Here is a 141,554-nt window from a genome sequence, read left to right on the forward strand (position 1 = left end):
TGTATGTTAAGCATATGCTCTACCACTGAGTTACATCCTCCAATTCCACAGTTTATTAATTTTTAAAATTGTCTGTGGAGGAGATATTTATGATTTGTATTACAGGATAATAAAAGGAGCACAAAAATTGTCATAAAATGCGAGTGTCTTAGTTTATGTTGCTATAACAAATTTTCTTACACTGGGTGTCTTAAGCAACACTATTTCTCACAGTTCTGGAGCCTGGAAGTTGTAGATCAGGATGTCAGCATGGTCTAGTGAGGGCCAGGTGGCCAAGTCACAGATAACTGACTTCTTGTATCCTTGAACAGGAAGATCACACCAAAGCAAGTTATAGGTCATGAGAAATTGCTAGTTAAGCCATAAAATGAGTTCAGGGCCAAGATAAAAAGCCCTGTGCTGAGATAACCATCCATTCACACCTTGCTTTGTCTCCTTCTGCAAACAGACTTCCTGCTATAGATCCCCTGGTACCAATTCCTGCATTTCTTTGTCTCCATCTGTAAACAGATTTTCTGAAACACTCCCCCCTGCTGCTCCTACCTAAACAACCCCAGGTCCCTAACCCCAGTGTGAGCCCACCTAATAGCAACCAGAACTCTCAGTAACCCGATCCCTGCATGGCTCTTTAAGAATCCTCTGATTTCACTGCTGGGGGCCCAGAATTTTGAGTACAAACTCATCTGGGACCACCGGCATAAAATAAAAGTCCGAGTTCTCCTCCTTCTCTGAGTGCTGCTTGGATTCTCATCTGACAACATTTCCACATTTCTGGAGGCTCCAGCGAGATACCTACCACTCTGATGAGACCAATGTGTGTATTGCAAGGAGATTGACCACTGGAAGAATGAATGCCCCCACCGCAATGGACAAGCATTGGAGCCTAACAAAATTACTCCAGGAAAGAAGATAGGATGGCAACTCAAATTAGAGGCCCAGAACCTCATTGACCTAGCAGGAATTGAGTCAGACTAGGGAAGACTGGTCTCCTTACTACTAGGCCCCCGAGAGCCCACAGTCAAAATGAAAGGGGGGCAACCAATGATCTTCATGGTGGACTCAGGCACTGAGCGTTCTGTGGTCACTAAACCCATGGCTTCATTCACTGAGTATAGGGCCACAATGGTTGGAGCTACCAGCACCCAAACTGCCTGGCAGTTCTGCCAACCCCAGACATGCCAACTAGGAGGGCACAAGGTGACTCACGAATTCCTGTATTTACCAGAATGCCCAATTCCTCTGCTGGGAAGGGACTTGCTAACAAAGCTCAGAGCCCAAATCACCTTCACCCAGGGAGGGCTTACAAGCTTATAGTGAGAGGGCCAAATGCCCTCATCATGGCAGTGACCACACCTACAGAAGATGAATGGCAACTCTACTGCCAGGAAAAGGGGGACCTGAAAAAGCCCATCTTCCTGCTGGAGGAGTTTCCTGATGTCTGGGATGAAAAAGGGCCCCCCAGCCTGACTTGCAACCATGTGTCCATAATGGCAGATCTTTTTTTTTTTTTTGTATGACACTGGGGTTTGAACTCAGGGCCTCACGCTAGGCAGGTGCTCTACCACTTGAACCACTCTACCACTCCATAATGGTAGATCTCAAACCTGTGCCTCTCCCTGTTAGACAGAGGCAATATCCAGTGCCATGGGAAGCAGGCCTGGGAATTCAGGCCCACCTGCAGTGGCTGAAGGATGCAGGGATATTGATTGAATGCCAATATCCATGGAATACCCCACTGTTACCCATCAAGAAGGCAGGAGGAAATGATTACTGGCCTGTCTAGGACCGGTAGGCAGTTAACAATGCCATTATCATGTTGCACCCAGTAGTTCCTAACCCTGACACTCTCCTGAGCCTTCTACCAATGCAAGCAAGCTGGTTCACTTGCCTGGACCTAAAGGATGCTTTCTTCTGCCTCTGCCTGGCCCTGGTTAGCCAGCCTCTGTTCACCTTTGAATGGGGAGACCCCCATGCTGGAAGAAAAACACAAATGTCCTGGACCAGACTGCTTCAGGGATTCAAAAACTCACCCACCTTAGAAGACCTAGCAGCAGATTTGTCGACTTTTGAGGAAGAAAATCCATGCTGTACCTTGCTCCAATATGTGGATGATCTGCTCCTGGCAAGGCATGTTGGGGAGAAATGCTGGAAGGGGATGAAGCCATTGCTAGCCCAACTCTCTGAGGCAGTGTACAAAGTTTCCTGGAAAAAGGCCCAAGTTTGCCAACAAGAGGTCTGATACCTCAGGTTCATCATTTCAGAAGGACAACATGCTCGAGGTCCAGAGAGGAAACAGGCCATCTGCTCCATTCCACAGCCAAAGTCCAAAAGGGAGGTCCAAGAATTCTTGAGAGCAGCAGGATTTTGTTGCATCTGGATACCTGGATATTTAAGCCTGGCCAAACCACTTTACAAGGCCACAGCATGCTCTGGAAAGGACCCTCTAAATTGGGGACCAGACCAAGAAAGGGCCTTCCAGGAGATGAAGAGACTGTTAACCAGTGCCACTGTGCTAGGGCTGCTGGCTGTAATTCAACCAGCATTACACAGCTCTAGGAGTCCTCACCCAAACCATGGCAGTGGGCAGTGGCTTATCTGTCAAAGCACTTGGACCCAGTGACCTCAGGGTGGCCTCCATGTCTCCGAGCCCTGGCTGCTGCAGTAACCCTAATCAAGGAGGCCAACAAGCTCACCCTGGGACAGGACATTAATGTTAAGATCCCTCATGCAGTCGTGGCCCTAGTGAATGAGCAGGGTCATAAATGGCTGACCAGTTCCAGAATGGCCCATTACCAAGAACTACTATGTGAGAATCCTCAAGTCAGACCTGAAACTGTACCAACTTTAAATCTTGCCACCTTCCTGCGAACAGAGGAAGGGCCCCCAGATCATGATTACGAAGAGGTAATGGACGAAGTGTACTCCAGCAGGCCAGTGACCTAACAGACACCTCCCCCCCTCCCAGTTCCAGAGCTCAAACTCTTCATGGACGGAAGTATCTTGTCCAGGGAGGACAGCAAAATTCCAGGTTCCCAGTCACTACTGCTAACAACATTATACAGCCTGAAGCCCTACCACAAGGATGGTCTGCGCAATAAGTTGAACTTTGGGCATTGGTCTGGGTGTTATGATATGCAAAGGGAAAGCAGGTGAACATCTACACAGATTCTAAGTATGCCTTTGCCACCCTGCACATGCGTAGAGCGATCTATAAGGAAAGAAGACTCTTGATGGTGGGGGGAAAAGAGATTAAGAACAAAAAAGAAATCCTCTAACTGCTGGAAGCAGTCTGGGAACCACCTCAGGTGGCTATTACCCACTGCAGAGGCCACCAAAGAGGCACAGACTATGTCAGTAGAGGAAAATGCCTGGCTGACCAGGTGGCAAAGAGGGCAGCAGAAGAGCTAAGCTCCCCTGGAGTGCCGAAGCAAACTGCCAAACTTCTGTTGGCTCCAGAGCTGCCTCCCACCTTGAATTACATCAAGGAGGAAGAACAATGCACAAAAGATGAAAAAGGAATAAAAGAAAAGGGGGGCTGATGGAAGTTGCCTGACCACAGACTGTCTCCAGTATTGTAGGAGCCCCTCTGGTAAAACAACAACATGAGCTAACACACTTGGGGAAAATGGCCCTGGAAAAACTGCTGGACAAATACTATTTTATTTTCAAGCTCCCTGCCCTGTGTGGCCAAATAAGTGCAAAAAACAATGCAAGTCAAAGGCCTAAGCCAAGCCCTGGGGTACAAACAACAGGACCATGCCTTTTGAGGATCTGTGACTGGACTTCACAGATGTCACGCCCTGTCAAGGATACCAGTACCTCTTGGTCCTTGTCTGCACTTACTCAGTGTGGGTTGAGGCTTACCCTCTCCCCCACAAACACACACAGAAAAGACACAAGTGGTAGTAAAGGCCCTTTTAAGAGAGATTATCCCCAGATATGGCTCCCCTTTTCTATCAGATCAGACAATGGACCAGCCTTCATAGCAAAAATAGTCCAGGGCCTGGCTAAAATTTTGAAAATAAAATGGAAACTCCATACAGTGTACAGGCCTTGGTGTTCAGGGAAAGTAGAATGCCTGAATTGAACCCTTAAAATTACCTTAGCTAAATTCTGCCAAGAAACACAATCCCCCTGGATAGACATGCTCCCATTGGCCCTGATCAGGGCATGCTGTACCCCTAGACCCTCTGACTTTTCATCCTTTGAGATTCTCTATGGCAGACCCAATCCCTTAATAAACAGGCTCAGAGGGGACCTCAGGCAAATTGGAAATCTAGACATGTCCTGACATCTCCAGGCCCTAGGAAAAACCCTATGCCACATCTCCCGGGAAGTCTTAGAAAGGACCCCAATCCCCATGGGTAGTGGGCCCATCCCCACCAGCCTGGAGATATGATATGGGCAAAAGATTGGAAAAAGGAACCAATCCAACCCAGTTGGACGGGTCCCCACCTAGTAATATTAGCAACTCCCATGGCTGTTAACACTATTGGTATTACTCCCTGGATTCTTCACTCTCAGATAAAGAAGGCAGCAGCCCCCACAGACCCTAACAACTGGCAGACCATCTGTGACCCAACTAACCCCCTCAAATTGAGGTTCCAGAGGACATCATAACAACACGCCATCACCCAAGAGAGCTCCAGCCACTTCCCAGAAGTTGGTTGGTCAATGCATGGCAGAAGCCTGAGGATTTGCCAGCCAGGATATAAATGTATTCCCTTTTTGCCACCCTTATCCCATCCTGCTGATTAGCACTGTTGCAATACTGTTCGCACTAGGACTGGCTGTTACTGCTTCCCAGGATTGGAACATAGGCCAAAGAATGTTGCTGGCCTCCTGCTATCTCCTCAAAGTAGGAAGCCTTACTGTTGTTTACTGCTATCTGTAGTCCAGACCCCAGTCTTAGGCATGAGGTCTCTGATGTGTTTTTACCTTCTGACTCCATTACATTTTAAGGTTGTGCCATCTAGAGGCCAGGATGACTGCTCAGCTTGTGTAAAATCTCTCTCCTTCCAAAGAAAACTGCAGTATGCCTTCACCTATTATCAATACCTGTCACCCGCATGCAGCACATCAATATCTGAATGTGCCAGAAGAGGGACAATTTAATATAAAGGAAAACTGACAGGCCTGATGGGGTCCTGCAAAAACAAAGGTACTCTAGGGAAGACAGTTTGCTGGCAGAAAGATGGGAGCCCCATAAAGGGATGGAATGACAAAATGAGAGGGGGAGGAAATAAACCTCTTTATGTCTGGGCATCCTCCCTGACCACATCGTCTCCATATCAGTCTACAAAGGGAAAAGCCATAGATACAGAGAGGCCATCCAGAGATGATTACCTAGACAGCTATGAGCCTATAAAAGACATTGATCTGCCACCACCATGACCCCCATTAAGGCTTCCTTCTGGGACAGGGCATCTTAACTTGGAACTCCAACTGCACAAGCTGTTTGATGCAACTCACCACCTCCTTAATCTTATGAATCCACCATTGGCAGGTGATTGTTGGCTCTGCCTGTCTTCAGGTTCCCTCCTTTATGTAGTGACCCCAGTGAACCCCCTTAACCAGAGCATGCATTGATGCTACTCCCAACTCTACCAGCTCAAAACCCAAAGTAAGCAATATATAGGTATCTCAGAGGGCCCCTAATTGTATCTACAATTCAAGAGGATACTAAACAGTGGGGGAATGGGCTGCTAGCCAATGTGCCCAAATCCAAAATTGTACAGCCACCACCATTAGATGTGCAGTTGACAGACCAAGGTACAGCCACCCAGGAACCTTCTTTGTATGTGGGACCCTTGCTTATCAGGGCTTGCCAGCTAACTAGAAAGGCATTTGCACAGTAGCACTCCTCACTCCCCAGATAAACATAGTGCCTAACAATCAAACCCACCTCATACCTTTGATGGCCCACACACAGTCAAAGAGAGCTATCCAATTCATACCTTTACTAATGGGATTAGGGATAACAGCTGGAATAGGAATAGGCATAGGAGGAATTGCCTCATTAGCCTCCTACTATAATGAATTATCTGTGGACCTAACAAATGACATAAAACAAGTGGATAGGTCCATAGTGGCCATGCAGGACCAGTTGGACTCCCTAGCATCAGTGGTCTCCAAAATCAGAGAGGTTGCCGAAAAAGGGGTATCTGCCTTTTCCTAAATGAAGAATGTTGCTTTTATGTGAATCAGTCAGGAATAGAGATATGGCTCAACAATTACGGGACTGGGTCACATGTAGGAGACAGGAATTAGCGAATTCCTGGAACAGATGGAGCAGCATCTGAAATTGGGCCTCATGGCTTCTTCGCTTGCTGGTCCTCTTTTCATGCTCCTAGTGGCCCTCATATTTGGTCCCCTTCTTAACCCTATAACTCACTTCATTAGCTTGCTAATAGAGGCAACAAGTCACAGCTCTTGGTGACCCAATACAGACCCTTGGGACAGGAGGAACCTGATAGAATCCTGGAACCTAGGCTTGGTGCTTGTTCACAAGTAGGAAAAGCATTGAAAAGGAGGGGGAATAAATAGGAAGATCACCTCAAAGCAGGTTATGGGACATGAAAAATCGCTAGTTAAGCCATAAAATTAGTACCATGCAGAGATAAAAGGCCCCTTGCAAAGATAACTGCCCATTCCCGCCTTTCTTTGTCTCCTTCTGTAAACAGACTTTCTGAAACAGGCTCCCTCTGCTGCTCCTAACTAAACAACCCCAGGTTCCTAATCCCAGTGTGAGCCCACCTATTAGCAACCAGCACTCCCGGTAACCCGATCCCTGCACTGCCCTGTAAGAATTCTGTGATTTCACTGCTGGAGGCCCAGAATCTTGAGTATCAGCTCATCTGGGACCACCAGTGTAATATAAAAAGTCCAAGTTCTCCTACTTCTCTGAGTGTCGCTTGGTTTCTCATCTGACAGTATTTCCACAACATTCTCACATGGCAGAAAGCCAGCTCACAGCCTCTCTGTCCTGTCCTTATGAGGTAACCAATTCCATTCATGAGGGCTCTACCCTTATGACCTGATTCCCTCCCATGTACCATCCCAGTGAGGTTAGTTAGGGTTTCAGTGTGGGGACTCTGGAGATACACATACATGCAGTCTATTGCAGAGGTCAGAAAGATTTTATTTGTAGAGAAGAGAAGAGAAAGACTGCATATTGGAGAATGCAGAGGGACCCAGAAACTGGTGATTCCGTGGGTCAGGGTGGGGAGTGGGGTTTTATAGCCTTTTTTCCACTGCCTGAGGGCAGAGATGCCTTTCAGATGCAGATGGACATTCCCTAGGGAGGAGAGGTGTCTCCTTGACCACTTATCACCTTTGGGACCTCCTGCAGTCCATCCTTCAATCCCCCCTCTCAATGGTCGCCCTTACTGCTGTTAGGAATAGGGATGATGAAGTCTATTCAGAACTGCTTCCTGCTGACAGGGGGCAATGAATGGACCCTCAGCGTCAGGGCTGACCACAAGAGGGATTGTCAAGGGGACCTTGGTAGTAGGTTGTTTTCATCTCCATCAGAGGCATTTGTAGTTTGATGGATTCTAGGCAAGAAGAAACAAATTTGACAAGTAAGTTTAAAATGCAAGGCCCAAAACAAGCAGGATAATAATGACAACTATAGGCCCCAGACAGGATAGGAACCAAATTCTGGAGGGGAGCCAGGAGTTTATTTGGTCCCACACCTGTGTAGAAACCTGAGTTTCAAGAGATTGCTTCCAGAGCCACTTAGCCTGTTGGAGAATGTAATCTGCACGTTCCTGTACAATGCCTGAAGTGTTTATATATGTACAACAGGAAGTGTTGGCGATGGCACATATCCCTCCTTGTTTAGCCAAAAGAAAATCTAGGGCCAGGCGGTGGTCCATGACCACACAGGCAAGGGATGACAAAGACCTTTGCATGTCCTTAATGGCAAGGCATACCCGGTCCGAGGTGCCCTCTACCACTTTGGTTAGGTTTTTTGCAGTTACATGATTGGCAATCACCCCATAGCTGATTCCAGCAAGGGCTGTAACTAATGTTATTATCCCTAAAACTATTAAAGTAACCTCTCTTTTATTTCTATGGGAAGCTGTTCCTGTTGTAGTTAGCATTTCTCTTTTCTTCCAAATGGCTACATGAGTGTGCAGGATCAGGAAGGCATACTTAGAAACTGTATAGATGTTGACTCTCTGTTCTTTTGACAGTCTTAGGGCTTCTGTTAGGGCCACTAATTTTGCCAATTGAGCACTTGTATTAGGAGGAAGAGGACCTGATTTGAGGATGTCAAATTCTGTCACAACTGCAAACCCTGCATGTCTGACACCATTCTTGACAAAGGAACTGCTGTCAGTGTATAATTCTAGATCTGGGTTTTTTAAGGGCTGGATCAGTTAAGTCAGGTCGGGCAACCTAATTTTCCATAACACCTCCTCACATGAGTGTTCAGAATTTCCCTCTGCCTCTGGTAGAAGGGATTCAGGATTTAGGCTCTGACAGGTCCTTAAAGTTATTTCTGTCCCTCCCAGAAGCTGGGCCTGGTATTTAAGTAGACAGCTGTCAGATAGCCAAAGTTCTCCTGTTGAGTTTAAAATTCCCCTCGGTCATGTGGGGTATAAACCATTAAGGGGGAAGTTTAGGATAAGTTTTTGAGCTTCAGGCACTAGAAGGCTTACTGCAGCCATTGCTCTAAGACATCCTGGCCATCCCTTGGCTACCTGATCTAACTCTTTGCTTAAGTAGCCTACTGGCTGGGGAGTGATGCCCTGAAGCTGAGTCATCACTCCCAAGACCAGTCTTCCTTTTTCATAGACATATAATTGAAACTTGTCTTGTACTGGGAGACCCAGGGCAGGAGCTGTCATAAGAGCCTTTTTTAACCTGTGGAATGCATTTTCTGACTTGTCATCCTATTCAATAAAGGACTGGGTATCCTTCTGTGCTTCCTTAAGGATTTGATATAAGGGCCTGGCTAGGTCTGCATATCCCAGGATCCAAATTCTACAGTATCCTGTGACCCTCCCCACCAAAGACCCTCAATTGCTTTAGAGTTTTAGGTTGAGGAAACATCAGGATTGGACAGATTCTATCTTCTCCTAGAGACCTCATTTCTTTCTCCAGGACAAGACCTAAACATGTAACCCTAGACTGACACAATTGGGCTTTTTCTTTAGAGATTTTATATCCTCTATCTGCTAAGAAGTTAAGTAAGGATTCAATGGCTCATGAAATGACAGGCTCACTTGGTCATCTACATAATGTAGCAGAGTAGCTTGTGGATATTGCCATTCTGCCAAGTCTTGGGTTAGAGCTAACCCAAAGAGGTGGGGGGCTGTCTCTGAATCCCTGGGGGAGGACAGTCCAAGTGACCTGTCCAGACTTTCTTGTGGGGTCCTCAAATGCAAAGATAGGTTGACTTTTAGGGTGTAAGGGGATGCAAAAGAAGACATCCTTTAAATCCAGGACAGAGGAGTAAGCGGTACCTGGCGGTATTTGGGCTAAAAGCATATAGGGATTTGGAACTACAGGGTGGAGAGGCACTACTGCTTCATTGATCAGGCAGAGACCCTGGACTAGCCTCCATTTGTTAGGTCTCTTCCTGACACTGAGAATAGGAGTACTATATGGGCTGGAGCATTCTATTAGCAGTCCCTGTCTCTTTAAGTGTTTGATTATGGGAATTAGCCCCTCCTTAACTTGTGGATTTAAAGGATATTGTTTTTGATGGGGAAACCAGGAGGGGTCCTTGAGATGAATTAAGACTGGGACAGCTGTTCATGCCCATCCCATGGTGTGTCCATCCATCCACACTGTGGGCTCTATTTGTTCCTCTATTGGGGCAAGCAAAAGTACCCTCCTGGGGATAAAAGTAGCTGTACCCCCAATTTAGATAGAAGGTCTCACCCTAGCAGAGGAGTAGGAGTTTCTGGGACAATTAAAAAGGAATGACAGAAATGAAAATCTCCCCAGGAGCAGGCTAAAGGCTGAGTGAAATAACGCTCCAGAGGCTGGCCTGATATGCCTCGAACAGTAATTGTCTTGGAGGACCTGGGTCCAGGAGAGAAAGGAATAGCTGAGATGTTGGCTCCAGGTTTGAGAAGGAGGCTGAACTTGTGCTTTTCAATAGTGAGTAAAACCCAGGGCTCCCCTGCTTTTATGTTGGTTACAGGAGCCTGGATGGGAGGCCCTGGCCTCGGTTCCCCTGGGGACCGGGGACAGCGTGCCTTCCAATGTTTTTCCTGACAAATGGGGCAGGGTCCCAGCGGTAGCTTTCTCCGGGGATACTCCCTCCTAAAATGGCCTGCCTGTCCTCATTGAAAGCATATCCTTGGGTTTGGACTTTGCACCGGGGAAGCCTCTCTGAGTGCTGCGTTCAGAACCTCCTGCTGTTTATCCTTTCTCTTTTCCTTTTCCAGGTCCTTCTTTTCTTTTTCTAAGTCCCTGTTATAGTATACAGACTAGGCTACACGGACCAATTGGTGTAGATTTCTGCTCCCTTCAGCCACCAGTTTCTGAAGCTTTTTATGGATATCTGATGCTGTGATAGAAATTTATCTTTTAGGATGATTTCCTCTTCCTGTGACTCTGGTACAATGCTGATATGCTTTTGTAAAGCATCCTTAAGTCTCTGTAGGAAAGCTAATGGAGTTTCTAAGGGTCCTTGCTGTACAGCTGTGACTTGGGGAGTAATTAAGAGGTTTTAACTTGGTTCTACTTAGACCCTCAAGAATGCAGTGGATGAAATGGGTATGGCTCCATTTATCCTTGTCATTTTCAGGGCCCCACTTAGGGTCATACCTAGGTATTGCCTGATCTCCTGTTGGAATTGGGAATTGAGGTTCCCTTTTAGGTATCCAATGCCTTTGTCTTTCTTTTCCCTCCCCACTCTTCCTCCTCCCATGAGGGCCCAGTCTGAGACAGGCCTGTAGAGCCACTTTTATCTAAGTGATAATTGTCTCCAGCTGTGACTGCCTGATCTCATACCCTCTGTTTTTCCAGAGAAGTGAGGGTCTGAGACAGCAATAGCATTACAACTTTCCAGCTTAGTTCAAAGTTTTGGCCGACTTCTCTAAATGCCTGAATGTACTGATCTGGGTCTTCTGTATAATTTCTTAAATCCTTTTTTATTTCTTTAAGTTCCCTTACTCTAAAAGGAACGTGAGCCCTATCCCCTCCAGGAATTAACCGGAGGGGGTAGAGATCTGTGGGACGATATCTGGTGTGTGAGGTAGCTGGGTAAGGGGGGAGAGGGGAGCTGATGGGCTTTTTGCAAAAGGTTACAATGGTCTGGGCATCTAGCCTGCATTTGTTTAGCCATTCTGGGTGATCTCTTAGGAAAAAGAACAGTTGACTATATGGAACTTCAGCCCACTTTCCCTCCTTTTTACAGAACATATCTAATTGAAGAATGGTATTATAATTAATGCTCCCTCCTTCTGGCCATCTTTCCTCATCTCCCAGAGGATACTGTGGCCAAGCCTGAGTGCAGTAAAACTTGAGTCGCTTTTGCTGAAGACTTTCTGGATCAAGATCTTTCCAATGTTTTAATAAGCAGGAAAGGGGGGATCCTTCCTGGATCCTTGAGGCTTGATTCCCCATCTAACAAAAGGGAAATAAGGGAAAATTGGTCATCTTAACAGAGGTTTCTCCTTTTATCTAGGCATCCCCAGATGAGGAGAAACTCTAGTGCTCCTTCCACTGTCACTTGTGGGTAAAGTCGTGGAGGATTTACAGATATCTCAGTTGCACACCCCCCTCCCCCCACCGAGATGATCTTTGACCAATCTCTTATCTATTTTGACTTGCTTGTTTGCCCTGTGACCCAGGTAGGCCTGGTTCTCCTCTACCAGCTGAAGGCTTGTGGTTTAAAATAACTTTGTCAAAGTAACCAAGAGGGCTTGCATGGCCAGAGGTGTGCATGGGGACTCCTGATGAAGTAGACTTCTGTCCCCCTATATAACCTGTGAGGCATATATTTTTTATGAAAAGAGAGGGAGCATCTGAAGGCTTTTGCTCTGGTAAGGGGCAAAAACAGAGAAGACCATGAGGTCTCTGCTTTTTAAGTGTTTTCTTTTCTTTTCCCTGAGGGCAGGCTGTGGAATCTGTTTAACCAGGTTGACAAAGACAGTTAAGCCTAAATTGGAGACTAGCACTTTCTGGTGCCTATAGGGATTTTTCCCAAACTTCCTGAAGAAAGATGCTCACTGCTGTTTAGAGCAAAGAGGGGAGGGGGACACTCATCCTGAACTACTTGGGAAAGGGGAAGGAAAGGCTGAGGGTTAGGAGAAAAGAGAGTTTCCAGGCTCAACCAATGATTATTGGTCATCACTGCTGTCCAGATTAATCCTGCCCAAGGCAGTACTGGAGCACTGGAAGCAGGGGGTGACCTCCACTCTTGGGCCACGGAAACCATGAAGGAAGCGTAAGAGATCTGATTGTTTGCTATGGACATGGCTGGAGGCGTCCGAGACTTAGCCAGCTTTGGAGCCTCAGGGTGGGTCAGGAAGTTGCATCTCCAGCCTTTGGGTGACACTGGGGAGTGCCCCGGCCAGAACACCTTTTTCTTTGGCTTGAAGACAAACTTTCATTTCCACCGGCTGTTTTCGGACCTCCTCTTAAGTGGGTCAGATCTTGAAAGAGAAAGTGTTAGAGTTTAAAGAGAGGAAAAGAAAGCCTCGGTGCACTGAAGTCGAGTTCCACCCACGTAGCATTGGCAGTGCAGTATAAACCCCTGCCTGGCATCTGAGTTTCCTCAGATTGCCTGCCTTACAGCTATAATGGGCTTGGAGCTTTTCCTCAGTTTCCCAAAGGAGAAACCCTCCTTAACAAGACAGAGACAGAGAGAGAGAGAGAGAGAGAGAGAGAGAGAGAGAGAGAGAGAGAGAGAAGGTTGGCCTGAGAATTCCACAGCTAGGCTGTGGTGGTGGGTTTCTCCTGGAAAATAAGACTCCATCGGAGTGCCGAACGCTTACAATCACATTCCTAGGCAGCTTTTCCCAGTTTGGCACAACCTATACCAACCTCAGGTGATAGCTGGTCCCTTTGTGGTTGCCAAATATGATGCACGGATGACAGGTGCAGGAATATCAGGTGCTCAGGGTTCTTGAGCCTGCTCTGAGAATGAAAGCACAGACAGACTCTAACAGCAGAGGTCGGAAAGATATTATTTGTAGAGAAGAGAAAGACTGCATTTTGAAGGAATGAAGGGACTCAGAAACCAGTGATCCCCCAAATCAGGGTGGGCAGTGGGGTTTTATAGCCTTTTTTGCATTGCCTGAAGGTGGAGATGCCTTTCAGATGCAGATGGGTGTTCCCTAGGGAGGAGAGGTGCCTCCTTGACCACCTATCACCTTTTGGGACCTCCTGCAGTCCATCCTTCAGGGATGGCTGCCTGTGCATGGGCTGTGTGGCCAGGGTTCCTTCCTCTCCAGGGCAGGAGGGGAGGGGCAGCTCTCGATTCACCCTGTGTGTCTGTGTCCACACTGCCATGCAGGCACAGCTTGATCTTCCACCTCCTTTCTTTCTGTGTGCCAAAAATCTTTGGGATGAACTGATAGTCGACTATCTTTGATAACTGGGGAGTCGAAGGGGAAGTATGCAGATAGGCAGTAAACATGCTAGTCTTTAAGAAATGTTGTTTGAGGGGCTGGCGGTGTGGCTCAAGAGGTAGAGCGCCTGCCTGGCAAGTGTGAGACCCTGAGTTCAAATCGCAGTGCTGCCAAAAAATAAAAATAAAAAAGCTGAATCCTAGCAACAATAAGAACAAAACAAAAATATAAGAGGAGACAGGAGAAGCACATTAGCAAACGAGGAGGGCATTTTGGTAGAGGGGAAAGCCTGAGGAACAGGAGAAAAGAGAACCTGGAAGGTAAAAGAGAAGAGAAACTACACGCTAAATTGGGCCTCAGAAAAGTCTGTGGAGACCTTTAAGTTTTGGGAGGTGGCTGTGGCCCGCCGTGATCCCGCCGGCTCCTCCCTAGCTTCACTCCCCTAACCGCGGAGTCCAGGGCCGAGCCTGCGCTTCCTGCCGTGACAGCCCGTCCCGCTCCCCACCCCGCCCCGCCCCGCCCCGCCCCACGGCTCTGCCTCCCGCGGGCTCCTTCCGTGTCCTACACTGGGAGTCCTGCTGCAGAAGCCCGCCCCTCACGCCCCGCCCCTCACGCCCCGCCCCTCACACCCCGCCCCTCACGCTCAGCCCCGCCCCTCACGCTCAGCCCCGCCCCCGCGGCTCTGCCTCGGACGAGCTCCTTCCGCGTCCCACTCTGGGAGTCCTGCTGCAGAAGCCCGCCCCTCACGCCCCGCCCCTCACGCCCCGCCCCTCACGCTCAGCTCCGCCCCTCACGCTCAGCCCCGCCCCCGCGGCTCTACCTCGGACGAGCTCCTTCCGCGTCCCACACTGGGAGTCCTGCTGCGGAAGCCTGTGCCGTCCCGACCCGCGGCCCGCCGCCCTGCGCCCGCCGCCCCTCTTCGCTGCTCCGGATCACTCAGCGGCCCGAGCGTAGGTAGAACGCGCCCTGTCGGGGTTTGGGGAGCTGCACTCGGTAGTGGGGAGCCGGGTAGGGAGGGCCTAAGACCAGTAGTGTCTGCCTGAGACCCGGCCGGCGGGCGCGGGTGGGGGTACAGCCCAACCCGGGAGGGCGGCGAGTGTGCGAAAGGAAGGTGAGAAAGGTCAGGAAGAGGTCTGTGTCTTCCCTGTCCTGTGTGCTCATGGCTGTCGCAAAAAGGGGTCTGTGCTCACTTGGTAATAGCAGCCTGAAACTGAGGGTGTCAGCTCCGCAAGGTCAAGCGATCCCACGTCAGAGGTGGGGGAAGCGGAGGCACACACGTAGTTGTGTGCATAGAAAGTGAAACTTGATGTAGAACCCAGCAATCTCTGCAAGGAAACTAGGGTTTGGGAGGACTTTTCACTGTGGTACAGCTGAATCTACATTCACAAACACCAAGATGGAAAAAAATTTACATGTCCTATTGAGATTTCTTTTTAAAAATTTTGGATGAATTCTGAAGAAATTCCTTTCAGATAGTGCAAAGATTGAGGCAAGTATGCAGGGCACAGAAACCGTTGCTCTGTTTTTTGGTAGAGGGGTTTGAACTCAGGACTTCATATTTGTTCACACTTGCTAGACGGGCGCTCTACCATTTGCCCCCAGCCCTTTTTTATTTTTATTTAAAAAAAATTTTTTTTGAGATGGGTCTTGCTATGTAGCCCAGACTGGCCTGAAACTTGCATCCTCCTGCCTTAGCCTCCTGAGTGCTTGGATTACAGGTGTGCCCCATCACATATGGTTCATAGTGTTGTGGGTTAGGTTGTGGTATCAGTAAGATAAGAGGTGATAAAAAGCCATATCATGTGGGATTTTTGGGATACAGAGGAGAGTAAAACAAAGGGGCCTTTATCTTGCAGGAAGGTTTTTTTTTTGTGTGTGTGGTATGGTTTGAACTCAGGTCCTTGCTTTTGCTAGGCAGGTGCTCTACCACTTGAGCCATGCCTCCAGCCAGTTTTATTTTAGGAAGGAGAAACAGTGACCAAGGAGGTAAATAAGCAAACAAGATGATTTTTTAATTTTGATGAACATAAACATAATGATATTATAAATGGAGGTTGGAGAATATAGGAGGGAGAGCTCCTTAGGCAGATTCGTATGCAGTGTCAGTTGTCATTTAGATTAGTGGGTTTCAACAATGTGGTGGCAGGAAGAATGGAGAAAACTGGATGGGTCTGGGAGACATGGAGGGAGTGGAATCAATAGAATTTGGTAGCCAGGCATGGTTCTGCATGCCTGTAAATCCCAGCAATGGGGGGGCTAAGACAGAAGGCTCACAAGGTCCAGGCCAGCCTGGGTTACAGAGGAGGCCCTTTCTCAAAAAAAAAAAAAAAATACTGGATAATAATAACAAACAGTTGTCTCCATTTACTGGAAACTTACTAAGTGTCATAGATTTTTTTTTCTCATTTATTCCTATAGCAACTCGGTAAGGTGGGCCAGTTTCTTAAGTTTTTTTTAGTACTAGGGATTGAACTCAAGACCTACACCTTGATCCACTCCACCAGCCCTTTTTTGTGATTTTTTTTATTTTTGGTGGTATTGGGACTTGAACTCAGAGCCTACATCTTTATCCACCCACCAGCCCTTTTTTTGGGGTGGGTTTTTTTTTTTTAGATAGGGTCTCTTGAACTATTTGCCAGGCTGGCTGAACCTCTGTTCTCCTGATCATTGCCTCCTGAGTAGCTAGGATGACAGGTGTGAGCCACTGGCTCCCAGTTCTGTTTCTTAAGTTTGTGGAGAAAGCAGAGTCATAGAGAATTTAAGTAACTTCTTTAAGGTCCATGATGGGGGAACCAGGGATCAAAGTCAGGTCTGCCTCCAAACCCCTGTGAACAGAGGTGACAAAGGGGTGGGGGAGATGAATTTGGGGGAGAGATAGAAATGAGGGGAAGATATATTTGGGACCTGTCATCCAAGAAGAGATGTCTTCAACAGTGAGTATAGTGCTGAGAAGAGAGATCTAGATCTAGGAATAAATTTGCATGTTGCCATCATGGAAACAGTATTTGAATCCACAGTGTAGGTGAGACCACCCCAGGAAAGTATATAGAAGATTAGGACAGAACTGAAAGGCACATCAGTTTTAAAGAATGGCACAGAAAGAACTGCCACAAAGATATAGTTAGAGTTGCAATAAGAAAATCAGGACAGTACCATTGTGGAAGCCAAAGGAAGAGAGAGTTTCAGTGAGAGAGTGATCAATGGTGTCATGGTTTGAGGAGTGAAGTAAGACAGGGCCAGGATGTGTCTCTCTATTCATGGTAGTAACAGGTTCCCTGAGAGGACTGTCTTGGTGGACTAGTGGGCACAGAATCCCATTTAGTTGGTTGAAAAGAGTAGGTGAGGAAGTTGAAGTGGTGACAACTTGATAAAAATGCTTGTTTTTCTGGAGCTAAGAATCCACAGTCCAGACCGTGGACTCTACTGACTTTACCAGTTGGAATCATACTGATAGTCATTAGGGGTTTTCCTTAACACACTCATGAGAAGACATGTCCCTCCGTCTCCAGTTATTCCGTTTTTGTTGTTAAATTTCCCTGCTCTTAAGCTTTTGCCTTACCCTTTCCTACCTTTTCATTAGAATATTCTCTGGATGAATCTGCAAATCGCTGGCATAACCAGGACGAACATGAGGAAGACATATTCCTAATGCAGATATACTCTATTTGCAGTCAAATGCTCAATATCTATCTTTCTCTTTCTTTCTTTCTAGGCTTATATTAGTTTTGGCTCCAGCCATGGAGAAACTCCATGGGCATGTGTCTGCCCACCCAGACATCCTCTCCTTGGAGAACCGGTGCCTGGCCATGTTGCCTGACTTGCAACACACGGAGAAATTATGTGGACATATGTCTGCTCACTCAGACATTCTCTCCTTAGAGAACCACTGCCTGGCCCAAATTCCTGGCCTGAAGACCATGGAAAAAGCACATGGGCATATGTCTGCCAACCCAGATATCCTGTCCTTGGAGAACCAGTGCCTAGCTACCCTCCCCACTGTAGAGAGCACTTTGTCTCTCAGCCCCTTGCTGCACTGCCTCCCTGTGTCTCACATGGTGCAAGCTGATTTATGCAGCCACATTCCCAGGAATTGCCTGCTCGCTGAGCCTCCAAGTAGGAGGGTTCAGCATCTCTCTGAGGAATCAGAGCTTCCCACTTGGCCTAAGGCCCTAAAATCCACTGCGGCTACAGAAAGAGTTCAGGAAGCAACTTTGGTAATATCTCCAATACTTGTCTTGACTCCAGCCATGTGTATTGTATGCTCTTGTCACTAGCTCAGTACCTCAGTTTCCCTCAGTGCTGCTCTGTGACTGGTACCTCCTCAGAGCGTCTTCTGAGGTGTTTTTTTTTTTTTTTTAACCCGGGCCTGCCTTCGTCAGCATCACTGTTCTCTAGTTCAGAGATTCTAGATAATAGATCAGAAGCAGTCCTTAGCGAGCCGAAGCTTAGGAGGAAAGCCACGTGATACTACCACAGCAGCCAGTCTGATGATTTTGAGATCAGACATGACGTGTGTCTTTATGCCAGGGCTCACTTCCTTGTAGATATGTGGGCAAATATGCATCTACTTACACTCTCACACAGCACGTTTAGTACATGGCTCAGAACTGGTAGATAAGCACTCATTGCTTTTGTGTAGGCCTGGGGTTTAGGATGAGGAGAAGTTACTGTGAGTCCCTTGCTGTTTCTGCTGGTTACAAAGTCTATAACCTTGGCTAAGACTAATAACCCCTTGGGGCCTTTAAAATGAAGTCAATGAAAATGTATCTCACAGGGTTGTCAGGACTACAACTGATTTAGGGCTTTGCAATTTGCAAAGAACCATGTATACATTATTGCATTTAATTTTCCAACAGTCTACCAGGTTAGGTGGTAGTGTGAATGATCAAGCTGAGGTTCAGAGAGGGTTGCTGGTGGGATTGATACGGGACTTACCTTTTTCCTCTGATTCTAAACATAATAGCATTTATTAAGAGGTGTGTGAGGGGCCTTAGGCCATCAGGATGTGAACAATAAGGGCAACAGTTGAAAGCAGGGAGGAAGATCATGAAGCATCTGTCAAAGGATGAGAAAGCTGAATAGGGAAAGGAGTTCGTGACAGTCAGAGACAGGACAGACCAATGCTGGTCAGTGCTGGGGAGGGAAGGGAGAGATGTGGACCCTTCCTATCTTTGGGAGCCACCTGTTTGAGGGTCATGGGTACATGCTGTGATTTGTAACAACTGCCACTCCCCCCAGGGTGGTTGGTGCTATTCAGAAGAAAAGGAAAGGCTGATAGAGAAGGAAGGGGCAGAGGCCCAGATGCCTTTTTATAGTCTAAGTTTGGGAGAGGAGGAAGAAGTGGAGGCTATGTCCCTGAAGCTCACTTCTGGGGACTCTGAATCTCATCCTGGGCCCACCGACCAGGTCCTTCAGGAAAAGAAGGTAAAATTCCTCGAGTTGGGGAGAGGTTGATGGTGGTAGAAGGGAGAGGAAGGGAGGGAGGGAGGGAGGGAGGAAGGGAGGGAGACCAAAAGCATTTGCAGATGGAAGGAGAAGGGGACAGGACCCAACCCTTATTTCTCACTGCCTAATCTCCTTTTCTAATCTGTGAGTTGGATAGACATCCTCCCAAATCCAGGGTTTTATTATCTCTGTCCTTTATTTTGTACATTGGTCTGTGTGTATGCTTAAGTTAGTTCTTTTTCCTCACTCGTTTCTTTCCCAATTTCTAGATGGCTCTAATGAGCTTACTGTGCTCCTTTGTGGCCTCAAATGTAAATATCCAAAATCCAAGTGACCCCATCCAAGCTTCCATTCTTAAAGTCTGTAGTGAACTGGCCCCCTTGGAGCCTGAGTTCATCCTCAAGGTATTGTGGGGTGAAGGAGGTGTGGGAGTGGGAAGCAGGGAGGTAGGGAATGTGATTACAGTATGTGAGGGTGGTGGTGACTGGCCTCCTGTTGGGAGTAGAAGGAACTTCACCTAGGAAGGGAGTAGGATTTCTGGGTGAGTCAGCTCTAGTCCCTGGGACTGTGAAGAGTGGACAGAGATGAAATTGGGTAAGTGTATAGGATGGTTGGTTTGTTTAATAAGTACACAGGCTAAGCATACAATGTGAGTCTGTGAGAGTCCCAGTAACAGATGATAAAACTTGAATCTGGCACTTACCGAGTCTATAGTATATCGTTAGGAAAGCAAAACACTTTCCTAAATAGATAAATGCAACTAGAGCAGTAGGTAGTGAATTTTTTAGAAGCAGAGAAGAGGGGAAAAATGTTTTCTATGCAATTTTAGAAGATGGCAGGTTTAATCAGTGGTTGAACGCTTAGTTGGGTGTTTTTTGAAAGCATTGGGGTTTGAACTCAGGGCCTCATGCTTATGAGGCAGGGACTTTAGCACTTGGGCCACTCTGTCAGCCCTTTAGTTAGGTTTTTGATAGATGTTAATATGAGTGGTCTTTCAAAGAAGGAAAGGGCTTGTCTGACTTAGACTTAGAAGAAGACATCTGGAAAGGTGGGTAGATAAGGACTAAATTATGGAGACTTAAAATGCCAAACCAGGAAGCTTGGGTTTTCTGTGTTGTAGGCAATATAGAGGACTCAGGAAAGATTGTAGCAGGCAGATTCAATAAGCAGGTTGGTTTAGAGCCTGAAGCTATGGGAGAAGTGGCCAGGATGCCAACCCTCTCCGTCCTGTGCTCTAGGCATGCTTGTTCGCGAGGCATCAGCTGAACATACGGAATGTGGCCAATAGAGTCTTGGCCATCGCTGCCTCCTTGCCAGCGTGCCGCCCTCACCTGCGACGGTATTTTTGTGCCATCGTCCACCTGCCTTCTGATTGGATTCAGGTGGCAGAGTTCTACCAGGTATGGCACTCAGTTCTCTGAGCTTTGGCCTTTACTAGGTTCCTTCTCTTTTGGTCCTTCAAGAAAATTTTCAAATAGTTTTGCCTCCCTCAGCCTTCTGTAGCCTTGGTGCCCAGGCAGGACAGCCTTTCCCTGTATGAGGTGGGGTTACCTAACAAGGAGAGCACTTATTTTGGACCTCATGTTTATAATGATGTAAACAAAAATCAGAGAAGACTACTGACTGCCCGGTACCACAGAAACTGCAATTGTAGAGTTGGGCTAGGAACTTGTCCCTGTTCTGTGGTTTCCTATAAGCCCATGGATTTGTCTTGTTTTGAGTCTTATTTTGCTTAGTTGGGTCTCCCTTCTGATGGTTTCTTCTCTGTCTGGCAGAGCCTGGCTAGAGGAGATGAGAACAAGCTGGTACCCCTGCCTGCCTGCCTCCGTGCTGCTATGACTGACAAATTTGCCCAGTTTGATGAGTACCAACTAGCTAAGTACAATCCACGGAAACACCGTGCCAAGAGATGCCCCCGCCGGCCATCCCACCCTCCAGTCAGTCTCTGTCTCAGCCCTTGTCATTCACAACCTAGGCCCCTTTTTTCTGGGAAGGGAGGGATAAAGGAACACGGTGAGCTTGGAGAGGGGTCCTACACTCACTGAGCAGCTAACAAGTTCCTATGTCAGGAACTAAAGGAGTCAGAGAGGTCCAGAGGTGCTGGGTGTAGCTTGGGCAGAAAGGGCAGGCAGGCCTCTTCCCAATTGGCTTCCTTTTTGGTAGAGATGGACCTCCAGAGCTATTGGAAGGTTTTCTTTAGGGGCAAACTCAATTTAGCTGCTTGAAACTGCTTCTCTTGTTCTTGTAGAAGACAGAGCCTCCATTTTCTAAGAGACTGCAATCTTTTCCAAGGAGCCTTTGGCCTCTTAAAAATGAACAGATTAAGGTGAGTCCCTTGTTCTGGAGTCGTATATGTGCATGTACAATCTTTTCTGAGCTAATGTTTATAAACAGAATTCCTATAGGTTTAAAAATACTAACAGGGCTGGGATGTACTTCAGTGGCAGAGCATTTTCCTAGCATGTACAAGGCCCTGGGATTGGTCCCTAGCACAGGAGAACAAAACAAACAAAGCCCCCCCACAAAACATCCCAAAACAAAAAACTAATAGTGAATGTGGTAGCCACAGGTCAGTTTTTTGCCTCTAGATTCTCAGCCAGGATTATTATGGGGTCCAGTTTTGAGGTTCATTTTTTTCTCCATTTTGTTCTCCTTGGTGTTATATTTACTCTCGTGTGTCATGGTCAGTTGGTTAAATGAGTGACATGAAATATCTACCTTTCAGAGGAGGGTGGGTTTTTTTTTTTCTTCTTTGAGGCAGTGTGTCCCTATGCAGCCCAGCCTGGCCTCATACTCTTGATATCCTGCTTCAGCTTCCTGAGTGCTGTGATTACAGCTGTGCATCACCATGCCTGGCTCCATAGGACGGTTTTTTAAAAAAATAAACCAAACAAAATCTTTTTTACTTTTATGACAAGTAAGGCTTTGTACTTACCAGTTAAGAGCATAGAATCTGGTGGATTCACATCATCTGGGTTTAAATCTCACCTCCACTCCTTGCTGGCTGTGAGATGAGATCTTGGTCAAACGTTTACTTAACCTCTCTTGCCTGTTGCCTCACCTCATCTGTAAACTGGGGATAATTGCAGAACCTGCAGTGTAGGGGTGTGAAGATTAATTCAGGTACTATATTTAAAATATTTCAACTAGTACTTAGCATCAAGTAAGTGTTAGCTATCATCATCATCATCATTGTTAAAGGAGACTTAGGAGAAAGCACACACACACACACACACACACACGCACACGCACACGCACACGTACTATAGGAAAAAACACATTCTCAATTGGTCAACTAGACTTTTCTCTTCATCCTGCATCCTGTTAATATTCCTAAACTTAGTTCTTCTGCCATAGAGGATTCTTTCAATTTTTATGACTCTTCACAGCTTGCATTTCACAGATACCTCCATTTACCTGTCCAGAGGCCTGGTGATTTAAGTGGGGCTGCTTTTTCCTTCTTTCCCTCTGGGAGCAAGGATGTTCTCTGTTCATGCTATCTCTACGTCATTTTCAATTTTGTTTGTTTTTATTAGCATGTATTCATTGTACACTGAGATTCATTCTGACAATTGTAGCCTTACATTGTATATTGGTTAGATTGTCCCCACCATTTTCCCCCCTCAACTTCCTACCTGCCCACTTAAAACAGTTGCAAAAGGTTTCACCATTCTATTTAATATATGTATACTAAGCCCTTCAACCATACATCCTCACCTTTATCTCCACTTACCTTCCCCACTCCCAAATGTACTCTTTTTTTCCCCAATTTTTGTTAGGATGTATTTATTCATTGTACAGGGGGGATTCATTGTGAAAATTCTGAATAGCCTTACATTGGTTAGATCACCCCCATTATCTCTCTTACACTTGAAGCTTCCCCCCCCACCGCCAACTCCTTCTGTTTTGTGTATGTATGTAAAGCCTATCAACTGTATTCCCTCACCTTCATCCTCTCCATACACAAGTACTGTATCTTGCTTTTACAAGCCAACTCAGGTAACCACTGACAGTTCAGTCTTGTGTGAATGAAACACAGGAACTCCAAAGACCTGGGTTTTGAGACAGGGTTTCACTATGCAGCTCAGGCTGGCCTTGAACTTGCTAAGTAGCCCTGGTGGCTTCAAACTTAATCCTGCAGTCTCTGCCTCCTGAATACTAGGATTATAGGCATGCACTACCATGCCTAGCTCTTTTTCTTTTCTTTCTTTTTTTTTTTTTGGTAGTACTGGGGTTTGAACTCAGGGCCTCTGTAAGAAGCTGTTCTGCTACTTGAGCATGCCTCCAGTCCTTTTTTAAAATGGAGTTTCATCATGTTGCCTGGGCTGGCCTCAAACTTCTGGGCTCAAGCTAGGACTACAGGCTTGCCACAGTACTTGTCTACTGTCTTATATTTGTCATGGGAGCTCTTGTTGCTGCAGATTTTTTTTTTCTGCGGTACTAGGGCTTGAACTCAGGGCCTTCACCTTGAGCCACTCCACCAGCCCTATTTTTGTGAGGGGTTTTTTGAGATAGAGTCTTGTGGAACTATTTGCCTGGGCTGGCATTGAACTACAATCCTCCTGATGTCAGCCTCCTGAGTAGCTAGGATCACAGGTGTGAGCCAGCAGTGCCTGGTCACTGCACCAGATTTTTATAATCTACTACTCTTCATCCAAATCTGTTTTGGTGAAAGAAATTATTTCATAGGCTGTGCTTGCTTGCTTGCTTGATTCCTTCTTTCCTTTCTTTGTTTCTTTTCTTTCTTTTTTTTTTTTTTTTTTGTGGTGCTGGGGATTGAACCCAGGGCCTCACACATAGCAGGCAAGTGCCCTACCACTGAGCTTTACCTCCAGACCTAGTCTCTGCTTTCTGAAGAAAATCCATGACATGAATGAAATAGCTCCTGTGGGACTTGGGACTGTTTCCACAGTTTGAAGCAGCCTATAATGCAGTGCCAGAGAAAAGCAGTCAGCCAAGGTTCACCCTGAAGAAGTTGGTACAGCGACTGCATATCCACAAGCCTGCCCAGCATGTCCAAGCCCTGCTGGGGTACAGGTGAGATGCTACATGCTAAACAGGTGTTCTGCCAAGGTGACTCCATCACAGTTCATCCCTGGCCCCCATTGTGGTAGTTCTCAACCTCAGCATCATGAGCCTGGGCTGATGTGGCCTGTAAACATGACTGACCGGCTTTAACTAACTTTCCTTTTTTATTTTCTGCAAGCTTTGAAATGATAGGCACTTTATTCTCTGTCCTAGGTACCCTTCTAGCCTACAGCTCTTTTCTCAGAGTCACCTCCCTGGGCCATGGGATTCTAGCAGAGCTGGGCAGCGGATGAAGCTTTCTAGGCCAGAGACCTGGGAGCGGGAGCTGAGCCTGCGGGGGAACAGGGCTTCCGTCTGGGAGGAGCTCATCGGTAGGGTGACCATCATGTACTCTTCCTCTCTTCCTGATTCTTGCCTCTACCTTTTGGACCCTGACTTGAAGACTTCCTTGGTGTGATACAATTGTTCTCTTGCCTGGTGGTGACCCCACTAAAAATGACTGGAGTTAAAAGATTTGCCACTGACCACACCAAAGTGGACAGCTTTGAATAGAGTTGACACCACAGACAGATCATTATTCCAGATACAGTTAGGGGATACATGGTCTTTATCAGCAGCACACGGCAAAAGTGATAACTCCTTTGTGATTGGACTTGTATCAATATCTGTGTAACTTATTTCAAACAAGGTAGGACTGGCTTTTGGCATGTTGGAGTCTCTAAGAAACTCCTGTTTGGGGCATGGAAGTTTTAAGTAATTTCCCCACACTGATAAAGGAAAAACAAATTTCAAATTGAGGAGAACCAAGTTAGCTTCAATCTTCTCTCTTTCTCTTTTTGTTGTTAGTTTATTTATAACTATAAAAGAGTCTTTACATTTTCACATACGTAATTGTTTCCTTTTTTTCCCTTTTGCATCCTCTTTCATCTTTGCAATTTTTGTTTTGTTTTGTTTTGTTTTGCTATACTGGGGTTTGAACTCAGGGCCTACACCTTGAGCTACTTCACCAGCCCTTTTCTTGTGAAGGGTTTTTTTTGAGATAGGGTCTCATGGTACTGTTTGCCCTGGCTGGCTTTGAACTGGATCCTCCTGATCTCTGCCTCCTGAGTAGCTAGGATTTCAGGTGTGAACCACTGGTGTCTGGCCTCATTTTTGAAAATTTAAAGTCAGTTTCTCTTTGTTGGAAAACGACTAACTTTAAGTCCTGTAATCCCAGCACTGGGTAAACTGAGGCAGGAGGATTGAGAATTTGAGACCAGACCCTGTGAAATACCTTCTCCCTTCCCCAAAGAAAAATATCTAATTTTAGACCTTTTTTTTCTTTTTGGTGGTACTGGGGCTTGAACTCAGGACTTCCTACTTGCCAGGCAGGCGCTTCACTGCTTGAGCCACACCTTCAGCCCTGACTTTGGACTTTTGATGGAGTTTTGTAGACTTCCTGTTTTGGAACTTCAGAAGTTTGAATGTCTTTTGCCTATGTCTCTGTGCACTGCCCATTATAAATTGTACTCAGGGTAGCCTGAATTGCTCTGCTACTTGTTCCTCTCCCTCACTTTGTGGGTGTCAGAATCACCTGGGAATTAAAACACACACATATACACCTGCCTGACAAGCTCTTCCTCAGTAGTGAGATGAGGGGGGTTGGTGACTGCTGGCACAGGCAGATGATTCTGCATGCACCATCTTCACTTTTCCACTGACTGAAAATTTAAGTGGTTTTTTTTATCTTGTCTGAGACAAATGTCCTGTTTCACCTTCAGAGGTTATGTTTTTGTTGTTGTTTTGAGGTAGGGTTTTTCTATATAGCCCAGGCTGGCCTCACGATCTTCCTGCCTCTGTCTCTGAGTGCTGAGATTATAGGCATGGATCACCACACCTGGCTTCAGAGGGGTTTATATTGTAGTTCTTTTTTTTTTTGAGACAGTCTCGCTATGTAGTTCATACTGACTTTGAACTCCTGATCCTCCTACCTCAGCCTCCCAAAGTGCTGGGGTTACAGATGTGCGCCACCATACTGAGTACCAGAATGTTTTGACCATGTACTACAAAAACATCTTTGAGAACTTCAGAATATATGTGATGTAATTAAAATATCATATTCTCATATGACTGTCTTATGTACTTCAAGAAAAGCACAAAACACACATTTTATAAATAGACAAAAGTAAAAAGGAAATATGAAAATATATAGATATAGGTATAAAATACACAATATATAAGATAAAATTAATTTGGGTTTACAGGCCCCTTTTTTGGAGACTATAGGTCTCATTAACAATAAATACTTATAAATAACAATGTTTGGAGTGAAATTATTGAGTTTCCTGTTCTGGAAGATAAATGTCTAATTTTATAATATCACAAATGTAATATTGGACTTTATTTTTTAAAAACTGGACTGCAGTTGAGTGCTGGTGGCTCACGCTTGTAATTGTAGCTACTAAGAAGGCAGAGATCAGGAGGATTGCAGTTCAAGACCAGCCCAGGAAGATAGTTCAAGAGCCCTGTATTGAAATACCAAACAGAAAAGGACTGGCAGAGTGGCTCAAATGGTAGAACACCTGTCCAACAAGCATGAGACCCTGAGTTCAGATCCCAGTACTGCAAAAAAAACACAAAAACAACTGGTCTGGAAAACCTTTCATACATAGCAGCAGTTGAGAAAAAGTTGAGTTGATAATGGACACAGTAGTCATTTACAGCATTTGCACAGCCTCATCATTCCATGCCGTTGTGAGTCAGAGCTGTTATGGGGGCTGTGCACAGTGGTGCACATCAATACTTTTAGCTACTTGGAAGGCTAAAGCAGGAGGAGTTTGGAACCAGCCTGGGCAACATAGCAAGACCCCATCTCAAAAACAAAACAAAACAAAACAAAACAAAAAACCCACAATTATTTATGGTAGATTATTTGGTAGAGCATGATCTTAGCATGTATGAGGCATTGGATTCAATCCCCAGCAACAGAAAAGAATTATGTATGACTGGAGATCCCAGGACTTCCAGGAGACTGAAAGCTTCTAGATAACAATTGCAGTGAGACTTAGATTACCTTTAAAAAGGTTGTACCATTCTTCCGATGGAGGCTGCTGATAGTGCAGGCTAGTATTCAGGGTGGAAGAGTCAGAGGCCTGGTCTCAAAAGTGGTCTGAATACATGTCTGGGAGTGTCCAGGAAAAAATATCCTACCTCCTGTCTATATTTACTTCGATCGAAGAGAAAATAATGTTTCCATATGTAAGTTAGACTCAGATAGTCACTTTAGTCCCTATGTCACATGGTTATGTAATACATATCATAGTTGGTGTTTCCTGAGGGGAGGGGAGGGGAGGCTTTCTACCATCCCAAGACATTGGTGGTACCTTTTTGGTTTTTGCAAAATGTGATTTGTCGCAATTTATCTTTGAATTGTAGATGGATTTAGAATGATATTACTCAGTACTAACCAAAGTCAACCTCTAAAATTGACCTAAGCCTTAATAAGATTATCATTAAGAAACTATGGTTTGAAGAGAATATCAAAAATACTTGAAGATAATACCACAGGGATGAGTAAACAGTAAGAAAGGGACAGAAGTCAAGTTGTACTTCAGTGCAAGCCCTTTTCACCTATATTTAAATGAAAAGTAATGACTAATCAGATCTCATAAAACTTTTAAGTTTCACCAGAAAACTTAAAAATCATCAAAAAGACTATTTGAAATATGGATTTAGTCACTATTATAAATGGTGAACCTTACCAAAAGTATATTTTGTGCCTTAAAATATTAACTAGTGAACGTGCTACGTACACACAACTTATAAGTATAAACAAACTTATACTAGAAAAATTATCTTTTAGCTATTTAAAAGGTTTAGCAACCATTGCTCTAAACAAGAGAATACATTTTGCCATTGAACACAACCTCAGGGCTAGAGCTGACAGGTAAGAGTGGTAGCATAAGTTGTTTATTGAAACTGCCATCCCATAAACAGCATTGTATAAGTTTTGTTCCCCACTTCAGGCCAATCCCGAATCTTTCCAAACATTTAAAACATTTTGAGTAGAATAGTTTGTTTGTAGTCCCTCATTCCCTCCATCTTGAGCTTTCCATGTGGGATCTGAATGTCTTGCTCTGGTCTCTGCCTCTCTCTCACCCCTCATTTGCTTTTCCCAAACTATGCCCCACCTTCTGCAGACAATGGGAAGCTTCCCTTCATGGCCATGCTTCGGAACCTGTGCAACCTGCTGCGTGTGGGAATCAGTGCCCGCCACCATGAACTCATTCTCCAGAGACTCCAGGATGAGGTATGTATGGCAGATAGGTAGCATGAGATTCAGTGACTAGGTGTGGGTGTGTAGATGCTGCTGCTGTGAGACCAGGTGGCTGTGAAACGCCATGGCCACCAGCCTGTTGTGTGTGGGCTCTACTAGGTGTGGAAATACTGATAACAGTGGGGAAGACAAGTCTGGGGGTTCAGTCAGTTCTTTGAGAAGTTACAGAGTGTGAGTATCTCCTCCTCCTCCTCCTCCTTCTTCCTTTGTTCCTTCTTCTTTTCTTCTATCTTCTTCTTCTCTTCCTTCTTCCTTCTTCCTTCCTCCTTTCTTCTTCTTCTTCTTCCTCCTCCTCTTCTTCCTCCTTCTTGTCCTCCTTCTCCTCTTCCTGCTCCTGCTCTTCCTCCTTCTCCTCTTCCTCCTCCTCCTCTTCCCCTTCCTCCTCTTTTCCTCCTCCTTCTCTTTCTTCCTCCTCCTTTCTTCTCCTTCTCTTCCTTCTCTTTTTCTTTCTCCATATCTCTTTTCTAATTCCATTTTCCCACTCCTCACCTGCCTGCAAACCTAGTAGAGTGGTTGCTTCATTGTCCTGGATCCCTGGTTCTCTAGATGCTCATGACCCCTCCTTTGCTTTTCAGAAATCTGTGATCCAAAGCCGGCAGTTTCCATTCAGATTCCTTAATGCCCATGATTCTATCAATAACCTTGAGGCTCAACTCAGAAATAAAGGTACTCTCTCCCTTCTTCCAATGCCCATTTGCCTCTCACATCTAAATGACACAGCTGCTCTGATATTTTTAGTTTCTTGTCTTGTAGACTAGGGTGTGGGGTGGCAGAGGTCAGATAGCTGTCAGTCCTAAGAATGTACTTGTGGTGAGATAAGAAAAGGGAATAGAGGTGACCTGACTCAGTGCTTACCTATCACCCTGCAGCATTGCCCTTTCCTTCCAATATAACACTGGTGAGGCAGATAATGATTAGAAACTCAAAAACTGTCAGGAGGCCTGCCAATCCAAGGCACCTTTGCTACCTGAGTCGTCGGCAGCTTCGGACAGCAATGGTGATACCCGTGATATACAAGCAGCTCAAGCGGGAGAAGCTGAAAATACACAAGGCCAGGTGTGTGTGCCGTGCGGGAGCCAAGAGTGGGCAATTGGTGGTGTGCTGGAGGGGCTGAGGGTTGTCTGTCTGTGGTGATAGTCTTGTCAGCCACCCCAGTGGCTCAGACCTGCTTGGTGTCTTCAAATCCTGTCTCTAAGGTGGAGATCGTGAAGCCTTTGCTGTGTTATACCTTTGACTGTTTGATTGGTTCCCTTAGACTCTGTAGTCTGTGAACAGCTCCCTTTCTTTTAGTGAATGCTGCTGTCCTCTCTGACCTGCTTTGGTTTCCTTCTTGTGACAAGTGTGTTTTTCTTTTTGTATTTTTGACCCATTCACCTCTTTTCTTTTGACATACATGTGAAGATAGTTATCATCAAGCAGGTTCAAAGACAGACAGACAACCTGATCTGTAGGCTTGCTGAGGTCTCAGGTCCCTATTCTTTGAAGCGTTGCAACAGTGTCTTATATCCATTGTCACCAGACAAACAGGACTCATCTAACCCTCTAGTAGGATTCAGTGACCAGAAATATAATCTTTTGAATCAGTGGCTGACCACAGGGCCATTTCCGAGGCAAGCACAAGGCGCCAGTCTAAGCAGGGGGGCTGTATTGACAGTATGGTTAGCCACTTCCATGTGTGGTTATTTAGCTCTTAAATTGCTGCTGGTCTGAGTTGAGACAGGCTGCATATTGAAGACAGTATGAAAAAAGGACACAAAATACCTCATTTACATTTTTTGTATTACTTACATGTTGACATGAAAAAGAAAAATGTCTGCCAGGCACGGTGGCTCACCTCTAATTCTAACTATCCAGGAGGCAGAGATCAGGAGCTTCACAACTCAAGGCCAGCTCAGGCAAAAAATTAGTAAGATCCCATCTCAGTCAGTGAGCTGGGCATGGTACTGCATTCCTATGATCTCATCCATCTCCTTGGGAGGCTGGCTCCCTGGGCAAAAATGCAAGACTTTATATGAAAAATAACTAACAAAAAAAAGTCTGGGGGCATGGCTCAAGTGGTAGGCTCCTGCCTAGCAAGTGGCAGGGTCCTGAGTTCAAAATTCTATATAAGAAAAAAAGTATGTGTATGTATAGATATATATATTTACTTAAGCAAAATGTAGTACTAAGTTAATTGCAATTTCACCTATTTCTTTTCACTTTTCCTTTCTTTTCTTTTTTCATTATTAGGGATGGAACTCAGGGTTTCACACATGCTAGGCAAACATTCTATCATTGAGCCACATCCCCAGCCCTTTAGACGATTTTAAATTATGTGTGTAATTTAAATTTAGTATAATGAATTATAATTTAATTGGAGTGGTGGTAAGACTACTGAGTTCTCTAGATTAAAATATATAACGAGCCAGGTGCTGGTGGCTCACGTCTGTAATCCCAGCTGCTTGGGAGGCTGAGATTGGGAGGATTGTGGTTCAAGGCCAGCCCAGATAAACAGTTTGTGAGACCCCACCTCCAAAATAACTGGAGCAAAGTGGACTGGAGGTGTGGCTCAGGCTATAGAACACCTGCTTTTCCAGCACCTGCTTTGCAAGCTTGAAGCCCTGAGTTCAAACCCCAGTCCCACCAAAATTAAAAAATATATATGTAATGAAAAAGTTTAAGTTTAAATACACAGGTAGTTAGGATAGGATAATTGACGATTGTAAAATTATCTAGGGCAAGGGTGTAACTTGGTGTTAGTATGCTTGCCTAGCATGTGTGAAGGTCTGGGTTGGAATCCTTGCATGGCAAAAACAAATAAACAAAACAAAACAATCAGCATTGTAATCCTTGCTACTCAGGAGGCAGAGATCAAGAGGACTGCAGTTTGAATTGAGCCCTGGGCAAAAACCCTTCACTATAAAAGGGCTGGTGGAGTGGCTCAAGTAGTAGAGTACCTGCCTTGCAAGCGTGAGGCCCTGAGAGCAAACTTCCAAAACTCAAAACAAAAACAAAACAGTCTACTAACTAGATTAAATGATTATTTACATTTTATCACATTTCCTTTATTGATCTGTTTTCTCTTTTAAAAGATGATCATAAAACAAATGCCAAATAATATGACACATTTCCCTCTCCAAGTAACAAAAATGGACATTTTCTTATGTAATCTGAGTGTTACTGATGTAACTAACAAATTGAAAATAGCTCTTTTTATCTAGTCTCTATTCAGATTTCACAATGTTTTATTAAAATCAGGAATGAAACAAGGTCTAAACATTGCACTTGGTTGTTACATCTTTAAATTTCTTAGTCTTTGTATTTATGTCATTGACTTGCTGTGGAAGCCAGGTTCAGGACTCCACAAAATGGCCCATCTTCTGAATTTATCTGTCTCCTCCTGGTGTCCCCTAGCTTGTTTTTCTATTTTATATCACGTGGGCATTAACTCTAAAGGCTTAAGTGCATTCAGATTTACTTTTCTTTTTTTCGGTACTGGGGTTTGAACTCAGCCTCACACTTGCTGGGCAGGTGCCCTACCACTTGAGCCCTTTTTTTGTGATGAGTTTTTTGAGATAAGAGTCTCTTGAACTATTTTGCCCAGGCTGGCTTTGAACTGCTATCCTCCTGATCTCTGCTTCCTGAGTAGGTGGGTAGCCTAGTCTCTTTCTCTCTCTCTCTTTTTTTTTTTTCTTCTTGAGTCAGGGTCTCACTATATAGTCCAGGGTGGCCTCAGACTTTCCCTCCTCTTGTCCCTGCCTCCCAACTGCTGGGATTATAAGTGTGAAGCACCATGCCAGGCTACTTTTTTTTTGGTGGTACTGGGGTTTGAACTCAGGGCCTCACACTTGCCAGGCAGGCACTACCATTTGAGCCATTCCACCAGCCTTCCAGGCTACTTCTTTCTCATTTATTTGCCAGTTTTTAGATAAGGAGATAGTATTCCTTTTCCTCTTCTTTTCCTTTTCCTTCTCCTCCTTTATTTCTCCTTTCTCCTCTTCCTTTTCCTCCTATTCTCCCTTCTCTCTCCCTCTCCCCCTCCTTCTCCCTTCTCCCTGCTTCCTCCTTCTTTCACCCTCTTCCCCAAACGGGGTCTTGCTATGTAACGGCGGTCTTGCATTCACCATGCTCCTGCCTCTGCCTCTCGAATATAATATTTGTTGTTTAAAATTCAGTTTATTTATTGTTGGCACTAGAGTTTGAGCTCAGTTCCTCACACTTAACTAGGCCAGCACTGTGCTACCTGAACCACTCTACCAGCCCTAAAATTCAATTTTAAGTTTAATTTTAAGTTAGTTCAGTGGTAGAGCATTTACCTGGATTTGATCCCGAGCACTGAAAAAATTTTAAAAATATGAGGCAGTTAATCTTGCCTCATGAAGTATATTAATGTGGAAGTGTGGCAATCGAGTGGCTCTCCAGGTGACTTCCCCTCTCCTGCCACAAGAATGGATTATGAGAGTCCTGTGATGGGGCAGAGGGAAGCTTCTATAGCAGCAGTGAAGACAGGCTGTGGAAGGATGTGGCACTGCAGAAGAGGGAGGGAGAGGATTCAATACTTGATTGACAAGTTATCTTCCCATGCATCTCCATGTGGCTAGCAGACAAGCCCCTGAGCCCCTGTATCTGTGTCTTTCCTGCCCGCAGACAGTGGAATTATGATGCTGAGATGCTGGATCGGTATCGCCAGGCCCTGGAGGCAGCTATGAACCTCTCTGTGAAGCACAGTCTGCCCCCACTGCCAGGCCGCACCCTCCTGGTCTATCCAACAGATGCTGATGCAGACAAGCTGTGTCCCAAGAGCAACACACAAGGGGTAAAAAAAAAAAACATCATCCAAGGGGTTGGAAAGATCCTGGGGGTCCTTGCTAGACCTGGTTCTCCCAGGGAAACACCCAGACTGAAATAACATGGATTTGCTTCCAAGTGTCATCTTTGATTCCCTAGGGATAATTCCTAGGATTGTAGTCTTAATCCTGTTTTTGGATTATAATTCCAATGTTTCACATTTGGTTGGTATTTAATACTCTCTAAATTTCTATCCCCTCAAATATGTCTCATATTCACCTCACTATGATCCAGCATTGGATCTGGGAAGCCATTCTGGCTTCTCCCTGGCCCTGGCTCTGGCCCAGCCAGCTCTTTTTGAGACTGCTGAAGCTGGCCCCTCGTAGCTGGGACCTCGTGCCTTTTGCATTTCCCCAAATCAGTGGGGATGTTTGGCCTCCGGAGCTGGGTGAGCAGGGGAGGATTCCAAATGGGGAGCGTTACTTCATCCCAGGCTTGCCCTGTCAGCCCCCCTTGAACTATGTGCTGCTGCTGATTGCTATGATGATGGCGAGGGCTGAGAAGGCAGAACTCTTGCTGTGTGGAAGAGGAACTGTGAAGACTGCAGTGCTTAAAGCAGAGGAAGGTATCCTGAAGACTGCCATGGAGCTCCAAGCCCAAGTCCAGGTCAGATGCTCATCCCACCATCCAAAAGTACATGAATGCACACAGGCCTGGAACTGCCCAAACAGTAAAAGCATGAACAGCTAGGTGTAGTATGGCATGCACGTGGGAGGCTGAGGCATGAGGATCGTGAGTTTGAGGCCAGTCTGAGTGGCATGGTGAGACCCTATCAGAAATAATTAAAAAAAAGAAGCATAGCTGTATACAGTTCTGAAGATCCCCAACAGACTAGTGCTTCTATTGATTATATTAGTCTGTTTTTCATTGCTGTAATGAAAAATTGGAAGCAGGCTAACTTTATAAATAAAAGATTTATTCTGCTCATAGTCTTGGAGGTTGGAGGTTATGGCACCTGGCATCAGCTTGGCTGTGGTGAGGACCTTGTGACAGATGGGTGGGTGAGAGCACACATGGGAAGAGAAGGTCATATCACATCCTGAAACAGGAATTGATTTATAGGTCAAGCTCAGACTTTTATAACAATTCACTCTTGCAAGAACTCAAGGGTCTAAGCTGAGCTAACTTAGTACCTTCAGAGAACAAGAACAGCCAGCCATTGGTGGCTTACACCTGTAATCCTACCTACTCAGGAGGCAGAGATCAGGAGGATTGCAGTTTGAAGGCAACCTGGGCAAATAGTTCACAAGACCCTATGTCAAAAAAGTCCTTCGTAAAAAAGGGCTGGTGGAGTGGCTCAAGGTGTAGGCCCTGAGTTCAAACCCCAGAACCACAGAAACAAACAAACAAAGAAACAAACAAAAAACCAAGAACAGAAGAATAGTTTCCCTTGGGCCTCCCCCTTGGCCCACCTCTCATTTTTTGGGGGTGGGGTTCTGGGTTTGAACTCATGGTCTACTCTTTGAGCCACTCTACCAGCTCTTTTTTTGTGATGTGTTTTTTCAAGATAGAGTCTCTCGAACTATTTGTCCAGGCTAGCTTTGAACTGTGATCCTCCTAATCTCTGCCTCCTGAGTAGCTAGGATTACAGGTGTGAGCCACTGGTGTCCAACTCAGTACATGAACCCTTGTGGAACATATTCAGATCATTTCCTAAGCAGAGCATTGATCATTCATGTACAACCACATCACAGGAGTCTTTTTCCTTCAGGAGTTGGAAGAAAAGGATGAATGGTCTTTGCTTACTTTTGGGAAATACTTGCTGTCTCTGGCTGTCCAAAGGGTCCCTGTGAGTACTGCTCAGTCCCCGTGGAACTCCCCTCCCCACTACTTTCCTCTGCAACTGCTGCTTCTCATTCCTGCCCCTCAAAGCTGATCTTTCACACTGTACAGTGTGCACATCAGCTCCCTCTTCTCTAAAGGCCCTACTCCGAGCTGTGGTGGCAAATAATGATAAATGGAAAAATCTTGGTTAATGGCTTTTACTACTTTCCATGATATAAATAGTCCTGCTGTGACTGAGTTCAAGCCAACAACATTGTATCACTGAACATAGAGTTGGGAAGAAATACTTAGTAGCAATGGATTGCATACCATTGGATTGTGGAATATTGCTGGAAATGTAAATGAACTCAAGTAGGTAATAGTAAAATGTAGTTAGATAATTAGGAAATGATAAATTGAGAGGATTTATTACCTTTGTCTTAAATATAGTTAATTAAAAAAATTTTTATGTGTTGCTGGGAATTGAATCCAGCTCCTTATACATGCTAGGCAAGTGCTTTACTTTGAACTATACCTCATCCTTTAATTTATTTATTTTTAAGGTTACACAATTCAATGTTTAAAATGGCCTTGTTGCCTGGAGGTGTACCTCAGTAGTAGAGCACACTGTTAGCATGTGCAAGGTCTAGTGTTCAATCCCCAGCATCAGAAAATAAAATAAATAAGATAAAATGGCCATTTTTAACAACTGGCTCACAAAATTCCTAAAAATGAAACAATCAGCACTTGTGAGCCCAAATGAGCTCGCTGTAGCATGCCATTGCTCTTCAACCTCCAGTTTAATGCATCCCTGAGTCAGGATGTAGTGGTTTCCCTTATCCTAAGTATTCTCAGAAGAGACAACTTCCCACTCTCCTCAGAGTTCTTCTAATCCCCCAATCCTTCATCTTACAGGTGGACAGGGTCATCCTTTTTGGCCAAATGATGAATGAGGTAATGGCAAATGCAGCCAAACAGATTTTCTGGCAGCATGTGAATTCCAGCTGTCTCTTTGTTGGTGTCCTCCTAAGAAAAGCACAATATGTGTAAGGATGCTTATGCTCCCTGCCCACAATCAGAAGATAGTGATCCATACTTCTCTTCTACTCCCACCAAAGCCTGGGAAACTCCCATTTTTTTGGCATCTCCTGTCTCTCTGCCTTCTTAATTCTGTTGCATTTGAGATTCTAGAATCTTCTCTGAAGGCTTCATACCTCTTTGTGAAGGTCCTCTTTAGTCTAGCACATAACCCTATTAAAAGTACAGAGGTGGGATTTCTGTCTTAGGATATTGGGGCAGTGACTGTGTCCCAGGCATTGTTTCTTTGTTTTTGGTAGTACTGGGGTTTGAACTCATGCTTCCTAGCCTCATGCTTCCTAGCCAACTTTTTTTTTTTTTTTGACTCTGGGTCTTAACTGTGTCTCCAATGCTGGCCTGGAACTCAAGGTCCTCCTGCTTCGTCCTCCCGAGTGCTGGGATGTGTGCCACCATGCCTGGCTCCAGGCATTGATTCTTATGCTTTGTGATGGCTTCTTACTTTGCCAGATCACCAAATTTGAATCCCAAAGATGTGACACTCTCAGGCTGTACTGATGGGATACTGAGGTGAGTATAAAATTGACACTGAAGTGCTTGGAAGTTTTATTAGAATGTCTTTAAGAGACTGTACATTTTATATGCTCTCTCTCTCTGCCTTAGCCTTTTATTGTTTTTGTTTTCTCTTCTGCCTTTTCCTTTGTTAGTTTTTTTTTTTGTGCTTCTAAGGTTGAGCTCAGGACTTTGCATTTGCTAGGCAGGTGCTCTACCACTGAGCCACACTGCCAGCCTGGCTTTTCCTTTCCACTCATTTCCTCAGCTCCTCATAGGAAGCCTCAAGCACATTCCCTCTTCCGAAATGTTTGTGGTTGGTGCAGAGCTGATCAGACCCAGACTGGGATGGCCTTAACCTTTACACCTTAGCTCTGCCCAGTTTTCCCTGGCTCAACACAAATCCTAGGATCACTGCACAGGAGGGTCAGGAGCTGGGTTTCTTCTCTTTTCCTTCATCTCTACAGTTCTGTAGTCTTATTTATTTTAAGTCTGTCTTTACTATTTATAGTCATTTTTTTTTAAGGAGCTCTGGGTGGCCTAACCTGGCCATGTCTTTGCTCCCTAGGTTTCTTAGAAGACCTTACTGATTCTGATATTTAGTATACTGCTCTCATTTATTTTGTTGCTATTTATGTTAGGTTCATTGCAGAGCATGGGGCCTCCCATCTTCTGGAACATGTGGGCCAAATTGACAGAATACTCAAGATTCCACCACCCCCAGGAAAGACACAGGTCCTGACTCTCCGGCCACTGGAAGAGGATACTCCAAGCTCCTTGGCTCCCATTATTTCTCAGCATGGGTCAGTCTGTGTTTCTGTGCCTTTGAGAATGGGGAGGGCTCTAGCCACACCCTGACGAAACTGTGACTGACATTCTGTCTGATAAGATGGTACTTGTTCTTTTCCTCAGATTTTCCTCCTCCAGCAGGGGTTTCCCCGGTACCAGATGTCATCAGATTGTGAACCTGCTCCTTTCTGTACTGGACAAAGGAGATCAGAATGTGGGGAGGGCAGTGGGCACTATCACCAGGGAGCCAGAGCTTAGGCAAAGAAAGGCTTAGAAGCACAGGCTCTAATTTTTTCATCCTGGCTTTGCCAAACAATAGCTCGAACTTTAGGTTGGTTGCTTAATTTCCTAAAGTTGTACGTTGGTAATGAAGAATAATGATTAGCTGAAAAAGGAGGGATGCAAGATAAATGGCAAGTGAGGCTTAAATTCCAGGGTTGTACAGTTGAGACCACAGCAGACTATTCTCTGGAGGCCTGAAGGACACCTCCTGCTGTGTGGTGTGGGGCTGATGCCCGGTGCTGAAGGATGTTTGCACTGGTTGCTGTGGATTTGAGAGCGGAACTGATCCACAGACTGAGCCCAGTCCTCTGTTGGCCCCCAGATGGCGCAGCGTCCGACTCTTCATTTCATCCACTTTCCGGGACATGCATGGGGAGCGGGACCTGCTGCTGAGGTTTGTGCTGCCGGCACTGCAGGCCCAGGCAGCCCCCCACTACATCAGCCTTCATGCTATCGATTTGCGCTGGGGCATCACTGAGGAGGAAACCCGGAGGAACAGGTGTGGTGGCCACAGGGAGGTAGGGCTGGGTCAGGGATGCGGGGCTTGAGTGATGGAACCAAAGTGGACAGGGTTGGGGTGGCAGAGGGTTGGGTGGCAGGATGAGAGCAGGGAGTTGCCTTTTGACTGTCAGCCATGCAGCCTGCCTTCATCCTGCTCATTGTGAGCCAGAGCCCTCTTGACATTTGAGCCTGTGTTATCTGACACTGCGTCCCTGCGTGTTCTGTAATCATGTCTGCAGACAACTAGAAGTGTGCCTTGGGGAGGTGGAGAACTCACAGCTGTTTGTGGGAATACTGGGCTCCCGCTATGGCTACATTCCCCCCAACTACAACCTCCCTGAACATCCTCACTTCCACTGGGTAAGCAGAGGCTAGGGAAGAAATGGGTGGGAAAACCACAGGTTGTCAGGAATCCTGGAGCTATTCAGAAGCAGAGGGCTTCACTTGAAGTAAAGCATAGGTGAAGATTCTGTGACAGAGCAAGCCCTAGATAGGGAAGTTCCTTTGAGAAGTGCCTTCGGAGCTGGCAGAGGAATGTGAGGTATGAGAGTAGTGCTGCTTAGGCTTAGCCCTCAGACAGATCTGGGCTCTCACTCTCCTCAGGCATTTGCAGGCTGTGTGGCTTTGTCAGATAGGTTAGCTCAAGGTAACCTATCTTCAGTCTCTCCCCATGTTAAACAGAAGCAACAACATCAACATTGTAGGGCTATTCTGGGAATTAAAACTCCACTTAGCTGGATGTAGTAGGGTACACTTGTAATCTCAGCTACTCAGGAGGCTGAGGCAGGATGATTGCAAATTTGAGGCCAGCCCGTGAACTTGTTGAGACCATCTCAAAATAAAATACGAAGGGCTGAGGATGTAGTTCAGTGATAAGAGCACCTGCCTAGCATTTGTGAGGCTCTGGGTCCAGTCCTCAATATTGCAAAAATAACAAAACAAACAAAAACAAATACAAACACATGCACATTTATGAAAATGCTCAGTAAATGTCAGGTGTTCAGTAGATGTTAGCTGTTTGCTATATTGTATTGTTGGTGTCTGAAGGGAAGAAGGAACATTACTGAGCTGAGGGAGCCCTGTGGCCTTTGTAGGTCTCAAAGGACAGATTGGCATGACTTAGGACAACCTGCCTGCCTTGTCCTCTCCCTGCAGGCCCAGCAGTACCCTTCAGGGCGCTCAGTGACAGAGATGGAGGTGATGCAGTTCCTGAATCGGGACCGGTGCCTGAAGCCCTCTGCTCAAGCTCTCATCTACTTCCGGGATTCCAGTTTCCTGAGGTACCTTCTGTTGCCTCCAGGGTCAAGTCTTTCCCCTTAGAAGGCCAGGCAGGCCAAGTTGGTCCCCAGCATTCAGAGTGCAGGAGGGTTGAGCTAAAAGGGAGAACAGCCCTTTGCAGCCTCAAGTCACCTTGGACCTGAAGTCAGGAGTGCTCCACTTGAGGAGTTCTAGGGTGTCATAGCCATTCTCATGGTTGGTGGTGGGAGGCTGGAGTCTGAGTCTGGCCCATTCTTGGGGTGTCTTTGGTGGCCAGCTCTGTGCCAGATGCCTGGAGACCTGACTTTATTTCTGAGTCTGAAGAGGCTGCACATCGGATCTCAGAACTGAAGAGCTACCTGTGTAGACAGAAAGAGATTACCTGTCGCAGGTGAGCTTGAGGAGGTAGAGAGCACCTGTACAGAAATGTGGTGTGGGGAGCCAGGCCCACTGTGAGTCGGGCTGTGTTCCTTTGCCTACAGGTACTCCTGTGAATGGGGGGGCATAGCAGCTGGCCGGCCCTATGTTGGGGGGCTGGAGGAGTTTGGGCAGTTGGTTCTCCAGGATGTGTGGAATGTGATCCAGAAGCTTTACCTACAGGTCAGTGCTGATGCCCAGAAGGGAGTAGGTGGTCTGGGTAATCCTGGGTGAGAAGTAACTTAGTGGGGGCTCTGTGAGTTTTAGTCACTGTCATATATGCCCTCAGCCTGGGGACCAAATGGAGCAACCAGTGTCCATCCCAGATGATGACTTGATCCAGGCTACCTTCCAGCAGCTGAAGAGACCACGAAGTCCTGCCCGGCCACGTCTCCTTCAGGACACAGTGCAGCAGCTGCTGCTACGCCATGGAAGACTGAGCCTGGTGACTGGGCAGGCAGGACAGGGCAAGACTGCTTTCCTGGTATAAATCTCAGGGGCCTAGGCAGGCAGGAGGGCTGTATGGGCTAAGGAGCTGGGGAAGGGAGCTTATGTGCTTAATGAAACATGACCATGTTTTTATTTCTGTCCCCTGCAGGCATCCCTTGTGTCAGCCCTACAGGCTCCTGATCAGGCCAAGGTGGCCCCCTTAGTCTTCTTTCACTTTTCCACGGCCCGCCCTGATCACAGTCTTGCTCTCATCTTGCTCAGACGCCTCTGTGCCCATCTGCGTAGACAGCTGCAAGAGCCGGGTGCACTTCCCAGTACTTACCGGTGTGTATTTTGCGATAAGCCAGCCTTATTGCTACATCTCTCTCTCCCACTGACCTTGACCTCTCATCCACCACAGAGGCCTGCTGTGGGAACTGCAGCAAAGGCTGCTGCCCAACTCTGCTCAGTCCCTGAAACCTGGCCAGACACTGGTCCTGATCATTGATGGGGCTGACAGGTTGGTGGACCAGAATGGGCAGCTGATCTCAGACTGGATCCCCAAGTCTCTTCCCCGGGTGAGCATGAGATAGAGGTGGGGGTGGGATGCAGGCTGGGGAGAAGGAAGGATACCTCAGCCAGGAGAGGAGCCTTTCTAATATTCTCTGTTTTTTCCACTCCCTTGCTGCTTTGCCCAAATATCATAGTGGGTTCACTTGGTGTTGAGTGTGTCAGCAGACTCAGTCCTAGGAGAGACCCTTGAGCAGAGCCAAGGTGCCCATGTGGTGGCCTTGAGGCCTCTGAATCCTTCTGCCCGGGCTCAGCTGGTGAGAGAAGAGCTGGCACTGTATGGGAAGCGGCTGGAGGAGTCACCTTTTAACAACCAGGTTGGACCTAAGCCAGGGCTGGGAGGTATGTGGGGTAAATCTGGGAGCCACAAGGGTATAGGTGCTGAGGCTGCCAGTCACTTGCACAGACTGATCTTTTGTTTCGCTTAGGACTCACTATAGGGGAATTTGTTAATAACGTATCTGTGGTTCCTCATAAGATCACTCAGATGTTTTTCTGGGATGAATGGCCTCTCCAGGAGGTGTCGGTATGAAGGGATGAGAGAAACTGTGGTTACAGTGGGCTAGACTGAGCTGTGGGAATTTCTCTGGTAGAGTGGCTGTCTGTGGCGTGGGAGGGGTGGTTGTGTCCTGAGGTGATGCCACGGACCTGTCCCCCAGTGGGACTCTCAGAGGAGGAGCCACCTTGCAGTGAGCTTGGCACAGCACTGCAGGCTGTGCAGGCTCCCTGGTCCCCATACTGAGTCCTTGGGTCTTTTCAGATGCAGCTGCTGCTGGTGAAGCAGGGCTCAGGCCTGCCACTCTACCTGCACCTAGTCACTGATCACCTGAGGCTGTTCACGTTCTATGAACAGGTTGGTTGCTCATCATTCTCCTAAGCCCTACACAGTCCCCCTCTCTATTCACCTTGGGCTTCTTAGCTTATCCCCTTTCTCATCTTTTTCCATCTTTGGTCACTATGATCACTCATTCCCCTCCTGCCTCATTGCTACCTCACACTTTTCATCCCTTCCTACTATTTCTACTTCTCTGTCTCCTACCCCACTTGACTTTCCCACTGCCAAAGCCTGGTCTTCTGCTCCCAGGTATCTGAGAGACTGCGGGCCCTGCCTGCCACTGTCCCCCGACTGCTGCAGCACATCCTGAGCACCTTGGAGCAAGAGCATGGCCACAATGTTCTTTCCCAAGCCTTTGCCATCCTTCAGGTCACACATAGTGGTCAGTGGTTGGGGCAGGATGGGAGGCTGAGGGCTTAGGAGTTGGATGACCTTGGTTCAGGTGGGATCTCAGCCAGCAGTACCAGGAGGGAGCAGGCAGCATGGGGATGGGGTCTTCGTGGTTTGGTTTAGACCTCAGAGAGCTTGGGTTTTCAGGTCTGACTGTGGACCAGCTGCATGCAGTGCTGAGTGCATGGCGGTTTCTGCCCAAGGGGACTAAGATCTGGGAAGAAGCAGTGGCTGCTGGTAACTGTGGAGATCCCTACCCCATGGCCCCATTTGCCTACCTCGTCCAGAGTCTGCGCAGGTACAGGGGCCCCTGGCTGAGTTTCTACTAACCTCACTGTGCCTTTCCATCTTTGAGCCAAGGCCCTATATGATCCTCTCTTTATCCCACCCTTCCTTCAGTCTAGCCCGACCTGCCTCCCCAGGCTCTGCTGCTCCAGTTACTGCTACTTGGGGTAGAAATGGGAGCCCACTGCCGTACCAGCATGCTCATTGACAGGATCTTCCCTCTCTTCCTGTCCTTTTCTTTCCTCCTCTCGAGGACAGTTTGCTAGGGGAGGGCCCTCTAGAGCGCCCTGGTGCCCGTCTCTGCCTCCCTGATGGGCCCCTGAGGACAGCAGCTCAGCGTCGCTATGGGAAGAAGCTGGGACTGGAGAACACGGCACACATCCTCATTGCAGGTGATTGTCCCCCTCCCCTAGTCAGCCTGGGCCCTGGGCCAAGACCATCCACTTGTGCTCCCCATCCATTGGCCACCTCACCTGCCACTCCAGGGGGCACAGAACTGCTATAGCATGAGGGATGTGCCCGGGCATGCTGCAAGGCTGAGTCCTTTTCAATGTCTGTTCTTAGCTCAGCTCTGGAAGACATGTGACCCTGATGCCTCAGGCACCTTCCGAAGTTGTTCCCCTGAGGCTCTGGGAGACCTGCCTTACCACCTGGTTAGTCCTCAGACCTCATAGACACCGTTTCCAAAGCAACCTCTGGTGATTCTTAGGCTCACTTTCCCCTTTACCACCGCCGTCATCACCCCTGCTGTTTCCCCCATTGAAGCTCCCTCTATTTCTCTTCCTTCATTTTCCCTGCCTTCCTTCTTCAAGTCCTTCATCCCAGCTCCTGGCTGCACAGGACCATCTTTTTCCACCAGCCTCTTTAACATCCCTAATGAATCTAGTCATTTTTCCCCCTGCAGTAATAGAGATCAAACCAGCGCCTTGCACACACTAGACAAGTGTTCTACCATTGAGCTACATCCCCAGCCCCCTAATGAATCCAATCTGACCTCCCCAGTTCCAGAGTGGGAACCTTGGACTTCTTGCAAAGTTCCTTACCAATATCCATGTGGTGGCTGCACACCTGGAATTGGGTCTGGTCTCTCGGCTGCTGGAGGCTCATGCGCTCTATGGTGAGATAAGTCACTGGGTTTCTTCTCTGGGGATATGGGACTCCTGAGTGTGCTCATGAGGGCCCTGCTCAGGGGAGCTGTGATGGAAAATTCCCACTCCAGCCAAATTCCTGTTCCAGTTGAAAATGGCAAAAGAAAGATCAGGTGATTCTCAGGAGGTCTTTTATTCAGATCTTTCAGGGCAGAGGTTTTCAGACTTTATTTTTGGGCATAAAATTATCTAGGAAACTTGTTCAAATTGCTGATCCTCAGATCCCTAGGTTCTTCTTTCCATGTTCTGGAGTGGAGCCCTAAGCTTTATACTTTGAACAGGTGTTTCTGATGTGAGTCTGTCGCATACTTAGACTCCCCTTTCCTCTCCTTTTCTCCCTTCCCCTCCTCCCTCTCTGTCATAGCTTCTTTAGTTCCTGAAGAGGACCAAAAGCTCCCTGAGGCTGATGTTGCTGTATTCCGTACCTTCCTGAAGCAGCAGGCTTCAATTCTCAGCCAGTATCCCTTACTCCTGCAACAGCAGGCAGCCAACCAGCCTCTGGGTTCACCTCTTTGCTGCCAGGCCCCCCTGCTTTCCCAGCGGTGGCCCCTTCAGCACACACTCCAATGGCTTAATAAACCCCAGACCATGAGGGATCAGCAAAGGTAAGATCCCTGACCTTAGGGCTAGTAAGTCTGCAGAGAATGGCTTCAGCCTTTTCTGAAACTGGAGAAGAAAGGATAGACCAGCATTACCATGGAGAGGAGGACTCCAGCACGGAAATGCAGATTTCCATTTTTCTTTTTTCCAGCTGCTCAATTTGTCCCTTTCTTCCTACTTATTCTCCAGCTCCAGCCTGTCTCTGGCAATTTCCTCATCCCCCACCACTGTGGCCTTCTCCCCTAATGGACAAAAAGCAGCTGTGGGCACTGCCAATGGGACGGTTTATCTGTTGGACTTGAAAACCTGGCAGGTATGACACTAAAGGCAGGACAGAAGGGACAAGAAAACCCTTACAGATTGCCCTGATGCCCTAGGCAAGCCAAACCCACACTATCACCTGATTGATACAGCAGTTTTACTCCCCTCATATCAGATCAAAGAGCTTGGTCAAAAGAATCAGACAATATTTTCTACTCAGCTTCTATTCAAGGCACTGTTCTAAGCATTGCAAGGAACAAGGCTGAGTACATTATCTTTACCCACCAAGTGATCAGCCTTTTGGGAGATAAGGCATATAGGTAAGAAAGGAACAAAAACACAGCTGTTGACATAATTAAGATCTGTGTGAGTTGTGTAGATAGAGGAGGAATAGGATGGAGAAGGACAGGTCTTCAGGGTTGAGTGAGGAGCCTCAACAAAGACAAGGGAGAATGTTCCTGTAATTGCTGGGAATGATTGTAGCAGAGGGTAATGGGAAGGTAATGATAGATTAGGCTGGAGAGAGGATTATGGCTATCATAGTCTGTCTCTCCTCCTACCCACAGCATCCTCCACACCTATACATTTGCATACATGTAACCTTATTCCCTCACCGTGAAAACCCGTGACTTGGGGAATAGTATGGGGTTTGGAGTAGAGAAGAGTTAGTCCTACTTGGATCATAAGGCCCCTTGAATCTGTGGTTGGGCCAGGAATGAAGAGAGCTGAGGGTTTTAAGCCCTTCCTTGCCTTGGCCTCTTCTATGGTTGGGGTCTGGAGAGTCAGGAGAATGGCCTGAGCCCTACTTTCCCACTGGCCTCACAGGAGGAGAAGTCTGTGGTGAGTGGCTGTGATGGAATCTCTTCTTCTGCATTTCTCTCCGACAATGCCCTTTTCCTTACTGCCTTTGATGGGCTCCTGGAGCTCTGGGACCTGCAGCATGGTTGCCGGTAAGGGGTCTCAAGTGAGGGCCTTCCCTTTCGGAAGTCCTAATGGGGAAAGAGCAAGGAGGGAGCTTGTGTCCAGGCAGTCCCAGGGCCCTGACTTTGTCTTCCTGGGATAGAGTGCTACAGACCAAAGCTCATCAGTACCAAATCACTGGCTGCTGCCTGAGCCTAGACCGCCGACTGCTGGCCACTGTGTGCCTGGGAGGATGCGTGAAGGTAATAACAGGCTCTAAACCATGTGTCAGTCTTATGAAATTATTGTCTTAACATGGCAGAGCTGCTGACTGCTTGGCCTCGGGAGGCCTTGCCTGATTAGGCAGCTGTGATGGTTAATCTTGACTGTCAACTTGATTGAATTGAGACACACCTAGGAGATTAGTAAAGCACACCTCAGGTTGTGTCTGTGAGGCTGTTTTCAGAGATGATTAGATCCTGATGGCTCTGGCCTAATGAATGGTTTAATCCCTTAATGGATTCATAATACGATGACATTATTGGGAAGTGGAAAAAAGCAAGAGGGGGCCTAGTTGAAGGAAGTAGATCACTGTGAGCATGTCCTTGGGGACTGTATCTTGCTAAGGCCCCTTTCTGCTCTGCTTCCTGTCCACCATGATGTGTTTCTCTGCTCTGCTTCCTTGCTTCCATGATGTGAAATGCTCTGTCATGCCATGCCCTGCCCTCCCCTCATGATGGATAGATACTTCTGAAACCAGGAACCAAAATAAATCCTTCCTCTCTCAAGTTGTTTCTGTCAGGTATTTGGTCACTGCAATGATAAAAGTAACTAATATAGCAGGGAACTAGACAAGGTGGACCCTAGAGCCTTGGGACTGAAAAATTCTGGAATCTGTATTCAGCACCTTGATTCCTCTTCTCTCTCTCCTCCAGCTGTGGGACACAGTTCGTGGGCAGCTAGCCTTCCAGCACACCTGTCCCAAGCCCCTGAGCTGCATTGCCTTCCACCCGGAGGAGCAACTAATAGCCACAGGCAGCTGGGCTGGCAGCATCAGCTTCTTTCAGGTGGATGGACTCAATGTCATCAAGGTAAGAAAGTTCTGTGTAGCTTTTGGGGAGAACAGGAGTGGAAGGTGAGGAATGATAGATATCTGCCTTCTGTGACACTTTGGGCTTATGCTAAGAGCAGGACCTGACATTCCATTTCTACCATCCTGCATAGGAACTGGGGGCCCCAGCAGCCTCTGTCCGTACCTTGGCCTTCAGTGCACCTGGGCGGGTTGTGGGTGTAGGCCGACTGGATGGGACAGTGGAGCTGTGGGCCTGGCAAGAAGGGGCACGGCTGGCTGCCTTTCCTGCCCACTGTGGCTTTGTTGCTGCTGCACGTTTCCTGCATGCTGGATGTCAGTTGTTGACGGCTGGAGAGGATGGCAAGGTGAGGTTACAGAGGGCAAGGTGGGTTACGAGAAGAGAATAGAAAAGTAGGGAGTATTTGGATGAGGGTGGGAGCCTTGTTAAAGAGACTAGAGGATCTTGGATGGTGGAAACTTCTGGGACAGGAATGGGGATATGGCATGTGTAGCTCTCAGGAAAAGTTTCTGGAAAGAGGACTTCAATGGGGTGGTCTTAGCTTGGGGTGAGGTGGGCAGAGGACCAGGTGATAAAAGATAGGGTGTCTTTAAACCTTTTTCTTGGCCCCCAGGTTCAGATGTGGTCAGGGTCTTTGGGTCGGTCCCAGGGGTACCTGGGCTCCCTTCCACTCTCTCCTGCCCTTTCTGTGGCTCTCAGCCCAGATGGTGACCAGGTGGCTGTTGGATACCGAGCAGATGGGATTAGGATCTACAAAATCTCTTCAGGTACCAAAGTGGGAGCAGATGGAAAGAGGGCACCCTTACTCCACTCCCTTTCCAGGTGTTGTACTCTCCTGTACTGTCCCATTTTCTAGGTTCCCAGGGGGCTCAGTGTCAAGCACTAGATGTGGCAGTGTCTACACTGGCCTGGCTAAGCCCTGAGGTGTTGGTGAGTGGTGCAGAAGATGGGTCCCTGCAGGGCTGGGTGCTCAAGGAAAGCTCCCTTCAGTCCCTCTGGCTCCTGTCCACATACCAGAAGTCTGTGCTGGGACTGGCCACCTCCCAGGAACTTTTGGCTTCTGCCTCAGGTACAGCTGATCAGTGGGTATCATTATTTTTAAATATGCTACTACCTCCCTTAAATTTATACTATATATACACATATGTGTATGAAAATACACACTCATGCAACTTTTTACAACTTTCAAAGTGCTTTTGGATATATTTATCTTCCATAATCATTCTAGACTCTGTTTCTTCTTATTCCCTAAATAAGAAAGGACTTTTTGCTGGGTCCTCTTAAACTCTCACTAACCCTTCGAGTTTTTTTTTTTTTTCCTTGCAGTACTGGGGTTTGAACTCAGAGCCTTGAGCCACTCCACCAGCCCTTTTTTGTGATGGGTTTTTTTTTGAGATAGGGTCTCATGAACTATTTTCCCAGAGCTGGCTTTGAACCACAGTCCTCCTGATCTCTCCCTCCTGACTAGCTAGGATTTCAGGTGTGAGCCACCAGCACCTGGCAATCCTAGTTTTTGTCTAGTGGAATTCTTTGCTTAAATAAGTGGGTTTCTTAGAAGGAAAGAGAAAGTAATGTTGAGGTGAAGATGCAGGATGGCCTTGATCCTCTAAGTGAGAGGCTTGATCCTCACAGTGAGGTAAAAGTGACAGTGGGCCCTTGAGAAGAGGAGGGTCTGGAACAGCTGCCATGAAGTTATAGAAGGAAGCTAGAGAGACAAGAAGCCATATTCCTTAACCTAAGCTTTAGTGCCAGAGCTGGGAGTGCCAAGTGTTCCTGTCCCATGTACATACATGATGATTGACCTTTGCTCAGGGCCTCTTCACATCCTTGTGACTCACTGCCTCTCTCTCTTGGGGCTGTACCCTCAGAGGACACCTTCAGCCCCCATGATTGTCTTTGTCTCTGGCCTTTCTTGCCTCTTTCTAGAAGCCTTTCTCCTTCTCTATTTCCAATTCAGAGGACTGCACCGTGCGGCTGTGGCTGAGGCAGTTGCTGACACAGCCTCACAAGGCAGAAGACTTTCCCTGTGGCACTGAGCTCCAGGGACATGAGGGCCCTGTGAGCTGCTGTAGCTTCAGCCCTGATGGAGCCACCCTGGCCACAGGGGGCAGAGACCGGGTGAGCTGCAGAAGGATGCAACCCAGGGCCCCACAGCCCCTCTGCTTCCTAGATTCTTCAGCAGTCCATTTCCCATTCTTTTTCCTGCTCTTTGCTCTGCCAAGACCCCTGTCAATCTGTCCACCTGCTTTTCCTTGTGCTCCCTCTTTCCTTAAAACTTCTTGCCTGAAATGACCCGGTGTTCATACTCCCTGCAATGGTCCTGACTGTTCCTTCTCCTTGCAACCTATCCAGAGTCTCCTCTGCTGGGATGTGAGGATACCTCAAGCCCCTGTTCTGATTCACTCCTTCCCTGAATGCCACCGTGACTGGGTCACTGGCTGTACCTGGACCAAAGACAATCTACTGGTGAGTGAAAGGATAAGGGTGGTGCAGAGCGCAGCAGGGTTCCTGGAGGAAGACAGATAATACACTCCATTTCTAGATTTTTTTCTAGCACCCATTAATAATAGTCACAGCTAGCAGGAGTGATAGTACACACCTGAAATCCCGGTATTTGGGAGGCTGAGGTAGTAGGATCATGAGTTTGAGGCCAATCTGGAATATGTACTGAGACCCTGTCTCAGAAAAAGAAAAAAAAAAGATAGCATTTACTGAGTCAGGCATTTGAACTGAGCTCTGTGAATATTTGGCCACACTTAATCTTTACAATACTCTGTAAAGTAGATACAACTTTTGTCTGTACTTCACAGACAAGAAAATTGAACTCAGAATAAAGAACACTGCCAAGATCATGTCAGCGATAAAGCTGAGCCAATAAACATTTTGAGAAGAAAGCTCATGTTCTTAACAAGAACATAATAGTGTCTCTCCAGGGTTTGGGATGTACTGGCCCTCAGGTTACAAGGTATTGCTATGATTTCTTTGGTCCTAAAGCACAAAATAAGACTCAAATTGTGCACTCAGGGTTGGTGAAGTCTAGTTTCCCAATGTAGAGTCCTTATGTTCTCAGAGAAAGGATTGATGATCATTTGAATAGATTTGTCACAGTCTGTCCTCCCCCTACCTTTTACTCAGAGCTCTCCTTAGCACTGCAGATTTTCTACCTTTATCTGGACTCATTGACCAACACTCTGTAAATAACAGGACAATAGTACCTGTTATGAACTCACTGTGTACCAGGCATGTTGCCATAAATGCACCTGGCCCCATAACAACCATGTAAGATAGGTACGGTGTCATTATCTTCTTTGAATAATTGATGGAACCAAAGGCTCAGAGAGATAAACTTGCCCCAGATCATAAAGAAATGAATGGTGAAGCTAGGATTTGGACCTATAAGGCTCTGTACTCCATATTTTGAACATAAAAAAATGCTGGAGGAATGCTGATAATCTTGCTCCTCTAACTTATGACTCTGCAGATCTCCTGCTCCAGTGATGGCTCTATGGGGCTCTGGGACCCAGAGTCAGGACATCAGCTTGGTCAGTTCCTGGGTCATCAGAGTGCCGTGAGCGCAGTGGTAGCTGTGGTGAGAAGGGAGTGGACTTCACTAGGGGTCTCTTACTAGGTAGGGTTAAAGGGGCATTGGGAGACTGGACACACTGGGTATCTAATCTTGAAGGCAAAAGGAGTAAAAAGAATAAGGTACTTGGGATAATGGTGTTGAGGCTGAGGGCTGATGTGAGGAGTGGGGGACATAAAGAGGAGAGAGAGGGGGGAAGAATATGAAAACACAGCCTGTTAGTATCATGACTTCATACCAGGATTGCAGTCCTAAGCCACCCAACTCCACTGTTTTGAGTTTTTACCCATTGACACCCTCCAAATTAGCCCTTATATCTGTGACACCCTCTTTGGGGGAGTTCTGTTCCCATGTTCTGCTCAATGTGACCCTCCTCTGATCCTGTGCTCTGGGGACAGGAGGAGCATGTGGTGTCTGTGGGCCGAGATGGGATCTTGAAAGTGTGGGACCATCAGGGTATGGAGCTGACCAGCATCCCTGCTCACTCAGGACCCATCAGCCACTGTACAGCTGCCCTGGAGCCCCGCCCAGGTAGGGAAATGTCAGCCCCTCCATTTCCTGCTGCCTCTCCCCTTCTCACCTGCTTTTTTTTTTTTTTTTTTGGCAGTACTGGGGTTTGAACTCAGGGATTCACTCTTGCTAGGAAGGCACTCTTATCACTTGAGCCACTCCGCCAGCCCTCACCTGCTTCTTTTCTTCTGGCTCTGTCTCCTTATCAGTTGGACAGCTTGGATCAGAGTTTCTAGTGGTGACTGTTGGACTGGATGGGGCCACGAGGTTGTGGCACCCACTGTTGGTAAGTTCCCTGTAAGAACTGGGGTGGAGGAGGAGGTAGAAAAGGGTACATTAGACAACCTTCTATTGGGTCAACCCCCAAGGGTCCATCAGCAAACCTGCTTCCTAGGTGTGCCAAACACACACTCTCCTGGGACATAGTGGTCCAGTCATTGCAGCTGCTGCTTCAGAGACCTCAGGTTTTCTGCTGACCGCCTCAGAGGATGGTTCTGTACGGCTCTGGCAGATACCTGAGGAAGTAGGTGAGTGAGGTATAGAGAGAGAGGTAGGCATGTAAGAATGTTGTGTTTCTGGGACAAAGAAGGTCAAGGGTAACCTGATAACTCCTCTTGTATGCCAATTAGTAACCCTAATGAACCACTTCCTTTCTTCTCCAGATGACACATACATACCTAGGAGTTCTGTAGCTGTCACTGCTGTAGCCTGGGCACCAGATGGGTCTGTGGCAGTGTCTGGAAATCAAGCTGGGGAACTTACCTTGTGGCAAGATGCCAAGGCTGTGGTCACAGCACAGGTGAATTGTGGCCACTTCAGTCCTTTTCGTATGTGAATTCTGCCCTGCTGATGTGTTTAATGGAATCTGCCAGGAGGGGAAAGAAGGTTAATCCTGGCTCCTCGGAAGTACTTAATTGAACTTGTTATATATACAGGCTCCAGGCCGCGTCAGTGCTCTGATCTGGTATTCAGTGCACACCTTCTTTGTTCTCAGTGCTGATGAAAAAATCAGTGAGTGGAAAGTGGAACTGCTGAAAGGTTCAACATCCCGAAATTTCAGGTGAAACAAGGCAGCTGGGATTTTACTTTATACCTGGGATTTTATTCAAATCACTTCATTTCTGCTTTGAATGAGATCAGTATCATATTAGTTATTGAGCAGGAAATTGTGTAATGCTTCTGGAAGAATTTAAATGAATAATTCTTGAGTACCTACTTGATGCCAAGCTCTGGGCCAGGCAGTATGAACCAGATACAAATGAACTGGGTCTTGCTATGTTCAAAGCCCAGGCTGGCCTTGAACTTGCGATAGAGCCTCCTGCCTCAACCTCCTGAGTAGCCGAGATTACTGGCATGAGGCACAGCTGAATTTTTTTCTTTAATTAAGGAAGCTTACAGTGGCTTATGAGGCTTTCTCAGTTGAGAAATTGTAGGAAAGAGGTGATATTTCAGGTTAAGCAAAAAAGAAAAGATTTCTTGACCAGTAAGGGAAGGGAATAGTGTTTTAGAAAAAGGAAGGAGCACTAACAAAAGGTGTGGAAGCATGGGGGTGTGTATAGTATTCTGTATACTTAGACTTCTGGAGGGAATAGTGGAGATTGGGGGGAGGGGAATAAGCTAGGGCCAGTGCTGTTAAACTAAGGTGCACAGTGCTAACAATTCTGAATAGAATAATGATCTGAACATTGTATTTGTCTTATTTCTTTGTTTATTGGTGCTGGTATCAACCCTAGGACTTCAGGCATGTTACACACGCTACTACTGAACAGCTCTCAGCCCCTCTGATTTAAACTGTTGATAGTGGCAGTGTAGAGGATGCACAGTTGTAGAGAGATATTAAACACAGGAAGCTGTCTTACAGCTGTTGTTCTAGCCTAGGGAAGACATAATATGGGCCCTGACCTGGGCAGTAGCGATGAAAAGGAAAGATGTAGATTTAAGTCTGTGTTTTAGTGGAATCCACAGGGCTTATTGATCAGTTGGAGGTAGGGATGGAAGGAGACAATATGAATGTTAGATATTTCTACTTGGGGCAAGTAAGGGGATGGTAATGATAAATATTGGTATAAGAAACATGTAGTGACTGGGAATATATAGCTCAGTGCTATAGCACTTGTCTGTATGCTAAAGGCTCTGGGTTTGACCCCTGGCAGTACAAAAGCAAATAAACAAACGAGGAGGATCAGGATATGCAGGGAAGGTAATACATTTTGCTTTATCCTTCACTCATGAGGAATATGTGGGAAATGAGTTGTCTGAGGGAGGTTAACTAAAGCAGAATCTTTCTCTGTCCATGTACATTTTTTTGAGGTATAGTCTTCACCTGAAGCGAGTTCTGCAGGAGGACTTAGGGGTCCTGACAGGTCTGGGCCTGGCTCCTGATGGTCAGTCCCTCATCTTGGTCAAAGCAAATTTGGAATTACTGCACATGAAGCCCGGGAAAGCTCCATCTGTGATCTGGTAAGATCCAAATGCTTTTTCCTCCTGAGCTGGAGAAAGAAGAAAAGTGAGTTTGAGTCTAACTTAGGACAAAACACTAGGGTCTTAAGGAGAGGTGGTCCATGACCCAGCCTCTTATTTTCTTACCAGGAACAGATATGCGGAATATCCTACGATATTGTCCACCAGCAAGGAGTATGGTATCTTTTACCTGCAGTCGGGGGAACCTGGATCTCTTTCTTTCTTGGTAAGTCATGTTTGGGTATGTGTTAAACATTTGTCCAGGACCAGTGGTTTTAAATATGGTGCCCCTCATGGAGCACAAGGAGCCTGGAAAAGCAGTTGGCTCTTAATGTCCTTATCCTTCAGCTGAAGCATCTGTACTTTAGAGCCTTGGATATTGGATTTCCATGTAAGGTTACATTGACACAAAAAAAGTTGTACTTTTTTTTTTTTAAGTCATGGTAAATCATAAATCTGGGTCTTTTAACTGCATACATTTTCCATGTCTCTCTTCTCTTGCCACCGTATCATCATCTTGAGGGCAATGGCTGCACCTTGTCTCTGTCGTTATGTTTAATGGTTACCTCACAGATGTTCGACACTTACTGATTAGTGTGTGCTAAAGCTAGATGTTCACTTCAGGTGTAGGTTCCTGGGGTCCTCTTTTTCTGGAAAGTTTATTAAATCTTGACCTGGTAACTACTACAGTTACCTACAGAGTCTGTTCATCCCCCCATGATTCCATTCTGAAATATGTACCTAAGAGAAGTAAGTGCATATGTTCTCTAAAGATAGGTACATACAACTTTGTAGATAGTATCCCAGATAACTTACATGTCTATAAATAGGAAGAGGACACATACTGGCATGGAATGCTACATGGTAGGGAAAAAGAAGGTGATGCTGAATGTTAATGGATGGAATGACACAGACGTATGACCTAGATATTATTATTCTGGGGGAAAAAAGCCAGACACAACACAGTCCATACTATATGATTTCACTTAAGTGAAGTATGATTTTCTTTTCTTTCTTTTTTTTTGGGGGGGTGGGGTGAGGAGAGTACTGAGATTTTAACTCCGAACCTTGCACTTGCTAGGTAGTCACTCTACCAGTTGAGCCACACCCCCAGCCTGAAGTATGGTTTTCTTAAATGAAGTTCAAGAACTGGTGACAGAAATCCGAATATTGTTAGCTCTAGGGGTGGTCTGCTGTTGATTAGGAAGAAGCAGGAGGGCAACTTTCAGGGTGATAGAAATGTTCTCCATCTCGATCTGGAGATGGAGAGAGGTGGATGCATTTGTAAAAATTCCTTAGATGCCCACTTAATGCTTGTGTCTTTACTGTATCTGTGTTATAGTTTCAAAAAAGTCCTGGCCATCCTAGGGCAGAACCCTGTTGCTTTGTCTGGCAGCATTGTGTGATATGGACAGCCAAACACAGTTATCCGTCCTTTCACAGAGGCAAAAGGAATCAGGGGAGTTCGAAGAGAGCCTGCACTTCAGCCTGAATTTAGAGAATCTTAGTGGGTCCCCAATATCAATCACTCAAGCTGAACCTGAATCCGGTGAGTGGGAATGGGAAGACCTGAGGAGCTCGGAGATGGCCTAGGGGAGGCTGATAGATCCTTCAAGGCCTGAGACCTGCCTCTAATTCTGCCCTTAAAATGGTAGAGTCCTCCTTTTTGTGTGCCAGCTCTGATGGGATGCTATGGAACCTGGCTGAATGTACTCCTGAAGGAGAGTGGACCATAGGTAACATCTGGCAGAAAAAAGTGAAAATGCCTATAACCCAGACTCCAGGGACCATTATGGAAATCTTGCCAGAAACCCTGGATTTAAAGACGCGTCACTGTAGAAAGGTGAGTTTGAGGGAGGGATCACAAAGGTAGGGAGGAGGCTCTAAATCTGACACTGCAGACTTTGATGTTCCCTTAATTGAGAGGGGTGCCTGAGAACTCACTGTGCTCTTCTCCCCCTCCTCTCAGATTCACTCGGGCTCCATCACAGCTCTGCATGTGCTGCCCAAGTTGCTGGTGACAGCTTCAAAGGATAGAGATGTGAAGCTCTGGGAGAGACCCAGTATGCAACTAGTGAGTGTGTACATGTGTGTGTGTGTACCCATGAATGGATGCAAAAAAAAAAAAAAAAGATTTTACAAGAGAACAAACTTAGGGTAAAGAAGGCCAGATCAAAATTCTTTTCTTTTCTTTTTTTGGTGGAACTGGGGCTCGAACACAGGATCTCACACTTGCTATTCAGGCACTCTACCACTTGAGCCACTCCACTGGCCCTTTCTTTTACTTAGTATTTTTGGGATAGTATCTCGCCAACTATTTGCCTGGGCTGGCTTTGAACTGTGATCCTTCCAATCTCTGCCCACCCCCCACCAGTAGCTAGGATTATAGCAGCAACCCACCGGTGCTGGCAGAATTCCCTTTTTCTAACAAGAAAAAAAAATAGAAGATATGAAAGTGTTTTCTTCATTCTTTTTTGCAGTGATTTACCCATTTTTAAATGTGAGAGAAAAGTGAGTTAGAAAGGTCCTAGACTTGTAGTCCTTACCTTCTTCATTTTTGTTCTTGTTTTAGCTGGGCCTGTTCCAATGTAAAGGGGCAGTGAGCTGCCTGGAGCCGTGGCTGGGGCCCAACTCTACCTTGCAGCTTGCTGTGGGAGACACACAGGGCAATGTATACTTTCTGTCCTGGGAGTGAAAATGCACAACTTAGGGGAAAGATGATACCTCTTGTACTAGATGACACAAAGCCTGAAGACACCAGTGTTGACTTGCTTAATAATATTATAAAAATAAAGTGTTTAGAAAGTCTTACGTGCAGCCCTGCCTGTGTTCCCATGTGGGTTTCGACCAAGAGGGAAGAATATGGATGTTTTAATATGTTTCTTTTCTGGTATACATTAATTCTTACTAGAACCTTAACAAAGTGAACCACATCTATAGTAGCTACTCTTTGAAACCAGGGTTTAGGATCCCTGTGTCCTTTGCTGGCCCAGGATTCTTAGAGAGCCTGCCAGGAGAAGGAACCAAAGTAGCCAGCACTTACTTTGAATAGAGTTGAAGGATTCCCATTTGGTCAAGAAAGAATGAGGGAGGGACAGGTAAGTCAGTAGGGCATCATAGTTAGGAAGAACTGGTGTAAATACATAGAACTCTTTTCCTCTGATAGAAACAGCCCTCTTCTCAGAACCAGTTGCCAGGGGAGGGGGTAATCAGGGAGAATGATGGAGGGGGTGAATTCAACTATGATGTATTGTAAGAACTTGTAAATATCCAGTGTTTTCAAGTACTACAATAATTTAATAAAAAAAAAAAAAAGAATATGAGGTACCATAAAAAAGAACCAGCTGCCCAGATGAGAGAAGCCAAAGCACTGAAAGCAAAACACATTTCCTGGCTTTCCACATGACTTACAAGCATCAGATGATAGAATAATTGGCATTCAGAGTTCACAAATCTTAAAACATGTTGAAAGGTGGGTCACCCATACCCATGGTCTCTGATCCTTTTAAGTAAAAATTCTAGCATTTTCCTATTTGAAGGAAATGTCTTTTGTGTCCAGATAGTCAAGACTTCTAGAAGACAAGCCAGGACTATGCCAGGGATTTTGTCTTGGGTTGTTAAGCTCCTCTGAGAGAAATAGCACTCCTTGTGGAATACAGAAGACTTTTAAAGATTGGGGGCGTTTAGATGTATTGCATTTTGTGCTCACTTTGCCTGTTCCAGGTTTTGCATGGAAGAATCACCTGAGGGACTTTGCCTTTTCTACCAATGCTCTATAATTTCCCCCAGCCAGAGGATAAAGACATCAACTGATAGGGTTCAGCCCTTGGCACTGCAGAAAAAAAAAAAGTAATGATAATAAAAAAAATTAAGTCAGTGGTTTCATTCTTTTGACTTTTGCTGCAAAAATATTAAATGGAGAATTGCAGAAATAAGCACTTCATGTTTTTAGCTGCATGCTGTTCTGAGTATCATGATGAAATGTTGCTCTGTTCTACTCCATCTCACCCAGCACATGAATTATCCCTTCTTCCACTTAGTTACTTAAATCAACTGCCATGGTATTTTACAATGCTTGTATTCAGTACTTCATAGTATAACACTACATCACAGCCTACCATTCACCTTGCTTCATCTTATTACGAAGGCATTGTATCATCTCATCTCATCATCACAAGAAGGGTGAGTACAGTATAATGTTTTGGAAGAGAGGTCAAAGTCACACAACTTACTACAGTATATTGTTTTAATTGTCCTATTATGTTTTTGTTTTTCTTGCTGTGCTAATTTGTAAACTAAACCTTATCATAGGTATGTCTGTATTAAAAAAAAAAACATAGTATATGTAGGGTTTGGTACCATCTGTGGTTTCAGGCATCCACTTGAGTCTTGGAATATATCCTCCTCCATAAGGGGACCACTGTAGGTACTGAAAGAAGTTGAAGGGAAAATTCAGTTGTGTTTTACATTAAATGGTCTTTGGGTTTTATCATTACACAGAATTTCAGTGTCTCCCAGTGCTTAGATAAGTTCCACAGTTAAACCCAGTGGACTGTGGTATCATAGGACATTTCTCCCCTTACTCATTCACGAAATCATCTTCTTCTTGGCAAAAAAACTGACTTCAACAGGGAACAGCATTAGCTCCCATTAATGTGCCTTAATGCACAGAGGCTATTATGCTGTGAGGGAACAGGATCCTAAGTAACCTGTGGGTACTTTCTGTCCTGGAAATGAAAATATACTGATGATGTTAAGAAGGAAAAAAACGCATGGAGAAGTAAGGCCCAAAGAAGCCAGTGCTAGATACCATTTTTATTACACAAAATACAAAAATTTAAAAAGTATGACAGTGCTTGTTGCTTCTCTGGTTTGTTTAATATCAACATTCACCACAACTGTAGGAAATTAAACTGAACCTTTAGAAGGTATCGCATACGGACCTGGTTGGGGTTATAGACAATAAACTCATTGTAGTTGAGGGTATAACCTTCTCGATTTAGAATTCCTGTGTCACTTGCTGGTCCTAAGGGCACAGTACTCCCATTCCTACAAAATGGAAGAAAATATGTGAACATCAGCCTTTGGTTCAGAAGTTGGAATGGAATAGTGTTACCCATCCAAAAAAAAGTCTTCTAGTTCTCTTGGCTCTGAATACTTACAGAATGACGAAGTGGGCAGGACTGGGAGCCATCTTGCCTAGCCCCTTGGTGCTGTGTTTGCCCTGAAGTAACCCTTCTGCCTTGGGATTAGCCTCTAGTAGCTCATTACACTGACCTAAAGCTACCTGCAAAGCAAAAGATCTTTGAATGCCATATCGTGTTGAGAATGAAGTGGCTCCAAAGCCAACCAGAATATTCCCATTTGTATTTTCTTTTTTTGCAGTACTGGGGGTTTGAACTCAGGGCCCACACCTTGAGCCACTCCATCAGCCTTTTTTTGTGATGGGTTTTTTTGAGATAGGCTCTCTCAAACTATTTGCCCAGGCTGGCTTCAAAATGCGATCCTCCTGATCTCTGCCTGCTGAGTAGCTAGGATTATACGTGTGAGCCACTGGTGCCCAGCTTCCCATTTGTATTTTCTTCCCTTACTCTAGCATAGGAATCTAGTGTAATGGAAATTCCACTTGGCTCCTTCAAGTCATCCCAGGTAAATCTTTTGGTTCTGAGGTCAAACTTTTCTCATTGGAAAAAAAAATAGGAGTGAATAATAAACTAGCAATCACAGATGTGTTCCTGCCTTACCTCTGATAAAAGCAGCAGTCCTGTATTCTTTAGGCGAGAGGCAAAGCAGTAATTGGCACTTTTGGAAGACATATCAGCAAAGTAGATTCCTTTTCCAAACTGAAATAATCAAACAAAGACCAGGCTCAGTGCCTTAACCCTAATATTAGAAGGAATGCTCATAGCATTGACCCCGATTTTCCATTCTTGTAAACACAATATAGACTCTTCTCTGTTACCTTTAACAATTTCCTGGTTTTCCATTCTCATAAGCACAATATTCTCTATTACTTTTAGTAATTCTGTTTCAGAGAGGGTAGAAACATCTGAACTTCTGCGAATGTCTGCCTTTTGGGGGAATGGATAGACATCTTTCCAAATTTAAGGGAAAAGGGACACAGTAAAGAGATTATAGAATTATAGTGACCTGGTTTAATTCTTGTGGAGGAGTACCATCTAGTCCTACACTAAGGGGGACAAAAAGGACTGGGAACATTATTGTATCCTTGTTCCCTTATGCTCCTTCCAGAGTTCAATTTTTACTCACCATATAACCTGTTATGGGAGCCTCAGGTGGGGCAATCCGAAGCCCTTGGCTCAGGATTCCCACCCAGTTACTCAGCCTGGAACCATGCCATAGCAGCATCCTAAGAAAAAAGCTATTATTGTACTTGCTGTCCAGCAAAGATAGGCCATACACATAAAAAAGCCAACAGCTGCCTCTGTCACCATCCAAGTTCCTTAACTGTACTCCAGGCAAGGAAAAGTCTTCCCAAAACCCAAGCTAGACTCAGACCTGTTGTGAAGGTCCTCTCTGAAGGCTTCTTTCTCACCCTCCTTCTCCACTTCAAAAACATCCAGCAAGGTCATGGTATAGTCACTGTGCGTGGGAGCATGGGTAGACTGCAGGTATTGAGAAATCACCTATGGAAGAAATGGCTATTGTGGACTCAAAAAGAGACTGGGCTAAACTGAAGTACTCAGGACTGCTGGTGCTAGCTTGGCAGAAATTTCTGCTCCTAAATAGTATCATAAGACAGGTAGAAAGAGAGCTACCTCCAGAAATTCATTCTAAATGGAAATTCTGCCCCATTTGACAGTTTGCTTTTAACCAGAAGTTGTCAAGAAAGTAGTGAGATGGGGGGAGAATGAGTTTTACAAGCACAAGAATATGAAAATTAATCACCATTTTTCTTACTTTGAAGTCATGACTTTCGTGGTCTAGAGGATGTAAGGCACAATGTAAGTTTCTGTAGTGCTGGTCCAATGGGTGTTCTGGTCTTTTGAGTTCTGTCTTCACCAGCTTAATGGCAATTTCAATGTCTCCCAAAGCCTAAGATGATGAGATTTAGAATCAATGTGAGGGAACCTAGGATAAGAGATTTAATATTTCCCAATCCATATAGAGCTTACCTCTAGCAGCTGTACTTTGTCTGACAGTTCTTTCTCTGTTCGGATTAATGGAGGAGTACGAAGTCTAAGGGCAGAGATACAACCAAAAAGAGCTAATTTGTGGCTAAAAGCCACATGACTAAAAGTAACAAACTAAAAACACATCCTTTAAAAAATAGACATGAGAAATTGGGGTTTTCCATTTGAGGAGAGAGATCTGTAAAGACTTAACTTCCAAATATTCAAAGGGATATTAAATATATAGTCTGAGTAGGATAAAACAAACTACATAGATTTTCACATTTGGAACTACAGCTGAAATTCTTTTTTTTAAGGAATCTTCTTTAAAAATAAGTGACATCAACATCAATAAGGGATAGACTGGACACAATGTATGAGAAGAGGCAAACCTGTTGACTACTCAGGGTTATTTCTAGGCCATGGGGTTCTATAAAGTAAGAGAAGGAATAGAAATAGAATGAAAACCAGAAAAAACAAACAACAAGGATGGGAATGTAGATTAGTGGTAGAGTGCTTGCCTAGCATATAAGGCTCTGGGTTTGATCCCCAGCACAACAAAAAAGCAAACCAAACCAAATCAAACAAACAAAACACAAGATAAAAATGTGTTTTATATATCTAGTATCATTTGAGTTCACAGAAATAGTAGTGTGGTTATGGTCTACTGAAGGTGTTTTGCTTAGCAGTTGGATAGCTAGACCTATCCTCTCAAGTTGATTAACTTCCACTTGGTCAGGCCAGAAGACTGCATCCTATATTCTATTGCATCCTATATTTTCAAGCTGAATAAATGGGGTATCTATAAATAATACTGGCTCTGTATCTATGTAAGATGATAATTTCCTTAGGAACAAAAGATTATAAGGATTACAGCTATTGATTGATACAGGGAATATGGGTGGAAAGAACCCAAGTGAAGTAACAGCACAGGTCTTACCCAAAGTCATGTGGGATCCTGGTATAGAACTCATTGCATGCTTCTAGGAGAGCTCGTCCATGCTGGCCAGCCCGAATACAGTCCTCGATTTTCTTGAGAGACTGGTAACCTGCCTTGATTTGTGCCACTGTCAGCTTCCCTGGAGGCCCAGCAGAAATCAGACTCCAAACTAGGATAACATCCTATAAATTGTACTTCTATCTTGTCCAAGAACAACTCTCACTTTTCAACTCTCAAAATAGTTTCTCCTCCCCCATCTCACATCAAATCCTGTTTTCTTCATTCAGTACTTTCAGCAAGCTTTAAATCATAGGTAAAGAAGTATCCCATTAAAGGCATTAGAAAATATGAAGAAGGTATGTCAGACAGAATCTGAGGTCCTACCAAGCGGGGCTTTCTTTGTGTCATACTTCATTTCAATCATCATTTCTTCCATAGTCTGGACATTACAAATCAACTTTATCAGCTCTTGTACCCGAAGATCTAGTTGTGACTCTGGTTTCAAGGGGCCTTTAAGAGATTCCTCTTGTTTTGTTTCATCTTCATCCTACAGCAAAACATACAAGGCCCATAAAATCTGAAAGATCTATTTTAAGACTCCAAGGAGTGGTGTACAGAGTGATCCTCAATCAGTCTGAACACAGGTACATTTTACTAGTAACCTAGTAGGGCACCAATGTGGCCTCTACCTCTGAATACTAGTTCTGCCTCCCACAGTGAAACACTCAAGAGCAAAGTCTAAAAGGCCCTTCTAATAGTGTTAAGTACATAAAGATAGCTATTATATCTCATATCTTCTGATCTTAATAACACTAAAAATTTTCTATTTTCAGATATGTGAGTTTTCAGTGCCTTTGGAGCATCTCAGTTTAACTAGGTTTTTTTTTTTTTTCAGTTCAGGGAACCAAACCCAGGGTCTTACACATGCTAGCTCTGCCACTGAGCTACACATCCAACCCTTAACTTTTCTTTCTGTTTTTTCTTTTTTTGGTGGCACTGGGGCTTAAACTCAGGGTCTCCTGCTTATTAGGCAGGCGCCCTTACCGCTTACATAACTCTGTTATCCCTTTTGTGATTTGTTTTCTTTTTTGCAGTACTGGGGTTTCAACTCTATGCCTACACCTTGAGTCACTTTCACTCCACCAGCCCTTTTTTTGTGATGGTTTTTTTCCAAGATAGGGTCTTGTAAACTGTTTGCCTAGGCTGGCTTTGAACTGGGATCCACCTGATATCTGCCTTTTGAGTAGGTAAGATTACAGGTGTGAGCCACCAGCACCTGGCTCAGTTTTTCTTTTGAGACAGGGTCTTACCATGTAGCCTCACGATCCTCCTGCCCTAAGCTTCCCATGTGGTAGGATTACAGGCATTCACCACCATGCCCAGCTTCCTTAATCTCTTTACTATGGTATAAAAGCAGAGTAAAGACAACTTTAAATGCAGTTTTCTCAGTTTACTGATCACTCCTCTTTTGGTTCATGACACTGAACTTCTGAAAGTAGGGCCTCAGATTTCGTAAGAATCCCAGTAAATAACAGAGAGGAGACTAGAAAGGAACATGCTCACCTCATTCTTGCTGTCTCTTAGAAACTAGAGATGAATGAGAGTTTCTCCACAGTGGGAAATGGCAATGACTGAAGATATCAAGGTCAGTTCTGGTCTTGGACTTTACCCTCAGTAAAAGGTGTAGTGGAGTTTACCTGAGTGTTGGCGGCATAGTCCATCTGCACCATATCATATTTCCCAGGCACTTTCTCAAACGTCTCACGATCTTCCCAGTTGTTCTTTGTTTTGTCAAGAAATCTGTGGAGCCCAAGGTGGTGACAAGTCTTACAAATAAAAGTCTACCTTCAGAGGGGCTTACAACCCTCTTAGAAAACCTCCCAATGTTTATTCCCTCACAGAGCTAGTGCACATACACATCTACCTTTCATAAATATGAGTTCTAATTAGGACACTGGAAGGACAGAAAAACCCTAGAACAAAGGAATTAGAAATAAACCAAAACTAGCCATGCACTGGTGGCTCACACCTGTAATCCTAGCTACTTGGAAGGCTGAGATCCACAGGATCCAAGTCTGAGGCCATCCCAAGAAAACAGTTTGTGAGACTCCATCTCTAAAATAACTAGAGCAAAATGGACTGGAGGTGTGGATCACGCAGTAGAGCACCTGCTTTGCAAGTGCAAAACCTGAGTTCAAACCCCAGTCTCACCAAAAAAAACAGGAAAAAGGAAGATTCTCTGGCTTCCCAAAGATCCCCAAACACTAGAAAGAACATTGAGATTTAAAATAAAAAGCATGTATTCAATGCCTTTCCCTAAAGGAAACATGTTTCCAGTGATTCCAGAAAGTTCTTCATCCACTGCACAGTAAAAGTTTTAAAACTAGCTGGATGCTCTCCACTTTCCCCAAATTTCCTAAATTTGTTGTTGTTTTAAATATATTAGATTCTTCTGGTTTCGATAAATTTCAAGGTTGTAGGTTGATTTAATAATCACTAACTAAAGATGCAATTTGATGTTCTAATCACAGGACTGTCAGAGTGGAAAGAAATTGACTTAGAGGCCAAATAAATTTTTTTAACAAGTTAGATCCAAAAAAAGGGCATTTTTTTGTACTCGTTTCTTGGCACTCACTTCTTCTGAAAGATTTCCTTGGCCTTGGTGAGGTCTCCCGAACAAGCCACCAAGCTGTGCTGCCCCATTTTCCCAACTGCAAAGTAAATGCCACACATTAGATTATTGCGTGTACTGTACCCTAAGGACAGTTCTCTAATAGTAATAAGGAGATCTCTAAGGACTCTGCTTACCACCTGATTAATGGGTAGAAAAGGAAGAAGGGAAAGGTGAAAGGGTTTAGGGAACTGATCATGTCAATGCAAGTTCCCTGCTAAATGCCTCAGCCTATCAACAATCGCAGGACAGTTTCAACCTCAATGGGCTGCTCTTAGTCTTTCCAGTGTGAGCTTCCCACTGAGGATGCCTGCCAATCCCCAACTTCAAGGGCAGAAACTTGATTCCTGAGCCCTTCCCAGACTTCAGAGCCTGTTCACCCAGTTTATTAAACCCACCCACTTACTACACTGCTTCTGGCTTTCTAAATCACAACTCATAAAATCCCTCATAAGTCATTACCTCGGCCCCATCTCATCCAAACACTGAAGTTCCTCTGGGCATCATCTTCTAACAGTTGAATAAGATAGTACTTGTTGTTGTTGAATTGGAGATTGGTCTATGATGAGTGAGAGAATAATGAACATAAAAGGAGATAGTTTCGCAAATGAAAGTCACATAAATCAATGACTCTTCCTTGGTTACAATTACCAGTAATTTCAATAAAGAAGAAGTTAGCATGGTGTAAAAGAAGTTAGATTCCTGTCAGAGTAAGCTTATAATAAAGAATGGGGTTTATATTTTGAACTTTGGAATACTAGGAATCAAAGTCAGAGCCTGGAAACTTCCTAAAACCCCAAACACAACCTCAATATCCTATATTGATTGGCTCCTCATGCTTCAGCTCCCTCTATAGATATTTTCTAGATTATTGCTATTTTCCAACTCCTACTCTATCCCAATAATTACTTCCCAAACTAAAGCAATTTTTCTGTGCAATAGGTCCATAGCTATTATGTTTATTTGTTGAGATGACTTCTTACTCTTTGATAGTTCTACTTAACAGAGCTTTGGTTTGTCAGCTACAAAAATTTCACAATGAGCAGGATGTGTTAGAAGGGGACAAAGAAAAAGCAGAACCACAGTCACATCTGTCCCACCCCTAACCTGACGTGTCGTGGAGACATTAAGAAAATATCATTACTTTTTTACAAGAGGTATCTGTAAGTAACTCACTCAGAGTGAAGAGAAAGCGAGAGTGGTCCATGATAAAGCATAGCAGCTAGTGCCGGAGGGCTGACCCTGGTTATCAAGGCACAGCTGCTTCCTACCGCTGTCTCCTACCTGCTGATATCTGGTCACTGAATGTTAGAACAAAAAGAGGTCTTAAGATATTTTCTATCTGCTTATAATATTTTAAGTAGAAGTAGTAACAAAGAAATACTAGTTAGCTGTTAATAAAGAAATACTAGTTAGCTAAATGTTAACAAAGAAATACTAGTTAGCATGTTAGATCTATAATTTCAAATATGCTGTGATAGTAAATAAGTAATAAGCAAATATATTTCTATTCAAAACAACAAAAATAAAGAAAATGTTTAATTAAAAAGAAAAAAATAATAACTTTACATGTAAGTTTAAAACTTCAGTATGGCCAAAAAGTATATCATAAGGAAAATCAAAATGCAAATGATAAATTTGGACAACATAGGGGCATTTTGTATTATAAACAAAAAACTATCTTTTCGCATTATATAAAGTTCCTTGAAGCAGGTAAAAAAAAAAGACTAAAAATGTGCAAAAAATATTAAAAATATGCAAAACAATGTGAACAGATAATAGACAGATTCAAGACATAAAGTTTGCTAAAAGATCTCCTTCTCATAGAGGACTTCCCTGTCAGATACAGTATGCTAAGTAAGGGTGAGTACTTAGAAGTTTAACCATTAATGGCTGATATAAGGAACTTCAGAGTTAAAGATTTGGACCTTCAGATGCTAACATCAACAATTATCAAGCATAAATTCCTACAACAGATGGCTCTTTCTCTTACTTGATTTAGCATGACATTATAAACATCATTTCCTTCACAGTACACATGAGCCTAGAAAGAGAGAAAAAAAATGACATTATTAGTACTTTTAGTTTTGAGATACAAAGTGAGTTCTAAATTTTCTTATGCCTCAAGTTTCATTCTCTAGCATTAGGGAAAGAAATGAAAATGTATGTTCTAGGCACAGCCTGTCATTATTATAATGAAAACATACTGCCTTTTTCTAATTACAGAAACACAAAAGATTCTAAACTCAAAAGAAACTTGCTCCAGAAGCAGCTTTTCTTATGTATTCTTCAAATCCTCTTTGCATTAGTAATTCAAGCCATTCCAGGGTAGTTTCTTATCAGAATGAGTAGACAGTTCTCCCTTAATGATACCATTTTCTGATTGAAAAGAGAATGAGGGTGGGGGTTGGGGGAGGTGGCACAAACAGTGTATGTACATGTAAGTAAATGTAAAATAAAATAAAAGGAAAAAAGAAAAAAAAAAAGAGAATGAGGTGTAGAAGGCTGATGGCAACCCCTAAGAGTAACCATGTTGACACACTGAGTATTAACTCCAAACAGTACTATGCCCACCTATCCGCTTTGTAGAAAATTAATCACTCGTGAAATTTTTAGAGTATTCCCAAAATGAAAACTAGCAACAATCTAGACAGAAATCCTAACAAAAAAAAGAACACTGCTCTCTGGGAAATCAATGGACTGAGAATCAGTTCTAGAGCCGCTCACCTTTCCCACCTTGGCTGTACACTCTGGGTCCACAGGAGCTTTGCCCTTTAGCAGCAAAGCTTTCACAGATTCTGAGGAAAGATAAATACATACTACAATTACACATATGGGGTCAAAAGTAGCTGTCTTGCTTAGAAAGCTGTCATAATAACTTTGCCCTTCCCAAGCAGTCCTAGTCATCTGTCCAAGTATCAGTGCATATCAAATACATCATGAAAATGAAGATTCAAAAAAGTTGATTGGTACTGTAGCATGTGCAAGGGACTGAGAAATTAATTATATTGCCAAGGGAGGAAGAAATAAGTTGAAAGAAAGGTATCACTCCCACCCCTTCCAGAGACCCTCATCCCCATGTCTTCTCTGGTTATGACCCTACCTTGCTTATGACCCTTTCCTCCAGCTACAGGCTCCTTTTCCACTTCGGGTTTTGGACATGTGCGATTTTTCTTGGCAGGAGGAGAGTCTTCTGTTGCTGTGCTGCCATTATTAACTCTCTTGGTTTCATTTAATGCTCCAGAAGCTAAGGTCAAGAACAACGAACAAAAAGAAGAAAGAATGAGTATACAATGAATATAATCCTATATTGAAAAAAAAAAACCTAAGATGATTTTGTGTAATTGTTTACAAGAAAACAGCAAGGGCCACACCACTACTCTAGAGAACAGTCTCAGTAATACTTCCTATATTGTTACTCTAGCCAAATTAAAAAATAAAATAAAATAGTTACAGGGTATGAGGCATACGTCTCCTAGCTTGCTAATCTCTTCTCTCTCTCTTGGGTGTGTTTAGTTTCAGAACCTTAGAGAAGCAATTTGATCTTTGTACATCAGTTGCTCCAAAGACAACGAAGGTATCTAATTTGTAGGGAGGATTTCCGAATATAAGAACACAGAGTACTATATCCAATAATTCTAAGACTCGAATTTTACTCCCTCTGATATTGGGTGCATCTAACAATAGATGACAAATAAATAGTGAATCATAATTTAACTGGAAACGTTTAAGCTTTTTCAGTGAAGGATAATGAAGTTCACCATTAATCAGTTCAATTTTTAACTGAATGGCATTCGGTATTAACAGCTACGTGGCACTACGTTTGCTGTCACAGGTAAACACAGCTGTTCGGATTACAGAAATGGAATATGAAAGACAAAACTTAAAAAGTCCGGAACCAAAATTGGTTTGGGAGTCAAAGGCAGGTTACAGGGAGCCGGGAAGGGGAGGGGCCAGAGGAATAAGAGCACGGTTCCTTTCTCCGATTTCCGGATCCCCGCATTCCGCCTCCACCCGGACAACGCGTCCCAAACCTCGATTTCCGTAGCCGCTGGTCCCTCGCCGCCGCGCTGCCATGGAGTTCAAGCGCTGACGTCATCAACCTGCACCAGGCGATCTACCGCTCGTTGTCACAGGCCTGAAGACGCGCGCGTGCGCTCTGGTGCGAAAGGCGCAGGGCCCCACACTCCATTATATTTGCATGACGCTATGTGTTGTGGGAAATCACCGTGATTAAAAAATGTCTTAAGGCTTGGGAGCTTTATAAACCCTGCTCCAGCCCACTTTCCCCCATAGGGCGGAGGGAAGCTCATCGGTGGGGCCACGTGCTGAGTGCGTCGCGTCACTCCGTCCCTTGTCCCTTGGGAAGGTCTGAGACTAGGGCCAATGGCGGCCCTAACAGGGCTCTCCCTGAGCCGCGGGGAGGTGAGTTCCCAGAGAGCAGGGCTCCGCGCGAGGGCAGACCGGGCAGGAGAAGCCGCGTGCCCACGGGCCCGGCGGATGCCTCCTTCGCAGGGGCTTGGAACAGACTCACGGCCGGCCGCGTGAGTTCAATGGCTGAGGTGAGGCACCCGCTGGGGCCTCATAACCCAATTCAGACTACTCTCCCCCGCCCTCTTTTGAGGACTCTAGTAATGGAGAGGAGAGAAGGCACCGGAGAACTAGAAGTGTGCGGAAGGCCGGGTGCAATCTGGACTAAGAGGGAGGCAAAAAGCACAAGCCCTTATCGGAAAACAAGTGAACCTTTATGAAAATGCAGCCGGTATGGAGGGTTCTTAAAAAACTAAAAATAGAACTACATATGAAACCTACAACCTATGTTTACTGCAGCACTATTCATAAGAAGTCAAGCTATGGAATCAGCCTAGGTACCCGTCAGCGGATGAATGGATAAAGAAAATAAGATATATACATATATATGTATAATTCATCCACAAAGATCACCATGTTAAGAAAAATAAAGAAAAATAAGCCAGGTTCAGAAAGACATATATCACGTTTTATCTCATACTTGGAATCTAGAACGTGTGTGTATAACATGAATGTATGAGTTTGAACTCAGGACTTCGCTGTTGGTAAGCAGGTGCTCTACCGCTTTAGCCACACCTCCATCCTTTTAATGTACTTTAATTACCTCTTTAATAAATACGTTCAAATTATGAAGTACTGGTGTTAGATGTTCAACATATACATTTAGGAGTAGGGACAAAATTCAGTCCGTAATATGTAATTCTTAAGAGGCAGCCTCAAATCTGGTTGACTCCAAATGATGTTCTTATTTATCCAGTTGACACATTCTTCACTTTCACGGCAGTAAATACCATGCTTTCACATTGAACAAAGTATGACCATGGGATGGAATTTAGATCTTCCCTTAGAATGACTCATAAAAATTAAGGTCCAGAATGCACCAAAGAGTTTTTAGAATGTGATTGAATGTGTCTCTTATTGTTGATGAAAAAGGAGTCCTTTTCATTAGGGCTAGCTACTATAAGAAACTAGTATAAGAAACTGTAGCAAATTAAATGTATTTTAGTTTCTTTATTGTCCTGTGAAATGAAATTAGCTTAGATAAGGGCTTTAAGATCCTACAGGAACATACCTTTTTTTTTCTTGAAAGCACAGTCAAGTGTCTGTTGAACATGAGTTCAAAGTGATTTCTCAAATGTTGATTTTTTAAGACATATTTATAGATCAGTAAAATATGACATCATAAGGCTGGCAGAGTGGCTCAAGTGGTAAGAGCACATGCCTAACAAGCATGAGGCCCTGAGTTCAAACCCCAGTGCTGTACAAAGAATTTCAAACAAAAATGAGATTATAGGGGCCAGATGTGGTGGTGTACACCTGTAAACCCAAGCTATGGGGAGGCCTAGATAAGAGGATCAAAGTCTGAGGTTGGCCCTAGGCAAAAACTCAAGACCCTATTGGGGTGTGACTCAATTGATAACTTCCCTGTCTAACAAGTGTGAGGCCCTGAGTTCAAATCCAACTACTGCCAGAAAAAAAATTGAGATTAAGATAGTTTGTCTCCCCTTTAAAATACATACGCAGTTATTTTAGAAATAACACATAAATGGAGGTAGCACCACCAGGCTTCAGAAATATCTCAACTACCCATACACGAAGTTTGCAAACTGCTCTCAAATACTCTCTCAACAAACTGAGCTCAAGGTAGGAAATGAATGTTTCATATTTCCACAAGCAGAATGTCATTATTGTTCGGCCTCCTTTCCACTTAGAAATAGCAAAAAGGTCATGTGGCCTTTGGGGGGGGGAGCTATTTTATCATTCTTTTTAGCTAAGGTGGACAAGAGAGAAGGGAATGGTGTCAAGCCCTCTAATTTTAGAACATGAAAGGAGAAATTATTCTGGTTTTTCAAGGAAAAAACACCCGGCAAAAAGGAAGCATTATTCATGTTAGATATTGTAAATGTAAAAGGAAATGTTCCCAAAAAGGACTATTCCTATATGAATGTAAAGGGAAAAGGTTTTTTTCCTCATTCATCATTAAACTCATGCTCAGACCCCCCCCCATAACAAAAGACAGATTAATAAGAGAAAAGCATACAAATCGAATTAGTAACAGTTTACACAGTACTAGAGTCTTCAGAAATGAAACTCAAAGAAATGGGGAGATTTGTTTATTTTTATGGACAGTTGTGCAAAAGTATGATTGGAGTATGGTCTAATAATAGTGAACTGGTGGTAGAGGAGAACTTAGCAAGGCATGTTTTCTCCATTTCTTTTGGACATTCTTATGTGACATTCCTTCCCTGGGGATACCAGACATCTGCCACCTGTCTTTAGGGGAGACGGGACAGAAAAGGTCAGAGAATGATTTTTTTTTGGGGGGGGGTTAGGTTTTATGACCTTCTTCAGAGAGGAAGGGGCAACCAGAATTCTAATTTCTATGCCCTGCTTCCTTGGAGAAAGGACAAGAGAAGGTCACAGCAACTTCCCAGTTTCTTATGTTCTTAAAATTTCTGAGACACCATATTTTGGGGTAGCATTTCCTTTAACCTATCATTGGCTGAGATTGACTTTAGAAATTGAATTTTTTGGCTGGAGTGTGGCTCAAGTGGTAGAGTATTTCCCTAACAAGCACAAGGCCCAGAATTCAAACTCCAATACCACACATACAACCAAAAAAAGAAATTGAAATGATCAAGACTGTTCTAAAATGTTGGTCCCATTGTCTGTTTGCTTTTTGTTTTTTAAGACAGATTTGGTTCTTAGCCCAGATTTGCTTTGAAGTCACAATCCTCCTGTCTCAGCCTCCTAAGTGCTGGGATTAGAGACGTGCACTACCCTGCTCAGCTTTGGTCTTTATAAATACACACACATTTATAAGACTGTGTGTCTTGATTTTTCACTAGAGAAATGTTCTCTTACCTCATCTCTGTTTTTTCAGAGTGACAAACATTTGTTTTGCTCCTACTTTTCTCAGGATGTGGTATGTTCACTGCTAACACTGGGAAAATTTCCAGGCAAAGAGGAATTTTTCTCATGCCTATAGCAGTAGGAATGACCCTTTAAAATGGAAGATAGATCACGTCATGCTTCTGTTTTGGGTCGCTCCATCTCAGCTATGGCCTACAAGGCCCATTCGATCTGTCTCTTACCCCACAACTGACTTTCACTTACAATCTCTTTGTTTCCTTCCATTAGCCTCATTGGCCCCTTTCCACTATCTCAAACATACCAGGCACCTCTGCCTTCAGATTTGTTCTTTCTTCATGGCCTGCTTTCCAGTCAGCCTGACTCCTCCAGTGTTGCTCAGTTGTCATCTTCCCAGTAGAATTGACCTTCCTTGACCAGTCCATATAGCCCCATCTCACCACTACTCTGCAGCCTTAAGGTTTTTTTATAGTACCAGTTACAACTTGACACATTTGTTGAACTTTTAGAGCATCTGACTCCCTCCACTAGATTGTAAGTACCAAGTGAACAAGGACTTTGTGTGTTTTATTGACTGATGTAAAGCCAATGTTGGAAATGTATCTAACTTTCAATGATGTTGGTTGAATGAGGTACTAGATAAAGCTGGGTGCCGATAGTTTGTTTAAGCCTATAATCCTAGCTACTCAGGAGGATCACGAGTAGTCCTGGCTGGCTTGAACCCTATCTCAAAAATACCCATCACAAAACAGGGCTGCCAGAGTGGCTCAAGTGGTAGAATGCCTACCTAACAAGCATGTAGCCGCTGAGGTCAAACCCAAGTACTGCAAAAAGAAAAAAAAAAAAAAAAAAAAAGAAACTCAGAATCTGAAAGATCAGTGCTCAAATGTGCCTAATAAGATTCTAAAGTTTTCCAATCTCGTATGTGTGGTTGGTTTTTAAATCAATCAATCAACCAACTAATTAGGTGCCGGAAATTTAAGCCAGAGCCTCATGTATGGTGGGCAAACACTCTACCTCTGAGCTGTTTTATATTTTTATAAATGAAGCTGTTAGTTTCCAAATGATTAGCAAAGCCATATATTAGGAATACCACTTAAGGAAGTTTGTGTGCATGTCTTCAGGAGAAGCAAGGACAGTCCTTCAACATCACTTTCTTCGTGGCCACAATTCTGGGAGGAGAGGATTCTCAATAGAGGCTTTAAATGGAGAGCTCTAAAGCCTGAATAAATAGGTAAACCTGTAGCTCACAATTGGGGTGGGAGGAGGTGAACAAGTAGAAGGTCCAATCTCTGAAGTCCTAGACTCAGTTTAGGTGACAGTCATTCAGTGTCGCGTTCATTTAGCCTTTGAGGCCTATCTTTTTCTGCATTAGGGGACTTGGGTCTCCCAGTTTTCTCTTCTCATTCCTATAATGAAACCTATTCTCGGATCTCTATCCTTATTTTGGAAAGTGACTCTATTTCATTATTTAAACACGAATATATTCTCCTTGTAAAACATTTCAGCTATTCTGGGTCCAGGTATGGCTCAAGTGGTAGAACACCTGCTTTGCAATTGCCAAGCCCTGAGTTCAAAACCCAATCCCACCAAGAAAATAACCATTCAGAAACAAAAGACAGAGCAGGTCTCATGGTGCAACAGTAGTGCAACTGACTCCAGATCAGAAGGTTGAGTATTCAAAAACAAAAGACAGAATATTTCACCCTTCATTTCCTCCATCCTGCTCCTTTTCCTAGAAATAACCACTGTTACCATTTTGATGAGTCTCCCTTTTAGAACATTTTTCCCACTTATATATAAAGATGGGCATGCAATGCATAGAATGTTTTAGTTCACCTTTTTTAAATATTTCACCTTTTATTATATTAAATTTGAGCTTATTGCATAAATTATTCTGCAATTTGGCTTTGTTAATATGTGTTGAAGACCTTTCCATATCAGCGTATGCATGTTTACTTTGTTCTTTTTAACCACTGGCCAATATTCCATTGAGTCGTTTGTGCCATGACTCAACAATTTCCTTTTGGATAGATATGAATGCTTTTAATTGTTTTACCATTACAACCAGTGCTGCATTGAACATCTGTACTTGTACATGCCTCTTTGAGCACAATAGTTCTCCAAGGTCAGTAATCAGATATGAATTTGCAAAGGGTATGCTGTTTTTTTTTTTTTTTTTGGTGGGACTGGAGTTTGAACTCAGGGCTTCCTGCTTTCAAAGCAGGTGCTCTACCTCTTGAGCCATACCTCCAGTCCATTTTGCCCTGGTTATTTTGGAGATGGGATCTTTCACACTATTTGCCTGGGCTGGCCTAAAACCTTGATCTACCCAATCTCACCTCCCAGGTAGCTAGGATTACAGGTGTGAGCCATTAGCACCTGGTTTGTATTTTTTTTTTTTTTTTTTTTGCAGTGTTCAGGAACTATTTGCTCGAACTGGCTTCAAACCATGATCTTCCTGATCTCTGCCTCCTGAGCAATGCTGGGCTATATGTTTAATTTTAACTATGGATAAATAGCTATTCTCAGATTCTTCATTTTCAACAAATTATATAGAAAAGCTTCCTAAGTGTGTTACCTTTTCCAGGAGCTTAGCCATTTTAGCAGTGATAATACCCTTAAGCAACAGTAATTAAGTCAGTGTTCTTTCCTTGAAGGGTCTCCTAGACTCAATTATATTTGTCAGAAGTACTTAATGGTGTTTAGTAAAATATTTATTGCACCGAGTTAGAATTTCTGAGAGTGGGTTCCAGGAATCTACCTTTAAACAATTTCAAAGTTATTTTATTATGTACAAAGTATTTATTATTTTTTTGGCAGTACTTGGGTTTGAACTTAGGACCTCGAGCTTGCTAGGCAGGTGTTCTGCCACTTGAGCCATAACTCCCAGCCCTGTGCATAAAATTTTGTGCTATCAGCTGGGGAGAATCTCATAATGGAATATCATAAGTATTAAAACCTGGTTGGGGCTGGAAGTGTGTCTCAAGTGATAGAGCACCTGCCTATCAGATGCAAGGCCCTGAGTTCAAACCCCAGTACTGTCAAAACAAAACAAAAGAAAACAAAACAAAACCCCAGAATATTATGAATGAGTTAACAGTTGATGGAATTCATTGATTGACTGAGTGGTGGGGATTGAAATCAGAACTAAGCAAGCACTCTACCATTGAGCTACATCCCCAACTATTTGATGGAGTTGAAAAAGATGAATGTCGTGCTTGCTAGGATTTTCTGAAATCATATACTAGAAGGTAGTGTGATGTAGCTGGAGTATGGGACTTGAAGTGAATGACTGGTGTGTTAGATATCTTCATCACCATGATAAAAACCTGAAAGAAACAATTTATGGAAGAAAGATTTATTTTGGCTCCCAGTTTCAGAGGTTTCAGTTCATGGTTGGCTGATTCATTGCCTTTAGCCATGACCAGGCAGAAACATCATGGAATAAGGGTATAGTGGAAGAAACTATTTACGTTGCAGCAGTCAGGAAGCAAATATGTAACAGGAAGGCGCAAGGACCAAGTTATACCCTGCAAAGGTATGCTCCCAGCAACCTACTTCCTCCAAGTAAGCCCCACCTTCCTCAGTTCCACCACCTCCCAACAGTCTATTAAAATTTTGAATCCATTAGTGGAGAAAACCATTCATTACATCAGAGCTGTCATGATCTAATCATTTCTGGAAACACAGGCACACTCACACATGTGCTTTACTGGTCTCCTAGGCATCTCTCAATCCAATCAAGTTGAGATTCAAAATTAACCATCAAGACTGGTGTTCGAATCTCACCTTTACCACTTACTTAATAGACAATTTCCTTAGACTCTAGAACTGTTTCCTCTCTATCAATAGTTAGAATGAATGTATATATCTACATTCTGAGATTATTGTGGAGATTAAATAGTAAATACAAATTTCTTAACACCATTCGTAGCTTAATGTAAACATTCAGTAAATGAAATAATTTTGATTCCAGAAATTATAATTACATGATTCAATTATGAAACAACTAACTAGCATTTGATGCTGAATGTTGGGAAATTTCGGGGCATTCAAGCTCTTAAGTAGATTGGAATGGGCAATAATTTCTGGTAAGGTGGAAGCAGAGTGGATAGGATGAAATTATTAAAAAGTGAGAATTAGTAGGAGTTAGAGTTGTATCTTTGTATTAAAATACCTTGAATATTTATAATTCTAATGTGTGTGCATTACAGGTTTTTTTTTATGTGTTCCGTGTTACACTTTAGTATTCTTTGAGTCATGATGAGTACTGTGCAGTGAATCTCCTACCTTAGGGCTTAAGGAGCGATCCCATCCTAACAGAGTAAGATGAACATGTAGTTAAACGGGGGCATCGTGAGGAGTCCAGACAATCTATTAAGTGGTTATGTTCTCAGAGATGTATAAAATACATACTTGCCCTTTAGTTGTTTATATCTACTTAAGGAGATAAATCTAACAAGAAATTGTATAACAACAATACTATCTAACCTGTTCTTGAGTATGTTGCAGCAGATACTGTATTGGGTACATTATATATGAATTATTTTACTTAATCCTCAGAACAATCATAGGGGGAAGATGTCATCATTTTTTCTTTTTTAACAGTTGAGGTGAAGAAACAGGATATAAAGAATTAACCACTCATGTTTTAGTCACTAAGTCTGTTAGCTCAGAGATTACCTTGAAAATAAGTTCTAACTTGGATGGATCTGGGTGTTTATAATGGGACCTGTTACTTTGCATACATTAACCATGTTGTGGTCAGAAAGGATAGGAAGTTGTATTAAAAACATGAAAATAAGGACTAGCTAAACAAGAACGGGTATAATCAGCTGTGTTTGCTTGTGCTAAGTACATTAATCGTAAGGAAACTTGGTTTAAGAAATTCCATCTAAGAATACTACAGGAAGCATCCCTAGTCCATAAAGAAAAGGGTGAAGGGGAGCGGTGCATCCTGTCAGGACCTTTTAAGGTAAAAGGAGGACGGAATCCTCCTTGAACTCATTAGCCAATCAGGTTCGGAGGCCACTTACTAAGGCCACTTCCCGTCTCTCCACTTTCTTTCCTAGGTTTTGGTGGGCTGGTGAGTAGCACTTAATTCTGCTCTCTGATTATTTTGCATTTCTCTTTTATTTGAGCTGTTTACCCCAGCGGCAGGCCTTTATTCCAACTCAGCGCTGGCGTGTGTGCGAGTTGCAAGGGGATTAATTTAGGCTGGGTGAGTTTGGGGCAGGCAGTGAAATGTGGTGCTTGGGTTGTTTCCACGTGGGCTTCTGCGGTAGTATAGTTTGCTTTCTTTCCCCAAGAACTGGTGACCCAGAAACAATAGATGCTGCTTGAAGTCACTATGCTGTACTTGTGGAAAATGCCGGCTTCATTTTTGCCTGGAGGGAAAGAGTTACCGTTATCATGGCAATGCTGTTTTGTTTTATATCTCCTTGGCTGAGGGAAGATCTTGGCAGGGTGAGTTCAGCCCCATAATTTTAATTCTCTGATGAATGTCTGTGGGGCCCAGGCCCTTAGCCGGTTTGTGGAGTTTCTGCTGGCAGTGTCTTTGCTCTGATTATTGCTCAAAGCATTCCTGCTTTCTTGGTGAGGCTAATGGCAGATGACTTCAGTGAGCTCTTAGTTTAAATGTTAACCTTGTGGAGAGTGTATATTGAAAAAGACCAAGGACCTTAGCTTAGTGCCAGCCTATATTCAAATTATAGCACCCACAGTTTTACGGCTCTGGTGACCTTGGGAGGCTCCATGATCCGTGCTGGGTTCAGCTTGCCAAGATCAAATAAAACACAAAGGCCAGGCACTAGTTAGTGCATAATATATGTTAAGTACCTTGTAGATGTAAGAAATACGCATATGGATATTTTTTTCTCATAAAGATTTTTGTAGTGACCTTCCATGTAATTTCACCATATTCCTATTTTTCTCTTTGATATACCTTAGTTTGAGTTGAATGTGTGTGTGTTGGTTATTACAGTGGGCAGAAAGTATAAGAAAGATTAATATTAAATAATCCTTATTGTCAGACTTTATTTTTAATTTTATGTCTTGATAAAAACATTTGGTATCAAAGTGTACAAACCACCCAGTTCCCCTCCCTAATAAGTATTATGAGATATTTGTGTAGCCTTAAGATAACAATATGCTCACATAAGCAAATATGTGTATATACTGTACCATATACCTGACTTTTCCCACTTAACGGTTCCATATGAGTAAATAAACAGTGTCCACATTCTTTTTTTTTTAATAAATTTTTTATTAGGATAATTCGTTATGGGGGGGATTCATAGTGACAGTTCTGATTAGACTTATATTGCACATTATTTACATTGCCTCCTCTCTCTCCCTCAACCCCTTCCCTACCCCACCACATTCTTTATAATGGTCACAAAGTATTCTAATATATGTACGTGCCATGATTTATTCACTTAGCTTTTATTGGTAGACAGTAGGTAGTTTATGACCATCATATTTCTTGTAAAGTTAGTAATTTGTGTGAGTCAGGTGGCACATGTGGCATTTGAGTTGAGTTTTGGTATGCTTGTTTAAAAGGACTCGAGATACTTTTTCAGCACTTTCTGTTACTTATATATATTTTGTGCACCTAGTGATGATTAGAAGTGGTAATTAGACTGAAAAAAGGCATGGAAGAATAGGAAGGAGATGGCTCGGTATCAGTACAGGCTTTATTGGGGAGAAAGCAACCTGTGGAAGGGGTTTCCAGTAGACACTGAAGTTCTCTGTCACTTACAGATTGGGGGTAGTTATAGCAGGTTAGTGGGAAAGTGGTGTGAAACCAGGTATGCCAGGCAAGTTTTTGTAATTGGCTTGTTGCTGGGGGTAGCTAAGGCAGATAAGTGTTGATTAGGTCAGCCCATTACAATGGACTAAGGTGGATTTCTATGATTCTTTGGGGCCAAGTGTGATTTTTCCAGTAAGTGGTGAGATAGTTCCAGTAAGCTTCCCACAAGGGGTGGGGGAAGTATGGTCCGAACATGGTGGGCCAAAAACCAAAGGCAAAAAACCATGTTGATGGCTTTTATATGACCATGTCTGACCACTTTGGCTTGAGTAGGAAATGTTTTATCTTGTTCTGGGCACATATTTAATACTGGGAAGGAGTGAAAGCAGTGACCCAGGGCTGGAGGGAGGGGCGCTGGCTTACATGGTGAGCCAACCTAGCAAGAACAAGGCCCTGAGTTCAAACCCGTTCTCTCTCCTGGGCACCCCCCCCCCCCCCCCCGCTCCGTTCTACCACTAAAAACAAGCAAAAACAGAAAGCAGTGACCTAGAAAAACTTCATGCTGCTTGTATTCACAAGGGCAGGAGGGGCATGCTTTCAGTATTTCATTTGCCCCTCTGTAAAATGAAGACAGATGCCACCTACCGCTTAGTTTCTCTAAAGATTAAATAAGGTAGTATGTACTTTATACAGTAGCTGGCAGAGTGAAATGTTTGATATGTTGTTTCTATTACCTGTGAAAAATCAACCAACTAATGAATAGGAATACAGATATTCTGTACAAAAAAACCCACAATAATTCTGAAGCCAAAAAAATCACAAATATACTCATAATGGCCCTTTAAACTCCAAGATACTGTGTCTTTTAAGAAAAAAAGACATAAGCTGAGGAAGTAGTGGCTATCATTTTTAAAATAGTTATTGTCAAGCACTGCAGAAATTTTATCCAACCTTCATGATCCAAATTTTCAGGAATATTCAGCCTCAGAAGTCACCTGAATTTCCTAAGGTCCCTAACTAGTAAGAACTGGGATTTAAATCCAATTCTGTCAAAGCTCCACACACTCCATCCTTAATCTACATGATATAAGAAGCAGAGCCATAGATGGTATTTTCTTTAGTATCCAATGAGAATGACACAGGGTCAAAGAAAATAAAGTGGTTTTAAGTACCACAGAGACATAAGCAAAGGGTTATTCCTTGCCCAAGGAATACATATATCAAAGCATATATATATATATATATATATATATATATATATATATATATGGATTCAAATTCACTTTGCCTTCAAAATCCGCTATCTTAGGGAATGCAGATTAGTGTAATCATTATAAAAAACCACATGGAAATTCCTCAGAAGAAAATTAAAAAGTAACATGACCCAGCAATCCCACTTCTGGGTATATATCCAAAGGAAATAATACCAGTATGTTGGAGAGATATCTGCACTCCTATGTTCATTATGACCAAGATATAAAATCAACCTAAATTTCCATCAACAGATGAATAGAGGAAAAAATATGCTATATGTAGAATAGTATTCAGCCTTAAAACAGAAGGAAATTCTGTGATTTTGTGCAAAACTAAGTGAAAGAAGACAACCACAGAAAGACAAACTGCATGATAGCTTGTATGTGAAATCTTAAAAAAAAAATTGAACCCATAGGAGCAGAAAGTAAAATGGTGGTTGCCAGGGGCAGGAGAGGGGAGAGTAGGATTGGAAAGATGTTGGTCAGAGGGTAAAAAAGTTTTGGCTTCAAGGGAGGAATAAACTGGCAGTCTGTGGTCCATTGTGGTGACTACAGTTAATACATTTTCTGTATACTAGAACGTTGCTAGCAGAGTAGCAATTTTCTCTCCCACCACAAATGTTGAGTGAAGTGATGGACGTATTATGCATAAACAGCAAAACACTGCACACCTTTAGTTTAAATCATTTTTATTTGCCAGTTATACCTTAATAAAACTGGGAAAGAATAAAATGCAAAGCCCTCGGGCACTATATTTTCATTTCATTTTTTATTTGTTTTGTTAGCCATGGGACTGGGACTAGGTGGGATGAGTTTGGGATGAGCTGTGTGGTTGGTCTAAGTACCTGATCTCACCACTTTTATTTTATAAATGCTCCAAGTGGATTCTTCTTGCACTCAGATATTAAAATGAGTATTGTTAGCCAAAACAGCTGATAGTGGGAAATAAATAAACTTGGAGACTGTTCTGATAGCAGTGCCTTATAGAACTATCTCTAAATGAAAACTGTACTTCCTTTTGTTTTCCTTTGGTTTCAGGTTGAAGATGAAATCCACTGAGAAGGGAAGACTGAAGAGGGAAAACTTGGGTCTTCTGCACTCTGTGTGCCAGACCAGAAGTGGTCCCATGAAGGCTTCCATAACATCTGTAGACCCTGTAAAAATGAAGTGTTCTTGGATTTGGACATTCCCAATAGGAAGAGTTAAAGGCTGACAGGACTATAAAAGCAGGTACTTGAATTGTGACTAAGAAATTCTGTATTTTATATTATGTATATAAAATCTGTCTTTTCCTGGTACTAGGGATTGAATCCAGGGTGTTCCATATGCTAGGCAAGTGTTCTGTCACTGAGTTACAACCCCAGCTCTTTTTAAAATCTTTATCTTAAGACTGGATCTTGCTAAGTTGTACAAGCTGGTCTTAAACAAACACATGATCCTCCTGCTTTACCCTCTGGAATAGCTGGACCAAACTACCTGCCTGTATTTGTTTTTTTTTTTCTATCTAAAAAGATTAGTGGTTCATATTTCATAATTAGGCTCATAGTAAACACAATGAATTAGAATGAAAGTGTGTAAAATTGGGTAATAATGTAATCTTAAAATGCAAGCATCTACTCACACATAAAGTGTACTTTTTGGCCATGAATAGCAGTACTTTGAAATAGCTAAGTGTTTTGTTTGTTTTTTGGTGTTGGCAATCGAACAACAGTATTTTGAAGCACTTACTGTCCACAATTAACAAAATGAGCTGGTTATTGATTATGAAGAATTTATAAAGTATTTAGGTAACATGAACTGGCTTTTGTGTGGTAGAATGGTGCCTGCTGAACATGACTAGACATCACATATCGGGAATGGGCAAAACATATTTATGTGCTATGTGTCAAGGACACAAAGACCAGGCCCTTTGAAATCTGGGGTTTGTCAGATGAAGTCAAGAGTGGTTGTCCCTTTCAAACATAATTATTTTTCTGTAAAAAGTACTTGCATCAAGGAGGTTTTTTTGTTTGATTGTGACTAATTTTTATTTTATAATTGCATTGTTGGGTACTTTATGGTAATATACAGTTCAGTCAATATTCATTTTTGCATATTTAAAAAATTCCCAAACTAATGCCTTTATATTCAACATCTTCTCAATAGTAGTCAGTTTTGGAGATGATTTATATCATAGCCTCAAGGAATTAAAACAATGAAGTAAATTTCAATGGTTGTTAATTTTTTTTTATAGCTATCTGTTACCATGTTAAAAGCTCTTCATTTAAAGCAACAGAAATAAGCTTTGGAAAAGTTCAATTTTGAATCCCTTACGGCTTTTATGTAAAAAAGCTTTTCGCATTTTTAAGTTGTAGGATGCATGCAGTTCATACTTATTTCTCTTTTAGGTGCAACTAAGTTATAAACAAGTTTTAAAAATCTAGTTTTTGGTATATGATTATTAAATAGTTTTCAAAATAACCTATGAAAGCTATTGTGTCTGAAAGGTGGTGAGTTGACATGCTGTGTACTTAACACCCACCGTTTTGTAAATTTTCATCAAGGAGTTTTGAGATATTGTTACAATGTAGAAACCTCTGACACTGTATCTTACTTCCTGTATGTGTTCCCTTATTTAATCTTGCATGCTGCTGACCTGAAGATGTTTTATATAGTTGAAGCTTTCAAGTACAGGACACCAAAGGAGAATAGCCTTTTGATTGTATCTCTGAGGTACTTAAAGCCACCTGTTGCTTTCTGACTAACTGAGCCAGTGTGTCATTTTCATTGCACCCTAAAGGAAACCATTGTCTGTGGCTCTGCTTATTTCATGGAGGAAGAACATCGATAGAGTGGAGCTTTGACAGAATTGAATTTACATTTCAGCTCTTAGGAAATTTATATAACTTCTAAGGCTGATTTTTTTCTGTAAATACTGGGTCGTGAAGGTTAAGTTAAATAATTTTTATAGTGCTTCACAGATGAACGATAGCCATTGCTTCCTTTCTGTCAGCGTTTTCTAGTCATGGTAATCCTTTGTGGCACTGAGGTTCTCTAGAACTTACTGTGATGATGGAAATGTTCTCTATTTATACTGTCCAGTATGGTAATGCATGTCTATTTAGCAATTAATATATGACTAGTATGACTGAGAAATGTAATTTTTAATTTTAATTAAGTAGCCATATGTAGTGAGTGATTACTGGTTTGGCATGCATATTTAAGGTTCACTCAACACCCACTTTTTTTTCTTCATGAAGCCCACAAGTGATTTTTTTTCTTCTTTTTTTGGTGGGACTGTACTTTGATCTCAGGGCTTTGTGCTTACAAAGCAGGCTCTCTACCACTTGAGCCACACTTCAGTCTGTTTTGCCCTGGTTATTTTGGAGATGGGTCTTGTGAACTGTTTGCGGGGACTGGCCTTGAGCCTCAGTGCTCTCCATCTTAGCCTTCAAAGCAGACAGGATTACAGGTGTGAGCCACCAGCACCCAGCACTTTTATTGTTTGTTTCAGGCAAGGTCTTGCTCTGTAGCCCAGGCTGGCCTCAAACTCAAACTTTTGTCTCAGCCAGCCAAGTGCTGGGATTATACATGTGTACCACTCTGCCTAGCATGTTTTTCCTTTTTTTTTTAACCTTACTTGGTTTCTACCATTTATTTGGTGCTTACAACCAATCTACTACCACTTATTTGTTAGTAGGATAATTTTCATGACTTCTCTTTCGGGTTGATTGCATTTGAATTTTTTTAAATTTCTGCATTGATTCATGATAGGAAACATGGTAAAAGTGTAATTTGTTTTTTTTGGGCAGCACTGGGGTTTGAATTCAGGGTCTAATGCTTGCTAGGCAAGTACTCTTAATAAAAGCATAATTGTGATATTTGTACCTAATAAATTGAAATGATCATTACATACAATACAAAAGATTTTCTAGCTAGTAATTAGGTGAAGACTAAGGAACAATTTGAAGGTTGCATGCAGTAAGGAACTGCATGTCTAATCTGTATTTCACCTCCAAGTTAATATTACACATAGGGGTCTAGAAGAGAAAATTAAAGCCTAATTCTTATATTGGCATCTTGTGGTAGACAATGATGCTAGTTAAAATTTTCTTATGTTAAGCCAGGTGTAGGGGCTCATGCCTGTAATCACAGCTACTCAAGAGTCAGAGATTGGGAGGATCATGGTGTGAGGCCAGCTGAGGCAAAAAGTGATAAGACCCCAACTCAACAAATAAGTCAGTCATGGGGTACATGTCTGAAATCCTAAATACATTGGAAGGCATAGATAGGAGAATTGTGGTCTGAGGCCCATCCTGGGTGAAAACACAAGACCTTACTGGAAAAATAGTTAAAGCAAAACAGGGCTGGGACATAGCTTAAGTACTGCCCCAAATTTTCTTTTTTAAATTGTGACAGTATTTCCAAGAGTAAAGGTTAAACACAATCAGTATTGTCTCAATAAATTAAAATATACTTTGAAAAATTTATTTGGGGTTACCTTCTAATCTATTTGAACCTTATGAATTCTAGACTCCTTTTTGCATACCTGTTTTTCTGAGGCTATTGACTTGTATGTCCTTTTAGAGGCTGGTTAGACTTACTGTACAGTTCTATCCAAACTTGAACGAAGTTGTGATTGCTTAGAGGTCCTGCCCTAATGTGATGTTGAGCTTGGGCATTTGATGACATTCTCAGTCCCAGTAGTTTATATTATTGAATAGAGATTTAAATAAAGAACATTTACTCTCATGACTGCGTATGGAGAGCATGCTAGTGTGAGTTACTATGTAATCATAATCTTTGTGTATTTACTTATAATTTTTTATTTTTCCAGAGAAGATGCTAGGTAATTGACAGATCCTGTGCAACTCGATTCCTAGATTGACGCTGGATTCATTTGATAGTAGAGAGAAAATGTAAGAGAAAAAAAATCTTTATTTTTGCATTAAAAGATAATGGAGCTCAGTGTTACTGATAGCTGAATTACCCCAGTTCCAACCTTAATTGGTTTTTCCTGATTTAGGGACAAGGAGCTGGCGGTGGTTTGCCTTTACCAGGCACTTTTAGTTTGCCATGATGAAATGCATGTTAAGTCCGTGTTTCAGCTGATCACCCTGATTAGACACATGCTCTGAGCAGACTAAAGCTAGGGGCAAACACCTGAAATTGAATTCTGCTTGTTGGAATTCTTACTGGGATTTAGTCTGTGATCTTTAAATTATGAATTTGGTACTATGACCAACATTTTATTGTGCTTTGATCTTTGTGATAATTTCTTTGAGACAGAACCAGGGTCAGAAATCCTTAATCTAAAAATTCAAACACTACAGAAAAAAGTACTGGTAACCGGTATAATTCTATTGGCCCCTTAGGCTGACAGTTTTAAACTAATCTGTATTTTATTAGTCTATTTAAGATTACAATTCTTTGTGACCTATATAGTGTAGCAGTCCACAGTCAGCTAAAAGGTTTGATATAGGTTTTTGTGTATTGAAATGGAAGGGTTTCATGGCACATGAAGTTAAAAACAGGTTATAGAGCAATGTTTAAACATTTTTGGAAGTCCAATGTGCTATCCATTGCACCTCTGCTTAAACATTTTTATGTGCTTATGTTTTTATGGGAGATCACCTGAAAGGTTACATGTGTATACATACACATATATATACGTACACACACACACACAGCCATACATTTACATATATACACACTCAAATACTAGGGGTATTGTCTCTAATTGGGTTCTGTGGGTGAGTCTTATTTTGTAAACTTGTGTTTTCTAGCTTTATTTTGTTTTTGTATAATTTAAAGTTATTTTAAACAACTTAAGACAGGTGTATGTAAATATATTTATTTATTTATTTTTGTGGCACTGGGGATTGAACTCATGGCCTTAAGTGTGCTAGACAAGTGCTCTACCACTGAGCTACATCCCCTGGCCAAAGCTTATATTTGTTCTTATGTCTGCATTTTTAGCACAGAATGAGGTACACGTCAAGGTACCTCATTATTTATAAGAAATATAAATAGTTCAAAGCCACACCAGCACTTGAAATAATTTTTTTTTGGCTTTTGGTTATCTTTTGCAGAAGAAATCAGAACTAGATGAACAAAATTTGAGTCTCATATTCTCATTCTGGACCTCTTCAGTGCTTAAAATCCTGGATATACAGTAGATGAGGACTGCATTTTTCATGTATGGTAAGCCTTATGTTGACATTGAGAAACTTTGACATATATGTGAATCTGTGAAAATTCTGTTTTGTTAAGTTCATGGCAAGCTGCTAATGTTCTATAAATTTTATTTTTTTAAAAGGTCAATTAAAGATGTTGAGAGATCGAATAGCAATTTATATATAGGTGTCTGGAGTCAGACTTGATTTGAACCCATGCTCTATCATGTAACCAGTTATATAACGGTGGCAAGTTTCCTGACATCTCAGTATCTTAATTTTTTTATATCTTCCCCTGTGATAATAATAGTATCCACTCAAGTTACTGTGAAGATTAAATTAGAATATGTGTAAAACACAGAAAGCATATGGTAATGCTGTGTAGATGTTAGGCATTTTATTATCAGTTCATATATATATTTATCTTAGATTTTGTACCCCCTGGAAATTTCTGTCATCTACATAATAGATTGTTGGAGATTCTTTGTTTTTTATTGATTATGTGTCTTTCTGCCAATTGGCCTTACCCCTTGTTACTTTCATCCCTGGTATTTAAGCCTAATTTAGTTCTAAAATTAGGCACAGTATGGTAATGGGACTGTATTATGTATCCCTAAATAGTTTGGATAACATTTTGTTGGTTGATCTTGGTTTTGGCACTAACTTGCTTGTTATTTTGTCTAGCCAAGTGAATTAATCTTTAATAGTCTCTTCTAGTTCTTACTTAGATGTAATGTTGATGTGGTTGGAGATGAACTTTGATGGCTGTTCCTCTCACTGCTTGGAGCCCAGGCAGTGGGATTTTGGTCCATCATATACAGAACTGGCTTTCTTCACTCAGGGCACCATGAGGATGGGCTGGCTGTCCGTTAGTGCCTTCTGATTTTTGCGGAGTCAAACAATTAAAAAACAGGTGGTGATTCTAGATTTAAAAAATTTACCCATGACTTAAAAAACAGAAGCCTATGTTCAAAACATAGTAACATAGTTTATAGAGAACTCATTGTGTTATATTTGAATAGCTCAGGTTTAGGGCTATGAAAGAGCTGTAGTCAATTGATTTGGGTGTTACTGAAACATTAATACTCTGACGTCATTCATGTTTAATTAAATTTTAAATGCTTTACTCAGTTTTCTAAAGTAGTTCTTCTCACACATTTCAAGGTAGTTAAATAATACCTTCTTCAGACTGGAGGTGTGGCTCAAGCAGTAAGTAGAGCGCTTGCTTTGCAAGCATGAAACCCTGAGTTCAAAGCCCAGTTCCACTTCTTCCCCAAGACTCCCCCCCAAAAAAATCCCTTCTTTACAGAATGAAGGTAGATGCTTTTGTGGTGCTGGAAAATTGAAACTAGGACCTCATGCTAGGCAAGCTAAGTCACAAGCCCCATCTTATGAAAGCTGACTCCTCATCTGAAATAGTTTTATAGAATTAACTTGTAAAAATGTAAGTGGAGGGAAAGGAAAGAGTAAAATACTATTTTCTTTTATTCTTAGATCCTTTGCTAGACTGTAAACTGCACGAAAGCAGGATACCTTCTTCGTCCCTATAGGTGATCCAGAATAGATACTCAAAAGTATTTGAAGTGAGTTGACTTGAAATCTCCATTTATTTTTTAGGAAAATTTTTGGAAATGGCAACCATTTTATTGGCACTTCAGTGAGGAATTTACATGGAATAACTGAGTATATTAAACTAAGTACCCATGAGTACTTAAAACTTAGGATGTTTGATACTGAAACAAAGTACACATATGCGAAATAGATACCTGTATTTAGTAGGAAATATCTTCTGTGGACATCTTATACATAGTGTTACTGAATATGTCTCACTGACTCATTTCACATACCGTTAGGTGTGGTTAAAAAGTTGTATTTCTGCTTTATATTTCATATTGAAATATTCTCAATTGTTTTGGCTAAATTATACTGTCCTACGTGGTATTTTGTATATTTAGCATGCATGGAGTATAATACACATTAAAGTATTGAAGTCCTGGTATACTTCACTGTTTTTGGAATAAGATTTAATACTCACATTTATACCAGAATCGCAAAAATGGAATGCAACTATAATAACTTCTGTTGGCCAGAATATGAAACCTATTCTTTAGATTAAGATTCTTTTACTAATTAAACCAGCCTGGTGATAACATCAATAATCCTAGCACTTGGCATAGGATCATGAATTCAAAGCCAGCCTGGGCTACATATTGATCCCATCTAAAAATAAGACAAAATATCAAAATCTTCTTATAAACTGATTATCTCAGGTTAAACATAGTAACAAAAAGCTGACAACCCAAATGGTGATTCAAATACCATAAACAGAGTTACTGATGTGGCATGATTTTCCAAAATGATAAATAACTTAGGGAATTTTCAAACAAAACAAAGTATGATCATCATCGCTATGACTACAGTTGTATTTCTGAAATGCTTAGTGTATATTCAAAATGTTCCAGGCATGGTAGTATATGACTATAGTCCCAACACCTGGGAGGTAGAGGCAGAAAGAGCATGAGTTTGAAGCTAGCCTGGACTATATCACAACACATTGTCTTAAAAAAAATAAAAGCTAAAAAAACAAAAACCGAAAAACCTCTTAAAATAAACAAAAACATTCTTTTGTTCAAACAAATATAAATATCATGGGTTTTAGAGAATAGAGTAAGACAGAAAATTACTATTCTGAAGCCCTTAGAAATGTGATATATAAATATTCATAGTAAACGCTGGTTAGGTACTCAGACTCTCTGCACCAGATTAAAATCAGTCTTTATAGTAAAAGCACCATTTTTGAAAGGTGAAAAGATATATCATTATTTATTATATAGAACAATCTATGTAAAAACATATAAATGATGTGCAAGCACTAATTGTGCTTTGAGAGTTCAGAAATCAAATAACCTTGAAATCACTGTATGAATAATATAACTCATGAACATTCAGCAGTTTATATTAAAGCACTGGGTCAACTAAATCATTTAAATTTAAAAAACTCCAAACATGATCAAAACTTCAAGGTACCAAACTTTTCTGTTAAAATTCTCATTTTTGGTTATTAAAAAAAGTATATGGGCTGGTGGTGTGGCTCAAGTGGTAGAGTGCCTGCCTAGCAAGTGTAAACCCTGCATTCAAACCCAACTCCCAAAAAAAAAAAGTACCACAATAAATAGGATGCGATTTCTGTGTTATAGTACAACCATCATTTCACCACTTGAAACCCAGGGCTTCTCCTTCATTGTGGTATTTCCAGATTGCTTTTGTAAACAGAGTCTCATGAAAACTTGTTCTTATTTATAATTGTATCAGTCTGAGTAGGTTTTTGTGTGTGTATGGGTGTGTGTGCATGTTGAGGATTGCCTTGTGCATGCTGTGCACATTGCCTACCATTAAGTTGCTCTCTTAGCCCTGTTCTGAGTTGTTTTGCCTATGTGGCAGTTGTTTTGTTTTGTCTAGTCAATATTAACTATTAAATTGCATCTTAAAAGCAAATGAAAAATATACTGTTCTCAATATTTTGATATGAATTATGCCACTTGCATGTTAAATATAAGCTGGAAATATAAACTATAATTTCCATCAAAGACTGAGATACTGGAAAATCAAGAAAATTATCAAAAGATATGAACAAGTAATTCACAGATGTAGATCCCTGTGTAGTCAGTCATTCACATGAAAAGTTACTCAACCTTACAAGTAATCAGAGAATTACTCACTGAAACACCTTTTGAAATATGGATTTCACTGTTATAAGATGAACAAAAATGGAAACAATTTTGCATGTTTCTGTCTGGAACAATAGGTTCTCATACGTTTTGCTGGTGTCAACAAAATTTATGATCATTTTGGAGAGTGATTTGTCAACAGCTAGTCTATTTGAAGATGCTTATGCATGAGCTGAGTCCCTGTGTTTTCTATAGGAATTCTTGGCATGTTTACCAAGGAGACATGTGCAGAAGAAGGTTCAGTGCAGTATTGTTTTTAATGATTAAAAACCTAGAACCACTGTCCATTAGAAGAATATATTAACAAATTGGTGTATTTGTAGTATATGGTTGTTAAATTAATGCAAAGTATGTATTTCTTGGACCTAGAAAGAGGTAATATTGCAATACAAAGTTAACTTGGTTAGGAACACAGGTGTTGGTTGAAATTTGAGTGCTTCGAAATCTTTTTAAACTTTAGTTTTAGTACTTCTAAATTTCTCTATTTGACATAGTTAAAATCAGAAAATGCACAAAAGGCTCAGTTAGCCAAAGTACATGCTTGGAGCTGAGGGCTTACATATGGGCTTACAATTTTTCCTGAATCCAATTTATGCCTGAAGTATTAAGTTACTAACAAACAGTTGCTTAATTAGGGCAGGTTTTGTTTGAAGGAAACAGGTTTGATATTCTGGACTCATGTATCAGAAGGTAGTTTGCAGAATCTGGTGTCCAGTGTGTGGCTGAGTGTATGTTATTAATTCATATCAGGGTCACCTCTGAAAAGGTGGCACTAATAAGGTTTTGCATCCTACCATTCTTCTGGTTCTCCTCCTTGGTTTAATTTTAATTCTCAGTTCTAACAGGTTCATATAGTAAACAGAAAAAAATCACAACAGTTGCTGACAAGTAACAGCATCAGAGTAAAACAGGTGGAGTCATTTAAGAGTACCAGCAGTCATATGACTTGCTTCATTTCAAGCAACTGGGAATGTTTGTAATGAAGTCTCAAGAAAAAGTTGTAACTTCCTTTTTTTTTCTTTTCTGGTGGTACTGGGGTTTGAACTCAGGGCCTCATGCTCGCCAGGCAGGCGCTCTTACTACTTGAGCCACTCCATCAGCCCTAAGTAACTGTAAATGTGTAAAGAACTTGTGTAAAAACTACAGCCATCTATTCCAGGAAGCATAAAAGTGCAGCATCTACCTCAGCTTACAGGTGCTAGCTGTCCAATCAAGCCTGCCCGCAGCCCAACACTTTTCCAGGACAAACCTTCACTACCAGGAGGTGCCCTGCCCTACTTTGGATGTGGCACTTTACTGGACGCTAAGTGCACCAAGTTTGCATCGTGGCTGCGCTGGTGCCTCGCGGTCCCATCATCCCCTGCGGCTCGACCCTGGCGCTACCCATCAGGCCCCGGGCGACGCAGCGCATGCACCCTGACGTATGTCTGTGCTTTCTGGCGCTTACTCAGGTTTCGGAGGTGGTGGCGTTTTACCGCGCTTTTTCCTTGGTCTTCAGGTCAAACGTTTTATTTGTTTCGTTGCTATTTTCTCCGTTGAGCATGGAAGGCAGGTCGGAAATTCTAGAGTGAAGTTTCTGTGAGTCCAGTGGCCAAAAACTTGGCCTTCAACTAGTGCAGCCGACTAAACAGCTCTTTCCTTCCTGCCCCCTCCGGCACTGGCTGCACCGCTGGGCTGCCTGCGAAGGGTCCCCCTTGTAAGCGGGTCCTGACTCTGCGTCCCCATGCCCATTACCATGCGGGAGGCAGAACTGTCCTCCAGTTGCCGGGTGACGTTTATCTGTGGACACTCACCCAGAGACGACCCTTGAGAAAAAAAGGGTCAGAGCGGCTCTGTTGGCCCCGTGACAGAATTTGTTACTTGATAATGCGCACCCTTCCCCTTGGTGTATAATTGTGCCCATTGTTTTATACAGTGTACGACTTATTTTTGGGTTAGTAAAACTTCATGGCAGAGTGTACACAATTGAAAAAATAGAATTATCTAGCGAATTAAATTATTAGCGTAAATTAATTGTGCAAAGGGGTTTCATTGAGCATTTGTTACAAGTGTTTTAAGTTAAGGCACAGGAGAGAGTAGCATTTACATTAGTAGATAATTTAATGGCACATTACACAAAACCAGCTTTTATGTAGATTTTCTGGTTTCATAATGGCTGATTACTGGAATGAATTAGGTTAGTTTCTATCTAATGATAGCAGGTAAAAAATTTAATCAATTATGGAAAAACTAGAAGTGCGGCTTAAAATAATTTTCACAGAAAAATGGCCAAAATCATGCTTGGACTTTTAAATGTTTGCCAAGTGTAAGATGTGGTGTTAAAATAGTCTAGCAAAGTTTGAGTGAATAATAAATGTTGATTTTTGTTTAGGTATTGAAGAATGATAAAAAGTACTGATTTAATTTTTCTTGCTTGTAAGGGTTCCTTAACTTTTTTCCACATACATATTTTTGAACCTTAGTAAGATTTGGAACCACTGTGTGTATATTTAAGTTGTTTTTCTTTCAAACATTTTTATTAGCATATATTACATGTATGGGCGTTTCATTATGACATTTCCATATACGCTTACACTGTAGCTTAGGTTCATCCCCATCATTATTCTCTCTCACTCCCCTTCATCCCTTACTTAAAATGAGTTCAACAGGTCTCCCTTTTCTGTTTATCTTCACACATGTGTATATAAAGTACATCCATCACATTTATAAGGAGCTATGTCTTTTTTTTTTTTTTTTGTAGCACTGGGTTTGAACTCTGCTTCATGCTTGCTAGGCAGGCACTCTTACTGCTTGAGCCATTCCACCAGCCCTTAACTTTTTAAAAATTTTTCTTCGTGGCCTTTGTACAAAGAGCACACTATTGTTGACACTGAAATAAATACATTGATTATAAGTACTAAAACACAATAAAGTGTTCATTTTACCAAAATAAAATCACCTATTTTATTTTTTACTTGTTATTTATTTCATTTTCATTACTATTTGACTTATTTGCCTTGTCACTCTTACAGGATCTTCAGCATCTGCAGACCTCATCACCATGTCTCTGTGTGAAGATATGCTGCTTTGTAATTATCGCAAGTGTCGCAGCAAGCTCTCTGGTTATGCATGGGTCACTGCCTGTTCTCACATCTTCTGTGATCAGCATGGCAGTGGAGAGTTCAGCCGCTCACCAGCTGTCTGCCCAGCCTGCAACAGTACCCTTTCTGGAAAGCTAGATATTGTCCGCACAGAACTCAGTCCATCAGAGGAATATAAAGCTATGGTATTGGCAGGGCTACGACCAGAGATTGTATTGGACATTAGCTCCCGAGCACTGGCCTTCTGGACATACCAGGTTAGTGTTTAGGTTAGTTTCTCTTCAAGAGGTTAATTTGAGGCATATGTGAGAGTTCCTGATAGTTTTCCTTCACTATTTTATGGTTTTGTTTTGTTTTGTTTTTGTGGTACTGGGGCTTGAACTCAGGGCCTACATCTTGAGCCACTCCACCAGCCCTTTTTTGCTGAAGGGTTTTTTTGAGATAGGATCTTGTAGAACTATTTGCCCTGGCTGCCCTGGAACTGTGATCCTCTTGATCTCTGCCTCCTGAGTAGCTAGGATTACAGGTGTGAGCCACCGATACCCGGCTATGTTTGTTTTATATGAATGTATGGAAAATTTTAGTAATTGTTTCCAAATTGCTAAAAATAATGTTTATTGTGAAAATATAAAAGAAAAATAAAAAACATAGTTCCAACACTCAGTTGATATTTTTGTTTTGCTTTTATATATATATTATATATACATATACACACACATATATATGCACATATATACACACACATAATTTTCCTATACAAAAATAGGACAATATCACACAGACTGATTTTATGACCAGTTAAAATTGACAGGCCTGGAGATGGTGTTCTTGGTAGAGCACTTGACTAGTGTGTATGAGATCTTGGTTTGCTCCCCAGCACCACAAAAAAAAAAAAAAAAAAAGCATAAATAAATGAAGTTGACACTCTGTTATGGATATTTTTCAGATTAGTTATAACTCTGATGGTTGCGTTGTCATAATTTATTCCTAATAAATTCCTAATTTATTATATCACCATAATTTATGGTATGATGAGCATTCTTATCAAATTCACATCCTTTATTATTTGCTAAGATTAAATTCCTAAAAGCAGATAAAAATACATTTTGAAGGTTTTAAAAGTTGTAGTTGGTTAGGGGGTATGACTTAAGTGCCTAATTGGCAAGTTTGAAGTTCTGAATTCAACCCCCAGTACTGCCAAAAAATAAAAAAATTGTAGTAGTTTAACATTGTCCTCTAGTAAGGCATATCCATTTGTTTGCTGCCAAGAAATATTATGAGGGTGCTTAGTTCATATCTCACTAGCTAGATAAAAGTAAAATTTCATTGCTTTTTAAATATGCATTTCTTGGATGACTTTAAGATGAACGTATCTTCCATTTTTTTCATGTATTTCTCTTATGAATTACCTATTTCAGTGCTGTAGGTTTTTTTTCCCCCTCTACTGGATCTGAACCCAGTAGGAGAAATCTTATTTATACCTAACTCAAATACTGTAAGAAATTTTTTTTTCACTTTTTGTCTTCATTGATTTTTTTTTTGACATAGTGAACTTTTGTTTTTGTATATTTGATGCAATCACAATTTTAATGGTTGCATGGTATCATAATTTGCTTCCAAATTACTTAAAAAAAATTGTGTGCTGAGCATTTGTGTCATCAAGTTTATATCTTTAAACCTTTTCTCTTCATGACTGCTACTTTTGGTAAGACTTCCCCATGGAGACATTATGTCCTTGAATATGACCTTGTATCTCACATGGACATTTGTAACAATGCTGCCTGAAGGCACTTGTCACCTGCCAAGTACATATTTTCATTATATGCTAAGATGCTCCTGTTTGTCTTTGCAGTGTTTGGGATTGAACCAAGAGTCTTGCGCATGCTAAGCAACTGTTCTACCACTGAGCTACATCCCCAGATTTTTTTTTTTTTTTTTTTTTTTGAGACAGGGTCTTGTTAATGTAGCTAAGACTGGCCTTGAACTCAGGGTTCTCCTGCCACAGTCTCTCAAGTGCTGGGATTACAGAAGTGCACAACCACACCTGGAACTGTCTCTTATGCTTATTTATTTATTTTTTTTGTAGTATTGGGGTTTGAACTCAGGTCCTATACCTTGAGCCACTCCACTAGCCTTTTTTTGATAAGTGTATTTGAGATAGGGTCTCATGAACTATTTGCCCGGGCTGGCTTTGAACCTCTGTCCTCCTGATCTCTGACTCCTGAGTAGCTAGGATTACAGCTATGAGCCCAGCTTTCTTTTTTCTTTTTTTTTTTTTTAATTTTTATTTTTTTTATTATTCATATCTGCATATGAGCCCAGCTTTCTTATGCTTATCTTTATTATACTGTTGTAATTATCTGCATACTTGTTCATCACTTCTAGATAAGAGAGTTCTTTAAGATAGAGTTGTTTTCCCCCATTGGTCATAACATTTTAATAAATTTGATTAATACAACAAGAGAGATAAGAACCAACAGGTACCCTCCCACCAATCAGGTACCTCATTCTGGAAAGAAGGAGGAGAAGGGGAAAAGGTGGGGAAGGAGTGACAGGGCATAAGGGAGAGTTTTATTTCTTTATATCCTTAGGTCCTCAGTGATCACTGTAGTTGCTGGTCTCAACAACTACTTAGAGACTGAATGAATAAAAATTGTGTTTTAAAGCAGATTTCTATTGAGGGTGGTGTCGGGTGAACACGGATATGTTATTTTCACCTTTTCAGATATAACAAACCAAATGGTTTAATAAAGGTAACCAGAAGTGAATGAATCTTCTCTCCGTCCTTCCTTGCTTCCTTCCTTCCCTCCTCCTTTCTTCCCTTCCTCCTTCTCTCCATTCTTCCCTCCTTCTCTCTCTTTCCTTTTTCCTATTTAGCCATTCTACACATATTTTTTGAGTATTAGAAAATATATTTCACCACCTTCTTAGGTCCTGGATATACAACAGTGAACAAGACATGAACCTCAAGGAGGCTACAGTTCACTGGTGCTAAAGAAAATACACATAGACATTTTCAATACCTTTTTTGTGGTGCTGGGGATGGAACCCAGGGCCTAGTACATGCTAGCCAAATGCCTTGTTCATTGAACTATACTCCCAACCAGTTCCACTGGTACCCACACCAGGAAAAGATCGTTTTTACCCTCCTGTCCTTTCTTTTTAAGAATGTATATTAATAGTATAAAAGGGCTTGGCCTTGATGTTTTAGATATGCATATATTGTGCTTTAATCAGATTACCCTCCCCCATTAAATGAAGTAAGCCAGGCCAAAAAGTCAAAGGTTGAATGTTTTCCCTCATGTGGAAGTTAGACCAATAAGTTAAATGTACACATAAATACATATATGATCTTTCATATATATATATATTTTTTTTTTTTTTTGAGAGAATAAGATTATATTAGTGGGTCTGTCTCAGGGATACTGGAATGTGGAAAAGGGAAAGAGAATGTTAGAGAATGAAAAATCTTGAAACATCCCATCTATGTATGATTAAGTATAATGTAATGTAATGAATATAAAATAATGTAAGCTATTGAATAAGGGAGCAGGGTGATAAAGTAAGTACAACGCATTTTTAATGCCTACAATGATTAGGGAAATACAAAGTTCTATGGTAACACATAGAAAAGACAAGTAATCCAGAATTGGTATAATTGATACTTATCTGGTAGTTACCTTTTGCTGTGTAAAAAGCTTAGTGGTTTGAACAACAAATTTAATGGCTTAGAGAAATACACTATTTATTTATTTAATTTATGGCAGGCTCTTGTGTTGCCCAGGCTTACCTCAAACTCATGATCCAACTCTGCCTCTGAAGTGCCGGAAGAACCAACCACCAAGTCTGGCTTGGCAGTACACATTTATTAACTTACAAGTTTTTCTAGTTCAGGAATACAGGTAGGACTAACAGAGGTTCTGGGTCTCAGGAGGCTACAGTCAAGGTGTTTTCTATGGCTATACTCATCTGAGCCTTGACGGGGGGAGAATTGGCTTCCAAGTTTACATAGTTGGCAGCATTCACTTCCCAGTCAACTGTTACTTTTTTTTTTTTTTTTTTTTTTAGGTGCTGGGGTTTAGGGGCCTTGTGCTTGCTAGGCAGTTGCTCTACCACTTGAGCCACACTGCAGCCCTCTTTGCTTTAGTTATTTTTCAGATACAGTCTCATGCTTGTTACCTGGGACCACCCTTGGACCATAATCCTCTTACCTGTCTCTTGTGTAGCTGGGATTGTAGGCATGTATACCACACCCTGCTTGTTTTTTTAAGATAGTCTTGCTAACTTATTTTTACCTGAGTTGGCCTCAAACCATGATGATCCCATCTCCGCCTCCCATGTAACTGGGATGACAGGTGTTCTATTATGTCTGGCTCTCAACAATGTCTTTTGTAGAGCAGAAAGCTTCATTTTAAAATACTGTCTTACTAGTTCTTTTTTTCATATCTTTGGTGTTTTCTCTAAAAAGTCATTGCCAAGTCCAAGGTCATCTAGATTTTCCCCTATGTTGTCTCCTAGGAGTTTTTACATTTTACATTTCTTTCTTTAGAGTTAATTTTTGTGAAGGTTATACATTGTCTGTCTAGATTCATTGAAGCCTCAGTCTTTTGCTGGCTATTGGGCAGTTTGTGGCTTTCTGGGTCTTCCTAGTGTGGTTGGTTGCTTCAAAATCAGCAAGAAAAAGCTGCTAATACAGACCTCGCAGTCTTACATAATGTACTCATGAAGTGACATCCTGTTACCTTTGCTGACTTCTAGTCACAGGTCCTCCCTCCTGAGGGAGGTACACAAGAGTTTAAGTACTAGCAGGCAGAGATAATTGGGGGTTACTTTAGAATCTTATTCTTTCACATTCTAAATCACTGGAAAAATGGGATTCTATTTCTAAAAAACCTTTTGGAATACATGTCACTTGTTAATTAAGACATACTTATTTTGGTGGTATAATGGTAATGGTTTGAAAATACATTCTATGCATTTAGTACTACAACTTATTTTTATAATAATAAGTTATGTACTCTTATTATACTGGTTGATTTTTACCCTGGTTCTAAAAATTGCAGAAAAAACATCCCTATATAAGCATCTTTCCTTTTTGTGTTTATATGAAGTTTTATAATATACACATTTATACTCTTACTTTAAAAATCTGTCTTTTCTTTCTGGGGACAGGTGCATCAGGAACGTCTCTATCAAGAATACAATTTCAGCAAGGCTGAGGGCCATCTGAAACAGATGGAGAAAATATATACTCAACAAATACAGAGCAAAGATGTAGAATTGACATCTATGAAAGGAGAGGTCACCTCCATGAAGAAAGTGCTAGAAGAATACAAGAAGAAGTTCAGTGACATCTCTGAGAAACTTATGGAGCGCAATCGCCAGTATCAAAAGCTCCAAGGCCTCTATGATAGCCTTAGACTACGAAATATCACTATTGCTAACCAAGACAGCACCCTTGAACCATCTATGATTGCACAGTCTGGTGTCTTTGGCTTCCCAGTAGGTAAGAGAGGATGTGATATCCAGTATCTTTTAAATCAGTGATTTTTCACTTTTTTACACTGTACCCTGTATTCAGTGGAGACTCCTAAGGGTTTAGAGTCATGGTAGACTATGGATTGGTTTTGTGTGTGTGTGTGTGTGTGTGTGTGTGTTGCTGGGTTTGAACTCAGGGCCTCACGCTTGCTAGGTAGACTCTGTGCCCCTTGAGCCATTTCACCAGCCCAGGCTATGGATTCTTCATTGTCTCAACCAGTATGTCACTGCTTTTATCTGCTATATTTACTTATGCTTTTAATTTGAGCAGTTAATCTATACAAAATAAAAGTTTACAAATTATATTTTAAAAGCTATTTCGTTGTAGTAATAAATATATTAGCTGATTCTTTACTAAGTGCACAGCACTATTACATGTTTTTATTGATTTGCAAAACTCTCTGAGGTAGGTACTATTATTATCTCTGTTTTACAGATGAGAAAGCTGAGGTACATTTACCATTTACCATCCTTCATTTGCCAGGAAGGCTGTGTTTCAATTTCTTTCACATGCCATAGTTATTATTTTTTTTACTTTCTAAAAATACTAATTTTATTAATACAGAAATTCATGGATCATACATTGCGTTACTTTTTTTGGGGGGTGGGAATGACACTGGGGTTTGAACTCGGCCTCACGCTTGCTAGGTAGGCACTCTTACCACTTGAGCCACTCTGCCAGCCCCCATTTTTTTTGTGATGGGTTTTTTTGAGATACTGAATAATTTGTCTGGGCTGGCTTTGAACCGGATCTTCCTGATCTCAGCCTCTGCCTCCTAAGTAGTTAGGATTGCAGGCATGAGCTACCGGTACCCGGCTTGCATCACTTTTCAAAAGGGAAAAAAAACCTGCTGATATACTTTATTTCATCATTTTTCTTTTCTTTATTAAAGATGCAACTGATAAGTTAAAATTCAGATTCCCTCAAAGAGATGGAACAAGAGCATCAAGGACAAATCTCTGGAGATTGAGTAGATCAATGAGTGTCCCGCAAACTAGGGCTCAGAACTCTTCACACCTACATCTCAAAAGGGGAGCATAATGGGCACCTTAAACGACAACATGTCATTTGTGATTCATCCCTTTTCTTTGTCCCTGATTTTAAGGCAGTCCCATATTTCCCTTTATTATATGTCTGTCTTTGTTTGTTTTATGTAGGAGAAATACACTACTACTCAACCTTTACTGTAAGGTTGGCAGTCCTGAGACTCCTTTTTAAATGTAGCATGTTATGGATGCATTCCTACCCTTAAAGGAATGAGGGCAGACGTTTCCACATGCAGTTACATAGTTGTGAAGGTTACTGTCTGCTGTTTGATGGTTCATTCTTTTATATTTATTTGTCCATTCATCAAATATGTTTCATGTGTCAGGCTGTTAAGCATGATTCTGAACAAGGAGGATATACATATTATCTGGATAGGATTATTGTTCTCTGGCAATTCACAGTCTAGGGTGATACAGGCTCCTTTCTGTTTGTTAGGTGCCTCACAGATAGATGAATCTTGTATCTCTTCCCGTTCTCCCCTTTATACTACTCTTGATGCAGGAGAATCTTTTTGCTGTGCTATTAATATAAATTGCTTTTGGCATATAAAAGTTGAATCCTCTTCTTCTGGATTTCATAAGTACTCCCCTTTTTAAAAATGTTTTACTTATTGTATGTTGAGGAAAAAGATCTAATGGGAGAGGAGATGATCTAGAAAAAGGTAGGAGGTGATATGATAAGGAAGATCAAACATAAAAATTGAAACAGAAACAAGTTGCTGTTTAACTTTTAGTTGCTCACATATTGTAATTCAGTCAACCAAAATATTATTCTAATTGGACATTTTAAATACTTGTATATTTTTCTTGTCACTTTCCACATTTATTTTTTCTTCTATTTATCTGTTCTTTCTGTTCTTCTTTCTGTATACACTTACCTTTTTACTTCTTGTTATGCATGTTAGCTTGAAACGGGGTTAGTCAGCATGTTCCTTTGGTTACCCATTCTTATAAAAGTCTGTAAAAGCCAAGGAAGGGATCAATAGAAGTAATTAAATGCTTAATCAGATCTGTTGTCATGATTTTTTTTTTTTTAAGCCTACGCTAAGAAAATACTGGGCCATGGCTATATGGCAACATCTCATAGTTGTGATGTATTTCCTAAAGAGTATATTGCAAGGTCTAAAAAGTAACTCTTGGACTGGAGGGGTGCTCAAGTGGTAGATTGCCTGCTTTGCAAGTATGCAGCCCTGAGTTCAAACCCCAGACCTACCAAAATAAACAAACAAACAAAACAAAAAATACTCTTGCAGAAGCCAGAACAAAATGTTTGACGATTGCTCTGACGTAGATTAAATAGCTAACAAATGAACAAAATTGTGATATTGTAATTCTAGTTTTACTAAAAACATTTCATTGTGTTAAATTACTTTTGGTGAAGAGATCATGGCTATCCTTGGAAACTGCGTCACTGAAGAAGGTATCGTATATTCTCAGGTTATGGGGAGTGGAGGGACATTATAGTTATCTGTATCTGATACCAGGTCTGTATTGTATTCATCTTACAGGAATTGAGTTTTGCTAAACTATTTATTGAATGGTATTTGTCTTTTTTCTTCCTAAAATCTATGAGGAAGTAGATGCTTATGTTCTTTCCTGATTTTTTTTCCCCTAGGGAACAACTCCAGGTTTCCTTTGGACAATATACCAGTTCGAAATCAGGGTGGCGGAGATGAAGATTTTCAGTTCAGACCATTTTTTGTGGGTTCTCCCACAGCACCCGAAGCCAGCAACAGCTTTTTTAGTTTTGCTTCTCAAAGTCATGAATTAGAGCAGCAGCAGATCTCTAGCAGAGCCTTCAAAGTAAAAAGAATTTAGCTCAATTTACAGACTGTTTCTCTGCCTTCAGTGATTTCATTTATCATATAATCTTCATTCTTAATAGGAGTAACCAACTTCCCTGTGCTGTTGAATCTCTGAAGTTGTCTTCACACGTTCGACTTATAAGAGATTCACTGGCAGTGGGATAGGTGGCTTTAGTGTCTGTTTCCTTGTTTCTATTACTTAAAGCATGAACATTTTACTAATCTCAGTTTCTGTTGTTACCATTGAATTTTTATCACTGGTGAAAAGGTCGCAACATGATAGAATGTTTTGTAGGTCACTGTTTGGGTCTTGCTGTTTCTGACCAAGCTGTGTATTTATGCACATGTCTGTGAATACCAGTGTTACACGTCTAAGTGTCACTTTGGATTCTGGTATTTATGTATATATGTATATGTAAGTGTGTTCACTGATATTTTGCTGTATTTACCAGTATATTTATGTGAAGATTTAGGTCTTGGAAAATGATGGTTGGTTGATTTGTGGCTTGTTATCTGGGCGTAGGTATTTGTATATATTTACGTATTTGCATTCATATTAACTTGTTGGGAGGCATGCTCATGCCAGTGGATGAGAGTATAATTTGATATATGTGTATTCACTTACTCCTTGTATTTTAAAATAATTTACATTGGTAAAGTTATTTTGTGAAGTTGATTTTTTGGCATTTGTTTTAAGCTTCTTTACCTTTGTGTTTATTTAGGAATTCACTTCTGCAATTTAGCAATGTTATCACAAGTGATTATTAATTAAAATAATTTTAAGCCTTCATTATTTCTCTTTATTAAATAGTGAGCATTTCTGACTACTAACGGAAATTAAATTATGTTTAATTGCTACCTTTAAGTATTTAACATGGAGAGCAAAGAGAGAATTTGAATGATAAACTCAGTAACTGTTAGACGCAAAACTTGAAAGCATACTGATTGGGGAAGCAATATCTGGGATCTAATTATGTTTTTTTTTTGTGTGTGTGTGTGAGATTGAGTTCTTTTTTCTTTTTTTTTGTTGCAAAGCCATAGTACAGTTTATTGAAAGAAAAAGGAAAGTATAGGCACTGCAAAAGAAAGCTCGGTGGGTCCTCAGATGGGACAGAAGCCGAGTGAACTTTTTTTGGTGTGTTATTAGGGTTTGAACTCAGGGCCTGGAGCTTGTTGGGCAGGTCCTCTACCATGTGAGCTATGCCCCAGGTTTTTGTTTTTTTTTTGCTTCAGTTATTTTTTGGATAGGGTCTTATGTTTTTGTCCAGGGCCAAGGGTCTTGGTAACTTTTTTTTTTGGTGGCACTGATTTTGAACTTGGCCTCATGCTTGTTAGGTGGGCACTCTACTGCTTGATACACTCCACCAGCCCTAAGGGAGAAATTTATTTATTTTTTGGCAGCACTGGGGTTTGAACTCAGGGCCTCATGCTTGCTAGATGGGTGCTGTTACTGCTTGAGTCACTCCACTGTGACCTGAATGTTTTTGAGCTTCCATGACCAATGAATGTTTTTGAAGCTTTTTTTGTTTGGATAGTTCTGTGATTTGAACTCAGGGTCAAAAAAAAAAAAGCTTCAAAAGCATTCATTGGTCATGGAAGCTCAAGCCTGTAATCCCAGCTACTCAGGAGGTGGAGATCTGGAGGATCAGGGTTTGAGGCCAGCCTTGGCAAAAAGTTTGCAAGAGTCCATCATAACCAGTGAAAAAGTTGGCTGTGGTGGTGCATGCCTGTCATCCCAGTTACCTGGATAAGCATAAATAGGAGGATCTTGGTTCAGGCCAGGCAGGGCCCTAGAGACCCTATCTCAGAAATAACAAACAGCAAAAAGTGATGGTGTGGTTCAAGTGGTAAGAGCTCCTGCTTAGCAAGTGCCAGCCCTGAGTTTAACCCCCAGTACTGCAAAAAAAAAAAAAGTTTTAAAAGCATCCATACTTATTTCAGATAAATTTTATAGATTACAGTACAAAGCATTTCCTTACACAGTTGTAAATCCTGTTAGAAAATGATTTAAGGAAGTGATTTTATGCACATTTATGATTTCTGTCTTGATCATTTGATTCTTTGTTAGATTCACACAATCAGTTTGAAATACAAGTGAGCTGTAAGTAAAATTTAAAAAGCCGAGAACTATCAGGAGTACTCGAGCACTAGACACCAAGATGGAGAGGATTGTGGTTCAAGGCCAGCTGGGACAAATAGTCACAAGGCTGCATTTCCCAAAATAACCAGAATAAAATGGACTGGAGGTGTGGCTCCAGTGGTAGAGCACCTGCTTTGCAAGTGTGAAGCCCTGAGTTCAAACCTCAGTCACACACACACAAAAGCAGAGTGAAATTCTCCCATTTACCTCTGTCTCCTAGCCCTCATTCCGTTCTTTGGAAATTCTGTATCTCTTTCCAGACATAGTCTGTGTAAAAGCGAATAATTTTTTCCTTAAAACTGGGTTCAATTTCGAATAGGCAATACATGTATGTAGTAAAAAATAGTATACAGTGAAAAGAATTTTCTTTGCTTACCTACACCTCCCTCCCATTCGCTCTTTCCCTCTGCAGAGACGTTGTTTCCTGTGTATCCTTCTGGAAATAGTCAATGAGTGTGTATTCGTGTACGGAACACCGTAGTCCCAGGCATGGCAGATTTATTAGAATAGTGCATTCAAAATGATAACATGACTTATAAATTTGCAAAGTTTGGAAAACATTCCAAACATTCCCTTCAGAATTCCAAACAACATAGCCATCCATCCACTCTCTTAACAAAAATATGCATGGAATTAGCCTGAATGATTGTAGGGGGCGTAGCTAAGTAGAGAGCGCCTGCCTGAAACCCAGAATTCAAACCCCAGTGCTGACAAAAAAAAAAGAAAGAAAAAGTGATTATAGAGCATCTTTGAGCTACAGCCGCGCCCTTCAGCTGCAGTAAGCCTCCGGAGCGCTAGATGTCGCCGTGGCCGGCGATGGGCGTGGGTTTGCGTCTCTGTGGTTGTAAAGTTGGGGCGGAGAAGCCGAGAGGAGTTGAGGAATGATGGCTGATGAAGAGGAAGAAGCGAAGCACGTCTTGCAGAAATTGCAGGTGAGTCCCTACATTAACGTCCACGTGCTTTTGTTACTAGGGAAAAAACCGGGGTCCAGCGTCCGCAGCGCGCGCCAGTCCGCGGCGGGGGGCGCTGCGTGCGTCGGTGCGGTTACTATAACAACTCGGAGGCGCGGGCCGCGGGCGCCGAGCGAGCCCAGCGGGCGGGCGGACGGCGGGGCGTGGGGACGGCCGCCGGCGCGGCTCGCAGCCCCGCAGGGTCGTCCTGCTCGTCCTGGGAAGTCCCTGCAGATTCCTGCACCGCGAGTAGCGCGCACAGGTGAACGGCAGCGGACGGGCACGAACTGCCATCACGTTGTGTGGATCTCCGTCACGGCCATTTCTTTAGCACCTTGCTGCTTTGATACTGGCAATGACCGCAGTAATGGCCTGCACCTGGTTGCGGCCCTTACTACTAAGTGGCTTTGATTTGTTTTGAGTCCCCAATTTGGGGAACCATGAAGAGGGGTCCAGACTCCGCAGGTGTCTTGGTAGGAAGGATTTGCCAAGTTTTAAGGACCCAGGATTTTCCTTATTCCTCAGAAGCTCACTTTGTGTTCTGAGACGGCCTGGAATTAAACATTAACCGGTGATGGGCTTGGAATTTGCTTAAAGAGCTCTGACACAAAAATTTAAACATTGGTGAGATTTCTTTGTTCTTCGAGCAGGTTAAAAGAACAGCACTTTTAGAGTGGTCTTCGTCCCATTTCCACCTGACTTGAATTAACTTCATCTTTTCCATAGTGTGACTGGCATCAGACTTCCTCAATCCTCGCTCCATGTTAGAAACATCGCGTAAATATGTTAGTATATGTGTAAAAAACCTGAGGTCATTATCCCCGAGGCTGCTGGGGTAATCATGAGTTTTTACTTCCTATTTTCACATGTTTCTATTTGATTTTAAACACTTTATATGTATTGATATTGCCATGAGAATAAAATGTTTAGTCCAGCAAAACAAAACCACACTACAAAACCAAGCAATTTCTTGCATATTTGCTTTATAAAAACAGACAATCATTCACAGTCTCTCAGACTTTTTTTTTTTTTGGTGGTACTGGGGTTTGAGCTCAGTGCCTACACCTTTGAGCCACTCCACCAGCTCTTTCTTGATGATGGGTATTTTTGAGGTAGGGTCTCATGAATTATTTGCCTGGGCTGGCTTTGAACTGCCATCCTCCTGATCTCTGCCTCCTGAGTAGCTAGGATTAGAAGTATGAGCCACCGGTGCCTGGCTTCACAATTCCTCAGACTCTTACTAGTTTGCAGCCAGGCTGATTGCAGGACAAAAGGTGTAATTTTTGCTGAGAACTGTCTTTTGTGCTTTCATTTTTGGTAGATGCCCTAAGTGGCTTGGAACAGAATAGAATACTTGAGGTATCTTGGGGGTGAGTGAATAAATGCAGGAATGGAGTAAGAGTGAAGTAGAGAAGGGAGAAAGGGTTATTTAGTGATGTTTTTATCCATGGAGATGGCAGTAAGCTTTGATTTCATTGTTAAAGATATTTTAGGGTAGAAGCAAGTTATAAAAGGCTATTTCTGAAAGTTTCACAGATCATTTTTATTTCAGTCACCTGGGGTGCTTTTTAAAACACAAAATTTTGAATTCTGCTAAAATACTAAATTTAGAATCTCTGCAGTCTGGGGCTTGAAAATAATACACATAAGAAAACTTGAGCCAGCACTGGTGGCTCACACCTGTAATCCTACCTACTTGGGAGGCTGAGATCAGGAGGATCTCAGTTAAGGCCAGCCTGGGCAAATAGTTCTTGAGACCCCATCTCCAATATAACCAGAGCAAAAGTGAACTGGAGATGTGGCTCAAGTGGTAGAGTGCCTGCTTTGCAAATGCAAAGACCTGAGTTCCAAAGTCAGTTCCACAAAAAACCCCCAAAACCAAAAAAAAAAAAAAAAAAAAAAAAACCAAAAAACAAAAACACTAAAGGCACTTTGCAGAAGGTGCTAGTGCTAGTGTCTTCTCTATTTAGGGTAGGATTTTCAATTAGTTATGACATATCTGTATTTGTTAGAGATGGATGATATATTAATATATTTAATGAGAGCCTATCACAAGCCAGTCCCTGTTCTACTGTTCAGATGTAGCTCTAAACGAAACATATTAAGTGCCTTCCATTGTGGAGCTTATGTTCCAGTGGTGAAGTCAGACAGTAGTCTGTGAATAAGCCACATAGTTTCAAAGGTACTACAAAGGAAAATGAGTGTGACTTAGCAGTGGTGCTAGGAGGCAGAGATTACTTTGGTTTGGGTGGTTGGGGGCAGCCTTTTTGAGAGAGCAGTTAGTATTTGAGCTGAGCTCTAAATGATGAGGAGGAATTAGGCAGAGATCTGGGGAGAGAGTATCTAGGCATAGGGAAAAGCATGGTAAATGCTTCAGGGTGGGATTCAGCTTGATGGGTTTGAGGAACTGAATGATGGCCAGTGTGGCTTGAGTATTGTAGGAGGATGGGTAGTAAGAAGGAAGTATGTGGTAGGATGGGTTGTGGGTGTGGGAGGTCCGGCCATACAGTCTTGCAGACCATGGTAAGGATTTGTATTTTATTCTGTCTGGAATTGAAAACTTATTTGTGGGCTTGTGATTTGATTGACAACTTCATTGACTACAGTGGAGAGAATAAATGAGAGAGTAGAAACAAGGGGACCCATAAAGAAGCTATTGCAAAGCTGGCACTGGTGACACATGCCTGTAATCCTAACTATCCAGGAGGCAGACATCAAGAGGATTGTGGTTCAAGGCCAGCCTGATGCAAATAGTTCCTGGAGACCTTATCTCAAAAAACCCAATACAGAACAACAGGCCTGGCAAGTGGTGGAGTGGCTCAAGTGGTAGAGTGCCTGCCTAACAAACCTAAGGCCCTGAGAGCTCAAGCCCCAGTACTACCAAGAAAAGGTTATTATAGTAGTCCAGACAAGGAAACTCAGAATTATTTAAGAATGGAAAGAGAACATTGACTTGGAAAAAATGCAAGAGATCCAGAAGATGACCTGACAAAAAATAAATAAGATGAAACAAAGCAAAAATCTAACAAACATTTAAAGAAAAAAAAAAAAACCTGCAAAACCCCAAGGTTACCAATTTCAAATTGTTCTGTTCGTGGCAAAAAACAACGTCTTTTCATACTCAGATTATGTATTCTCAGATTTCAGCATATGAAAAATGTGGGATAAAATTATTTCTGTTAGGAAGTCCATTTTTTTGTTTTGTTTTTTGTCTGTGCTGGTGAACAGACCTCGGGCCTTATGCATGCTAGGCAACTGCTGTACCACTGAGCTTAGGAATTCCAGTTTTAAGAGTAAATTTCTGGTTCTTTTTGGGACCAGAACCAGATAGAATGATGTGAACTTTTGGTTTATCTCGAGTTATGAAGTGTTCCTGACTGTGGTATGTGAAGTGCTTAGAGTTATTGGAAACCCTGCTGGAGCTGGGAGAAAGTATTGTCATTGTAGTGCTTGACGGGCATGGGACAACTTGGGACCATGAGATTGGGCTTGGGACACTGGCCACTTTCCTCAAGATCTGCGGCATTTGATAGACCTGTCCAGTCTGCTTATTGTGCATTCCTAGGTGAGATAAGAGAATCAGTATTTCTAGGCCAAGAACAGTATGGCTTGTCAGTTCGAAATTCCCTTGTCAGGTGCTCTCTCCACTTACTGGACCATTCTTCTGCTTTCTAGAAACTGGTGGATCAGCTCTATTCATTTCGAGACTGCTATTTTGAGACACACAGCGTTGAGGATGCTGGACAGAAGCAACAGGATGTGCGGGAGGAGATGGAGAAGACCCTCCATCAAATGGAGCAAGTTTTGGGTATGAACCTTAAAGAGTATGCCACCCCCTGCTCTCCACTGAAATGTGATAGAGTTTCTCTCTCTCTGTAGACTCTTTGGTATCCTGTTTGTGGCTGCTATAGGTTGGTAGAACAGAATGTTTCTTTTAAGGACCCCTGTGCAGACTATAGCCACCTAACCTACTTTTCCTAAAGTGTGATTGTAGCAAATGATATGAAATAAAGAAACATACTTGTTGCTTGAAGTACTGTAGCAATTCTCTTAACTGATTTTTGTGCCTGTGCTTTCTTTTACTTCCAAGTTAATTTACATTCTGACCTTGGCCATAGTTATCTTTCTAAATGCTTACTTCATACATTTAGTCTTATCCTCTTATCTGCCTTTTTGCAAGGAGTCTTCAAGATTCCTTGAATTGACTATTGATTGGCTGAAGTCTAACCCCTTGACCTGGTATTCAAGTCTCCATTGTCTTTCCCTCCCTCCATCCCTCATTTATTGGTTGATTGATTGATTGAAACAAGGTTTTGCTGTGTAGCCCAGGTTGATCTCAGAAGCTTGTGATCCTCTTGCCTCTGCCTCCTGAGTACTCTTGGATTATAGGTGTACACCACCATGCTCAGTTCAATTGTCTTTTTTTTTTTTTTCTTCTAACCTTATCTTTGACCACTTGTTTATCAAGTAACTTCTTGTTTCATCCAGGTTGGACCACTCATTCTCCTATGAACATGTCACATGTACTTCTGCCTCTTTGTCTTTGTTTATATCATTTTCTAGCTTGGAGGGTCTTTTGACTTTTAAAAATCCAGTCATTGAATGCATGCCATATGCTTCTTTTCATTGTTATTTTAATTTTCCATGTATATGCTTTGTCTTCTCCACCAGATTGCTGCCCTCTATGGTACAAACAATGCATTCTTTGCTACCCAGTTAACTGTCATTATTCTCTATACAGTAGACTTTCAGTAAATAGTTTGTTGATAGATTTTTCCATTCTTAGAGCTGGCATCTACTTATTTCTTGAGAGAAAGTACCCTGCTCCTATACTTTCTTTTATTTTTCCATTCCTCCTAGGTTCTGTCCAGGGCAAAGCACAGGCTCTGATGTTAACAGGGAAGGCACTGAATGTGACTCCTGATTACAGCCCTAAGGCTGAAGAGCTTCTGTCAAAAGCTGTGAAGCTGGAACCTGAGCTGGTGGAAGCCTGGAATCAGCTGGGTGAAGTGTACTGGAAGAAAGGGGATGTTGCAGCTGCTCACACCTGCTTCTCAGGAGCCCTCACCCATGTGAGCTGCCCATTATACCCTTGGAGCATCCAGATAGGAAGGAAGATTCCTTTCTTTGGTTGATAAATTTCCTTAGGACAAGAATACTAGATAAGAATGCAGTTTGAACTAGCTCCAAGAAGAGAATCAGAAGGGAGGGTGGGTGGGAAACAGACCTGGATGAGGAAATAAGGGACATGGGGCTGAGAAAGAAAAAGAGGATGGGATAGGTTCAGGGTAGATGAGAAGTGAGGCAAAGTTGGCATCAAAACCAGTTCTTGTATATAGGCTTCGAAAATGGAGATGGCAGCAAGAATTAAGATGAAAAATTAGGATTTGGGGAAAATGGAGGTTTGAATAGATTTGGAAGTGGAAGGTAGAGTCAGGAAGGTTGAGTGTATGTCTTTAACATTTGCAGTGCAAGAATAAAGTCTCCCTGCAAAACCTGTCAATGGTGCTTCGCCAACTGCAGACAGGCTCTGGAGATGAACACTCGCGCCATGTCATGGACAGTGTCCGACAGGCCAAGTTGGCTGTGCAGATGGATGTCCTTGATGGCCGATCCTGGTGTGAGTGCTCTCAAAAGATCTCCAGCAAGTTTCTAGAGTAGTGGTTGTTAACCAAGGCTAAATCCCAGAATCATCTGGAGCCCACCCATTGAGTCTGACTCTGGAGGCATCTTTGTTTAAAAGAAGCCCAAAAGGTATTTTGATAATCACTGTTCTTAGAACTCTTAGGTCTGTGGATCCAAGAGAGAAGACTTATGTTTCCACATAAACAGTCAGGGCTTTTATAACTCCTGCTCAGGTTTCTTCTTGCGGCAGGGGCGGGGGGGGTCCATATTTCTCTATCCTAGTAGAATTTTGGGTATACCAAATATAGTGTCATCCTGATTTGGCTCAGATGTGGGGTCTTCCTTTTCCTCCTCCCCTTTCGTCCTCTCCCTTCCTCTTCTTCTTCCCCTTCCCCTCCCCTCCCTCTCCTCCTCTCCTTCATCCTTCCCTTTCTTCTTTCCTCTCTTTCTTTCCCCATCCTCTTTCTTTCTGTCACCTCCCTCCCTCCCGCCTTCTCTTTTCCTACAGGGTCTTGCTGTGTAGCTCAGTCTGGCCTCAAACTCCGTATCTTGCTGCCTTAGTCTCCCAAGTTCAAATGTGGGGTCTTCAAATAGGTCGTATCTTGGACTTTGGCTTTGAGATGATCTGCCACTGTTTCTCTTTCAGATATTCTGGGGAATGCATACCTTTCTCTTTATTTCAATACTGGCCAGAGCCCTAAGATCTCCCAGCAAGCCCTCAGTGCCTATGCTCAAGCAGTAAGTACTTAAGATCACTCAGGTCAGATGAAGAGAGGCAGCAACAGAAGCAGGAGCACTGTTCAGTCTTCCTGTGGTCCTTTAGCAAGCAGTGTGGGCTATGTTTGCTGGTATCTCCTGGGTGTGGTTTGAAAAGCTGCATCTGCAGAAGTGGCTTATTCTGCTTAGGAATCTTTTGCAGTATGATCTTAGTGCCAGACAGCTCCTTAAGTGGTCTAGATTTCTTACAGGCATGCATAACTGAGTCACAGAGCCTGTCTCAAAATGTCCATCTTTTTTAACAGGGAAAAAAGCCTATTAAAATATGTTTACAGAAATGTAAAAGGGGGAACATTTGGAGGTAGGACCAGTAGGGAGGGGGAGCAGACAAGAGAGGATGATGAGGGAGTGAATATGTTTGAAGTATGTTGTATACATGTGTGAAAATGTCATAATGAAACCCATTACTTTGTGCAATAAAAAACAATTTAATCTAAAAATATTGCTTATTATTTGTATGTACTCATTTTAAAGAAAAATGAAAACTCTAATACTTAAGTATAAATTAGCTATCCCCAAATTAACTTTTAGATAGTATGACTGGATTTCCCCTGGGCTAAAAGAGAAACAGCACATAGCCATTCTGCATCAATTCCTAGGAATTAGTTCATAAAGCCCATGCTTTGTTTAGTCTTCTGGGCCATTTTTATATCGACAGCCACTTTCCCTGTTTCCTTCAGGCTTTGAGTGAGGCTGTGTCAGCCCTCTGAGTGCTCATCTTCATCTTTTTTTGCTTTCAGACTTTCTTTGACATAGTGAATGCTTTTTAACTTATCATTACTTATTTTGCTTTATGTGGCAGAATAAAGAAGTGGCTATTGTATATTCATATTTGCAGTTTAAGGACTGTCCTTTTTTCAGTCAGGGAACTTTTGGATAAGTTATATTTGATTCTAATTTTTTTCTTTTTTCAGTTGTGGTTTTGTTTTTTAAGACATGGTCTCCTTGTGTAACCCAGGCTCACTATCCTTTTGCCTGTACCTTCCAGGTACTGGCAGTTCAGGTATGAACCACCGTGCGTGGCTTTTAGCTTAATTTCTTCATTTCATGCCTGTTTCCTTTTATTTATTTATTTATTTTTCTTTGCGATACTGGTGTTTGAACTAGGCTTTGTACTTGCTAGGCAGGTGCTCTACCTCTTGAGCCATACCACTGGCCCTTTCTGCTCTGGTTAATTTTGAGACTAGAGTTTTACTTTTTCCCTCATACAGCCTGAACTGTGATCTTTCTATCCTTCCTGCATGTTCCACCATATCCAGCTGTTGATTGAGATGGGGTCTTGTAAAATTTTGCCCAGGCTAGCTTCATTACAGTCCTCCCAATCATTGCCTCTCAAGTAGCTAGGATTACAGGCATGAGCTCCTGGCATCAATGATTGTTTACATTTTAAAGAATAATACGATGTACTTCAAAAATTTTTTTTTCAGTTTTACTTATTTATTTTTAATTATCATATTGTTGTGCTGGGGGTACAACAATATATATTGTATTCTTATATTGTATTCTTACAATATATCATAGTCGAATTCGCCCCCTACATCATTCCCCTCCCCCCATTACTGGATTGATTTCAACAGTCCTTTTTTCCCATGAGCACATAATATTTCCATTACATAGTCACCTTCCTACACCCTTTCCTTATTGGGGGGGATTCCAATTTTTTTTTTAATTCATTTATTCACATGTGCATACATTGTTTGGGTCACTTCTCCCCCCCGCCCTCCTCCCCCACCCTCTGCCCTTCTTCCCCCCCTTCACTTCCAGGCTAGAGCCTGTCTGCCCTTATCCCTAATTTTGTTGAAGAAAAGACATAAGCATAATAAGGGAGACAAAGCGTTTTTGTTAGTTGAGTTAAGGATAGCTATACAGAGAGATTCCTAGCATTGCTTTCATGTACATATGTGCTACAACCCATATTGATTCATCTCTAACTGATCTTTACACTGGTTCCTGATCCCCTTCTTATGTTAACCTCTGTTGTTTTAAGGTTTCTGTATTAATTGCTCTGGAATGGGGACATCAAACGCTTTCATGTTTTGGGTTTTCTACCTATTCCTATATCTCCCGTATGAGTTCTCCCCATGTCATGTGATCCAAGTCCAATCACATTTCTGCATTTGCCCTAGATCTAAAGTCTGCGTATGAGGGAGAACATACAATTTTTGGTCTTCTGAGCCTGGCTAACCTCGCTCAGAAGGGTGTTCTCCAGTTCCATCCATTTACCTGCAAAAGACAAAATTTCATTCTTTGTGGCTGCGTAAAATTCCATTGTGTATAAATACCACATTTTCTTGATCTATTCATCAGTAGTGGGGCATCTTGGCTGTTGTGAATAGTGCTGCAATAAACATGGGTGTGCAGGTGCCTCTGGAGTAACCTCTGTCGCATTCCTTTGGGTATATCCCCAGGAGTGGGATTGCTGGGTCATGTGACAGGTCTATGTTTAGGTTTTTAAGAAGCCTCCACTTTTTTTCCAGAGTGGTTGTACTAGTTTGCATTCCCACCAGCAGTGTAAGAGGATTCCTTTTTCCTCACATCCTCTCCAACATTTGTTGTTGGTGGTGTTTTTGATGATGGCTATTCTAACAGGGGTGAGGTGGAATCTTAGTGTGGTTTTGATTTGCATTTCCTTTATGGCCAGAGATGGTGAGCATTTTTTTATGTGCTTTTTTGCCATTTGAATTTCTTCTTTTGAGAAAGTTCTGTTTAGTTCTGTTGCCCATTTATTAATTGGTTCATTGATTTTAGGAGAGTTTAGTTTCTTAAGTTCCCTGTATATTCTGGTTATCAGTCCTTTGTCTGATGTATAGCTGGCAAATATTTTCTCCCACTCTGTGGGTGGTCTCTTCAGTTTAGAGACCATTTCTTTTGTTGTGCAGAAGCTTTTTAATTTTATGAAGTCCCATTTGTCCATCATTTCTCTTAGTTGCTGGGCTGCTGGGTATACTTCCAAATTTTACATTTGGTTTCACCAAATAATAATTTTAACACTTAAATTTCTTTACTTAAATCTGCACTTTTAAAAAATCTCAAACAGCCATTTAAGGCATTTAAATTCATGTTGTTTTTGCTTTTGCAATGTTCTAGGCAATGAATCAAGTCTAAAATATAATCACCGTGTCAGTTTCTTCACACATATGTGCACTGTCCTCTGGTTTCTGTCCCATTTATTTTAGAGAATCAGAATTTGACTTCACATGTGTGTTTTAAGGATGTATAGATATAAACAAGATTCCTCTTGTGGCTGGAACCATGTTCACGTCAGAGGAGATGCATTAAAACTGACTTTATTGCTGTCCTAGGCTTTCCTCTTTACATCAGCATGTCACTATTTAAGTTTGTTTTCTTTATTTTTTATCAGAATGCTTTCAAATATTTCTTCTACCTTTAATAATAACTGTGGATTAATTATAGCCGTATTGTAAAGTTTCATACATGCAAACACCTGAGGTTTCAGAGTCTGAGTTATATACCATACAAACAGTTATTAGACTAATAACACTGGGTACAGGCAACATTTGACAAGGAAGAGCCTCAGAGTTTTCTAGGGAGAGGAAATCCCTGGAAAGAGACGTGTTAGGCTTGGCCATCCTAAGGTCGAAGTATGATCCACTGATCTTTTTATGCCATTACAGGAGAAGGTTGACAGGAAAGCTTCGAACAATCCTGACCTTCATCTGAACAGGGCAACGGTAAGACCCACGGGTTAGTAGTTATCTGAAGGTTAGATAAAAAAGACATCTAATCTTAGCCTGCAAGCATGACTGAGTATACATAGGGATAAGGCCAGATACAAAGTGGGAGGAAGCCAGATTATTTCTAGGAAGAGCTACCCTAGTTTAGTTTGACTTCAGTGTTGGATGGAGTCACTAGAAGGAAGGGGGAGGGACTGAGGAGGTAGGAGTACATGGAGAATGGGGAGATGGTTTAGAAGACTTCTGAGGTGTTAGGTGTAAGTGTAAAAATAGAGTGATCCAGTATATGTAACAGAAGTTACCTTCTTTGATTTCATTTGTGGCATTGTTACTCCTGTGGCCAGAACAAAGAATGCTCATGGTAGGACAGGAAGATAACTAGGAAAGAACACAGTTGTATTTCTATTGATTCTTAGCCCATTGTGACATTTCCTCTGCATAGTTTGAGTATAATCAGGAGGTTTTGGTTTACTCTTTTACAGTTACATAAATATGAAGAAAGTTATGGGGAGGCCCTGGAGGGCTTCTCCCGGGCTGCAGCACTGGACCCTGCTTGGCCAGAGCCCCAGCAACGAGAGCAACAACTCCTAGAATTCCTCAGTAGATTAACCAGCCTCCTGGAGAGCAAGGTAAAGATGTATAAAGGGGCTGAAGCCTGCTCTTAGAATAGGCTTAGGTGCAGAGATGCCACAGAAGCTAGTAGTGGGGAGGGAAGCACTAGATTCTCAAAGAGAACACTAGTTTCCAGCTTCTTAACTATTTCTGTTTTTTTTTTTTTTCTCAGGGAAAGATGAAGACTAAAAAGCTGCAGAGCATGCTGGGAAGCTTGCGCCCAACACACCTAGGCCCTTGTGGCGATGGGCGCTATCAGTCAGCCTCTGGGCAGAAGGTGACCCTGGAGCTCAGGCCACTGAGTGCACTGCAGCCTGGTGTGAACAGTGGTGTTGTGGTCCTGGGAAAAGTGGTGTTCAGCTTGACCACAGAGGAGAAAGTACCCTTGTGAGTTTCTCTTGCCCTTTCTTTTTTTTCCCTTCTAAGCTAATTGCTCTCAGTTTCTGGCCTTTCTCTAAGCAGTTAGGACATTATTAGTGTTAACACACTAGTGACTTCTGATTGCTTTCTGACTGTTCCATAAGCAGAAGTTACCCAGGTAATTCTAACAATCTCTTGATAGAGGCCTTTGTAGATTATTTCATTGCCTATTTTTTCCTTAGAGTTTGGTACTTTATGGATTCCAACATTCATTGCTGAAATTTGGGCTTTTTTTTGACAATATTTTTGTTAAAAGTCTCACACCTGTTAGGCAGGCGCTCTACCACTTGAGCCACTCCACCAGTTCTATTGCTGAAATTTGGCAGGTTAGTTTTCTTTTTGAGACAGGGTCTTGCTATGTAGTCCACACTGGCCTTGAACTTGCTATGTAGCCCACACTGGCCTTGAACTTGCTATGTAGCCCAGGGTGCCCTTGAATTCACAGTCCTCCATCTTCAGCCTCCTGAGTGTTGGGATTACAGCTGTGTGCTACTATGCCTGGCTAAGGTTTTCTTGTTTGTTTTCTTGTGGTGTTGGGGATGAACCCAGGACCTTGTTCATGTTAGGTAAGTGCTTTACCACTGAGCTACATCCCCAACCCAGGACATGTTTTTATATTATACAGACGTCTTAAAATTCTCCTATTCTTTTGTGTTTTGATAATCATAGAATTGAAAGAGGACAAATTGTCACTGCTGTTTGGATTTAGGAGTGCTTAGGCAATTCTGGAAGGTAAGCTTTGAAGCTGAATTTAAGGCCTGGTCGTGGAAATTATCTCAGATGTCATTCAACAAATACCTATTGTGCATTTAGTATATATATTATAGGGAGTGAGAAAAAAGGAAAAATGAAATATAAAGGACTTGGCAAAGGATGCTTACAGTCTAGCAGAGGAATGAAGTAAGAATATTTACTTAGAAATTTTTTAAGTCTTGAAAAGTTAGGGTTTAGTGAATGCCATCACTTCTTGGTCCTTCACTCACTTCCTGATTCTTGGTTGGTTACTTTCTTCTTTTTTTTCTACTGAACTGGTTTATTTTCTGGGATTACCAGTGTCTTTCTAGGCATCTGATCCAGTGGCTCCCACTACATGGCTCTGTAACATTCTGACTTACCTTTTCCGATTGCCTTTCACATCCTTTCTGCTTATCCAGACTTAATACACAATTCCTCTTACAGCTCTCACTGTTCTCTGGAGGTGTCTAAAGGTCCATGTATTTGCTGATTTGAAGAGCAAGAACATGAATGAGAAAAGTTTAGTTAATAGAGCAGACCTTAGAGCCAAGAGGAATAAAAAGGAATATAGACGTTGGTAGATTTTAGAGAAACCTGAGAACAAATAAATATTTTGCTACTCCTTAGTTTCTCTTTTTCTCCTCAACATCTAAATGTTGGGTTCCCAGAACTGTTTTTGTTCTTTTCCTCTCTCTATACCAGGAGGGCGTGTAGTTGTCAAGTTTAATCACCTGTCAATGGTGGTCTAATACAGTGTGTAGAAAGCTACTGGGGCTTTGACTGGATTCATCAAGGGAGAGCTATGCTTGATGGCACTGTTTCCTGGGTGTTCCGGTGTGTCAGTTGATGACCTGGCTCTGGTTTTTCCACCATTGCATTTATAGGGCATCTTGCTTGGTGATGTTGTGTAAACCCTGGGCTTTGGCTGCCTCCTATGTGCTCACAATTTTTATCTCTAGCCCAGGCCCCAGCTTCCTGAGTACTTGTATTACAGCCATGTGCAGTCATACCCAGAAAACCCAGCTACTTTTTCCATCTTTAGAAGTGGTAGAGTGCCTGCCTAGCAAGCACAAGGCTCTGAATTCAAATGTAACACTGCAAGGAAAAAAAAAATTTACATTGAGGGTTACCTCCTCCAGGATGTCTTTCCATTTTTCTGAGCCCACAGCCCAATTGTGGTTTCATGTAATGTAGTACAAAGGAAAAGCTGTTTGAGTACCTGTCACACTGTACTATAAGTGATATTATTATTTTTCTTTTTTGCAGTGCTGGGGATCAAATTTAGGACTTTTTTGCATGCACGGCAAGCCCTCTGTCACTGAGTTACACTTCAGCCCAAGTGGTGGTTTTGTTGTCTGGCTTCTGCTAGACTACAGGTCATTTATGGCTGGATTGGAATCATACAGCTACACACCGTCGACACGTACATAGTATTTAGTGAAGTCTGTGGAGTTAAGCTAGGCTGACACTGATGATGGCTGGAGGGTTGGGTTAAAAGTGGTAGTTCAACTGACAGGCCAGGAAGGTTTCAGCTGCAATGTTTTGGACTAGTTGATCATTAGTATTTGTTAGATAGCCTCAGTGTGCGTGTATTGTAAGCTTTTAGCAGAGTGACAGATTACTGAGTCCTGTGAGTATTTTCTAAAGATTTATAATAACCTAAGATAAATGAGTACATAGTAGAGAGAAAGCATTTGTTTGTTTTGCTAATATTTTAAAACTACTGTTTCTGGTTCTTTCCTGTCCACATCCTTTTTTTTTTTTCCCCTTCTTTCTCTCTTAACCCATCTTAACCTGGCAGCACATTTGGCCTGGTAGATTCGGATGGACCTTGTTATGCAGTGATGGTGTATAATATGGTGCAGAGCTGGGGAGTACTCATTGGGGACTCTGTAGCCATTCCTGAGCCCAACCTTCGGCTTCACCAAATTCAGCACAAGGGAAAGGTGAGTAATGACTAGGATTCTCTTGCAGCTCAGAGGCTCTGAAAGTGGAAACAAACTTACCTCTTTTGAAAAAATAAGCATAAAAATAATTCATGCCTGTATGAGTGTTTGTGTATGATACATATACACTTTCCAGTGTGTGTATGTTCTTTTTTATGTTTATGATTTTATTAGGATGTAATAGTTGTCCAGGGGGATACATTGTGATATTTGCATATGTGCTTACAACATATCTTATATGTACCTCCTCATTCTTCTCCCCCGCCTTAGAATAATTTCAAAGGTCCAACAGGTTTTATTCTTCTATTATCATGTATGGATACAAAACACATCCACCATATTCACCCTCATTCCCTCTTTCCTTGTGCCCACCCCCTCCCACTGGTACCCACCTCAGAAAAGATTTATTTTTCCCTCCTGCTCTCCATTTTTAAAAAATTACGTGTCTATTATCCAAGGGGGTTTCACCTTGGTACTTCCTGTCTGTATATATCGTGGTTTAATCAAATTAACCCCTCCCCTCCAGTACTTACTTATTCTCTGTCACCATGCTCTTCTAATATTCAATAGTTTACAGTGCATTATGTTATATTCATATATAAGATGGGGTGTTTCAGTATTTTTCATTCTCTAACATTTCTCTCTCCCACCTCCTGTAGCCCCCCTCAGACAAACTCACTACTACAATTTTGTTCTGTCACTATCTATATCTATATCTATATCTATATCTAGATATATGATCATATATACATTTAACTTCTAGGTCTAGCTTCCATATGAGAGAAAACATGCAACCTTTGATTTTTGACCTTGGCTTACTTTACTTAACATGAAGTTCTCCAGTTCCATCCATTTACCTTCAAACAACATAGTTTCATTCTTCTTCATGGCTGAATAAAACTCCATTGTGAATATATGTTACATTTTCTTAATACGTTCATTTGTGGTGGGGCATCTGGGCTGTTCCCAAAGCTTGGCTACTGTGAATAGTGCTGCACTAAACATGGGTGTGCAGGTGGCTCTGTTGTATCCTGGAGCACATTCTTTTGGACATAGCAGTAATTCATGCCTGAATGAGTGTTTGTGTATAATACCTATATACTTTCGAGGGTGTGTATATTCTTATATGTATACACACACATGCGTGTGTGTGTGTGTACATATATCTCTCTGTATATGTTTATATATATTTTTTCAACTATGAAGGGAAACTACTGGTAAGCAAAAAAAAAAAAAAAATTAAAAAAATGGAGCCGGGAGCTGGTGACTCATGTCTGTAACCATAGGTACTTGGGAGGCAGAGATCAGGAGCATCACAGTTTGAGGCCAGCCTGGCAAAAAGTGAGAACCTATTTAAAAAAAGAAGAAAAAATAACCCATCACAGAAAAGGACTTGTAGAGTGGCTCAAGTTGCAGGGCATTTACCGGAAAAAAAAAAAAGAGGACCGAAATAATGTCACTCAGATGTTACCGCTATTGAGTTTGGTGTGTTTATCATCAGTATTTTTCTTTTTCAGAAATACATACATACATTCATATGTATATTTTAAATCATGTATGGGATAGTATATACAAAAATTTGTGAATATTTTTCATGCTTTTCCATATTCCATTGCATTCTTTTGAATTGACACATAGTAGAGATGATAATAATAGTTAACGTTAACTGAAAACTTAACTGAGGTCTAGACATGGCTAAGAGTTTTACTGCCTCCGTTGCCTTACTTGTTATCTTCATCTCCTACATTGTCAGACCCATTCAAAAGATAATAACTATTTCAATAAAACTGTCATTTAAAAATATTTGCTAATTTTATGTGAACAATATAGCACCAAAATGTTTAATTTTTTTTCTTCACAAGGTTGAGATTTTATGAGGTTGAGCTTTTTTACATGCTTTTTGACTATCTTGTACAAATTGCTATTTTTTTCTTACTTGCCCATATTCTTGTTAGGACTCTGTAAAAAATTTATGAGAATTCTTTATTTTTACTGTGACTTAAAGGACCTTGCTTCATGCCATCAGTGAAATAATATTTTTGGGGTAAAGATTTTTTAGCAGCATATTTTACAGCTTAAAATACATTTGGACTGGTAAAGTGAGCTGGTATCTTTTCTGTTACTAGGAAAATGTCTACATTCTGTCACCTCATCTGTTTCTTCCTCTTGATGTAAAAAGGGGAAGTAACTTTAATCTGTGTTTGGCAGGTTAATTTAGGGCTTTACAAAGGAGAGCTGTCTCCTCTGGTTGGGTGCTCTCTATTGCTAATTAATTGTCAAGAAACACCATGGGAAAGGCAGATTCTCTGAGGGGAAATTGCCTTTTTTGAATTAGAGAACTGTACTTGTCCCATTCTTTTTTTTTTTTTTTTGCAGCCCTGGGATTTGAACCAGGGCCTCACACTTGCTAGGCAGGTACTCTGCTACTTGAGCCACTCCCACCAACCCTTTTTTTGTGTTGGGTATTTTTGAGATAAGGTCTCCTGGACTATTTGCCTGGGGCTGACTTCAAACTGTAATCCTGAGTAGCTAGGATTACAGGTGGGAGCCAGCCCTGCTAACCTGTTCCATTCGTATAGTTATACTACTGGTATCCTACTTTTCCCTTGATTTTCCTTCTGAGGATTGAAAACTGGGAAAATTTTCTCTCTTTTGATAGCTCAGTGAGATAGAGCTTTGACAGGAAGACTGGGGAAGAAAGTTGCAGGTGGTGTATCCCCATGCTGAAGATTTTTGCACCTATGGTCTATAACGAACCTTTGTCTATCTGTCTTTTCTAGGACTACTCCTTTTCCAGTGTTCGTGTGGAGACGCCCCTCCTGCTGGTGGTGAATGGGAAACCTCAGGGCTCCAGTAGCCAGGCTGCTGCCACAGTGGCATCACGACCACAGTGTGAATGATCTTCCTTGGCTTGCACTCTAAAAAGGAAGCAGAGGCGAGGAGACAGGCTCAAGAACTCAGCCCCTGGACCAGCCACCGACAGTGACTCATCTGAAATTGGAGGGAAGGGTAGAGGATGCTTTAAATGAAGACTGTCCCTGCTCCTGTCCTGTAAGATACCTTGTATCTCCTCTTTTGTCAGGTGCCACCTCTCTCCAGAGCCACACCTCCCCTGCTTTATCTCTGCTGCCTCTTGACTGCTCTCTTGTTTAAGCGAAGAACATGGAATTGGTAGATGTGTTGGGATCTTGCCATGAGGCAGAGTCCCCAAGATTGCTATTCTTGTCTCCTTCCTGAGTCTAATATGTATATATATATCAGTTCAGTATTTATTGCTAAGGGAGTGGGCTTAACTTTTCAATGGCTTTGTTATTGAGTAATTTTTTATTTTTAAGATTTAAGTTCTTCCTCTTCTTTGGGGCTAGAACAGAATTAAATTTGTTTGGAAAACAAAATACCCTATGGTTTGGTGTGCTTTATTCTCTCTAGGCTTGGGTTCTTGGTCTTAGGATCTATTTAGTCTATTGAAGTAGTACCCTTGTTTTTGCCTTTATACAAAATAGTTTATTTTTCTCCCAGTTAAAAGAATTCTCACAGTAGGTAACCCATGGCAGGAATGGTTGCTCCAGAAAGAATAGCTGGAGACCAGCTTTCTGCTTTCTACTGCAATCTCCAGGGAAGGTCCTCATGATGGTCCAATGCAACAGAGCAATGCTATCGTAATACTTTTTCCAGGATGAAAGACCAAAGAGAGCTGCTAATTTTGTTTTTATGGTCTAGTGGTACATTTTATAGTGGTTTCTGTTAATACACTAATGGAAAAATGAGGAAACGTGAGGATTAATAACCAGTTGAATTCTATAAGACATAAATGCATACAGATGTGTTTTGAAGACTTCTAGTGATAGAGCTCAGGTCTTTCTTTGCAGGCCAGTACTGTTCAACTCTTGTTTAGTGACTTGAGTGCCTTGGAAATTTATAAAGAATGTAAAATACAGAGGACTTCTCAGAGAATAGTGACATTGAGAGTAAGTACCTGTCTATCTGAACGAGTTAAAAAGGCTGATCTAATGAGATAAAATTTCGAAGTTCATTCTTTTTAGTCTAGATAGGTCAAAAAGAGGTGTATTGTCAACATTGTATATGAACCTTGTTGGGAACTTTCATAGATAAGGTAAATTCAGTATGAGTAGGCCATTTGATATAGTTGCAAAAACCTTCATGGACTATACCACCATACTTGTGACAGCCAGAGAGGGCTTTTAACACAGTCTGTCCATTACACCACAGGTGGAGATTTGAATTCGGTTTTAGGTATAGATTTTGAAGACTAATCATAAAAGAGTGATCAGGAGTTAGTGGGAGTATGAAATTATCTTCAGCAATGGCTGAATGCAACTGGGGGAAGGACCTTTAGATTTATTTGAGAGAGATGCCAAGTTTTGCTCCCCTTTTACTGAAGTCCTGAGATGGTCTGACGTTGAAGTAGGGCCAGTGATTTAAAAAAAAAAGGATCATCAGGTAGAAGAAGCAGATACAAGTAAGTATGCAAAATGTGTATATGTAATAAACATGTAAAGAATATTGGAATACTCATGAAGTATCTATCTACCTTGAAAACTGGAACGTCACTGGTAACCTCTGAAGCCCCGTGGGCCTCCTGTGATCTAGTCTGTGCTGTCATAGTCTTCCTAGTAATGCCCAGCCTCTTCTATGCTTGATGTTATCTTATCTCTTAAGTTTATTTATTAAAATAAGGTCTTGCTATATAGCCTAATCTTCCTGCCTCAGCCTCCTGAATGTGGGAATTACGGGATTGATGGTACCCTTTTAAGTATTTTAACCCAGTATTTTAGTTGTTTAAATTCTATGGCCCATTCATGGTAATAAATTGGCTGTACTGCTGGATGTGGATACTTCAGTTCAATGTGAGGAAGTTACTACTAAAGCCATCAAAAACTTAACTGGTCTGCTTTAGGAGGTGTGCATTTTTTTTCAAGTAAACTATTGGATATGTTGTTGAGCACACTGAACGAGATTACTGTATCTGGAAACAAGTTGATCTAAGATTAATTTCAGTTCTAATATTTTATGGCTCAGTGAATTGTTGCTCAGACCAGTGAAGAGTGATAGGTTATTAATCTTCTAGTTAGATTGAAAACATTTCCAGACAAAGAGACCTTCAGAATCAGCTTTGGATATCTGTAAACTAAGCATTTGCTGTTATTTTCTCCTAAGGCCTTAGGCTTTGAGTGGATTATCAACATAGTTAGGATTCCTAAGGAAACTTTTTACGAGCAAGGGGAGTTTGAATTGGATTGCTCTTGTGCGCAAGAAGCCCATTCTTTCTGGACAGAGGGCCATGCTTATTTGTGTGACCAGCCCTGTCCTGTGAGTAAAGTGGATCCCCAGTGATATCCCTGTTCCTTTTTCCATTCCTAATAAATTCCTAGATCTGAGTATTCTTTGTATTGGAAATTTGTGTGCTGTGGAATGAATTTAGTAATGGGAGAAAGCACGCATAATGGTGCTGTTAGGTTTTGGCTGGGTAGCAGCTTTATGGTGCCCAGAGCCTACATTTAGTGTAATAAGAAAAAAATCTTGTGACTAATTTAAATGCTGATTACTTGTGACTTTGAGTATCTTTTCAATTAAATATTTGTTATCTACTTAAGAATTTGATGTGAAATGTGAAAAAAGGCATCTAAGACAAAAATTTTTTAAAATTTAGGGAAATAATGCTTAGGAAATGACATAGCACTTTGTATATCTCTAGCACATGTTTTACTGTGCTATAATTCATTTGATTTGAACTCTTTGCATGACAGAAATGAATTATCCTTATCTTTGAGTTCTAGCCCTTGTCATATACATGAGTGTTAGACAGTGCCTGATGCTGTAAAAAAAAAAAAAAAAAAAGGCTGGCTAGATTATGAGTTTGGAAAAGAGGATATTTAAAATTAATGTAGAGGATGTTGATACCTTGTATGCAGAATAATACTGATTTTGGAACTGTTTTGTTGGCCTGAAGAGCCAATGGAACAGAACTCTTGCTTTGGTAGTTTGTCCTCATTAGGTCGATGGACTCAAATAGGAGAAGACTATGGGAACAACAAAATTCTTTTAAAGGTCATTCATTGGTTCCATGTACATGTAGTGAGCACTTGTGTCAAGTATTAAACTAGGAGCTAAGACTTCAAAGGTGAGAACCCTCAGTTTACAGTCTACAGGAGACAGGCAGATAATTAAAATACAGTGTCTTAAGTACTCTCAGAATACAGCAACAGACACATCAAAGTCTGCCTTGGGTGGACCATAACAGATATGCTGAGGAAGGTTCTACAAAAAGATAATGTTTAAGATGAATCTTAAGGGATTAGGATTAGGAGCACTGCAGAAGTGAAGACATTTCAAGCAGAAAGATCGGTTGTACAAAATGGAAATTCTCAGATATTAAAAATGTGATTGTGGAGACTCAACTTAGTATTTCAGCAAGAGGGCAAAAATGAGGTGGTAGAGATAAACCAAAGCATGAAGGCTGTGGGACATGCAAGAATATTTTACTGGAATTGTATGATTGTTGAAGTATTTTTTTCCTGGTACTGGGGTTTGAACTCAGGGCCTCATGCTTGCTAGGCAGGGCACTCCACCACGGGAACAAGGGCCTGGCCCCTGGATTGGTGAGGTTTTAAAACAAGAAATCATAATGAAATCAAATTTGCTTGAGAACATGAAGCTGTTGGCTGCACAGCCTACTCTGAGATTGCCGAAGGGCAGCTTTGCGGCCTAATGGATAAGAGGATAGACTCTAGAGTCAGGATGCCTGCGCTGCATTCAGCTCTCATTTAGCTGTAATTCCGGTGTAATTGAGTGTCTTCTCTCTGCTCATTTTGTACCATGGATTGGGCAAGTGTTAGCCTATTTAATCCTCACAGCAGTCTTACAAGGTAGGTAGTGTTAGCCCTGTTTTACAGACTTGGACACCCCAAATCTCAGAGGTAAGTGACAGAGATCCTCTCCTTAATCAAAGTATAGCCAGGCTCTTCTGATGCTTCAGAGCCTGGAACAAAACGCTAGCATACTTTCTAAACATCTCAAAGCCACATCTCTAGGATAATCCTAGTTCCTTTTAAAGTGCCTGCCTGAGGAAACTAAAGGCTGCTAGGTGAATTTACCTGAAGATAAGGGCCCCTGTCCCCTAACCTTTGTGGGAGGTAGGAGCCTAATTTTGATAAACTCAAGATGGGTTTTACATGTACTAACCCTCGTCCTGCTTTTTGTACTTTTTCACTCCCTCAACTCTACTGAGTGCCCTCCTTCCCTCCCTAATCCCTCATTCTCCTTTAGATTGCCATCATCTCTATACAAAGGGAATTCAGTTCATGTAGGACTGTTCCCTATCACCATAGCATATTACTTTTTAAAATCTGCCTTTGCTTCTTTAACTAGTGTCCTGTTTTATCTTTGATATAAGAAACACCATAGCAGCTGGGGATGTAGCTCACTGGTGAACCACTTGCCTAATGGTGTATGAGGCCCTGGGTTCAATCCCCAACACTGAAACAACAACAACAAACAAAAGAAAAAAATACAAAAAAAAGGCTCAGAATCTGAGACAGAATAACAGTTAAGATTTCAAATCCTGGCTACTTCTGCTTACCAACTCATGATACCAACTTGCATGATACTACTGCTGTGATTGCTATTGTTAAAAATGAAAAACAAATTGGAGAAATGGAGATGTAGCTAAAGGGATGGTGAAGATGTCACCACAGGCAAGAAATGCTAAACTACTGTGCTAAGAAGGGGGATGAAATACATGAGATACTCAGGAAATAAGATCAACATACCCCATGAGAGACTGGAGTTTGGAGTTACAGAAGAGATTGAGGTTTCCAGCGTCCACAGCTGAGTACATGGTGATAGCTGCTAATGTGGAATCAACAGAGGTGGTTACTGGAGACACTAAGTTATAGTTCAGCCTTTGATGTTTCTGTCTGCACTCTCAAAGCACTGATGAACTTGTATTTTAACTCTTTGCCCCCTGTAGGCTGAGCTTTTGGAAGGTACTCATCTTTGAGGTCGTAGCTCCTAGGTAAGTAAGTTGATATGGACTCCAGGAACTTTATGTAGTGGGTCATGGTGGCCCTCACCTTTAAGTGACCCTAGCACCTGAGAAGTGGAGGCAGGAGGATCGCAAGTTTGAGGTCAGCCTGGTCTACAGAGCACAAAACAAAAGAGTATTTGTGCTATTTCCAAAGTTTCAGTTCAGGGTGAAAACTGCCCTTTGTCAGGACTGTTAGCACTTCCCTTCTCTGCTTACTGACCTGCCTTCATCTCTGATCTGTAGAGTCAGCATTGAAAGTGGCCTGGGAGGCAATTTCTTCCAATTTTCTGTCAAGTAATTTTGTTTTTCTCTAGATGTGTATAACGACCTTCCCTACTATGTCTAATGTCCTCCCACTTTTGGGAGCTGCTTCCCTCTGAGAGGTCAAGAAATCTCCCTTAATGATGCCCAGAAGTGGATAGATATTCCTTCTCCAGCTCACTGAGCATGGGGGACCGCAATGCCTGCCCCTGGTAGGTTTGTGGCCTTCGTTCTTTCTAATCTTGATCCTTTATGCTGAAGTGTTAATTTTCTATTTTCTGTTTTCTTAGACAAAGATTTCAGTTTTATTTTCCAAATGAAAATGAAAATGGTGTTAGGATCGCCATACCTATAAGCCAGAGTCACATATTCAGGTTTCCTACGGCTGGGTTGATTTCTCAGCATGTCCCAGCAGACATGCGCAGGGCATCTTATATCCTATCACTTAAAAGTGCATCATGCAGAGTCCCAAACTAGAGCCTTGGGAGCCTATGTTCGTCTTTCCCAGACAGTCAGAGGAAAGTCCTCTTAGACACTTGAGTGTGTTATATGGATGGGGACAATGCAAAGGGGATAAGAAAGAAAACTGCTCTGGCTTCACACCCCTCACTGGAGCTCGCTTTGTACAGTGGGAGAGAGAATTGGTTTTTGTTTTTGCTGCCTAATTGTAACATTCTTTTTCATCTTATTTTAGGAAGTTTTATACACAGTGGTGTAAAACTGAAAAGCTTCACTTCTACCGCTGACCTCTGGCTCCCTCACTGGAGTAACTGTTTTGCTTTCTTCCAGAGATATTCCATGTATAGATAATCACAGTGGGCATCACTCACATATATGCAAATCAAATTGTCGTGTGAACTTGGGAAATTTCTTGAACATCAGCATTAACTTCTTAAAAGTCTTTAAATTCCATGATGGAAATACTAGTACACACCTGGCAAAAGCCATGGTGGTTTTGTGGAAATCATTCATATAATGTGGGAATGTGATTTGAAAACCATCATGTACTTTACAAATGCAGGATAGAGGAAGGGTAGTTGTGGAAGTTCATTGCTCCACGTAGGGACAGGGGTCTTAGGTGATCTGACTTGACATGAGCAAATCTGCAGTGGTAGGGACGCTGTTGTGATGAAGTCCCCTGACTGATTCTTTAGTGTTGTTTCTCATGTCTTGCCCCTCTCATAGCATGTTGTGGTTTCCTGTTTGGCTAATCAAGAGTACCACACACACCTTAATTGTCAGGTACAGTCACTTGGGACAGGAAGTGGATGCTTGCCAAGTAAGTGATTCCTCTGATTCCCTCACCCCTCCGCTTTGCTCGCTCTTCTTGCTCAGGGATTTGGCACTGGTACTTAGCTGATGCAACAGTTTGAATCACTGTCCCTTGATGCTGTGGGTTCTACTCACTTTTAATTGGGAGTTGCTGGAGTCACCTTTCTCTCCCTCTTCTCTAATTGGCTCTCAGGGGCTTCCAACTCCTGCATCAACCAAAGCAGAGCTGCTGTAAGGACCCCAAAACTAGCACCTGGGGATCGCAGGTTGTTCTGCTGCAACTTTGTTTCTTCAAGTTTCTCTTCTAATCTGTTAAAGCAACTTTGTTTTTAGATTTGCCTAGGAGAAGAAGATTCCACTGGGCATTGCTTTTACAGAGGCAGCTTGAATGGTGCCAAGTTCTTCTCGACTTTGCCAAATACTGTATTTTCCCTAAATCCTTTGTTCCTGGTAGCAGAGAAGGGAAAGGAAGGTGTCCAAAGTGGGCCTGGCAGATGATGGGAGAAATGGATAGATGAAAAAGTACATCATTTGAGGAATGTGAGCCTCCATGTTTTGGTTCACACACTGCTCTATAACAAAAGGCTTTATGCAAAACTTGCCTTGTCTTCTATTTATCATTGCCCAAAGCAAAGTAAATATGATTGTGAGCACCAGCCATTTGGTTACATTCAAAAATATTTTAAAAATAGACTATCTTTGAGGGCAGTTTTAGATTTATAGTAAAATTGAATGGAAAGTATAGGGTACCCATATAACTCCTTCCCTGCTCGATTCCCAGCCTCTCCCATTATCAACACTCCATATCAGAGCAGTTCATTTCCTATAATTGATGAACCCACACTGACATATCATTACCACCCAGAGCCCATAGTTTACATTGGGGCTCATTCTTGTTGCTGTACATTCTGCGGGTTTTGATAAGTATATACTGATAGGTCTCCACTATTACAATATCATACAGAGTAGTTTCATTGTCCTAAAAATCTTTTGTATTCCACCTGGTTGTCCGCCCCTCCCTAATCCTTGGAAACCACTGATCTTTTTTTTTTCTCTTTCTCTTTCGTCCCCCCCCTTTTTTTCTGTTTCCACAATTTTATTTTTTCCACATCATAAAGTTGCGATCATAGATGTGTTAGCCCTTTCAGACTGACTTCTTGGGTTATATTTTTAAGAGACTTTATTTATTTATTTATTTTTCTTTTTAAAATTTTTTTTGGTTCATTTCTCCCCCCTGCCCCCACCCCCTCCCTCTCCCCCCCAATACCCAGCAGAAACTATTTTGCCCTTATTTCTAATTTTGTTGTAGAGAGAGTATAAGCAATAATAGGAAGGAACAAGGGTTTTTGCTGGTTGAGATAAGGATAGCTATACAGGGCATTGACTCACATTGATTTCCTGTGCGTGGGTGTTACCATCTAGGTTAATTCTTTTTTTTTTTTTCATTTTTCTTTTATTATTCATATGTGCACACAAGGCTTGGTTTATTTCTCCCCCCTGACCCCACCCCCTCCCTTACCACCCACTCCACCCCCTCCCGCTCCCCCCCTCAATACCCAGCAGAAACTATTTTGCCCTTATCTCTAATTTTGTTGTAGAGAGAGTATAAGCAATAATAGGAAGGAACAAGGGGTTTTGCTGGTTGAGATAAGGATAGCTATACAGGGCATTGACTCACATTGATTTCCTGTGCGTGGGTGTTACCTTCTAGGTTAATTCTTTTTAATCTAACCTTTTCTCTAGTTCCTGGTCTCCTTTTCCTATTGGCCTCAGTTGCTTTAAGGTATCTGCTTTAGTTTCTCTGCATTAAGGGCAACAAATGCTAGCTAGTTTTTTAGGTGTCTTACCTATCCTCACCCCTCCCTTGTGTGCTCTCGCTTTTATCATGTGCTCAAAGTCCAATCCCCTTGTTGTGTTTGTGTTTGATCTAATGTCCACATATGAGGGAGAACATACGATTTTTGGTCTTTTGAGCCAGGCTAACCTCACTCAGAATGATGTTCTCCAATTCCATCCATTTACCAGCGAATGATAACATTTCGTTCTTCTTCATGGCTGCATAAAATTCCATTGTGTATAGATACCACATTTTCTTAATCCATTCGTCAGTGCTGGGGCATCTTGGCTATTTCCATAACTTGGCTATTGTGAATAGTGCCGCAATAAACATGGATGTGCAGGTGCCTCTGGAGTAACAGTCTTTTGGGTATATCCCCAAGAGTGGTATTGCTGGATCAAATGGTAGATCGATGTCCAGCTTTTTAAGTAGCCTCCAAATTTTTTTCCAGAGTGGTTATACTAGTCTACATTCCCACCAACAGTGTAAGAGGGTTCCTTTTTCCCCGCATCCTCGCCAACACCTGTTGGTGGTGGTGTTGCTGGTGATGGCTATTCTAACAGGGGTGAGGTGGAATCTTAGTGTGGTTTTAATTTGCATTTCCTTTATTGCTAGAGATGGTGAGCATTTTTTCATGTGTTTTCTGGCCATTTGAATTTCTTCTTTTGAGAAAGTTCTGTTTAGTTCACGTGCCCATTTCTTTATTGGTTCATTAGTTTTGGGAGAATTTAGTTTTTTAAGTTCCCTGTATATTCTGGTTATCAGTCCTTTGTCTGATGTATAGTTGGCAAATATTTTCTCCCACTCTGTGGGTGTTCTCTTCAGTTTAGAGACCATTTCTTTTGATGAACAGAAGCTTTTTAGTTTTATGAGGTCCCATTTATCTATGCTATCTCTTAGTTGCTGTGCTGCTGGGGTTTCATTGAGAAAGTTCTTACCTATACCTACTAACTCCAGAGTATTTCCTACTCTTTCTTGTATCAACTTAAGAGTTTGGGGTCTGATATTAAGATCCTTGATCCATTTTGAGTTAATCTTGGTATAGGGTGATATACATGGATCTAGTTTCAGTTTTTTGCAGACTGCTAACCAGTTTTCCCAGCAGTTTTTGTTGAAGAGGCTGCTATTTCTCCATCGTATATTTTTAGCTCCTTTGTCAAAGATAAGTTACTTATAGTTGTGTGGCTTCATATCTGGATCCTCTATTCTGTTCCACTGGTCTTCATGTCTGTTTTTGTGCCAGTACCATGCTGTTTTTATTATTATTGCTTTGTAATATAGTTTGAAGTCAGGTATTGTGATACCTCCTGCATTGTTCTTTTGACTGAGTATTGCCTTGGCTATTCGTGGCCTCTTGTGTTTCCATATAAATTTAACAGTAGATTTTTCAATCTCTTTGATGAATGTCATTGGAATTTTGATGGGAATTGCATTAAACATGTAGATTACTTTTGGGAGTATAGACATTTTTACTATGTTGATTCTACCAATCCATGAGCATGGGAGATCTCTCCACTTTCTACAGTCTTCCTCAATCTCTTTCTTCAGAAGTGTATAGTTTTCCTTGTAGAGGTCTTTCACATCTTTTGTTAAGTTTACACCTAGGTATTTGATTTTTTTTGAGGCTATTGTAAATGGAATTGTTTTCATACATTCTTTTTCCGTTTGCTCATTGTTAGTGTATAGAAATGCTAATGATTTTTCTATGTTGATTTTATATCCTGCTACCTTGCTATAGCTATTGATGATGTCTAGAAGCTTCTGAGTAGAGTTTTTTGGGTCTTTAAGGTATAGGATCATGTCATCTGCAAATAGGGATATTTTGACAGTTTCTTTACCTATTTGTATTCCTTTTATTCCTTCTTCTTGCCTAATTGCTCTGGCTAGGAATTCCAGTACTATGTTGAATAGGAGTGGAGATAGTGGGCATCCTTGTCTGGTTCCAGATTTTAGAGGGAATGGTTTTAATTTTTCTCCGTTAAGTATAATGCTGGCTGTAGGTTTGTCATATATAGCTTTTATAATGTTGAGGAACTTTCCTTCTATTCCTAGTTTTCTTAGAGCTTTTATCATGAAATGATGTTGGATCTTATCAAAGGCTTTTTCTGCATCTATTGAGATGATCAAGTGGTTTTTGTCTTTGCTTCTGTTAATGTGGTTTATTACGTTTATTGATTTTCGTATGTTGAACCACCCCTGCATCCCTGGGATGAAGCCTACCTGGTCGTGGTGAATAATCTTTTTGATGTGTTGCTGAATTCGATTTGCCATTATTTTGTTGAGGATTTTCGCATCAATGTTCATTAAGGAGATTGGCCTATAGTTCTCCTTTTTGGAGGTGTCTTTGCCTGGTTTTGGGATAAGTGTAATAGTGGCTTCATAAAATGTGTTTGGCAGTTTTCCTTCCCTTTCTATTTCATGGAACAGTTTAAGGAGGGTTGGTATCAGTTCTTCTTTAAAGGTCTGATAGAATTCAGCAGAGAATCCATCAGGTCCTGGACTTTTCTTTTTGGGGAGACTCTTGATTGCTGCTTCAATTTCATTTTGTGTTATAGGTCTATTCAGGTGATTAATTTCCTCTTGGTTCAGTTTTGGATGATCATATGTATCTAGAAATCTGTCCATTTCTTTGAGATTTTCAAATTTATTTGAATATAGGTTCTCAAAGTAGTCTCTGATGATTTCCTGGACTTCCATGGTGTTTGTTGTTATCTCCCCTTTTGCATTCCTGATTCTACTAATTTGGGTTTTTTCTCTCCTCATTTTAGTCAGGTTTGCCAGGGGTCTATTGATCTTGTTTATTTTTTCAAAGAACCAACTTTTTGTTTCATTAATTCTTTGTATGGTTTTTTTGGTTTCTATTTCGTTGATTTCAGCTCTTATTTTTATTATTTCTCTCCTTCTATTTGTTTTGGGATTTGCTTGTTCTTGTTTTTCTAGGAGTTTGAGATGTATCATTAGGTCATTGATTTGGGATCTTTCAATCTTTTTAATATATGCACTCATGGCTATAAACTTTCCTCTCAAGACTGCCTTAGCTGTGTCCCATAGGTTCTGGTAGGTTGTGTTTTCATTTTCATTGACTTCTAGGAACTTTTTAATTTCCTCTTTTATTGCATCGATGATCCATTCTTCATTAAGTAATGAGTTATTTAGTTTCCAGCTGTTTGCATGTTTTTTGTCTGTACTTTTGTTGTTGAGTTCTACTTTTACTGCATTGTGGTCAGATAGTATGCATGGTATTATTTCTATTTTCTTATATTTGCTGAGGCTTGCTTTGTGCCCTAGGATATGATCTATTTTGGAGAAGGTTCCATGGGCTGCTGAGAAGAATGTATATTGTGTAGAGGTTGGATGAAATGTTCTGTAGACATCTACTAGGTCCACTTGATCTATTGCATATTTTAGATCTTGGATTTCTTTATTGAGTTTTTGTTTGGATGACCTATCTATTGATGATAATGGAGTGTTAAAGTCTCCCACAACCACTGTGTTGGCGTTTATATATGCTTTTAGGTCTTTCAGGGTATGTTTGATGTAATTGGGTGCGTTGACATTGGGTGCGTACAGATTGAAGATTATTATTTCCTTTTGGTCTATTTCCCCTTTTATTAGTATGGAATGTCCTTCTTTATCTCATTTGATCAATGTAGGTTTGAAGTCTACTTTGTCAGAGATAAGTATTGCTACTCCTGCTTGTTTTCGGGGGCCATTGGCTTGGTAAATCTTCTTCCAGCCTTTCATCCTAAGCATATGCTTATTTCTGTCGGTGAGATGAGTCTCCTGTAAGCAACAAATTGTTGGATCTTCTTTTTTAATCCATTTTGTCAAACGGTGTCTTTTGATGGGTGAATTAAGTCCATTAACATTAAGTGTTAGTACTGATAGGTATGTGGTGATTCCTGCCATTTAGTTATCTTAGTTGTTTGAAGGTTTGATTGTGTGTACCTAACTTGATGTTACTCTCTACTGTCTTGCTTTTTCTTTTTTTTTTTTCATTTTTCTTTTATTATTCATATGTGCATACAAGGCTTGGTTTATTTCTCCCCCTGACCCCACCCCCTCCCTTACCACCCACTCCACCCCCTCCCGCTCCCCCCCTCAATACCCAGCAGAAACTATTTTGCCCTTATCTCTAATTTTGTTGTAGAGAGAGTATAAGCAATAATAGGAAGGAACAAGGGGTTTTGCTGGTTGAGATAAGGATAGCTATACAGGGCATTGACTCACATTGATTTCCTGTGCGTGGGTGTTACCTTCTAGGTTAATTCTTTTTAATCTAACCTTTTCTCTAGTACCTGTTCCCCTTTTCCTATTGGCCTCAGTTGCTTTAAGGTATCTGCTTTAGTTTCTCTGCATTAAGGGCAACAAATGCTAGCTAGTTTTTTAGGTGTCTTACCTATCCTCACCCCTCCCTTGTGTGCTCTCGCTTTTATCATGTGCTCAAAGTCCAATCCCCTTGTTGTGTTTGTGTTTGATCTAATGTCCACATATGAGGGAGAACATACGATTTTTGGTCTTTTGAGCCAGGCTAACCTCACTCAGAATGATGTTCTCCAATTCCATCCATTTACCAGCGAATGATAACATTTCGTTCTTCTTCATGGCTGCATAAAATTCCATTGTGTATAGATACCACATTTTCTTAATCCATTCGTCAGTGGTAGAGCATCTTGGCTGTTTCCATTGGCTATTGTGAATAGTGCCGCAATAAACATGGATGTGCAGGTGCCTCTGGAGTAACCTGTGTCACAGTCTTTTGGGTATATCCCCAAGAGTGGTATTGCTGGATCAAATGGTAGATCGATGTCCAGCTTTTTAAGTAGCCTCCAAATTTTTTTCCAGAGTGGTTGTACTAGTCTACATTCCCACCAACAGTGTAAGAGGGTTCCTTTTCCCCCGCATCCTCGCCAACACCTGTTGGTGGTGGTGTTGCTGATGATGGCTATTCTAACAGGGGTGAGGTGGAATCTTAGCGTGGTTTTAATTTGCATTTCCTTTATTGCTAGAGATGGTGAGCATTTTTTCATGTGTTTTCTGGCCATTTGAATTTCTTCTTTTGAGAAAGTTCTGTTTAGTTCACGTGCCCATTTCTTTATTGGTTCATTAGTTTTGGGAGAATTTAGTTTTTTAAGTTCCCTGTATATTCTGGTTATCAGTCCTTTGTCTGATGTATAGTTGGCAAATATTTTCTCCCACTCTGTGGGTGTTCTCTTCAGTTTAGAGACCATTTCTTTTGATGAACAGAAGCTTTTTAGTTTTATGAGGTCCCATTTATCTATGCTATCTCTTAGTTGCTGTGCTGCTGGGGTTTCATTGAGAAAGTTCTTACCTATACCTACTAACTCCAGAGTATTTCCTACTCTTTCTTGTATCAACTTAAGATTTTGGGGTCTGATATTAAGATCCTTGATCCATTTTGAGTTAATCTTGTTGTAGGGTGATATACATGGATCTAGTTTCAGTTTTTTGCAGACTGCTAACCAGTTTTCCCAGCAGTTTTTGTTGAAGAGGCTGCTATTTCTCCATCGTATATTTTTAGCTCCTTTGTCAAAGATAAGTTGCTTATAGTTGTGTGGCTTCATATCTGGATCCTCTATTCTGTTCCACTGGTCTTCATGTCTGTTTTTGTGCCAGTACCATGCTGTTTTTATTGTTATTGCTTTGTAATATAGTTTGAAGTCAGGTATTGTGATACCTCCTGCATTGTTCTTTTGACTGAGTATTGCCTTGGCTATTCGTGGCCTCTTGTGTTTCCATATAAATTTAATGGTAGATTTTTCAATCTCTTTGATGAATGTCATTGGAATTTTGATGGGAATTGCATTAAACATGTAGATTACTTTAGGGAGTATCGACATTTTTACTATGTTGATTCTACCAATCCATGAGCATGGGAGATCTCTCCACTTTCTATAGTCTTCCTCAATCTCTTTCTTCAGAAGTGTATAGTTTTCCTTGTAGAGGTCTTTCACATCTTTTGTTAGGTTTACACCTAGGTATTTGATTTTGTTTGAGGCTATTGTAAATGGAATTGTCTTCATACATTCTTTTTCCGTTTGCTCATTGTTAGCGTATAGAAATGCTAATGATTTTTCTATGTTGATTTTATATCCTGCTACCTTGCTATAGCTATTGATGATGTCTAGAAGCTTCTGAGTAGAGGTTTTTGGGTCTTTAAGGTATAGGATCATGTTGTCTGCAAATAGGGATATTTTGACAGTTTCTTTACCTATTTGTATTCCTTTATTCCTTCTTCTTCCCTAATTGCTCTGGCTAGGAATTCCAGTACTATGTTGAATAGGAGTGGAGAGAGTGGGCATCCTTGTCTGGTTCCTGATTTTAGAGGGAATGGTTTTAATTTTTCTCCATTAAGTATAATGCTGGCTGTAGGTTTGTCATATATAGCTTTTATAATGTTGAGGTACTTTCCTTCTATTCCTAGTTTTCTTAGAGCTTTTATCATGAAATGATGTTGGATCTTATCAAAGGCTTTTTCTGCATCTATTGAGATGATCAAGTGGTTTTTGTCTTTGCTTCTGTTAATGTGGTTTATTACGTTTATTGATTTTTATATGTTAAACCACCCCTGCATCCCTGGGATGAAGCCTACTTGGTCGTGGTGAATAATCTTTTTGATGTGTTGCTGAATTCGGTTTGCCACTATTTTGTTGAGGATTTTTGCATCAATGTTCATTGAGGAGATTGGCCTATAGTTCTCCTTTTTGGAGGTGTCTTTGCCTGGTTTTGGGGTAAGTGTAATACTGGCTTCATAAAATGTGTTTGGCAGTTTTCCTTCCCTTTCTATTTCGTGGAACAATTTAAGGAGGGTTGGTATCAGTTCTTCTTTAAAGGTCTGATAGAATTCAGCAGAGAATCCATCAGGTCCTGGACTTTTCTTTTTGGGGAGACTCTTGATTGCTGCTTCAATTTCATTTTGTGTTATAGGTCTATTCAGGTGATTAATTTCCTCTTGGTTCAGTTTTGGATGATCATATGTATCTAGAAATCTGTCCATTTCTTTGAGATTTTCAAATTTATTTGAAAATAGGTTCTCAAAGTAGTCTCTGATGATTTCCTGGACTTCCATGGTGTTTGTTGTTATCTCCCCTTTTGCATTCCTGATTCTACTAATTTGGGTTTTTTCTCTCCTCATTTTAGTCAGGTTTGCCAGGGGTCTATCGATCTTGTTAATTTTTTCAAAGAACCAACTTTTTGTTTCATTATTTCTTTGTATGGTTTTTTTGGTTTCTATTTCGTTGATTTCAGCTCTTATTTTTATTATTTCTCTCCTTCTATTTGTTTTGGGATTTGCTTGTTCTTGTTTTTCTAGGAGTTTGAGATGTATCATTAGGTCATTGATTTGGGATCTTTCAATCTTTTTAATATATGCACTCATGGCTATAAACTTTCCTCTCAAGACTGCCTTAGCTGTGTCCCATAGGTTCCGGTAGGTTGTGTTTTCATTTTCATTGACTTCCAGGAACTTATTAATTTCCTCTTTTATTGCATCGATGATCCATTCTTCATTAAGTAATGAATTATTTAGTTTCCAGCTGTTTGCATGTTTTTTGTCTTTACTTTTGTTGTTGAGTTCTACTTTTACTGCATTGTGGTCAGATAGTATGCACGGTATTATTTCTATTTTCTTATATTTGCTGAGGCTTGCTTTGTGCCCTAGGATATGATCTATTTTGGAGAAGGTTCCATGGGCTGCTGAGAAGAATGTATATTGTGTAGAGGTTGGATGAAATGTTCTGTAGACATCTACTAGGTCCACTTGATCTATTGCATATTTTAGATCTTGGATTTCTTTATTGAGTTTTTGTTTGGATGACCTATCTATTGATGATAATGGGGTGTTAAAGTCTCCCACAACCACTGTGTTGGCGTTTATATATGCCTTTAGGTCTTTCAGGGTATGTTTGATGAAATTGGGTGCGTTGACATTGGGTGCGTACAGATTGAAGATTATTATTTCCTTTTGGTCCATTTCCCCTTTTATTAGTATGGAATGTCCTTCTTTATCTCGTTTGATCAATGTAGGTTTGAAGTCTAGTTTGTCAGAGATAAGTATTGCTACTCCTGCTTGTTTTCGGGGGCCATTGGCTTGGTAAATCTTCTTCCAGCCTTTCATCCTAAGCATATGCTTATTTCTGTCGGTGAGATGAGTCTCCTGTAAGCAACAAATTGTTGGATCTTCTTTTTTAATCCATTTTGTCAAACGGTGTCTTTTGATGGGTGAATTAAGTCCATTAACATTAAGTGTTAGTACTGATAGGTATGTGGTGATTCCCGCCATTTAGTTGTCTTAGTTGTTTGAAGGTTTGATTGTGTGTACCTAACTTGATGTTACTCTCTACTGTCTTGCTTTTTCTTATCCTGTGGTTTGGTGCTGCCTGCCTTTTCATGGTTAAAGTTGGGTGTCACTTTCTGTGTGCAGGATCCCTTGCAGAATCTTTTGTAATGGTGGCTTTGTGGTCACATATTGTTTTAGTTTCTGCTTATCATGAAAGACTTTTATTGCTCCATCTATTTTGAATCATAGCTTTGCTGGGTAGAGTATCCTGGGGTTGAAGTTATTTTCATTCAGTGCCGGGAAGATCTCACCCCACTCTCTTCTTGCTTTTAATGTTTCTGTTGAGAAGTCTGCTGTGATTTTGATGGGTTTACCTTTGTATGTTACTTGTTGTTTCTCTCTTACAGCCTTCAATATTCTTTCCGTAGTTTCTGAACTTGTTGTTTTAATGATGATATGTTGTGGAGTAGTTCTATTTTGATCTGGTCTGTTTGGTGTCCTGGAGGCCTCTTGCATTTGTATGGGAATATCTTTCTCTAGTTTTGGGAAATTTTCCATTCTTATTTTGTTGAATAGATTATGCATTCCCTTACGCTTTTAAGGTATCTGCTTTAGTTTTTCTGTGTTGAGGGCAACAAATGCTAACTAATTTTTTAGGTGTCTTACCTATCCTCACCCCTCCCTTGTGTGCTCTCGCTTTTATCATGTGCTCAAAGTCCAATCCCCTTGTTGTGTTTGGCCTTGATCTAATGTCCACATATGAGGGAGAACATACAATTTTTGGTCTTTTGGGCCAGGCTAACCTCACTCAGAATGATGTTCTCCAATTCCCTCCATTTACCAGCAAATGACAACATTTCGTTCTTCTTCATGGCTGCATAAAATTCCATTGTGTATAGATACCACATTTTCTTAATCCATTCGTCAGTGGTAGAGCATCTTGGCTGTTTCCATAACTTGGCTTGTGAATAGTGCCGCAATAAACATGGATGTGCAGGTGCCTCTGGAGTAACCTGTGTCACAGTCTTTTGGGTATATCCCCAAGAGTGGTATTGCTGGATCAAATGGTAGATCAATGTTTAGCTTTTTAAGTAGCCTCCAAATTTTTTCCAGAGTGGTTGTACTAGTTTACATTCCCACCAACAGTGTAAGAGGGTTCCTTTTCCCCGCATCCTCGCCAACACCTGTTGTTGGTGGTGTTGCTAATGATGGCTATTCTAACAGGGGTGAGGTGGAATCTTAGTGCGGTTTTAATTTGCAATTCCTTTATTGCTAGAGATGGTGAGCATTTTTTCATGTGTTTTTTGGCCATTTGAATTTCTTCTTTTGAGAAAGTTCTGTTTGGTTCACTTGCCCATTTCTTTATTGGTTCATTAGTTTTGGGAGAATTTAGTTTTTTAAGTTCCCTGTATATTCTGGTTATCAACCTTTGTCTGTTGTGTAGCTGGCAAATATTTTCTCCCACTCTGTGGGTGTTCTCTTCAGTTTAGAGACCATTTCTTTTGATGAACAGAAGCTTTTTAGTTTTATGAGGTCCCATTTATCTATGCTATCTCTTAGTTGCTGTGCTGCTGGGGTTTCATTGAGAAAGTTCTTACCTATACCTACTAACTCCAGAGTATTTCCTACTCTTTCTTGTATCAACTTTAGAGTTTGTGGTCTGATATTACCTTCATCCATTTTGAGTTAATATTGGTATAGGGATATACATGGATCTAGTTTCAGTTTTTTGCAGACTGCTAACCACTTTTCCCAGCAGTTTTTGTTGAAGAGGCTGCTATTTCTCCATTGTATATTTTTAGCTCCTTTGTCAAAGACAAGTTGGTTATAGTTGTGTGGCTTCATATCTGGATCCTCTATTCTGTTCCACTGGTCTTCATGTCTGTTTTTGTGCCAGTACCATGCTGCTTTTATTGTTATTGCTTTGTAATATAGTTTGAAGTCAGGTATTGTGATACCTCCTGCATTGTTCTTTTGACTGAGTATTGCCTTGGCTATTCGTGGCCTCTTGTGTTTCCATATAAATTTAATGGTAGATTTTTCAATCTCTTTAATGAATATCATTGGAATTTTGATGGGAATTGCATTAAACATGTAGATTACTTTTGGGAGTATAGACATTTTTACTATGTTGATTCTACCAATCCATGAGCATGGGAGATCTCTCTACTTTCTATATTCTTCCTCAATCTCTTTCTTCAGAAGTTTATAGTTTTCCATGTAGAGGTCACTCACATCTTTTGTTAGGTTTACACCTAGGTATTTGATTTTTTTTGAGGCTATTGTAAATGGAATTGTTTTCATACATTCTTTTTCAGTTTGCTCATTATTAATGTATACAAATGCTAATGATTTTTCTATGTTGATTGTATATCCTGCAACCTTGCTGCAGCTATTGATGATGTGTAGAAGCTTCTGAGTAGAGGTTTTTGGGTCTTTAAGGTATAGGATCATGTCGTCCACAAATAGGGATATTTTGACAGTTTCTTTACCTATTTGTATTCCTTTTATTCCTTCTTCTTGCCTAATTTATCTGGCTAGGAATTCCAGGACTATGTTGAATAGGAGTGGAGATAGTGGGCATCCTTGTCTGGTTCCTGATTTTAGAGGGAATGGTTTCAGTTTTTCTCCGTTAAGTATAATGCTGGCTGTAGGTTTGTCATATATAGTTTTTATAATGTTGAGGTAGTTTTCTTCTATTCCTAGTTTTCTTAGAGCTTTTATCATGAAATGGTGTTGGATCTTATCAAAGGCTTTTTCTGCATCTATTTTTGTTTTGCTTTGTTTTGTTGTAGTTTTGTGGGGTGGGAGTGTTTGGCTATTTAATGATTTTTAGCTGAAGTTCATAAAGACAGTGAATATTTAGAACTGTGTCACTAATAAGCTGTATCAGACCATTCTTTGGGTCCTCTTCAGGAAAAGTAGAATCCCTTTTTAATTGTTTCCTGTAGTATTGTAGAAACAGGACAGTACTATATCATACCTCTGTGAATGTACAATGTTTTGCACCTATTTTGTAGTATGTAGTAGTGTCTGTGCTTTACCAGACCTGTTTCTAACAATTTTACTCCAGAAATCTTTCTCCCCAGGTGATGATTGAAAAGTTAATTTAAAAAATTATGCCAGGTAGCACATCAACAACAACAAAACATTACATGTTTGAGATGATTCATATGTTAATTAGCTTTATTTAGCTATTATTCAATGTACATATACAAATATTTAAAAACATGTACATCTCCAAAAAGTAGAACTATAGGCCAATCTCCTTAATGAACATCAATGCAAAAATCCTCAATAAAATAATGGCAAGCCAAATCCAACAACACATCAGAAAGATCATTCACCATGACCAAGTTGGCTTCATCCCAAGGATGCAGCAACATATGCAAATCTAAAAATGTAATACAGCACATTAATAGAAGCAAAGACAAACATCACTTGATCATCTCAATAGATGTAGAAAAAGTCTTCAACAAGATCCAACACCACTTCATGATAAAAGCTCTTAGAAAACTAGGAATAGAAGGACAGTACCTCAACATTGTAAAGACTATATATGACAGACCTATAGCCAACATCATACTTAATGGAGAAAAACTGAAACCATTTCCCCTAAAATCAGGAATGAGACAAGGATGCACACTATCTCCACTCCTATTCAACATCGTCCTGGAATTCCTAGCCAGAGCAATTAGGCAAGAAGAAGAAATAAAAGGAATACAAATGGGTAAAGAAACTGTCAAAATATCCCCATTTGCAGATGACATGATCCTATATCTTAAATACCCAAAAAAACTGTACCCAAAAACTGCTAGATACCATAAACAGCTACAGCAAGGTGGCAGGATACAAAATCAACTTACAAAAATCATTAACTTTTCTATACACCAATAATGAACAAATTGAGAAATAATATAGTATCATAACAAACAACACACTTAGGAGTAAAGTTAACTAAGAAAAAAATTGTACACTGAAAACTGCAAAATGTTGCTGGGAAAATTAAGGAAATAAGTAAATGGGAGTATATTTCATGTTTATGGATAAAAAATATTACTAAAATATCAATATCCTCCAAAATGACCTACAGATTCACTGAAATCCCTTTCAAAATTCAAGTGATTTTTTTCTGCAGAAATAGAAAAATCCATCCTAAAATTCACATAAAATTTTAATGGGGGAAAAGGAGATAAAGGAGAATAAATATAATAATGGAGAATGAATATGATATACTGTAAGCACTTTTGTAAGTGTCACACGTACCCCCAGTACAACAATAATATAATAAATAAATATAAAAATGAAATATTAAGAAGTAAAAAATATATATTCCAAGGGACCCCAAGAAATCAAAACAATCTTGAAAAAGAACAAATTTGGCTGTCTTACATACTTCCTGATTTAAAGCTTACTACAAAGCTACAGTGATCAAAACAGTGTAACTGGCACAGAGACAGACATATAGCCCAGTGAAATATAACAGAAGTCCCAAAAATTAACCCTCACATACTTGATCAAATGATTTTGAGTAAGTGAGCCAAGACCATTCAGTGGGGCAAGGACAATCTTTTCCTTGCATGATGCTGGGAAAACTAGATATCCTTGTGCAAAATAA

At 41.7% G+C, this 141,554-nt stretch overlaps 4 protein-coding genes, 1 long non-coding RNA gene and 4 other non-coding genes across 27 annotated transcripts; 6 read left to right on the forward strand and 3 right to left on the reverse strand.

Moving 5' to 3' along the window:
- Window positions 1–7,154: 7,154 nt before the first annotated feature.
- LOC141421308 (uncharacterized) lies at window positions 7,155–14,029 on the reverse strand. Its single transcript, XR_012445911.1, has 3 exons — window positions 13,918–14,029; window positions 13,015–13,107; window positions 7,155–7,556 (listed from the first exon to the last, which is right to left on the reverse strand). It is a non-coding gene; the product is annotated as an uncharacterized lncRNA (long non-coding RNA).
- Window positions 14,030–14,348: 319 nt separating this feature from the next.
- Tep1 (telomerase associated protein 1) lies at window positions 14,349–55,626 on the forward strand. 11 transcript variants are annotated; one of them, XM_074068465.1, is made up of 55 exons: window positions 14,349–14,495; window positions 17,254–17,755; window positions 18,780–18,965; window positions 19,256–19,390; window positions 20,225–20,386; window positions 20,762–20,923; window positions 21,235–21,312; window positions 23,899–24,023; window positions 24,228–24,385; window positions 28,193–28,302; window positions 28,905–28,995; window positions 29,199–29,385; window positions 32,956–33,124; window positions 33,604–33,762; window positions 34,868–34,945; window positions 35,836–35,966; window positions 36,466–36,525; window positions 37,149–37,310; window positions 37,901–38,077; window positions 38,319–38,439; window positions 39,235–39,359; window positions 39,614–39,727; window positions 39,819–39,936; window positions 40,043–40,237; window positions 40,352–40,527; window positions 40,604–40,760; window positions 40,890–41,069; window positions 41,513–41,605; window positions 41,837–41,969; window positions 42,125–42,275; window positions 42,521–42,654; window positions 42,827–42,915; window positions 43,265–43,379; window positions 43,775–44,015; window positions 44,200–44,323; window positions 45,097–45,221; window positions 45,335–45,434; window positions 46,107–46,262; window positions 46,396–46,608; window positions 46,876–47,029; window positions 47,119–47,331; window positions 48,220–48,380; window positions 48,615–48,728; window positions 49,744–49,851; window positions 50,244–50,376; window positions 50,565–50,641; window positions 50,750–50,882; window positions 51,018–51,154; window positions 51,291–51,415; window positions 52,672–52,815; window positions 52,945–53,041; window positions 54,259–54,364; window positions 54,471–54,658; window positions 54,785–54,889; window positions 55,388–55,626. In XM_074068465.1, the coding sequence occupies exons 2-55, from the start codon at window positions 17,279–17,281 to the stop codon at window positions 55,508–55,510; spliced, it is 7,785 nt and encodes a 2,594-aa protein (XP_073924566.1). In that variant the 5' UTR covers window positions 14,349–14,495; window positions 17,254–17,278; the 3' UTR covers window positions 55,511–55,626. The 11 variants fall into 11 exon arrangements, 7 of the variants coding, with proteins under 7 accessions (XP_073924566.1, XP_020013985.2, XP_073924567.1 ...); XM_020158396.2 differs by having other exon boundaries at window positions 14,349–14,491; XM_074068466.1 differs by lacking the exon at window positions 50,750–50,882 and having other exon boundaries at window positions 14,349–14,491; window positions 50,453–50,641.
- A 1,970-nt stretch (window positions 55,627–57,596) lies between these two features.
- On the reverse strand, window positions 57,597–67,745 carry Parp2 (poly(ADP-ribose) polymerase 2). Of its 5 annotated transcripts, none has more exons than XM_020158390.2 (16): window positions 67,594–67,745; window positions 66,663–66,806; window positions 66,287–66,357; window positions 65,553–65,603; window positions 64,022–64,118; window positions 63,524–63,599; window positions 62,586–62,688; window positions 61,273–61,435; window positions 60,889–61,027; window positions 59,952–60,015; window positions 59,737–59,871; window positions 59,335–59,462; window positions 59,086–59,185; window positions 58,560–58,658; window positions 57,978–58,102; window positions 57,597–57,864 (listed from the first exon to the last, which is right to left on the reverse strand). In XM_020158390.2, the coding sequence occupies exons 1-16, from the start codon at window positions 67,634–67,636 to the stop codon at window positions 57,705–57,707; spliced, it is 1,698 nt and encodes a 565-aa protein (XP_020013979.2). In that variant the 5' UTR covers window positions 67,637–67,745; the 3' UTR covers window positions 57,597–57,704. The 5 variants fall into 5 exon arrangements, with proteins under 5 accessions (XP_020013979.2, XP_073924572.1, XP_073924574.1 ...); XM_074068471.1 differs by having other exon boundaries at window positions 59,725–59,871; XM_074068473.1 differs by lacking the exon at window positions 67,594–67,745 and adding an exon at window positions 67,321–67,508 and having other exon boundaries at window positions 59,725–59,871.
- Window positions 67,746–69,279: 1,534 nt separating this feature from the next.
- On the forward strand, window positions 69,280–69,354 carry Trnav-aac (transfer RNA valine (anticodon AAC)). The gene has a single exon. It is a non-coding gene; the product is annotated as a tRNA-Val (tRNA).
- A 6,681-nt stretch (window positions 69,355–76,035) lies between these two features.
- Ccnb1ip1 (cyclin B1 interacting protein 1) lies at window positions 76,036–101,103 on the forward strand. Of its 2 annotated transcripts, XM_074068475.1 has the most exons (7): window positions 76,036–76,429; window positions 80,006–80,197; window positions 83,784–83,865; window positions 85,039–85,150; window positions 91,862–92,187; window positions 97,103–97,436; window positions 100,131–101,103. In XM_074068475.1, the coding sequence occupies exons 4-7, from the start codon at window positions 85,126–85,128 to the stop codon at window positions 100,331–100,333; spliced, it is 888 nt and encodes a 295-aa protein (XP_073924576.1). In that variant the 5' UTR covers window positions 76,036–76,429; window positions 80,006–80,197; window positions 83,784–83,865; window positions 85,039–85,125; the 3' UTR covers window positions 100,334–101,103. The 2 variants fall into 2 exon arrangements, with proteins under 2 accessions (XP_073924576.1, XP_073924577.1); XM_074068476.1 differs by lacking the exon at window positions 83,784–83,865.
- On the forward strand, window positions 84,015–84,091 carry LOC141421826 (small nucleolar RNA SNORD126). Its single transcript, XR_012446516.1, has one exon. It is a non-coding gene; the product is annotated as a small nucleolar RNA SNORD126 (small nucleolar RNA).
- LOC141421819 (small nucleolar RNA SNORA79) lies at window positions 85,882–86,026 on the forward strand. The gene has a single exon (XR_012446509.1). It is a non-coding gene; the product is annotated as a small nucleolar RNA SNORA79 (small nucleolar RNA).
- Window positions 98,619–98,751, reverse strand: LOC141421836 (small nucleolar RNA U109). Its single transcript, XR_012446526.1, has one exon. It is a non-coding gene; the product is annotated as a small nucleolar RNA U109 (small nucleolar RNA).
- Window positions 101,104–103,252: 2,149 nt separating the features above from the next.
- Ttc5 (tetratricopeptide repeat domain 5) lies at window positions 103,253–120,615 on the forward strand. Of its 4 annotated transcripts, none has more exons than XM_020158400.2 (10): window positions 103,253–103,392; window positions 107,086–107,218; window positions 108,271–108,482; window positions 108,880–109,030; window positions 109,682–109,773; window positions 113,448–113,504; window positions 113,990–114,136; window positions 114,292–114,506; window positions 117,076–117,220; window positions 120,001–120,615. In XM_020158400.2, exons 1-10 carry the CDS (start codon window positions 103,342–103,344, stop codon window positions 120,118–120,120), a joined length of 1,323 nt encoding a protein of 440 aa, XP_020013989.1. In that variant the 5' UTR covers window positions 103,253–103,341; the 3' UTR covers window positions 120,121–120,615. The 4 variants fall into 4 exon arrangements, with proteins under 4 accessions (XP_020013989.1, XP_020013990.1, XP_020013991.1 ...); XM_020158401.2 differs by lacking the exon at window positions 120,001–120,615 and adding an exon at window positions 115,209–115,271 and having other exon boundaries at window positions 117,076–117,213; XM_020158402.2 differs by lacking the exons at window positions 108,880–109,030; window positions 109,682–109,773.
- The last annotated feature ends 20,939 nt before the right edge of the window (window positions 120,616–141,554 follow it).

The sequence above is a fragment of the Castor canadensis genome, chromosome 3 (genome assembly GCF_047511655.1).
Source record: "Castor canadensis chromosome 3, mCasCan1.hap1v2, whole genome shotgun sequence".
Classification (NCBI taxonomy): domain Eukaryota; kingdom Metazoa; phylum Chordata; class Mammalia; order Rodentia; family Castoridae; genus Castor; species Castor canadensis.

Excerpts from the sequence above, each read along its gene's own strand:
- Ccnb1ip1 (XM_074068475.1), top strand. The coding sequence starts at position 85,126 with ATGAGGACTGCATTTTTCATGTATG. Across the intron at positions 85,151-91,861 it reads GACTGCATTTTTCATGTATG|GATCTTCAGCATCTGCAGAC; the intron begins GTAAGCCTTATG and ends TCACTCTTACAG. Across the intron at positions 97,437-100,130 it reads TGTCTTTGGCTTCCCAGTAG|GGAACAACTCCAGGTTTCCT; the intron begins GTAAGAGAGGAT and ends TTTTTCCCCTAG.
- Ttc5 (XM_020158400.2), top strand. The coding sequence starts at position 103,342 with ATGATGGCTGATGAAGAGGAAGAAGCGAAGCACGTCTTGCAGAAATTG. Across the intron at positions 103,393-107,085 it reads ACGTCTTGCAGAAATTGCAG|AAACTGGTGGATCAGCTCTA; the intron begins GTGAGTCCCTAC and ends TCTGCTTTCTAG. Across the intron at positions 114,507-117,075 it reads ACAGAGGAGAAAGTACCCTT|CACATTTGGCCTGGTAGATT; the intron begins GTGAGTTTCTCT and ends TTAACCTGGCAG.
- Tep1 (XM_074068465.1), top strand. The coding sequence starts at position 17,279 with ATGGAGAAACTCCATGGGCATGTGTCTGCCCACCCAGACATCCTCTCC. Across the intron at positions 41,070-41,512 it reads AGTCACCTTTTAACAACCAG|ATGCAGCTGCTGCTGGTGAA; the intron begins GTTGGACCTAAG and ends GGGTCTTTTCAG. Across the intron at positions 54,890-55,387 it reads AGAGACCCAGTATGCAACTA|CTGGGCCTGTTCCAATGTAA; the intron begins GTGAGTGTGTAC and ends TTCTTGTTTTAG.
- Parp2 (XM_074068471.1), bottom strand. The coding sequence starts at position 67,636 with ATGGCAGCGCGGCGGCGAGGGACCAGCGGCTACGGAAATCGAG. Across the intron at positions 63,600-64,021 it reads TTGGATGAGATGGGGCCGAG|TTGGGAAAATGGGGCAGCAC; the intron begins GTAATGACTTAT and ends TTTACTTTGCAG. Across the intron at positions 61,436-62,585 it reads ACTATGCCGCCAACACTCAG|GATGAAGATGAAACAAAACA; the intron begins GTAAACTCCACT and ends GTTTTGCTGTAG.